The sequence below is a fragment of the Brachyhypopomus gauderio genome, chromosome 5 (assembly GCF_052324685.1).
Source record: "Brachyhypopomus gauderio isolate BG-103 chromosome 5, BGAUD_0.2, whole genome shotgun sequence".
Taxonomy (NCBI): domain Eukaryota; kingdom Metazoa; phylum Chordata; class Actinopteri; order Gymnotiformes; family Hypopomidae; genus Brachyhypopomus; species Brachyhypopomus gauderio.
This window is the reverse complement of record NC_135215.1, coordinates 31,727,174-31,866,090: the sequence shown is the minus strand read 5'-3', so window position 1 is coordinate 31,866,090 and position 138,917 is coordinate 31,727,174. Positions and strand designations below refer to the sequence as shown.

The following is a 138,917-nucleotide window of genomic DNA, read 5'->3' as shown; positions in this document are numbered from 1 at the left end:
CTGTATTTCTGGCACAGTGACGCCTGTATTTGAGGTACAGTTGACGCCTGTATTTCTGGCACAGTGACACCTGTATTTCAGACACAGTGACGCCTGTAATTCAGGCAAAGTGACGCCTATAATTCAGGTACAGTGACGCCTGTATTTGAGGTACAGTGACGCCTGTATTTCAGGTACAGTGACGCCTGTATTTGAGGTACAGTGACGCCTGTATTTGAGGTACAGTGACGCCTGTATTTGAGGTACAGTGACGCCTGTATTTGAGGTACAGTGACGCCTGTATTTGAGGTACAGTGACGCCTGTATTTGAGGTACAGTGACGCCTGTAATTCAGGTACAGTGACGCCAGTATTTGAGGTACAGTGACGCCTGTATTTGAGGTACAGTGACGCCTGTATTTCAGGCACAGTGACGCCTGTAATTCAGGTACAGTGACGCTTGTATTTCAGGCACAGTGACGCCTGTATTTCAGGCACAGTGACGCCTGTATTTCAGGCACAGTGACGCCTGTATTTCAGGCACAGTGACGCCTGTATTTCAGGCACAGTGATGCCTGTATTTGAGGTACAGTGACGCCTGTATTTGAGGTACAGTGACGCCTGTATTTGAGGTACAGTGACGCCTGTATTTGAGGTACAGTTGACGCCTGTATTTCTGGCACAGTGACGCCTGTATTTGAGGTACAGTGACGCCTGTATTTGAGGTACAGTGACGCCTGTATTTGAGGTACAGTTCACGCCTGTATTTCAGACACGTTGACGCCTGTATTTCAGACACGTTGACGCCTGTATTTCAGACACGTTGACGCCTGTATTTCAGACACGTTGACACCTGTATTTCTGGCACAGTGACGCCTGTATTTCTGGCACAGTGACGCCTGTATTTTCTTGTTCGTTCTAGGACGCTGCTGCGGTACTTTTTCCCGCCTGATTTCCGAATCCCAAAAGACTCACTGAACACTATGAATGCCGAGGAGCTTGTGGCTTTCCCTATTGTGAGTACATGCAGTATGGAGTCATTAGAACGTGTGAACAACTACTGGATTTTCTTTGCACACCTGAACATTTCCTTAAATGTCTGAAAATAGCAGAGGCTGATTAGTTAATCATCTGCCCATTTTCAGATGATTAACTAACATCTGCCCATTTTTTTGCTCAGCAGTGCCTAATAGTGGCCATATTAGTATTAATGAATTAGTATTGATATGTGTGCTGCAGAAAGAGTATTTCCAGCAGTATGAGGCGGGGCTGCAGAGTCTGTGTAACTCGTACCAGACGCGCGCCGAGTCTCGCGCTCGAGCCGTGGAGGAGAAGAGCAGCGGAGCGGAGACCAAGCTCCGCGAGTCCGAGGAGAAACTCCGCAAGCTCAGGACAAACATTGTAGCACTGCTGCAGAAGGTCCAAGAGGTAGGAGGCACTCCACACACACACACACACACACACACACGTGCACACACACACGTGCACACACACACACCACACACACACACGTATACGTTTGCTCTCACAGACACAGAAACACAGGCATGCACTACTATATTGTGCTATAAAGGGCTCATAAGATTATTCTAATTATGATGTAATTATAGAAATATTATAGATGTAATTAGAAATATTATTAAAATGAGAGACTTTCATTTGTTCTTTTGTAGTTTTATGTTTTAGGTCCATCTGTGCATGTCAGAGGGCTCATGTGTTAGTGTTGCGTTGGCTGAGGGGTGTGTGTGTGTGTGTGTGTGTGTGTGTGTTTTGTAGGATATTGAGATCAGCAGTGATGATGAGCTGGATGCCTACATAGAGGATCTGGTCACCAAGGGCGAATGAAACATAGCAGCTGTCACTCCAGCTCTCTCTCTCTCTCTCTTCCTCCATCTCTTATCCTCCCTCATTTTTGCTTGATCTCGATCTTGGTTTATCTGTATTGTTTACTTTTATTTTCATCCTCCCATTACAATTTACAGTCCTGTGCGGGCAGTAATTTTAATAAATTCTGACACAAAAAGGCTCCTTCCTCTAGCTGATTAACCTACTATACACCAGTCTTGAGCTTACAGACCAAAGGAGCTTCGAAGCCTCACACATTTTACAGGTTACAACACAAGTCACCTTTGTTGTGCAACTCATTTTGGTTTCCTTATTACAGTGTTGTTGAGTATTTTATTTGGGAGGTATTGGGGTCGGTATTTGGGAGGTATTGGTAGTGCAGCTCTGAATATCTCCAGTGTTCCAGTAAGGTCAACAGCACATGAACCGTAACAACCACAGACACAAGGAAGGCTCTCGGCGGACCAGTGTGGCTGCGCGGGGCGGACGTCTGCTCTGACCCAAACTCGCTGCTACGTTTTCTCTCTAGTCTCTGTGACTTGCCCGGTACCCCGTGTCTTTCATGCATGAGTGTGGGGTCCAGTTCAACCAATGTTCTCCCCTTGAATAAATCTAATACGGTTTACCCATTTGTTCACAACATTTACTCGCCGTCTTTATATCTAAGTATTTTTTTAAACAGTTTTAAGAAAATGATCCAATAAAATTTAGGATGTATATGAAGTTTTGTTGTGTTTGTTGTTGAACAAGATGGTCAGTGTATGTATAAAGTAAGTTCTGAAGCACAATATATATGAACATTTTATTAATACAAGGTATGTCTAACTTCAGGCATTCACACTTCATTTGGCATCTAAATGTCCTGCTTTGCAAAATGCGGTTAATCATTTTACCTTTTTCAATGCATCTAGTAGTTTTCAGATGTAACATGGCACCTAAAGTCCACATTGCAAATGCAAAATAACGACTTGGTAATCAGCAGTTGGACAGGATTAAATTTATAGTAAAAAGTTATAGTATAGTTTTTATAGTATAAACTTGGTAAGCAGCAGTTTGGCAGGATTAAATTTAGAATAATAATAATAATTTGTATTATTTATTTGTATGTCACCTTTCATACATACATGCAACTCAATGTGCTTTACAGAATAAATGAAAAGAAACATTAAAAAGAAGCAAATATAAGACAAGAAAATGTTAAAAGAAATTAAAGATAAATAGGAATAATAAAATATTGACAAAATTATTTTTAAATAATATAAAAAGTTATAGTATAGCTATATATACTATATAGTTATAGTATAGTTTTTACTCATTTATAGTAAAAACTGCATTACATGAGTACACGAAGGCCAAAACACTGTTTAAAAGAAATTGCATTTATAAATGCATATAGGCCTACGTTTGAGTAATTTTTTGTTACATATTAAATAAATAAACCCACAGATGTATTAACACATTTTATGTTACTTTTGTTACTTTAGCCAACTGCCTTAAAGATTAATGTTAGTTTCCCCTGACATCAGATAATAGTACGAGTGGTCCAGTTGACATTTTTTCATTTTTATGTTATAGAAGATAATGTTTGTGAATTGACCAAGTGATAACTAAGTCCGTGGCTAGTACTAGCGTGTACAGTTGGGGAAGACGAATATACAACACGGAGTAGGCCTGTGTGGAATTGATGATTATTAGTATTTATTTATAATAAATTTTATAGTCCGAAATCATTACTAAAGCTTTAATTTAACACATTCAACTGGTACAAACATTAAGCTGCAAATGTATTAATATATAATCTTTTTAAAATAATAATATTAAACTGACCATCCAGAGAACGGAGCACCCTAAATGGGTGGAGTAGGCTGTTCATGTGTGATGGTATTATAGCCTACACAGCCTTATTTCTAATTGCAAATAAACCACAGATAGGAAATATATTCCACAAGCTATCTGTACGATCTCATTCGTTAGCTGACTCAAAACTCACACATAATTGAAACTTCTAGAGACTATAACATATTTTTAGGGGATTTTTGTATTTTTTCATACAGAACTAATTAAAATGTTGACCTTTTGGCATTCAATTTTAAGTCTTCAAGACAAACGAATACCATAAACTACGCAGTAAATGAATTTCCAGTCGCTTCTCACACGCACATAACGCTGTCCACGCTTACATGTCCCTCCATCTCCATCTCCATCTCCATCTCCATGAAGCTCAAACACCTTCCTTCGTGGGTCTCACCTGGCGGAAAAACCTGAGACAAAACCACAACGCCGTGATTCACAAGTGCACCAGACATGCAAACACGAAAAAGACACGTTTTATCATCCAACACAGGGGCGAGGCTAGGGTATTTTTAGTGGTGCTAGAGCACCACCGTGAAGTTGCTTAGCACCCCCTGGCTCAACACATTTTTTAAATATTATATTATGCAAAAAACTTGCTCTGCACCCGCGCAATACTTTGGTATTGTACCTCTGTGAGCACTGGGGGCTGGGCACCCCTAAAGACCAGATCCTAAAATCGCCCCTGATCCAACACAATGCAGATCATCCAACACAATGCAAACTAATAATACAGAGAAACATTGCGTGTTTGGACCTTTTGGTCGGTGTTCCGCACACTCTGCCCCACACCAGGGTCCAAACCGCGGCGCGCAGAGCGGGACTGGCCCAGATGTACAGCGCGGGGGTGCTGAGGGCGTTGAACCGGGCCATGATGGCGAACACGTTGGTGCCTTCGTTCCTGAAGCGCAGTCCGTGGTTAGTGAGATACCTCACTATGATGTTAACGAAGGAGGGACACCAGAGGAGCAGAAAACACACCACCACGAACACGATGATTCGCAGAGACTCCTTCTTATTGTCCCTGTCGCTGCTGGGCGCCTCGCGTCCCAGCTGGTGTCGTGCGATGATGTACAACTTCACGGTCATCACAACTTTGACCACTACGATCACTTGTAACGTCATGACACCGAACGCACTCAGTTTTGTGGCCTGCGACACCGGTAAAACGTTCTGGATGGTTAGAATGAAGTAGGTGTAGACCCAGCAAAACGCGCAGCTCGCAATGACGAAGCCGCGTGTGATGAAACGGTTGTAAAAGAAAGGGTGACAAACCGCAAAGTACCTATCAAACTGGGCAAAGAGAAAGGTCATCACGTTCACGCCCAGGAACGAGGGCAAGATGTAAAATGTTCCGTTTCTGGAGGGGTAGCCCTCCTGCACGTCAAACAGACCCAGGTAGTAGACGGAGAGTCCCGTTAACGTGTCGCTTATGCTCGTATTCAACATGAACATGAAACGATTCTGGGTCCGCAGAGTCCGTGTGCCGAGGATCCCGATCACAACCGAGCCCGCAAGAAGGGCCGAGCTGGTGGCGAACAGAATATGATAGGTGAAAATAAAAAAGTCTTCTGCATTAGTGAAATTAACCGAAAGGGGGATGCTTAAATTGAAAGTGGACATGGTAGGTCTCCTCTGGAGAGACCGCTCTTCGCGAGTGGTCTACTGTTATATATGAGCGCCCTGTATTTCAAGGCAGACCTCTCGAGACGTCAGTCCGACTGTTTTGCAAATTATGCTTGAAAGCGACGTGAGAGTGGAGTAGTGTCCAATTTTATGAATTCACAAACCTAAAATATGTTGTTTTCTGTGTCAGAGGGTCCCTCAAAGCATAACTTGGAAACTGGAGGCTGAGGCTTACCATAGATATAATAGTTGTTTTGATGATATAGTTATGTTGTATTGAACAGTGCTTTGAGGGACCTTCTAAATCATATCGCTGCAGACCAGGCCAAAACCAAAAACCATTTGTCTGATGCGATTATGACCTTGTCTATATACTTTGTTTTGGTTAATACTCTTGTTTGTATTATCTAAATAATGGTTTAAAAAGTAATGCAACCACTAGGTTCTCATGCAGTGCCAGAACTGTAAAACTGTACTGAAAGTTTAATGTAAATGTAATGGAATTGTTTCCCCAAACTGTCGATTAGACAAGAACTGTTTGGTGTCCGTTGTTTTACATTGCAGCTGGGGCTGGGTGGATCCGGCCGTGGCTATTGATCTAAATCACTTTTGAAATTGTGCTGTGCAAGATATTACAATGCATTATTAATGGAATTTTATAATGATATCCATAATGGTACACAGCAATAAGAACTCATAGCACAAACTTCAGACAGTTCCTTTCACCTAGCTATCAGATGGCTTAACATGCACTCAAATGCACTAACATGCACTATCACTTTAAAAATCACGTATTATTATATTACATGAACCTAAGATACTGTACAACTTAAAGTGTATACACCTAAACTTGCAAATGCCATCTCAAACCACAGCTGTCACGGTGGGTCAGCCCAGACGCCACCAGAGGGCGGGCACGAGCACATCCTCACAGCCACGCACTCACACTCCTGCACAGAGCACACTCTCTCATTCCAGGTCACTCCCTTTATCACAATCACCCCAATACTAACACCTGTCCCTCATTAGTATTGGGCCCAATAAAGGCCCACAGGTCGTGCTGTCCAGTGATGCACATTCAACCTTCACCTTCGCCTTCACGTGTTTCATTCGCTACCTCTCCCGTGAACGAGGAGGAAAGAGTGCATATTGCCCCGCCCGAAGCCGATGGAGGAGGCCCCGAAAAGTGCAAGGGTTTTCTGGTACAGTGCGGACGCTATTTTTCATATCACTCAAAGTTAAGTGAACAGGTGAAGGTGGCTTACGTTTTGTCCCGCTTAACCAATGAGGTGCTGGAGTGGGGCGCAGCGCTGTTCAAGAGCGAATTGCCGCTTCTAACGAATTATGATGCATTCATTTCAGAACTTCGCGATGTCTTCCACCATGGGAGACAGGGGCGTGCTTGAGGCCAGAGTCTTGTAAAAATGTGACAGGGCAATCGCCCTGCTGCTGAATACGCATTAGAATTCAGAACTCTAGCTGCAGGTATGGGATAGAATGATGTCACTTTGGTGGATATGTTTTTGGCCAGCCTGCGTCTGGAGTTACGGGCAGTGCTAGCCTGCTGGCAGGAGGGCCAGTCCAGGTGGTGAGGCTGGCAGTCACGTTTGACCGCCTCCTTCAAGAAGGAGGAATTTGTGCGTCGCCCAATCCCGTGTCCACTGTTTCCCCCAGTGAAACCCCAAGGAACCTACGCCTTCGGAACCTATGCAGATCAAAGAAACCACCAGAAGAAGACCACTCGCCTGAGTGGTGGTAGAGCTCGGGTAAGTAACTCCTTGACTGGCAACTTGCTCTCTATTAGTGCGTTGGTGTCTTACAAGGGCTGTTCTGTGGGGGGTTTAGCCCTAGTGGACTCAGGAGCCTTGGGCAACGTGATGGAGCAGAGCCTGGCGGAGCAGTTGGGCGTACCTCTGAAAGCGTTGGAGAAACTGAGGCATGTGCAGGCGCTGGACGGCCAGCCTGTGGGCAGGGGTGTAATACAACAATCACAGCATACCTCCATCTCACCGTTCAAGGGCACACAGAACACATCTCGTTCAACATCCTGCCACATTTACGTCACCTAGTTACGTTACACTAGGGCTCCAATGGCTCCATTTACACAATCCGGTCATTAGATGGTCAACAGGCTGTATCTTAAGATGGTCAACTCCCTATAGATGCACGTATCACAAAAACCCAGTCAGGGTTATGACCACTAGTGTGGAGATCCCCAACATAACCAACTCCCAAGCGATTCCCAGCCAGTATCGGGACCCCGTGGAGGTTTTCAGCGCTGCAGCACAGCTTCCACCTCATCGTCCATGGGACTGCGCTATCATCCTCAAAGACAGAGCCACACCCCCGAGGGGAAGAGTCTATCCCCTCTCTCAGGAGGAGGAGAGGGCTATGAGCCAGTACGTCAGGGAGGCTTTAGTGCAGGGCTACATCACTCCTTCCACCTCACCTGCCTCAGCCAGCATTGTTTTCGTAAAAGAGGAAGGACAGTGGTCTGAGGCCTTGCGTAGATTAAGGAGGGCTCAATTCCCTCTTGGTGTACTACTCCTACCCGCTTCCTCTGGTGCGATTGGCACTAGAGCAGTTGTGGGTGGCAAGAGTGTTCACCAAGCTCGATCTACGCAGCGCCTGCAACCTCATCCGCATCCGGTAAGCGGATGAGTGGAAAACGGCGTTTAGTATGTCCACGGGACACTATGAGTACCGGGTCTTGCTGTACGGCTCGGATTCAGCTCCGTAGTTTTTCCAGGTGTTCATTAATGAGGTCTTACGGGAGTACCTGAATAGATGCGTCGTCGCTTATATCGATGACATCCTGATCTATTCACCTTCCCTAGACCAACATGTGCATGATGTGCGTGCTATCCTGGGCACTCCCCTGTGCAATAAGCTATATTGCAAGTGCTCAAGAAGTGCGAGTTCCACCTCTCTGAGGTGGACTTCCTTGGATACATCATTAGGCCAGGCTCCGTTCATATGCAACCCGGCAAGGTGGAGGTTGTGGTGGTATGGGCTCAGCCTCACACACAGCGCAGGCTTCAGCATTTCCTGGGCTTCGTGAACTTTTACAGGCGGTTCATCTGATCTTATAGTGACTTAGCTAAGCCTCTAACTGACCTATTGCACGGGGGGGCCAGGAGGCTGCAGTGGAACGCCGAGGCTGAGAAGGCTTTTGGGGACTTGAAGCAAGCTTTCGTTTCTGCTCCAGTATTATATCAACCCATACGAGTAAGCTGTTTAAAGTGGAGGTAGACGCATCGGACGTGGGAGTGGGAGTGGTTCTATCTCCGCACTTCAAGAAACACAGCACACCGAAGCGCATAGCCTTTAATTCCAAAAAATAAGCTTGGCTGAACGCAATTACGGTGTAGGTGACCGAGAGATGCTAGCCATGCGACTGGCCTTTGAGGAATGGAGGCATTGGCTAGAGGGAGCTAAACATCTGTTTACTGTTATTACAGACCATAAAAATCTGAAATATCTGAAGACGACCAAAAGGATGAACGCGCGTCAGGCACGGTGGTCTCTGTTCTTCTCCAGGTTTCGCTTCCAGGTCATCTACCGTCCCGCTGAGAAGAACACATGTGCGGATGCGCTCTCTCGCTCATTTCCCGAGAGCAAGGAGTCCACGGAGGAGGAGGCAATTCTTCCAGCAAGCTGTTTCCTCAGTGCCTTAGAGTGGGAGATCGACCGATCGACTGATCAGCTGGGCGCATACTTCCCTAGGCACAGGACATCATGGCTCAACCAGAACATCACAAGTACTGGGAGCACTGGGGGCCCAGAATGCACCGGGACGTGATGCGGCATGTGGCTTCCCGCTCTGAGTGTGCAAGAAGCAAAGTGCAGCGCACTCCTCCTGCGGGTAAGCTACTTCCTCTACCTATTCCCAAGCAACCCTGGACATACATCGCTATAGACTTTGTGACTGATCTGCCTCTTTCCGAGGGAAACACCACCATACTCGCGGTCATAGACAAGATTTTCCAAAATGGTGCGCTTTATAGCACTACCAGGGTTGCCTACAGCCTGGGAGACGGTGGGTTCTGCCAGTTTGGTGTACTGGAGGACATTGTATCTGATCAAGGACCCCAATTCACATCACGGGTATGGAGGGAGTCCCTAGACGAACGGGCAGGTGGGACGCGCTAATCAAGAGCTAGGGAGATTCTTACGCACATACTGAAGTTAGTATTCGGATTCCTGGTGCTTGCTACTTACCTGGGCAGAGTATGCGCAGAACTCCTTGGTCCAGTCGAGCACGGGGAGAACGCTTTTCGTGTGCATGTTAGGACATCAACCACCGTTCTACCCGTGGAGTGCTGCCTCATCGGACCAGCCCATGGTAGAGGACTGGTGTAAAAGGAGCAAGCGTGTATGGGCAGACATCGACAGCTACAAGTAGCAGTTAAACTCGTCAAGGCCAAAGTCGACCACAGAAGAAGTGAAGCACCAGTATACAGGATTGGGGACAAGGTATGGATAGCTACCAGTGATGGCAGACTGGGTCCGCGAGGTAAGCTAGCTGACCGCTATGCTGGCCCCTACATGATATCCAAGCATATTAACCCTGTTACTTATCAGATATGCTTGCCAGGGGACCAACTGATCCACTGCAGTCTGCAACTTCAGTGCAGAGCAGCTACTTCCCACATAGCGAGGTGAAGGTGAATGTTGAATGTGCAATACTGGACAGCATGACCTGTGGGCCTTTATTGGACCCAATATTGATGAGGAACAGGTGTCAGTATTGAGGTGATTGTGATAATGGGAGTGACCTGGAATGATAGGGTGTGCGCTGTGTTGGAGTGGGCGTGCGTGACTGTGAGGACGTGTACGTGCGCGCTACCATGTGCTATGGATCTTCACTATTGTTTTGGACTCAAATATACTTTTGTGTTTATCCTGCCAAGTGGCCTGAGTGCTTGTGTTATTTTTGAGATGGATAATAAAGCCGTTCACTTACAGCCTCTGCCTCCTGCTGCCTCTGCCCCCACGTCACAACTAATATGTAGGCCTACTTTCCTTGTCAGTGTTCTACTGGACAGTGCTGCAATGTTCTAATATACCTTTGCTTATATGTCTGAAGCTGTGGTGTGAATATGTGGTCTGAATACGTTACATTGTAGATATTTGTCACTTTATGAACTTTGCTAGTATTACAAAAATTCTAGGTGCAACTTAGACACATCATCAGTGTTGTATCCTAGGTTCATTGGGTGTTTCAAGTCTCACAACAGACACCCTCTCCCAGGTGACCCAGCCAGGGTTGATCAGGCCACGGCTAGTCAAATGGCAAATTTATTTATATAGCACTTTTCACAACATACGTTGTCACAAAGCAGCTTTACAATCGTATGGGTCCAGATCGTAATGAGCAAGCCAAAGGCGACAGTAGCAAGGAAAAACTTTAGGGCTGAACGATTAATCGCATTTGCGATAATTTCGCGATTTTTTAAAACGCGATTGTCTAATCGCACAGGCTGCGATTTAAACTGGTCACGTGACTTGGGAGCGAGCCGAGCCGAGGACGAACGGAGCAAACCCGAGCAGGAGGCAGGGAGGTGGAGAAGTGAAGTTAACACAGCGCACTTTAACTTGTTGCACAACGGCTTCAGGCTCGACAGAAGCTGACACAACTGAAAGTCTAATTACCAAAGAGGGGCAGCACATAAGTTGTGTGAAATTACTTTGGCTTTTAAAAAGATGCTGCTCAACATCAGGTACCCTGCAAAACATGCCTTGCTACTGTTGCTACGACGCGAGGTAACACTACAAACCTTCAGCATTAAAAAAACACCACAAAGCCTCGTATGATATTTGTAAGGCTAAAATGCCAACGACCAGTGCTGCATCTTCAAATACGCCAAAGTGTTTCTCTGCGCTTATACAGCTTTAGTATGCGGTGAGCAGCGAAATACCGTAAAATCACGCATATAGGCGCAATAAGATTTAAAGCACGGATGAATCGCGAAAGCGCGGATAGCTTGACCGCGGTCCAGCAGACAGGGTTCACTGACCGAACCGTTTGAAAGTGTAACTCCTTATGGATGTAATTTGAAGCGGCACGCTTAAATAACTCGGGCAGTAACGGAGTTCATAGTGAAAGACATGATGCCCATTAATATAGTGAACAAGCCCGGCTTCATGGCTTTGTTAAACACACTGGATATGCGCTACCAAACGCCCTCACGCACATATTTTAGCCAAGTTGCTATACCTGCAGGGCTGCCAACTCTCACGCATTGAGCGTCTTAGACTAAAAAATTAGTAGTTCGCTCTGGCGCCAACCACAGGCGATCGATCGATCACGATATAATAATAATACTTAAATTTAGTCCATTTTACACCCAGTGGCGGACTTGGCAATTTGGAGGCTCAAGGCGAATTTAGCTAGGGGGCCCATCAACATTAATATGCGAGAAATAAGTTCAGGTTCACACTACAAGATTTTAGGCTGGTTTTTCAGTCGCCGACTGTTTTTGTAGATCGCCGACAGAAACTGTGGTCGGACGCAAATCGGGGATCATTCGGCGCTCGCTCAGTCGTGTAGTGTGAACTGCTGAAAGACGCTCGCCGAGCCGTCGCCGAGTGGCCGCCAACTCATCGCAGACGACCGGCAGATATCCAGCATGTTTAATATCTAGCATGTTTCATATCTAGCCCAGTCGGCGACTGTGAGTCAACAGCAGCGTCTAGCTTCATACAACTTTACTACAAGACTGTGTTTAAGTTATTGTGACAGCACTGGAGAAATAGTGCGATTGACTATATATATGTTCACTGCAACGGAGAGATGAAATTATTCTGGCAATTTGGGACTATGGAGTGGTTAAACGGTAAAAAATAATAATAATAATAATAATAACGAAACCGTGGAGCACATTTACGTTGTTTTTATTTTCTTCGTGGGGTTGCTGGTTCTCGCGAGTGTTTCATTTTCGTGTTCTCGTGTTTTTGGACGGCAGCCAGATGAGTCGGCGATTCCCCAGTCGTTTAATTCGTGAGCCCACGTCACCGATCAGTCATGTAGTGTGAAAGCCACAACAACTGAAAGACTTGCGATTACAGCACAACCAGTCGTGTAGTGCGAACGGCACAAAAACCTGATGACTGAAAAGTCGTGTAGTGTGAACCTGGCTTTAGCTAGACAAGGGGGCCCTACAGTGGGAGGGGCCCAAGGCAATTGCCTAGCAACGCCTCTATGCAAAGACCGCCTCTGTTTACACCCCTCCCCCCCCGCAACCCTGTATCTGAGCTGTATAAAAAATGCCGAAACAGAGTTTCCTGAAGTGGAACAATGGGAAAAAATCGCGATTTTAAATCGCAATCGCAATTTATAGATAAAAAAATGCAATTAGATTATTTTCCAAAATCGTTCAGCCCTACTCCCTATGATGGTGGGGATTAGAAAGAAACCTTAGGAGGACCAAGACTCAAAAGGGAACCCATCCTCCATTGGGCGGCCCATTAGCACAAGTCCGTGGAGCTACAGATAAAGTTAAAGTCCTTGTTCCCCGGCCAAGTAGTCACTTTCCCTTTGGTGTAGATGGTGAGCCTCAGGTAGGAGCTAGCATCAGCACGTCCTCTTGTGGAAATGGCACATCCAACCCCAGCATCAGTACATCCACTGGCAAGCCACCGGCTTGGGTCTAAGGTGCTTGTGTAGCCCACAGATCCACCCCGCCTGATCCACAGCCATCTTGGCGCCTTTTTTGCGGCGTCTGTGATGTCTTTGATGGCTTTCCTGATCTGCAGTCCCTTCACTCCCAACATCTTTAGAGCCTTAGCCGGCGAACCCTCAGCACGCAACCTCGATGGGGTTGCATATGGTTCTCCATCCCCTGCTTCTGCATTCGCCTACTAGCTCCTCATACTTGGCCCTCTTCCTCTCAAAAGCCTCCTCCATCCGGTCTTCCCAGGGGACAGTCAGCTCCAGCAGGACCACCTGCCTCGTTGTTTCAGACACTAACACTATGGCTGGCCTGAGTGTGCTCACCGCTATGTTTCCTGGGAATTGGAGCCGTCTTCCTAGGTCGACCATCATCTGCCAGTCCCGAGCGGTTGCCAGTAGCCCCCCTGGTGCTGCTGTGGCTTCTCCCCCGCCCTAAGAAAGGTGATGGCCTGCCTTGTTGGTTGCTGGAGTTTGCAGATGGAGATCCCCGTGCTGGTGACCTCGGCGATGACCCGCAACAATTGGTCGTGAGGCCAGCGGTATCTCCAAGTGCCCGCAGACAGCAACTCAGGATGTGCTCCTGTGATCCGTTTTTCTGGCAGAGAGGGCACAGTGGAGTCTCGGCAAGGGAGTACAGTATATTAAGACAGGCCTGATCTTCACTGCACTGGAAGAGAATGCAAGGGTTGGTAGCACTGGAAAGACGCAGGAACCCACATGCTTTTTATTAAGTATGAATGTAAATTAAGGGTGCCATGCCTCTTTTTGTAGCCAATTGTTAAAATCTTCTTTGTCCCTGATGACCTTTGATAACCTTTAATTTTTCATGTCTGCAGTATCTTCTTTGGAGATGGTTTACGCTAAATAAACACAACTCTCCAGCTGTGAGAGCTTAAACATATAGATTTTGTGAGTTTCTTGATCAAGGATAAGGAACACTAATATCCACCGTAGTAACAATTCAAAAACCTACTGTAAAATATGAGAAATCAGTCACAGAACATTCCCCCTGTAATATTGGTCTTAATTTTTATATTAAGTATAATACTACACTAATACTACACTTAAAAGTTCCAATGGTAATTTACTATTGCCTCACATTTGGCTAGGCAGTCCGAGACCTTATCCATTTGGACCAAACTTTCAACCTTATGTAGGCTACACGTGCTTGTTTGTGTCAGGTGTAACATGTGATTTAGGTTATAGAAAACATGTTGCCAAATCCTGGTATCTACACATCACATAGTGCTGAGCATTTGTGCACGATTTAAATCCTCTGCATGATTCGTTTAATTAAAATACCGATGTAGGCCTACATGAAATGGCCTGGTGTGCTTCATAAGTCTCGAGCTGGAAGATCTCACACTGTGTCTGGTGTCCCCCATGAGCTGAAGACGTTATGAGGCACGTGGCAGTCTTCAGAGACGTGCGGGAAATCATGATTTTAAAAGCGCTACGGTGGTGTTGCTTCAGTGCACTTGGTGCACTGTCCGCCTATGTGTCGTTACAGTACTTTTGGCTTTTTCCATACATGCTCACACTAACACATTTACCGTTACTCGTCGTTAGCATGGGCCTGGGGACCGTATTGCCCCTCTCTAGTGTTGAGAACGTGTTGCTTTTTCTCTTCAGTATCCTCCTTGCTTCCGCAATCATCTTTCTCAACGTCTCTGTGTTCATATCCATTCTGATAAACAGATCTCTTCGCAGTGAGAACCGCTTCATGTACATGTTGAGTACATGCTTCAGTGATGTATGTTCAGGCGTGTCGTATTATTACTGCGGGGCACTAGACGTGCGCGACAGCTACGACTCTCCCACTCGAACATTTTACATCGCACCCACCTTCCTGGGACTCTCCTATATGGCTATTTTGGCCGCCCAAGCGGACCGGTACCATGCAGTCACCGCGCCTTTCAAATACGCGCAGCGCATGACCCGAACCAGAACCATCATGGTGATCGTGGCCTACTGGGTTTACGCGTTTGTCATCGTCGCTGTAAACAATCTGGTGACAATTGGCATTGCGAAGACGGTGACAGGAATTGGCACTTTCGTGGGCAATATTTTCACAGTTATCATAATGATCGGACTGAACATTAGGTTGTTTCTGATCGCCAAATACCAGCTTGAGCGCGAGCCCCCAAGCGTGGAGCGCGAGAACAAACGCGCGTCCATCTACTTGATAGTCGTGGTTGCCGTGTGCTTTCTGGTCGCGTGGTTGCCCATATTTCTTCATATCATTGTGTGTAATTTCTTGGGGTCTACATGCTATGCGTTCAGAAATGAAGGCACAGACCCTCTGCGCATACTGCCACGCATAAACGCGGCTCTCACACCTGTGCTCTACATCAGGGGCTGTGTCGCACTCAGACGCACTCTTCTAGACAAAGTCTGGTCTGCATGCAGCAAGACGACACGGTAAATGTGTCTGTCTGTCTGTCTGTCTGTCTGTCTGTCTGTCTGTCTCTCTCTCTCTCTCTCTCACACACACACACACACACACACACACACACTTAATTTAACAATTTAGGGAAAATGATTGAAAAAAAATGATGAAAATGATGATATGATTTATTCTGTAAAGTAATGTAATGTACATTCATGTAATGTATCAGCAAACTAACACAAGAATAATGTAATGCCCAAGTAAGGTGTAATGTAGACTAACCTGTGTGAGATGCAGGCTATGCAACATGAGTTAATTACTAATACACCTTGTGACGGACTCTGTCGTGACCATAATGAAAGGGGTCTGCAGCTTTTTTTTTGTATAATAAGATAATAATTATGTGTGTCTGTAAATGTACTTAGATATTGTCTTTACATTTGATTTTATCCTGTTGTACTGTTTTCTTTCTTGTGTAGAGTTATTCCGGAGTCTGAGGATAACCCTCCCAACGTGCATCCTGTGTCTGTTATATTCAAGAAATAAAATGCACCGGCAGGAAAAAAAATAAATAAATGATGTAACAGCACATGTAATATGCAAATGATATAAAAATGCACAATCTTTGTGAATTGTAATTTTTTGGCCTAAAATATCCCATTAACATCAGTAATAAAAGTGAAGGGGCAATATATGCAATCTACATGCTGGGCTGCGTGATATTCAACTAAAAGATATTCAGAATTGTGTGTGTAACCTAATGCAGATATTTATTTTTGGCAGGGACACATGCTACAGGTATGTCTAATTAAAGCAAAGACTAAGTTAAGGGTGGGGACTGATTTATTTGCACTGGGTTGGTGTGGCTGTAGGAGTTAACCTCAGTCTTCAAACTACTGATTAATTGTATTGTGTGTATACTGCTAAGTTGAAATGCAGCCAAATGTTGAAATGCAAATGTGTTCAGGATTCAGTATCTCCTTGCATTTAAAGTTTGAACTGATTATGTTTTGTGAGAATACTTTTCCATGAAACATAAGACAGAGTTCTGATGTGGGATGTAGTGGACAATGACAATGACTCAACATTAGATGAGCATTCAGACTGAACTATACTTCAGCTGGTGCTGAGATGAGAGTCTTTTCAACATTTACATCGTTTGGCTGACTCTCTTACCCAGAGCAGTGTACATATTTATCAGTATGAGTTTGCTCTCCTTGGGAGTCGGGCCCATGCTCTGCCCATGTTACTTGCTGAACTATAGCAGCACAGATCTATTAAAAATTGCTAGTTTTTTTTCTTTATGAATATATTTGTTCTATATTTAAACTTGTAATAGTCCTGTCGGAAAATAAAGACCAGTACCAAATCAAGAAAATGTAATTATTGCATTTTTTATATACACACACATATGCCTAATTGGGGGGTGTATAAAGATTAACCCTAGGCAATTAGGAAGACTGCCACAGGATGATGAATATTAGAATGAAGGTTATGAATCTGATGATTAATTTTTAAGGTGAAAGTGATACCAAGTACTTAAAGGTCAAGGTTTAAAATCAGTTTAGATAAGCCTTTCCTTTTACACGTGATGCTATCATCAGAATGATTCTGCCATAGTATTAAAAGTGTTTGTTGCCATTATTGTACACGAGGCACAAATAGTGAAAAAACGTTTTGAAATAGGATGACAAATCAAAGTTGTGCCATAACAGAAACAACTTTTAAAGAATTGTTTGGTATTTAGGGAACTAGTCTTGTGACTGGAGGGCTGTGGGTTCGATTCCCAGGCCTGAGGCCATGACTGAGCAAGGCACCTAACCCCAACTGCTCCCTGGGTGCTAGGCTAGGGCTGCCCACCGCTCTGAGCACGTGGGCATCACAGACCCCTAGTAATCAGTATGCACTAAGTGTGTGTGTGTGTGTGTGTGTGTGTGTGTGTCCTCACTGCATAGATGAATGAACATGCAGAGCACATTTTGATTGGGAAAAAAAATCACAATTGACAAATATGGCAATAAAAAAACCCTCTGAAATCTGTTCCAATGTCAGTGAGAGAGTAATTATCCAGAACAACCAATTATTACATCCACTGTGCAGAAGGTTTTGATGGTGTTTGAAAACCTATAATATCCACAGGTAATACTTCACAAAAGAGAATTTTGGATTAGATTGGGTTAGGTTAGATTAGATTAGATTCCTTTATTGCTATTGCAGTCCTGATAGTCCTCTTACACACACTAAGAAAAAAGGGACAATAGAACGAGTTCAAACTAATTATGTGTAAATATATATATAGATGATGAATGTTGGCTGCCCTGCTGGGGCCGTGACAGCTGCATAAGCCCTTAACAGAAGTGAGCAGCGGGTGATCTTTGGGGCAGTACTGCTACTGAACCTGGGGACGGTCCTGGTACTGATCTTTGGGGCAGTACTGCTACTGAACCTGGGGACGGTCCTGGTACTGATCTTTGGGGCAGTACTGCTACTGAACCTGGGGACGGTCCTGGTACTGATCTTTGGGGCAGCACTGCTACTGAACCTGGGGACGGTCCTGGTGCTGATCTTTGGGGCAGCACTGCTACTGAACCTGGGGACGGTCCTGGTACTGATCTTTGGGGCAGTACTGCTACTGAACCTGGGGACGGTCCTGGTACTGATCTTTGGGGCAGTACTGCTACTGAACCTGGGGACGGTCCTGGTACTGATCTTTGGGGCAGTACTGCTACTGAACCTGGGGACGGTCCTGGTACTGATCTTTGGGGCAGCACTGCTACTGAACCTGGGGACGGTCCTGGTACTGATCTTTGGGGCAGTACTGCTACTGAACCTGGGGACGGTCCTGGTACTGATCTTTGGGGCAGCACTGCTACTGAACCTGGGGACGGTCCTGGTACTGATCTTTGGGGCAGCACTGCTACTGAACCTGGGGACGGTCCTGGTACTGATCTTTGGGGCAGCACTGCTACTGAACCTGGGGACGGTCCTGGTACTGATCTTTGGGGCAGTATTCATGACTCTATGAAGGACTCCTCTTTCACTGCCAAACAGAGACACAGTACATCAACACACCCTGAGCAGGGCATTGGTAGGACACCACCACAGCGATGGTATCAAGGTCATGATCTCTAGCAGCACACAGTCACGCAGTATCACACAGTCACAGCCAATGAACGTGTTTACATGTGTCTGTTAGCTCCATAATAACACTTATCATGTCACTAACATGTCATGTTGCCTTGAGGCTCGGTGACTAATTATCAGCACATTGCTGTAATGAGGACCAGACTGAGCCCTGCGTTTTGTGGGTATGCCCGTGTTCACTTTATTTTAGCTCCGCTTGCCTAAGCACATTAATGAGCCTTACCTGGATAGAGACTTTCCTCCCATGATGCTTTGCTTGAAGGACTCTTCCTCCCCTGTGTGTGGGTGTTTTCCTCAGCACATGTCTGAAGGTGAGTAGTTGTGACAGCCTTTTTGCCTTTGTGTATATTTGGATTAGCAAAATAGCACGATTGGGTATAGAGATGCATTGAAACCAACATATCCCAGGGACACTTAATGTGATACCCAGGGATCAATTAGAAAAGCCATTAGATCATTAGGGTTAAATGACCATGCTAGACATGGGTGCACCTGGGCATCTGACATCTTAAGTGAACTGTGGGTGGGGAACAGATTACATAGCTGATGACAAGGCCCAGAGGTATCAAGCAGTTCCTGTGCTAACAAGTAGCTGGCATTCTAGGTGCTTTAAGACAAAACAAATTATCCTCTTGAGTGCATTTATTAGGAATATTTGCTCCAGGCTCAGAGAGAGTTGTTGGCTTGTTTTGTTTTGTGTCATACACAAAATTGTTGTTCAGTCCATTCTGCTACGTGACGCTTATAGTTACCCCTAAAGCACATTGGACCTAAAGCAGATTGTGAACTCTGAACAAATCTGAAATTCAAGATGGCTTGAAATTTTACTAAGTGATGCACCTGATTTATGTCATGTCATTTTTTACAACGAATCTAAAGGTGCCATCTGTATTTAATCTTTTCTTTGCTCTAAGTCTGCACATTGTGTATCTTTGTAGATTTTATCTAAAATGCAGTAAATCCACTTTAACCTCTATCATACCTAAAATGACGTTTTAATTTTTGCTTCACCACTACAAACAGAATAAAAAATGAGAAACTTAAAATGTTATGCCTTTTATGTGGACTTTATATTGGCCAGTTCAGGGCGACCATGACCACTTGCATAACCTCATCTATTTCCCATTCTAAAAGGGCTGCTAAATTAACTAAATTCTCATTTGGTACAGGTCCCTCCAGTGAATTCTGGGGTTACTATCTTTCATAAATGCCTGATTGCCTCGTCAGACAAGTGTGCAAGATAAGTTATTTTTCTAGTAAGGTTTGTCCTCAAAGACACTGCCACAGATGTAGTACACGTTTAGGCCTCTCTCCGGGTGGATTTGACTCGATTCCTCCTGTACTGAGGAACACACTACCACTCCAGCTGCAGTAAATGATTCATGACTATCGGGTAGTCTTTAACATGTGGTGTAGAAGCACATTTGGTACTTCTCGATTAAAGCAGGAGAGTGAGACGTGAGTAATTTGAGCCCACAGCGATTTATTGACAGCAAACTGAACTGAGTGGAGCGAAAGTGACCGTCAGAGTTGTAACGCAGATGCAAGGCTGGCGTTACTATATCGGGTTAATGAGAAGAGAAGTGAATGTACCAGTCGCGTTAGATTCCCTGTGAGTAAATGACACGTGAACACAATGAAAGACGACCCGACCCGTATTGGGGGGAAGGAGAGAGTCGTGATCTGACACTGGACCGCTGGGTACAGGTGTGGGTTCAAACATCAACGTTCAAATCTCTCCAAACTACTCGTATTTGTTTGTCGTCTGTACTGCTAAAGGAAACGTTTGTGCTTTATTTCGCAAGTTAGAGGCGAGACAAGTTTAGACACATGACGTCATTAGCCCCGCCCCAACGCCCAAATAGCATTAGGAGCGCGTGCTTCATTTGTGCCAATAAAATCTATCACCTCTAGCTAGGAATTATACGAATGTTTTGAAAAACTCGACTTTTACTCGGTATCAATCATTCTGATTCTGTGTTGTGAAAAATATTACACCCCCCCCCCTTAGAGACATGAATTATAATAAATATTCCTATTTTGACACAAATAAAGGGAATTAGACTATTTTCACTGGGGTAGGATATTATTCACAGGTCTATTAGGCAGACAAAAAAAAAATAATTTTTTATTGAAGAAAATTCTCTAATGAAAATATCTAGATCGAATGAATAAACCAAGAAATACCAATAAAGTGCTATCCCTGGGTAAGATCAGAATCTACCACTTCAAGGAAAAGTGACACTTCATTACAAACTCAAGTAAGATTCAAATTGAACTTTAAATGTTATATTTGTTTTGAAATGTGGTACTCATTGGAATTATTAAAATGAAACAGAAATGGGTGTTTATATGGGTGTGTGTGTGTGTGTATAAATGTACCATATTTTGTCAATTGTGATTTTTACACCGCAATCGAAATTTGTGCTCCGCTTTTTACCCATCTGTGCAGTTAGAACACATACACACACACTAGTGATTACTAGGGGGCTGTGGATCACACGTTCCCAGAGCGATGGGCAGCCCTAGCCCTGGCGCCCGGGGAGCAGGGTTAGGTGCCTTGCTCAAGGGCACCTCAGTCATGACCTCAGATCTGGGAATCGAACTCACGACCCTCCGGTCACAAGACCAGTTCCCTACCACAGGACCATGACTGCCCCTGTGTATATTGGGGTGAATGTGTACGTACATTTGTGGGTGTATATATATGCACTGACGTAATTTTGGGGGGGGACGGAGGGGACATGTCCCCCCCACTTTTTCAAAAGCCGGCTTTGGTCCCCCCCAGTTTTTACGGTTAAAACCAAATATTTAAATAGCGACGAATCCATGTCCCCCCCACTTTTGAAATCAAAATTACGTCCATGTATATATGCCCGTATGAGTGTGTATGTTTGTGTGGATGTACATGTGCATGTAGATGTATAGGTGTGAGGGTTTATATATGAGGATGAGTGTGGGTCTGTGTGTGTATGTATGTGTATATGGATGTGTGCAGGTGTATATATAATGAGGGTGTATATAATGGAGTGTGTATATGTATGTAGGGGTGTGTATATGGGGGTGAAAGTATATATGAGGTTGAGTGTGTGTGTGAGGACAGCCGGTTCTGGGTTGGGGGCTGTCGTGCCCGGTCCACTCCCGGCTGCTCCCCTGTGGTTACTGCTCCACTCCAAAGGGAGGGCGCCTTGGGGTTTCGGGGCCCGGCTTGGTGCTCCGACGTGGCGGTTGGCCCGCTCCCCTGGGTGGTTGTGGTCAGGGGCAGCTCGGGGCAGAAGAAACTATAATATGTAAATGGATCCAAAAAAGATGAAAAAAAAACTTATATGTGTGCTACAGAATGAACATTGGAAAATTAAATGATAATTTGTCATATGTCCATCTGGCAGACATGACAATGAGCACAAATGATTAATACTCAGAGCTCAAATTATGTTGAATAGGGTATAAATATTTGCAAATAGCAAATTCTGTTTCTTTTTACTGTGCTCCTGAAGTCACATTGTCCATTTCATGCAACACACCTAAACAAATTCAACTGATGATCAAACCATCCATCAGTTGGATCAGCTACAGTGACATGGCAGGGAAAAGCTGACTGTAAAACTGGGAGTGATCACAAGGAAGAGGCATTCAGAAAAATGAGATTTAATCAGGGCAAATCCAGAATCATAGTCGTTAAGACGGTCCAGGGTAAGAGAGTCAATATGTAACAACCCACACAACATACTGAACAAAAACACAGAACATGAACAATAGTACAAACTTACAAAGGCAAAAGCAGACCAGGACTAGTGACACCTGTGTACAAGAAGACAACGAAAACAGGGCTAAAACACGGGCCAAAACAGGGCTAAGATACGGGTTAAAACATGGGCTAATAAGGAAACAAACTTGACACAGATGATATCAATAACAAATGAAGGTGAGCCAGATAATGGATGTAACTTGGAGAACAAAAATCACATGGAATAAAATCAGAGAGTAAAGTAAAACACACGAAGGATGCAGTCCTTGTTTAACATGTGGCCACAGGAAGTGGCATCTTCTCCACCCAGAGATGGCAATTAAAAATAATTATTTGCTTATTATTATTACAAACAAATGGCACTTCGGGGCACTTTGGGTTAGCATAACTGAATGGCTGATATTGTAACGCCCGGGGCGTAAGTGAGCGATGAGGTGAACGCATGCACGGAGCAGAGCGAGGTTTATTAAGGGCATAATCAGAGTTGGGGTCACGGTCCAGGGTCAACAAGCCAACAGGAATACTGATAGTAAAAAACAACTGACCTGACTAGCAAAAGCAAATAGGAGGGGATAAATATGGAGACTGTAGATACAACTTACAGAACCAGCAGGGAATGAACAGAAGTATCATAGAGTCACAGAAACACCAATACAAACATTCTGTTATACATGGAAACATTTAATAACCAGCCCTGAACAAAGGAATAGACAGGGCTTTACGCTTTAACGGGTCAAACAAACTAAGGAAATCAGAGGGAAACAGGTGGGATAGATTATAGACGGGCAGAGTGACAGATTCGGAGGGGCTGACAGGAACAGAAAAACACACGAGCAAACAAACAAGGAAAGGGTGGGCGGAGCTAAAGGGAACCAAACAACAGGAGTGACAGGAGGGGGGGGGGGGGGGGGGACTAGGTGTGACAGATACAGTGTCACCCAAAAGAAGTCTTAAAATGCCCGTCATCAGAAGCAGGCACCGTTTTTGCAAAGCATATGTCACAGTAGCCATTCAAGCCATGAAATGTAATTTCACCAGAATGAATATTATAAATAATATGTGATATTACACCAGTATTAATGAGTATTATAAGTATGTGAAATTACTCCAGTATACATACCTGAGTGTACATTGGTGATTGGCCTTTGAAAGAACTTCTCTTTGGTGGAGAATTCAAAAATAGTTTGATCAGACTCTACTCCCCCTTTCTCATAATGTTTGAACTGATTGTCTGTAAGCTACATCATCTGACCCAAATACAACAGGGTCTTATTTGTGTGATTGCAGATAAGAGAACGGAAGGGGGAGCATGCTACTCCTCGAGGACTGGTGTGAAACTTCATGTGTTGACCCTGAGGACATTAAAAGCTTTCTTAAGGAATGAAGAATCCTTGTGGTGTTAGTTCAGATATGATGTTAGAGTTTGGAGAGTTCCAATGATGCTTTACTAGAGCTCCTTGAAGCTACCATTCTCTCTGTACAGATCTGGCCTTAAACTCTTTAACACCTCTTTGCAAAGAGATGTGTGTAAATGTCAGTCCACCTGTTTACTGTGGATAATTTCATACCTTGCTTACTATTTAGAGCACAGGACATTATATTTCATATACTAATAATTTATATTATACTATATTGATATCATTATAATAATAATTAAAGTCATAACTAAAACACATGCATGTATTTGTAATTATGGTTAGGTAAGTTGACCCAACACCACCCAAGTTTTTCCCTTGACTTCAAACCCAGTTGACGAGTTGGACACCAGCCACTCACACGAGTAATGAACTGCAACGACCTGAAAACACTCAGACAACCAGACAACAGAATGCACAGGACAGAAAAGTGAGGACATTGCATGCAGAGTCTGTTTAATATGATTATATACTTGACATAACAAATCATGAGAAACAGTCAGTGCAGTTAAGATTACAGTGTTTTTAACAGCCTAATTGGATGCAGTAGTCATACTTTATGAATATAAAAATCCCTTCAGGTTCAAAGCTGAAACTGTATTATACAAAAGAACAATTAAATTATGTGGGGGGGAAATTAACAATTATGAGTTAAATGCACTTCACAAACATTCACTCTATGTTGTTGCTGTTAATCTTCCCAATCAGATACAGGTCAGGGTCTGTTAATCTAGTCGTCCCAATCAGACCAGGGACACAGTATGCTAGCAGATGGATGTTGTAAATGCTTGGGCGTGGATATTGTAAAGCTGCTTCGTGACCATGGCTGTTCTAAAAAGTGCTGTAGAAACAAAACTGACTTTGATTGCTTCTAGGCAGTGCAGTAGTGATGTATAGTGAAAAATCACTGGAAACACCAGAACGTCTAGCAGCTGTTATAGAAAAAGTGACTTAAATGTAATTAAATTAATTTAGATTTCTTAACTAAGATGCTGTTCCTAAAATTAAAGCACTCCATATGTCAAACTGCTACCATAATGCCAATATACAATAGACAACTTAAAATCAAATCTGACTTTGAATCAAAATACATAACGTAACTAGTATTTGCCAGAAACACACAAAAAGTCAATCAAAATAAATTACAGAAATCAAACAAAAGTAAATAAACAAATTGCCTACTGTCAACTTCAAAAATTTCTATCAGTAGTACTTCATATAGAAATGTCAAAAAGTGCTGTGAACGCTATTCACACTCACACAGCTACATATTTTCTCTACAGAATTTTATCATATTTGCAAACATGTTAAGCCGATTACTCAGGGCACATTCATATTCAACATGGAGATACTTTAGCGTCACATATGCTATCAGTGAAATATTTAAACAGACATGGACACACAAATCACACAACACACATTATATGTCAAAAACAAAACGTGCCTTTTTTGTCTCCTGTGTTTTGGGTGCTTTTATACTCACTTTGGAATTGCATGTTGAGGGTAATTAAAGATTTATTGATTTTAAATACTAGTAATTAAATTATCTGTTCCTGAAATGATCAAAGTGAGTCTAAATAAATGAATGAATAAACGAAGCAAACATATGAAATGCTCTATTTGCAATTTTAGCTAATTCAGCTGAAGATATTAATCTATACTTGTAACAAATTACAATGTTAGATATAAACAGTTAATTAAGAATTCATGCAATGTTTCGGTTAAGGCAGCTGGGCAGCATATGTACAGCCTTATGTAGGGGGGTCATGACCTGGCAGTGAAAATAAGTCTCCCTATATTCAGAATAACATGTTTTACATGAGTCTATGTGTGCCGAACAGACACCTGCAAACGTAATGGTCTCAGCTTTACTAACAGACAGATATTAAAATGATTCCAGCAATCGTTTTAGAAGCAGATACTGTGTGTCATTAGTTTGACAGGCCATAATCTTTAACAGCAAGTGGGTGAGGGGATAACGGAACTAATTTTGGAATAAAGTTCAATAACCCAGCTCCAGCAGTTTAAATAGTCAAGAGTGTGAATCCTTGCTAAGTGTTGATGTCACATAACTATTTTTCCACTGATTGCCTAGCCGTGCTCAGTGTAACAGCAGGGAGCCGAGGAGAAGAGGCAGGGTGCTGCTCAGCACTAGAATCACCCCGTGGCCTAGGGGCCTGGGCAGTGCTCCGCCTCCTGAAGAGGCCCCGCCCGCACCACCGCTGCCACCACCACCACTGCTGCCACCAGCGCCACCAGCGCTGCGCTCTTGGGCCTGACGCTGAGCATGGTACTCCACGCTAACCATATACAGCTCAACGCAGCGTCTGGCTTTCAGCTGCTCGATCAGGGCGGGGTAGCCGATCTCCATTATGCTCACGGTGTCCTCCTCTTCCTCGCTCTTCTCATCCGTTCTCTTCTCCTGGGACTGCGTGGGGGGGTCCGTGGCACCCGTGAGTTTTGCGGCCGAGGGGAAATCCGTGCTGGCGCTGCTCGGGGATCCTTCCGCTATGCTTTCACTTGTACCATTACTGCTGCCTGGGACTTCAGCATCTGTTGTTCCGTCTGACTTCTCTTTTTCTGGAAGATCATCTCCTTGAACCTGCTTTCCACCATCTGCAACACCAGGGGACTGAGAGTCTTCAGTAGCTCTTTTATTCCTTTTCACCTGCTCCTCTTTTAACAAGTCCTGCCTCTTCATACAGTTATCCATGAAGTTGTCATAGGACTGTGGTGGAGGATTCTGGAAGAGTTCATAAGCATTACCGGCTCCTGGATCAGTGTTGCGTGACTGAGGATCACCTGGTTTACCACCTGGAGAGCTGGGGTCTGTGTTACTGTCAGAGGGTCTGGTGCCATAGCGTCTGTACATGTAGTTGTTGTAATAATATTCTTCATGTGGATTGTTAAAGGAAAAGTGCGGGCGGGGGAAACTGCCCAGGCCGTAACCTATGGCCATGCCAGCCACAGCTCCAACTCCAGCAGCCATTACTGCTTGCTTAGCAAATCCCTTTGACTTTATAGAGGGACCCCTGCCCATACTTTGCACAGACTGTGCAAAAGGGGAACCACCGGCTCCATAACTACCATATCCATAGCTGCCCCCATAGCGAGGGCTGATTATTTTGTTGTTGGGGTTCCAGTAGGGGTATTGTGGTGCTCCAGCATAACCTCCTGCACCACCAAATTGGCTGGGGTTGGAACCAGGATACGATGCTCCCCGGACTGGGTAGCCAGGGTAAGAGCCTCCTTGAGGATAAGGGTTGCCATACCCCCCCGCTCTTCCTGGGTAGCCACCTTGTCCCGGGTAGCCACCTTGTCCCGGGTAGCCACCTTGACCCGGGTAGCCACCTTGACCCGGGTAGCCACCTTGTCTCGGGTAGCCACCTTGTCCCGGGTAGCCTCCTTGTCCCGGGTAGCCTCCTTGTCCTGGGTAGCCTCCTTGTCCTGGGTAGCCTCCTTGTCCCGGGTAGCCACCCTGTCCAGGGTAGCCTCCTTGTCTCGGGTAACCACCTTGTCCCGGGTAGCCACCTTGTCCCGGGTAGCCACCTTGTCCCGGGTAACCACCTTGACCTGGGTGCCCTCCTTGATTGGGGTATCCTCCAACACCCCCTCTTCCAGGAGAGGAGCCGCCCGCGCCAGGGTATGGTGGGGGGTTTTGATTAGGAACCTGAGGCTGACGAGGATAATTTGCCGGCTGAGAATGTGTCCCTCCTGATGATGACCCCCTTGTGTTACTGCCTCCTTTGCTTCCAGTGTTTGTTCCTTTATTACCTGTGCTGCTTCCTTTACCCCAGCCGAATCCACCTTTAAAACCTCCACCTCCTCCTCGCTTGGCCACGACTAAAACCATCAAAGACAGACAGACGCACAGCACCGCCAGTCGATTCATCTTTAAAAACAGAAGGAAAGATTACATTTTGTATAAAAAAAGGCAGAATATTTAGAATGAACTTGAAAACGAATAATGAATGAATATATATAATAATATGTTATATTATATAATAATATGTTATATTATATAACTTATATAATATATAATCTTAGGCAGTAATAATAAGTAGCCACCTACAGTCAATAACATCCCTATGACAAGTACTGTCAAAACAGTGGAATAACCTGGTAACCAGCCAGCTAGCTACCTCCCCGTTAGATTCATCACGAAAGACAACGATTACAATGTGATTGATTTACTTGATTATTTCTTAGTTATTATTATTGCCAAATATCTTCGATGTGGACAAAAATAAACATTTGAAGGCAACTGGTGAACTATCTAGATAACGCCAGGACAGACTAGACCTTTATTGATAAGGCCGCGGGTCAGCTACAGCTAGCTAGCTGACCTAATCACGCTATGTTTATCATTCTACGTTAGATAGATACATAGACAGCTGATTAACAGGCCTTTTTAATAACCAGATTATTAACTGCACGTGGTTAACATTACTCAGTAATAACAACGACACAAAAACAATTAGTGCTAACAGAGATATGTTTAACTCGTCGCGCGAGCCAGATCTGCGCGTTAATTTGGCTAGCTGTAACCCCAGCAACGCCGCGCGCGCCCAGCTAGCTTAGCCAAGTCACCTCACTAACACCACTTAACCAAAAACGCGTTTAAACGAGTTTAAATTAATATCGTAAAGAAACGCCGAGTATAAAACATCGAGACGTTTAAAATCAGGACGTTCTGCGAGCTTGATAACGAATGTACCTTTGTAAAAACGCTGGTCTCGAGCCCGTTATCCTGTGACGTAGAAGGGTTTGAGTTAAACACTGGCGTGTAAATGTAACTCGAGTTGTGCAGGATGACGCGCAGCCGAGCAGTGCAGGGTTGGGCACAATGACCTATTACCATAAAAGTCCACTATAATGTCAAATATCAACATAATATATATAAAACATTCAGTCTCAAAGACACGCACGTAAACCTTGCATGCAATGTGTTTCTGAATTAGTAGAAAGAGGTGTTTATATCATAACGTTCATTCCATGGCGTATTAAAGTTTTTCTTTTATTTTCCCAATTTCGTTGCTGCCATAGCAAAACAGATATGTGATTAATACAACGTCAATTAGTATTAAAATGCCTTGCCAAATCCTGAATCCAGCATGGTCCGATCGGTAAGACTTCTCTTGGTTTCTACAATATAAATATATATAATTACATCTCCTTCAAGTAATCCTGCTGTAATGCAGGAGGATGAATGGGTGGTGACAATACATTTACGGCATTTAGCAGACGCTCTTATCCAGAGCGACTTACAAAAGTGCTACGTAGTTGCTTGGAATCTCCAAGGTAGTATAGATAGAGTACCTTGTGTTCAGGACTAAGCTGGAAAAACCACTAGATGAAAGTCATATGATACCTAACAATTATGCCAAGTCATTATTATACCTGAATATGCACATCCCCTGAGGAAAAAGATAGTAAGCAATTCTTATAAACCAATTATGCACAATACCTGAGAAAAAGACAGTAAACAATACCTGTAACAAACACCTTTTACTTTTGTACCAGTTATTTACCTGCGTGAAGCTGGCACCACGTGCGATCAGAAATAGAATAACCATATTTCTGCTCGTTTATGCTGCATTTGTACCGGTTTGTGCAGGCAGTTTAGGAAATTAAAACGTTTTATTCGCTGTGACGTCATCCAGACCCCTCATAAACCAAATCGCAGCTAAATATTTTCGTTACTTTGTGCTCCGTTGTGCCGTTGAAAGAAGCACTTGCTATATAACTTGAGAAATGTGATAGCGTGTTATGAAATGTATGCACAATGAACTGCGAATATAGAACATTTGTGATGATAAAAGTAATTTCATGAGTAATTATAATTATAAAAGTGACTTCACATTCAACCTTTGGAAGTTCCTTTGAATGTACTTACATCATGAAGGCCTACATATTTTTCAGATTTAAAAAAATATATATATTTTTTCAGTTTCTGTCCTCAGAGGTTACCTACTTCTACCGAGAATATTTCAGACATAAAATGTGGCAACCCGTCTTTATAATGCAAATAAACACATTCCCATGAGGGTTTCTACCTTACCATATTTTTTCGTAAGAAATTGCTTGTCTATATTGCAACCCTTCTGGCATGTTGAACTTCTAAGACATTTTGGCATGACATTTTGACATGAATGGAATTAGGGTCTCTATAGTTGCACACCACTTACAAATAATTTCATTCAGTTAAGTATGCACTATTATATGTTTGTACTTACTCATTTACCACAATAATACATCACTTCAGGAGGCAACACTCATAATGATGGGGCATGATTTTGTGACTGTTCCCACAAAGTTGGGAGCATGAACTGGTCTAAAATATCTTGGAGTTCCTTTCACTGGCACTAAGGGGCCAAGCCCAGCACCTGAAAAACAAACCCACATCATAATCTCCCCTCCTACCACACATTACAAACGGAGATGTACCGTTCTCCTGGCAACCACCAAACTCAGACTCATCCATCAGATCGCCAGATGGAGAAGCAAGACTCGTCACTCCAGAGAACGCGCCTCCATTGCTCTAGAGTCGTGTGCTTTACACCACTGCACCCGACGCTTTGCACTGCACTTGGTGATGTATGGCCTGGATGCAGCTGCTCGACCATGGAAACCCATTCCATGAAGCTCTCTGCACAGTTCTTGAGCTAATCTGAAGGCTGTAGTAATTGGATGTCTGTAGTAATTGACTCTGCAGAACGTTGGCGACCTCTTCACACTATGCACTTCAGCAGCCGCTGACCCGCTCCATCAGTGGCCCACCACTTTGTTTGATGTTCCCAAACACTTCCAATTTATTATAATACAGTTGACAGTGGAATATTTAGGAGTGAAATTTCACAACTGGATTTGTTGCACAGGTGGCATCCTATCACAGTGGCACACTGAAATTCACTGAGCTCCTGAGTGACCCATCCTTTCACAAATGTTTGTAAAAACATCTGCATGCCAAGGTACTTAATCCTATACAACTGTGGCCACGAAGTGATTAAAACACCTGATTCCGATCATTTTGACGGGTGAGTGAATACTTTTGACAATATAGTGTAACATAGCTCAAATGTTTTCTTTAGCAGCACAATACAGAATAAACAAAACAAACTAGCAAGACTTGGATGTTGATGAAGGCTTTATGACGTCACTCTATAACCATTACCGCTTTATATCCTGAGGATTATTATTGCAAACAATGCACAAATTACCAAGAGCATTTTCGTGTGATTTGGTTGTGAAAATTTCGTGAATTTTTTCAAAAACGGTGCCTGCACAAATGAGCAGAAAATACTTCAAATCACATGGGTTGCCAACATCACACCTGTTCTTTTAGTGACTTTAAATATAGAGGCCTTTGTTTGCAGGCCCTGCAATGTGAAGAATTATATTGTAGATAGGAAGTAGTCTGTAGTTATTTAAAGAAAACATTTAAAAAATTCACTAAATCATCATTCAATGAAAGTTTATCCTCATTCCTGGATGTGCTATAGTCCATGTACATTAAAGAGCTGATAATGTAGAACAGCACCTACAGTTTTCAGTGTATCTCTGAAATTCTAAAGGGTAAAAGTAGTGTATTACTCAAAAATGTTTCACAACAAAGGAGTTGGCATAAGATGCCACTTTAGTACCCATACGGACTCCTTACTTGGGAGTGGTACTGGATGTCAAAGATTATGCAGTTTAGACTTAAGAGAAAATCCAGATGAGGGTTCTCGCAACCTGCATCAAGATAATGCTTCAAAGCTCGCGCACGCACACACACACACACACACACACACACACACGACCAACAATGGAACATTGTCTTATCGTGAAAGACGTGCCTGTATTAAAATATTTCCCCTTAACACTTGACTACAGTCTATTTATTTATTTTTTAGAATCAACAATTCTAAAAAACCAAAAACAAACAAAACGACTGAATCGTTTACTGTCCTTGGCTTGCTTTATGCCTAACAATTCAATGCCATTGTTCATGGACATTCAAGACTGAAGTGGGGCAATTACATACACTAATCCCGCATCGCACAACGTTGCAACTGAATCCCAGAAAGAAAAACAAATTAAAAAGAAACAAAATTACAGCAATTTGGTAAAAAACCCTGAATTTGAACAAATTATAATCCTGTTTGCACTACTCTAACGTCATGTACATTTTTATAGTGCTTTATTAAAGTGAAATCCAAAGGTTTATATAAAAGACATGTTTACATATAGACAAACGGATATATAAAACAGATTAACAGATTGGCCCAAGCTAGTTGAACATGGCACCCATTCGTGGAGGGGAGTGCCAGACCGCGGAGCTGGTGCGCTTAAAGAAGCGTGGCTTGCTCCTTTGGAAAATTGCCTCCAGTTTAGGCTGCTCAACCTCCCCATAGTAAGAGTGCAGATCCATGGGGACAAAATAGGCCTCCTTGATGGCCTGCTGAAGCTGCATGCCTGTAAGCAGAGACACGCATGGATTACTCCACCTCCTGGAGTGAATGTGAGAAACTACGTCTGTAGTTGTCACACAATATGGTATTAGCATTTCATTTATAGAAAGAAAGAAAAAAAAAAACCCCACATGACAGGTGACCAAAAGGTATTTACAAAAAATATATGAGCAAAAGCACACAAACATACTACATGCAAGCTAACGCAGGAACGTTTTCTTTGTCACAACTGTTAGTTTAAACCAGGGGTCACCAACGTGTCGCCCGCAAGGACGTCATGAGTCGCCCGCGGGGCTGTTCTAAAATTAGCTCACTATAGTGCCACGCACCAATGAGCTGCATCGTTATTTATTTATTTTTCGCCATCCCCACCCCACCGCTCAACAACTTTCGTTCCATTGATGTGTATCAATCTGGTAGCCCTCCGCAATCATTGGTTTCCAAGAAGTAGCTCCCAGTTTCAAAAAGGTTGGTGACCCCTGGTTTAAACTAACAGTTGTGACAAAGAAAACGTTCCTGCGTTAGCTTGCATGTAGTATGTTTGTTAGTGATGGGCCGATCCAGTGTTTCAGTTCCGATCCGATCTATAACTGCCAATACCGAAACAAATATAGATATAAGGGCTCTTTAGTTCATTATCATTGGTACTAGGGGTGGGAATCTCCAAGCACTCTACGATTCGATTACGATTCAGAGGTCTGCGATTTGATTATAAAACGATTATCGATGCATCTTGGTAGTAGCAATCCATGATGAATTAACTTCAGTTTTATTTTCATTTGAAAACTCCCATTTTATTTTATATTTAATCAAATGAAAGCAATATGGCCAGTACAAGGCCACACTCCAGAGAACTGAACAAAGAAATACAAACTGAAAAAGTGCACCTGTAGCAGCATTTTTGCAGTAAATTAACAGATTTCAGCAAATGCCAACTCTTAACCAACATTATGTGCAAACAAACATGTGGTACCAAAACCACAGCGTCCACACAAGAGTAGAATTATGTGCTAGCAGCTGACTTAAATCAATATCCTGAGAATAGAACTCCTCAGACAAAATCAGAAATTTACCAAAATCACAAACAACTTTTCATACACACATTCAGCTCCAATTAAAAAATAATGCTTGTACACTTCAGCATATTTTGAATAGCTAATAACTTAAACGCCTTCCTTATATAAAAATAAAGATTCCAAGACTTCAGACTAAAATATTGAAAAATAATATCTCCTAGACAGGACGCTGTATCTCTGCTCCAATGTGTGCAGCAGGGCGCAAAAGCCCTGGTTCTCAACGACTGAATTCAGACGCAAGTACTTCGCTATGAAAGTTGAGAGAGTTCTAAAGCACAATGCAAATTTTAGGGCTGCCACTAACGACTATTTTTCTATCAATTCAAACTATCGACTATCGATTGGTCGACTAGTCTAAACGATTAATTTTCTGCAGAACAAAAAACAAAGAAACTGGCTCTCTTGTAAATTACATATATTCTGACAACATAATACAGAACAAAAAATGTAAAACAGCTTTATAGTGCAAAATGTTAAAGCAAAATTTTACTCCAGCATAGTAAACATAAAAAAGAGGGCATATTCAGTGATGTAACTTGAAATTCCACATTTCCTTTATCAAATTCAAGTTTTTTATATTAAACAAAGTGCATACTATTAAACGGCTTTGTTGCCTGTGACAGTCACGATGTCTACATTCTGATTAAGAACAGGGCTGCCCTCACTTTAGCCTAAATTCCAGCACTTTTCAAACCTGAAACACAAAGCAACATTAATTTGTCAGGTAAATGTTCATTACCCTGTTTTTAAAGGGTGTTTCTTTATACTACCACATATCGTTTCGGACAACACTGCACAGATTGTGACACTGCAAGTTTAAATGCTTCCGCCGTTCGCGCAGGTTCGCGCGAGGTGTGCGGACTGCGGAGTCGCGCGCTACGGTCACTCGCAAAAGTATAATCCATAATAAATAATCTGAGATTTTTTATTATTATTTTTTTGCTGATGCTGGTCCAGCGTGGCGCGTGCCATATGTTGCCGACCCCTGCTGTAGACTTTTGCGAAGCTCCTTTGGCTCCGCTGCAGCCGGCATTTTTTTTTTTTGTGTCGCTGACCAATGACTGGAGACTCTCTGATGTCACGGGTTGAGGAAAAGCATTTCTTTGAACGGACACATTGTAGAAATTAAAACGGAACATTAATAAACATTTAAAAAAATAAATAAATGTAAAAAAAAAAAAAAAAAAGAAAAGAAAAAAAAAAAAAAAAAAAAAACCAAAACCGATGCGTCGATTTAAAATATTGAAGTCGACGTATTTTCTGCGTCGACGTCATCGACTTTATCGACCAATTGCGGCAGCCCTAGCAAATTTTAATGTTGCTTTGTGTTTCAGATTTGAAAACTACTTGAATTTAGGCTAAAGTACTTGAAAATGCTTGAAATTGTAACTACTTAGTTTCACAACAAATAGCTGTCTGACTGAACAGTTCTCTTGTATTACGTTAACAAATACGAGCCTCTTGTCAATCCAGGACGAAACATGAGAGAACGTGAAGACGTCAAGATTGGGCGTTTTGAAAATAAACCACCATTAAATAATGTGATTAAAAGAGAATTATTTCGAATCATTTCGAGTATATGTATAAATATTTAATTTAATTAAGTTTAACGTGCTGGGAAATATAGAAATGGACCTTGAAAGTGATGTACAAGTGCTTTAATTCCACCTTGTGAAAGTGTATGAACCCTGCAAATATGACTGTTCATTGCGCCGAAGCGCGGCGCGCGCAAAGTTACAAAACTCTAGAGGTGCACGACCTCGCGATTCGACAGCGCGCGAGACCCTCACACACGGGCGAAGTCACCGCAATTACGTCATTTTCACCGTGCGGACCCTCGCCCTGCTCGACAAGTATAAACCAGGCTTTAATAAGTTAGCGTCGGCTGGATTTGCCGCTCTTCTTGTGTCTTTGTTATGTGCGCAGCTAACGTCTAGACAAACGATTGTTGTTATTTGTGAATCGATTCTGAATCGTCCACGTTGCGCATCGAGATGCATCTAAGAATCGAAAATTTCCCGCACCCCTAATTGGTACCATGTTTAAGGTTACATAATAAGGCTGAAATACACAGCACTTAGAAGAGTACACACATGCATTTAATATAAATGCATCCCAAAGGTAATGTATACAAGAGAAAATGAGCTTTGAAACATTTTTCATACACCACAGGAAGTGATGGAGAATTTTTTTGAAAACCCCATTCTTTGCTTTCCACAGACAAAAGCCCAGAGTTCTTGTTTGTGCACGGTCCCAACTACAGCACCACAGATAATGTGGGAGACCCGTTTAGAGCACCTTACCTTCAGCCCAGGATGGGATGGGTTTCCTGGGTGCAGACTCATCATCAGTTGAGTCATCACTATTCTGGTCCATCCCGTAGTCCTCAGGATTAACCAAAACCTCCACCTTCTTGCCTTTAGGTGTAATCTGGTAGGACTGGGGAGACTGCTGTAGAACGCAAGAGGAGATGCCTTTCTTACCCAGCACCGGAAGGATAATCCAGGCACCTCACACAATAGCTAATACTAGTGCATCACTGTATCCATGAGGAAAGAGGGTGTATTAATCCTTTATACCCAATAACTGCAGTGTTGAGAATAACACTCTGGAGTCTCAGCAATTGAGCACAAGTGTAGCAACACTTTGTGGTCAAGATTTTCAGGAGACGCTTGGCAGATAACAGGAACATTAGACACTGAATGGAGAATGTGTTCAGTGCAGCAGGTTCATCTTACCTCCATGTCCACATTCATCCCTGCGCCTTTATCCATGGCCATGTTATGTGCCGTTCCTTTGTTCACGGGAGTCTTTGAGAGAGACTGATAAAGAGGATAGACCATTAAAACACCAGCAAAACTGTAGGAGGCTCAATACTGCAGGACAAAGAAAAACGTCTTACCTCTATATCCACAGTAACATTTAGCATAGGACTGTACGTAATGGTGGTATTGAGTGCTTTGCTTGTGGGCATTTTCACAAGAGTACTCTAAGAATGAGAAAGAAAGACAAAAGGTGTTATCACAGGCAAGAGAAACAAGGAGCCTTTGAGGAGAAGAGGCTATCAGCTGCAGAGGGCCGTGCTCGTACCGTGGCTGTAGGCAGTGTTGGCGGAGCTGCAGCAGGTTTTTGACGGGCAGCCCTCTCCTCTTCAGCTCTCCTCTGCTCTTCTTCCTAAGAGCACACAAAGACCTGAGACACTGCTGGGCATCAAAGGAGAGCAAGCAAACACCATATGCTCCCAAAGGAACGTTTGTGAACTAGAATATCTAAGAGTCCTTGTGCTACCCTGCAAACCAGCCATTAAAATGCTCGATTTAAGGCTTTATTTGCAGGATCAAATTAACCCTTTGCTGTTGGCCAATTTCAGAAACGAAACCACCGTCTCAGCCATGATTATTAGTAATGGCAACACAAGCTACATTTTAATATTGCATATACATAGTGTATATGCTGTCTCTGCAGCTTAAAAAATAATAATAATGGTCCACCCAGACATCAAAGGGTTGAGCGTGGAGGATTAGACCCTGAGCACCCCAGAAACACCTACCCTCCTCCTCTTCTCCTCTAGCTCCTTCCTCTCTCTCTCTTTAGCAGCTCTCTCCATCTCCACCTGAAGAGCGATGGCCTTCTCCCGTTCCACTCTCTCCCTGCAACACAGAGGTTCCTCGTTTCAGAAACAACGTCGTCCCCCAACAAACATCAACCTGAAAAGGTCTAGTGCCCCAACCTTTCGGCGGCAGCCTGTCTCTCCCGTTCTCTCTCCTGTCTCTCCCTCTCCCGTTCTCTCTCCTGTCTCTCCCGTTCTCTCTCCTGTCTCTCCCGTTCCCTCTCCTGCTCCCTCTTCAGCTCCAGGGCGCGGGCCGCCTCCGCCTGTTTGCGTGCCCTCTCCCGCTCCTCCTCCGCTTTGCGCTTGGCCAACAGCTCCTGGTGCCTCTTCTCCTCCTCCTCCTGAGACAGAGGGAGCAGTGAGGGGCAGGGCCGTACGAACACACGTACAACTTACAGTACGAAAACAAGGTGTGACCCATCGATCATATAGAAGACAAATTCAGAGAGAGGACGACGCCTTTGCAGACAATCAAAACAGGCACAACAAAAAGGTCATTACTTGCACATCTTATAGCAAGTTGAAGCCACTCTGCATCGTCCAGATATTTAAATGATCTCTAAAGTGTCAGTTTGAGAAATGCATATGTAAAAGTTTTTTTTATTTTTTATAAACACATTGGGCCTGGGCGTGTACACATGAAGTGACTTACAGCTTGCTGAAGCTTTTTCTTCCGGGCTGCTTCTTCCTGTTTCCTGCGAAGTTCCAGTTCCTCCTGGCGTTTCGTGGCCACCTTTTTCTTCGCCTTCTCCTCCGCAAGACGCTCTACACGCAGCTGAGGGTGCAGGACAATCACATCACAAACCCCAGCGGGACCGCCGCGACCCCAAACCCCAGCGGGACCGCCGCGACCCCAAGAAGCCAAATACATGCAGGTTGTTTACATGCTTACTCAAAACTAAAGCATTCAGTCGTGAAATTCAGGGGTTTTTTTTCTTCTTTTGCAATGCTGAATACAGATTGTTAGCACTTTTGTTGAAGAATTTGCCATATTTATGTTTTCTCCGGCGTTTATGCAGGCTAACTCCGGAGAGCATGGCTCCTCTTCAACTAGCTCCAATCCATCTTCGCCGCTTTCCGTCGTTGTCTTCTCTTTAGTCCCCTTTTTCGGCATTTTTCAAGCATTTAGTTCTTTGTTACGTTTTCAATTCTGTCTCAGCATAGTTTCGTTGTGGATTTTATATGAAGGATTTTTGAAAAGCAACTGAGCATGAGACGCGTCTGCTCAATGCGCCGCCATAACCGGAAGTCCCGATTGTTAGCACTTTATGTTAATCCTCAATTAAGATGCAGAACTCGCATATCACATTTCAATTTGGTTTCTTTGACCAATAGGTGATGCTCATGAACTAACCATTAAGATTAAAATGCACAGTGTAAAATGGACCAGTGTCTGTGACTTAAACTAAACAAAAAGCCCCCAAAACAAATAAGCAACAAAGCACCCAAAGAATACAGCATATTGTAATTCCATTGACAATAGATGAGATTTGGCAAATAAATAATTAATCGCAAATTTTTTTTTTTATAATTTAAAAAAGCTGACATGAGAAATTGCTCGGTCTGGACCCAGTGTGTTCATGTGGTCCCATTTACATGTGCAACCGTATGTACCAAAGTGGTTTTTGAAGCGTTTCATCAGACTGGATCTCGCATTACACTACATTTCAACAGTATTGTTCTTTCTACTGTATTAGATTGTAGTTCTACAGATTTTAAAAGTCTTGCAGTTTGTTAGCCTAAATTTCACAATGCACTTCAAATGCACTGTGAAAAACAAACCAGAGTCCTTAAGAGATAAAACACCAACCATGTCACTTTTCTTCTCTAGTTGTGCCATTTTCTCCTCTATTTTCTTCTTCGTCTCCTGCTCCTTCTCCTTCTCCACCTTCACGCGGGCTTCCACTACCCGTCTCAAGCGCTCATCACGTTTCCTAAGATCAAACATCACTTTTCACCCCTCTGCTGTTTGTTAACATAAAAGTTCAGAATCTCACATTCAAACCTACATCAACATGCGCACATACACACAAATCGCACACGTCCGGTCTCGCACCTTTTCATCTCCTCCTGCTTCTTTCTTTTTTCCTCCTCAATCTTTTTCTTTCTTTCGATTTCTTGCTCGTTCTTCTTGTTTAGAGCGTCCCACTTCTGCCGTTCCCGCTCCTGACAAAAGAACAAGACTTGTAAGTGGAAGAGACAACTCAAACCAACACAGCAATTTCCCTTCAGACACAGTGAAGACCCAGACAGGTGTGAGGGAAATTTTGTGAGATGTTGGTGAGGGTTGAGTTAAAGACGTAAACAAAAGACAGTCAGTCACATACCCCCCCCAACCTAATTGATACATTACATGGATATTTAGAAGGTACAGTAGTATGGGATCTAATCAACACCTCCATGAAAAGTTAGACGGCCAAAGCAAACGTGCCCCAGTGTGTGCATAGATGCACATAAACTAGTGATGAGGTTACGAGGACACCGACATCAGGATTCACACTTACCACCGAGACAATGCTCAACTGGGGAAGGGAATAAACAGGAGGGGACAGATTACCAACAAAGCAAGCAGGCTACATCCATTCTTACCGGATGAAGCTGAAATTCTAAACCTAACCCAACCTAAACCTAGCATGTCAAATCACACCGACAGTTGGTTATTGTGACCTCTAATAATGAGGTGTAGGGTTGCATAGACTTACTTTGACATCCAGTTTTCCAGACTGTTTAATGAAAGACTTCATGATAGAGGAGCGGCCCAGAGTGGAAGGGGTCATCATGAGCAGCTGGTTCTTCTGCACGGTGTGCAGGAAAGAGCGCATACCAGGTGTGGAGGCCTACGAGGGTGGGGGTGTGGGGCATTAGAACTGCAACCACAGCACAGAACTTGTTCAAGGGGTATTGGTGTCGGTGGTAATCATGCAATCAGTCTGAAGTCAATGGAATAAACAGAGCGCTCCTCCACAGGTGACATGCGTATTCTTACAGTCATGCATTTCTTGGGAGGGGAGTGCGTCTTCTTGGGGGTGCTGAGGGCTTCGGCCGCTGCCACTGCTGCCCGACGTTTAGAGCCTGCCCGCGGTGCGCTGAAAAACACAGCTTCAGGTTCTAGACCACACCAGCCCATACAAACAAGCAAAGACGAAGACACCACTGGTACAAAAGTGCAACTCTGAAGCACTTACCAGAGATCGTCCTGAGACTTTTTCCCACTGTCATCTACAGACACAACAAGACAACCCATTGATATACTACACCATCCTACCTTCACAGACCTTGGGCAAATATTCTGGAATGATATTCTGGGGCGAAATTTGACTCGAGACATCAAGGGCAAATTGAGATTTCTTGAACCACACCAGTACCTGATAGCGAGGGCCGAGCCATGGACCGTGTGAATCGACAGTTCTCGCTGGGGCTGGGAGTCTTGGGAGTTTCCTCCACTGCCTCATCTGCTGGCATCTTGGGCTCAAGCTCCTGATTTAGCACACACATGCATATATAGATGAAAATGGGGGAAATGAGGGAGCTCAGGAGGCAGTTTGTCCCTGGGTGCAACTGGGCAGTAGTGCGTGGACCACCAGCAGAGTGCAGTTAGTTGTCTCACCTCAGACTGGGGTGTCTGGATTTCTGGGCTGGTTTCAACTGATGGATCTGCAGGTACTGCCTCAGTGACCACTCTAGAGCAGAGGAGATGGAAAAAAAAAGAGCTCTAAAACTTCAATATCCTTCCGTAATTTTTCTGCCGTTGATTCCCCATCCTTCTCTTTGCATCTTAATGCTTCTCCCTTCCCTACAATCTGTAACCTATCCTCTGCTGATGATGCTGTCTCTCTATAATGACTCTCGCCTCCATCCTAAATTCACTAGCCCCACTTAAAACTAGGGTTGTACCTGCCACTCACACATCTCCCTGGTTTACTCCCGAGCTTCGCCCCTATAAAAAAAAAAAAACTGTGCTTCACGTGCACGCTCTTACCTTTTCTGAGCATATGCTCGTCTACAAAGCTGCACTTAAGTCTGCTCGTTCCTTGTACTACTCCAATCTTATTCAAGGTTCCAGACATGATCCCAAGCAACTCTTCTCTCTTGTTAATAAACTCTCTCGGCCTCCTACTCATACGGTCTTATCCTCTCCTGACATCTCTACTGCTTTTCTCAATCACTTTCAAGACAAAATTAACTCCATTAACAAAGGCTCTCAACCCACCTCCTCCTGATCTCTCTCCCCTTCCTCTCAGTCCTGGTGGTGCCTCCCTCTCAAATGTTTCTCCTGTTTCCCCTGATGACATTGCTGTAATTATTGCAAAGTCCAAATCTTCTTCATGTCAACTTGATCCTGCTCCAATTCCACTTCTGAAGCGGTCTCTCCCTGCTATCACTATCCCCATTTCTCACCTCATTAATCTCTTACTCACTTCTGGTCATGTTCCCTGCTCTCTAAAAAAGGCAGCCATTACCCCTGTCCTTAAGAAACCTGGCCTTGACTGTTCAGATCTACATAACTACAGACCTATCTCCAATCTGCCTTTTCTATCCAAAGTTCTCGAGAGGGCTGTTTCCATACAGCTACAGGCTTTTCTGTCCACCAATAATCTTTTTGATACATTCCAGTCAGGTTTCTGCTCCCTTCACAGCACTGAGACGACTCTCCTCAGTGTACTAAATAATCTGCTCCTTTCCTCTGACTCTGGCCGTACATCTGTCCTTCTGCTCCTTGATCTGACTGCTGCTTTCGACACTGTTAACTAGGGGTGTGGGAAATTTTCGATTCTTAGATGCATCTCGATGCGCAACATAGACGATTCAGAATCGATTCACAAATGACAACAATCGATTGTCTAGACGTTAGCTCTAACTGAGAACGAGCGGAAGTGTTGCACCCAGACAGTCTGTGCTGCGCACATAACAATGACGCAAGAAGAGCGGCAAATCCAGCCGGCATTAACTTACTACATCCTGGTTTAGGAAACGACGTAATCGCGGTGGCTCCGCCCGTGCGCGAGGGCCTCGCTGTCAATTCGAGAGGTCGTTTTGTCCTCGTGCACCTCTCGAATTTTGTAACTTCGCGTGCGCTCCGCGTTTTAGCGCAATGAACAGTCACGTTTCATACACCTATACAAGGTGTAATTAAAGGACTTGTACGTCACTTTCAAGGTCCATTTCAATATTTCCCAGCACGTTAAACTTAATAAAGTTAAATATTTATACATATACTCGAAATGATTCAAAATAATTTGCTTTTTATCACATTATTTAAATGGTGGTTTATTTTCAAAACGCCCAATCTTAACGTCGTCACATTCTAATGTTTTGTCCTGGAATTACAAGAGGCTCGTATTTGTTAACGTAATACAAGTGAACTGTTCAGTCAGACAGATATTTGTTGTGAAACGAACTAGTTACAATTTCAAGCATTTTCAAGTACTTTAGCCTAAATTCCAGCACTTTTCAAACCTGAAACACAAAGCAACATTAAAATTCGCTTTGTGCTTAACTCTCAACTTTCATAGTGAAGGATTTGCGTCCATATTCAGTCGTTGAGAACCAGGGCTTTCGTGCCCTGCTGCACACATTGGAGCAAAGATGCAGCGTCCCATCTAGGAGATATTATTTTTCAATGTTTAGTCAGAAGTCTTGGAATCTTTATTTTTATATAAGGAATGCGTTTAAGTTATTAGCTATTCAAAATATGCTGAAGTGTACAAGCATTATTTTTTTATTAGAGCTGGTTGCACAGAATTCTGATTGTGTGTATGAAAAGTTGTTTGTGATTTTGGCAAATTTCTGATTTTGTCTGAGGAGTTCTATTCCCAGGATATTGTTTTAAGTCAGCTGCTAGCACATCATTCTACTCGTGTGGACGCTGTGGTTTTGGTACCACATATTTGTTTGTTGTTTGCACATAATGTTGGATAAGAGTTGGCATTTGCCGAAATCTGTTAATTTACTGCAAACATGCTGCTACAGGTGCACTTTTTCAGTTTGTATTTCTTTGTTCAGTTCTCTGGAATGTGTGGCCTTGTACTTGCCATATTGCTTTCATTTGATTAAATATAAAATAAAATGGGAGTTTTAAAATGGAAATAAAACTGAAGTTAATTCAACATGGATTGCTACTACCAAGATGCATCTATAATAGTTTTATAATCGAATCGCAGAGTACTTGGAGATTCCCACCCCTACTGTTAACCATAACATACTCCTCTCACGTCTTTCCAGTATTGGTCTCTCGGGCACTGTGCCATCTTGGTTTACATCTTATCTTACTGACAGGTCTCAGTATGTTAGTATTGGGAAGCACAAATCCATTTCTGCTCCAGTCACCCAGGGTGTGCCACAAGGCTCCGTTCTCGGTCCCCTGTTATTTATCATATACATACTACCTTTTAGCAATATCATCCGTTCTTTCAGTCTTAATCATCATTTTTATGCTGAAGACACTCAGATCTACCTTGATTTCAAACCAACAGATTCCTTCCCTCCTTCCATATTGCTGTCCTACATTCAGGAAATAACACACTGGCTAAACTGCAATTTCCTCAAACTCATCGCATCTAAAACAGAACTCAGTTATCGGCACCAAGTCAGCCATCTCTGCCTTTCCTGAATGCAGCCTAAATATTGATGACGCCTCCGTTAGCCAGTCGCCTACTGTACGTAATGTAGGTGTTCTGTTTGACTCCTGTCTCATGTTTGTACCACACATCAAATCTGTCTGCAAGTTTGCCTTTCTCCATCTCCAAAACATTGCTCTGCTTCGGCCCATAATTTCACCTACAGCTGCTGAAACCCTAGTTCATGCTTTCATCACTACTAGATTGAATTACTGTAACTCACTGCTCTATGGTCTAGCAGCAAAAACACTTCGCCCTCTTCAGTACATTCAAAATTCTGCAGCCAGAATCCTTGTGTCAGCTAAAAAATTTGAACATTAGAACGCATCCGCTACAAAATCCTCTTAATGACTTTTAAAGCCCTCCATGGCCTCGCACCCGTTTACCTCTCCAACCTGTTGCACCCTCACGTCAGCTCAGGTCCTCTAACTCCGGTCTATTAACCATTCCAAGACACAGACTGTCCACTATGGGTGGCAGATCTTTCAGTGTTGCTGCCCCCACTCTCTGGAACCCTCTACCTTCCTCTCTTTGCGCCTCTGCCTCTCTTCCTATTTTCAAAGCTCAGCTAAAGACCTTCCTATTCTCTCACTACTCCCACTCTCACTGATACTCCCAACTCTCCTCTTATGTATGACCATGTTCATGTAAAGACCTTCCTATTCTCTCACTACTTCCACTCTCGCTGATACTCCCAACTCTCCTCTCTTATGTATGACCATGTTCATGTAAAGACCTTCCTATTCTCTCACTACTTCCACTCTCGCTGATACTCCCAACTCTCCTCTCTTATGTATGACCATGTTCATGTAAAGACCTTCCTATTCTCTCACTACTTCCACTCTCGCTGATACTCCCAACTCTCCTCTCTTATGTATGACCATGTTCATGTAAAGACCTTCCTATTCTCTCACTACTTCCACTCTCACTGATACTCCCAACTCTCCTCTCTTATGTATGACCATGTTCATGTAAAGACCTTCCTATTCTCTCACTACTTCCACTCTCGCTGATACTCCCAACTCTCCTCTCTTATGTATGACCATGTTCATGTAAAGACCTTCCTATTCTCTCACTACTTCCACTCTCACTGATACTCCCAACTCTCCTCTCTTATGTATGACCATGTTCATGTAAAGACCTTCCTATTCTCCCACTACTTCCACTCTCGCTGATACTCCCAACTCTCCTCTCTTATGTATGACCATGTTCATGTAAAGACCTTCCTATTCTCCCACTACTTCCACTCTCACTGATACTCCCTAACTCTCCTCTCTTATGTATGACCATGTTCATGTAAAGACCTTCCTATTCTCTCACTACTTCCACTCTCACTGATACTCCCAACTCTCCTCTTATGTATGACCATGTTCATGTAAAGACCTTCCTATTCTCTCACTACTTCCACTCTCACTGATACTCCCAACTCTCCTCTCTTATGTATGACCATGTTCATGTAAAGACCTTCCTATTCTCTCACTACTTCCACTCTCACTGATACTCCCAACTCTCCTCTCTTATGTATGACCATGTTCATGTAAAGACCTTCATATTCTCTCACTACTTCCACTCTCACTGATACTCCCAACTCTCCTCTCTTATGTATGACCATGTTCATGTAAAGACCTTCCTATTCTCCCACTACTTCCACTCTCGCTGATACTCCCAACTCTCCTCTCTTATGTATGACCATGTTCATGTAAAGACCTTCCTATTCTCCCACTACTTCCACTCTCACTGATACTCCCTAACTCTCCTCTCTTATGTATGACCATGTTCATGTAAAGACCTTCCTATTCTCTCACTACTTCCACTCTCGCTGATACTCCCAACTCTCCTCTCTTATGTATGACCATGTTCATGTAAAGACCTTCCTATTCTCTCACTACTTCCACTCTCGCTGATACTCCCAACTCTCCTCTCTTATGTATGACCATGTTCATGTAAAGACCTTCCTATTCTCTCACTACTTCCACTCTCACTGATACTCCCAACTCTCCTCTTATGTATGACCATGTTCATGTAAAGTGACCTTGGGTTTGTGAAAGGCGCTATAAAATATTAAACTTATTATTATTAACTAAATTAAATTCACTCACTGTTCCATCATGTCCTCCACAACTTCATTCTCCTCTGTTTCCAGATCCATAGACACATCACCTGGGAAAAGGAAAAGAAATACAAAGATGAGTAAAAAGATTATGCGGGAAATTGATACAATTTTCATTTTACATTAATCCTTTAAAAATGTTACCCTGCAATTAAATGTACTTTGCTTAATAGGGATACATCCAAATTAAAGTCCTACAAACCGATATCACTGGAACGTGCACACCAGTTCTAGCTCATATTTTGGTTTTGTTTGCGCAGCCTCACCACTGAAGGTGCTGCTGCATGTGGAGTTGCCCTGCTTGGCTTTCTTTTTCAGGAATGAGCGCCGAGAAGCACGCCGAACTGCTTCCTGGGTCATGCTGTGTCTGAGGACCACCAGAGAGCGCCGCACGACCAGGGAGTGTCGGGTGGAGGTCCGTGAAGGGGCCTGAGATGGCGTAGTGGCGATGGCGATTTTATTAGCCGAGCGACCGGGAGAGGAACCCGGCTGCAGCGGCACTTCAGCAGAGAGGAGCTCAGCTCTGGGAATCTCCACCACAGGCCGAGCCAGGGACGAAGAGCTGCCCGACTCCTCTTCCTCGCACGGCTTCTCCGTCTCTGCCTTCTCTTCTAGAACATTCTTGGAGATGAGGGGTGGCTGTGGGGCTGCCACCGGTGCCGGCCGCTCCTCCTCCTCCACCACGCTCTGCTCCTTTGCCTTTGCGGCCCCTCTGGTGCGCGTGCTACGTTTGACCGGTTCGCTTCCCGCCGCAGCGGAGGCGGCTTTGTTGCGGCGTGTGCGGGGGCCGGGTTCCTCCGGGGCGGCCTCGGGACCGTTACTGGAGACGGGCGTCACCAGCTCAGAGATGGAGTTTAGGGTGGCTTGGATGGAGGAGCGGCGCAGGTTACTGCGCTTCCCTTTAGAGAAGCTGGACAGGAGAAAAGGTCAGACCGATAACATCAGGAATGTGTGCACACTTTATAGCACACACAACTATGGACACTCATGTATGACTGGAAATATAATTCACATCATGATAGGTATTCTGATAACTGTTGCACAATAAAAGTCACTTCTACACAGAACCAAAACCCTCCTTTAGAACATAAACACCAGTACAAAATCACATTATCCATGTTTCATAACATGAATGATGTCTATAAAACAGACAAGGTTGAAGTTTATTTCTTATTTGCCCATTTCCTATTCTAAATGTTATAAAACACCTTTAAAAAGCCACTGTTTAGAGATGGAGTTAAAAGCAGAACAAATACATTCTGTATTACTGTTCTACTCCACATTATCACCAAGCCTCAGTAAATTATTTTTTTAATGCAGGGTTATGATTCTACAATATGTGGCACTTTTGTCATATTCCACAAGCTTTTAAGAAAAGAGATCATTCGATCTACCCATTTCAGGTAGGCTAGCCAGCGCTCATTTATATTCGCATAGACAACATTCAAATGAAACAATAAAATTGCTACAGTATTTTCCCCGTTGATTTTTATGTTTTTGGCCATTATATTTATTCTCATAACTACATGTCAGACTGTTGAGATCTACACCAAAAGATACACAACCTAAAGACTCTATCGTTGTCTTGGGCCTTACAAGTCTTACTCCATATGCATAAAGTTACAAAAAGGAAATGCCACATTAAGTTGTACTTTAAGATCATATTTAACAGACTGAGTGTAACAGACTGTAAGAGTAACAATAAATTGCTGTGGTCTAAACCAGAGGCGAAACCCCGTTAATTGTAGTCATGTCACACATGTTTAAAATACAACAGCATTTTGCCAGTCACAACTCGTTTATTTATCGCCATCTGTCGGTTCAGAAGAGTTTAAAATGGACCGGAAAAGTCAAACTGCAGAATAAATCGGAGTATATACATCCAAAACACTGTTCGGTTCGGGGTCACTGAAATGACACAAACGACTGACCGTCTCTTGCTTCGACCTTCAGTGAGCTCCATAGACACCCGTTTGCGGCGGGTCGTCCTCTTCTGGGACGGGGTCTTGGGCATAAGTTCTGGCTCGGTGCTGAAGTCACTGCAACACAAACCCACAACAGCTTCAAACCCGCGTCCGTCGGTCAGATGCAGGGCCGTGTGAACCTGTGGTGCACCAACCTGGAGAACATGCGCTGGGCCTCCTGCTGGATCTCCTCCAGCCACACCATGTGGACATTGTTGATCTCGTCGGTGAACTCCTGCAGCTTCCCGTCGAACACCTGCATGAGGGAGCGGGTCGCCTCCAGCAAGGAACTCATGGTGTCCCTGCAACACGGAGGAGGTGAGCTGCACTTACAGGGCTGCCACAGAGAGAAGTGTAGGACACCGTGAGGGAACGTAAGGGAAACCGAGAAATAAAGTCAAAACGAGTATGTCGGTCAGAACACTAAAACTGACTGAAAATAAGATTTGACCCCAGGCACGTACATAATTTGAACAGTATAAGTAAAAAATGTCAACTCTGCTGAAGGAACAGACTAATAAACATCAACTAATATATATATATATATATACACATATACACACACACACACACACACACACACACAGGACACTAGAAAACGCACATCTAGGTCTGCTGGGTTGCAGAATGTTAAAAACTAACTATCAGATTTGGAATAAAAGCTCAACAACTCGTTATCAACTCGTTCCGCGTATAAAAGGGACAAAACGACTTAATAAAACCGCTCGGTTGAGAACACACGCACACGGCTCAGTGTGTCTGTTCAGGGTCGCTTAGCCATGCTAGCTCATTAGCTACCAGCTAACCGTCAACTAGCTAGCCAGGACAACGCTGCATTTGAAAGATCAACAACACCCATAACAATTGAAGACAAACTCAAATAAGCTAAAAAGAAAATCCAGATGTTGTTAAGTAACGACGTCGGTGTTGACGGACATTAAACCCTGAATTTACAAAACTGTAAAATGTCAAGAAGCTAAAACGGAAGAACTGCGCTCGCGCTGCCGTTTCAATCACTGCCGCCGCCGGGGAAACACAACCGGACAAAATAAATGCCCACAGTACCTTTAGTTTAAAACGTACGCTTAATAGTCCTCTCGGTTTCTTCTCCTAAAGTTAGCCTAATTTCCGATAAACATTTAGATACAAGCGAGCCTACCTATAAAAACAAGTAAATAATTCCTCTCGTACGCGAACTCCTCGTTTCGAGACACCCGCTCAAAACGGTTTAAGTAGTTTAAAATTCTCCGTACACCAATCATGGGCTACGCGCTACGCTATTGGTCAATGCCCTTGTCTTTCAAACACCATCTGACCAATAAAAACCATTCATCGAGCAGGGGCGGGGGGTGGGAAATTGGGCGGTCCGTGTGAGGGGAAGAGGTTTATGTATCGTGACGGGATTGGGCAATTCGTACGTCTGTCACTGATTCAAACCTCCCAAACAAACATTAAAAACTCGGAACGGCCAGTTCCGCCTTTGATTCTGTTTTTTTGTGTGAAAATTTCTTACTTGATGTCTAGGTAACAGGCAAACTGGGCAAGTTACTGAGTCTTATCACGAACATCTGAAATGTAACCTGTCAAAAACAAATCCTCAGATAAACGAGCAAATTCGACGATGTCACACACGTCCCCTTAATAGCTATGCACTTATTTTTTTCTGTAGTGTTGGTTTTTATTTTTTTGCTCTACTTAACCGTAACTACCAAACCCCCCTTTCACGCAGGTACAAACACACTCCTATTTCTGCAGCCTCACATTTACCCGCATCGAGCCTCGCGCAGCCTGCGCGTGAATCTCGAGTCTCGCACGCGCGACGGTGTTGCCTTGGTTACCGAGCTAGCTCAACGGCTTCCTTTTTGCTAATCGGCTAGCTAGCTAGCTGGAGGGACTAGCATAGCCCGTCGACAGAGGTAGTTGATGGGGTTATATTGCGGTTTTAATCACTCTACGAGCCTGCACATCGCTTGCCTGTTGATCAGCAGGGTGAGTGAGGGTCGCTGGTACGTAAATAACGTTAGCCAGCTAGCTAACACTAGCACTACATCACTAGTGAGTGAGCTGGTTAGCTGTGTTGTTTATGTTAGCTAGCTAGGTGAACTAGATGACCAGACAGACACGGTGCGCTGTTTTAGAGGACAAGACTGAAGGGAGAAATTATGTGCTTATGGTTTATTGATTTTGTAGAGGTGCAAAGTTAGTCGTCTAGCTAGACTGTTGTCATCCATTATGATGGTTAGCTGACTAAGCCGAGCAGAGAGGCTGACACTGGCCAGCTCATTTATCTGATCTCTTTATTTTCTAATGTATTTATTTGATCGCTTTCATATTCTAATGTATTCTGTGCAATTCAAGTTCAATTGTGGCCAATGAAACGTACTTGTAGCTCAGCTACCTGTTCCAGGTGCTGTGAATGTCTCATTGACCACAACGTTACGAGCCTCCTAAACTGTTTAATCCGCTTTATTTGCAGGACACAGGTGCGGTGAGTCTGTGTCGCCACCCGAATCTCAGGTACATCGTGTCGGAAGGGCGATGCGATCTCGCCCCCGCCAGCTGCAGTGCCATATACGATGAAAAAGATCTTTAACTTCACCAAGAAGAGGAGAGGCTCGCCCAGTGGTTCCGACACGGGGAGTGTGAGCTCCGTGGGCTACGACCTGAGGGAGAGGGACCTAGGCAAGGTGCACCGGGCCGCCTTCACCGGCCATGTGGCCAAACTCAAACAACTGGCCAAAAAGAACGATTTAAACCAGCTTGATAAAGAGAACAGGTCAGCTTTGTCTCCCACAATGAAAACTTAACTCATAACGTCCTAGCTGGCTAGTTAGATCCTTTCCTTAAATACCACTTTCTTATAACTAAATACCAGTTTCTATACTTTCTTATAACTGTAAATAATACATTATAAACGTGAACATTATTGTTATCATTATAGAAATGAGAAAAGCCACATTTCTTTTTTTATTCACTGGACTTTCAGAACTCCACTGCATATAGCCTGTGTTCATGGACACACAGAGGTGGTTCATTTCCTGGTGGAGAGCAAAGTTAAGCTCAACCTATGTGACAATCAAAAGCGCTCTGCCTTAATGAAGGTATAATCTGCAAGATCTCTTGTCTCCTATTGTTTGTGTCCTTTTTATTTGGCTATGGTGTTTAACTAAGTAATCAAAGTAACTGCTAAATAACCAGAGTATCATGAAGAATTTGGGAAAAAAAAACACATTGGAAACGTATTCTGTTTGCCATTTTGTGTGTTTCTCACTGAACTTGTCTGTCTATCGGCGGACCTTTGCAGGCGGTTCAGTGCCAGCAGGATCGCTGTGTGTCTGTCCTCTTGGAGCACGATGCTGATCCAAACCTGGTGGACATCAATGGCAACGCAGCGCTGCACATGGCTGCACGCATCCCCTCCCTACCCGTGGCTCTGCAGCTCCTGGAGCACGAGGCCAACATCAACGCCCAGAACAAGGTATCGGCTCAGCAGGGCCCTGGCCAGCTCTCCTGGACACTTACAGCTTTTCACCCACCCCAGCAGGTGTCTAGTACATGGCGAAGGATACGTTTCCGTTAGTGGATCCTTGTGAAGGATCATAATGGCAGCATGAAATTGTACCCTCGCAAAGCAACAGCTGACAGACCTTTGCTTCCGTGCAGAAAACTACCCACGTTTCATTTGCTAATGATACTTTTTTTTTTTAAATAGAGATTAGATCAATTGTTGACAGAAGAGTGCATTGTATTGACAACTAAACTTAATGATGAATTTAATTCTTGAGTAAACAGATTGTTCACTGGGTTCACAGGAAGGCAACACTCCTTTGATTGTGTCAGTGGAGGAAAATCATGCCGACATGACAGAATGTTTACTCAAGGAGGGTGCAGATGTTAATGTGAAGAACCAAGAACAACGGTAAACATGACTATCATGTGTGTAGAACATTGTACACATTCGTGGAACTGACACCACAGATATATTTGCACAGATCTATGATGAGTAGGTTAATCCATGACATCAAAATTAATAACTAACAAAAACAATATGTCTGGTATATAATGTGTCTAATATCAGATATTCAGAAGACCTGTTTCATTTTGGATACTGAAAGTTTGAGTCTGTAGTAATGTGATACAATTAAATAGTTGGGAAATTATGCTTTATTTTTAAAGCCTAGCTCTGTGCAGTGTTTCATGCATTTAGGTTGGTGGTCTAATAAACTAATGAACACAACATATCTGTGTTATAAACATTCATGCTTTTGTTGTTTGTTGACGTATAGAAAATAATTCTGGTATTGTTTAAATATGAATATCTGAATATTCATATTCAGTCTTTTATGATGATGAATCATGATGATCAACTCATACATTTTTAATAGAAGTAAACTATCTCCTTTTGTTGTCAGAAATTAATTTATGGTGACATTTAATTGTTGGTATGTTATGCAAATCGTTCACTCCTCTTTTTTTTTAAATGTTGTGCATCAGGTCTGCTTTGATGATAGCTGCTTGCAACGGCCAGATCAGCACGGTGCGGCTGCTCCTGCAGTATGACGCTGACATAACTGTAAAAGATGATAAAGGGTGGACCTCTGATGACTACGCCGTTATGAACGGGCACCATGCGTACGCATCTGTGTATTTGTGAAGAGTTCAGAGTTACAGTACTACTCCTGCACTGCTCCGTAAACACAAGATGAAAGTGTAATGGGCATGTTACTGGTATTCCTGCAGTTGTTCACATCTGATCATTGAGCATGGGGCAAAGAGGAAGCCCTTGCAGTCACCCTCCCACCTCCCCTCAAGTAGAAAGAAGCAGTCTTCAGCTCTGGGCAGTCCCGAGGCCGGCTTCTCTCTCAGAGGTCCAGCTCTGCACAAAGATGGTGAGTCCCTGTCTCTACACCTGAACTTCAGACACTTTATGACGCTTTTTCCTTTAATTTGTCACCCATATATAAAGTATATTACAACGTTTTCAGTCTTTTCATTAGTGACCAAATTAACCTACCAAAATCATCTATACAAAAACATACATTTCCACCTCAGATGTGATGATACCACGTCTAAGAATGATGATCCCGAATTTTTCCTTTTGTGTTCCCATCTTTTAATCACTGCACTGTACAACATTCTGTGGGAGGCCTTATTTTCCTCCTGTTCATATTGCTTACAATATTGATGGATAGCTGCAGGAGTAAGCTCCATAGAGGCAGGGAATGGTATGGGAAGTATTATCAACGGTGCTCTAGAACAGATCCAACATTCTTTGCCATTCTTTGTGTTAGTTTACCTTATAATATAGTTTATGGACAAGTTTGCTTTTCTGAACGAAATGGCCTTTTTTGACAAGCTTCATATTTTGACTAGCTAATTTCTTGCAGTCTTGTAAATGGAACTTGCTTAGTGAGCTATTGAAATTGGCAAATGGTTAATTTAATGTCATCTTAATATGAAACAATTCTTAACTTCTAATACCATAACAAATTATATTTGTGATTTTGCCTTGGAAAGTTTATTTCTTAACCAATAGCTTGCATTGATGTCAATAAAAATATATCTTCATACTACCTTAATTTTTGTTATCCAGATACAGAAGACCATTCCCATGCAGACTCCATTAGTAGGTAAGGAAATAATAAAAGATGCTTCAAAGCTTAAAGCTGACTTTGTGTTTGTGAGTTTGAGTGTTTGAGTGAGGTTTATAGAGAGAAAGGATAATTGTGTTAATCACCTTTATTTTTTAGGGCATCAAAAAGTGGCCCTGTGGATTCCTGGCCTTCTACAGATGATGATGACGAGTTGGATTTAAATCCAAAGGTATATCCTTGACCTCTGCCATGATAATCAGAATCAGGTTTATTGGCCAAGTGTGTTCGCACACACAAGGAATTTGTTTCCGGCTGTTCGTGTCTCCCGCGTGCTAACAGTTTACAGATATTTTACATATAACTTACAATACACAATATACAGACAAACAAGAGTATTCACGGTATACATAGTCTAAGGACATTACAGTGTGCTTTAAAGTGGACGCATAACAATGTGAAAACAATATACATAATAGTGCAACAATAGCAGTGTAAACATGAATGATCATGAATAAGGTGCAGTAATGAAGTGGTTTTAGAATAGGAGTGATAATAGTTGTTTATGGTTTATGTGATCTGGGTGATGGGTGTCTGGTGATCAGCTGTTGATGAAGGTGATGGCCTGTGGGTAGAAGCTTTTCTTGTGTCTGACGGTCTTAGTGGACAGCGTTCTGTATCGTCTGCCAGATCGGAGGAGCTGAAACATGTGGTGACCCAGGTGTGAGGAGTCTGTGATTATTTTCTCTGCCCGTTTCCTGGTTCTTGAGCAGTACAAGTCCTGGATGGAGGACAGAGAAGCACCGATGACCTTCTCAGCAGTCCGCACTGTCCTCTGCAGTCTGTTCCTATCCTGCTTTGTGGCTGCTCCGAACCACACTGTGATGGATGTGCACAGGATGGACTCAATGACTGCAGTGTAGAACTAGATCAGCAGCTCCTGAGGCAGATCTAATTTCCTCAGCTGGCGTAGGAAGTACATCCTCTGCTGGGCCTTTTTGAGGATGGAGGTGATGTTGGGCTCCCACTTCAGGTCATGTGAGATGGTGGTGCCCAGGAACCTGAAGGACTCTACAGTAGACACGGGGATGTTGAAGATTGTGAGGGGCAGCAGTGCTGGGGGGTGTCTCCTGAAGTCCACTCTCATCTCTACAGTCTTGAGCGTGTTCAGCTCCAGGTTGTTCTGACTGCACCAGAACATCACAGACGTCATTTGACTTCCTGTCTGTATGCAGACTCGTCATCCTGGATGAGTCCGATGACTGTAGTGTCATCAGCAAACCTCAGGAGTTTAACAGACGGATGGTTAGATGTGCAGTCATTGGTGTAGAGAGAAAAGAGAAGTGGGGAGAGCACACATCCCTGAGGAACACCAGTGCTGATAGACTGTGTGGACGACATGACTTTTCCCAGCTGCACCTGCTGTTTCCTGTCTGTCAGTGATCCACTGACACATGGCAGGAGAGACATTGAGCTGGGAGAGTTTGGTGGACAGAATGCCTGGGATGATGGTGTTGAACTCCGAGCTGAAATCAAGAAACAGAATTCTTGTGTACGCCCCTGAGCAGTCCAGATGTTACAGGATGAAATGCAGACCCATGTTAATTGCATCATCCACTGACCTGTTTGCCCGGTAGGCAAACTGCAGGGGGTCCAGCAGGTGTCCTGTGACGTCTTTCAGGTGGGCCAGCACCAGTCGTTCAAAGGACTTCATGACTACAGACGTACAGTTGTGATCAAATTTATTCAACCCCCAATGCTGCGAAGGGTTTTATGGAATTCAGTGCACATTTGTAATTGTGTTCATAATGAAATCTTACAAGGACTTGTTAAAGAACTAAATGCAACTAAGATAGCATCAATTTTTTTTGTCAGAAAGTATTAAATGGCCTTTTTGTGATTTCTTCATTGACACAATTATTCAACCCCTTTACGACTACCACTCCTAAGAACAGAGGTTCATTCCAGTGTTTTCCATCAGGTATTGAAAACATCTGTGGATGTCAACGAGCAGCAATCAAGCATGATAAGCACCAATTAGGCAGATTTAAAAGGACTGTGATACTCAGCTCCTTCTAGACATCTACTGGTGTGTTTCCAAGCATGGTGAAGGCAAGAGAATGGTCCCAGAAGACAAGAGAAGAGGTTATTGCTCTTCACAAGAATGGCAATGGATATAAAAAGATTGCGAAGTTGTTAAATATTCCAAGAGACACTATCGGAAGTATCATTCGCAAGTTCAAGTTAAAGGGCACAGTGGAAACGTTACCTGGTCGTGGCAGAAAGAAGATCCTGACCGCGACTGCTGTGCGCTACCTGAAGCGTAATGTGGAGAAAAATCCCCGCGTGACTGCTAAGGAACTGAAAAAAGACCTGTCAGATGTGGGCACTGAAGTTTCAGCTCAGACAATAGGGCGCGCACTGCATAACGAAGACCTCCATGCCAGAACGCCCAGACGCACCCCCTTGCTGACTCCAAAGAACAAGAAAAGTCGACTGCAGTATGCCAAAAGTCATGTGGACAAGCCACAAAGGTTTTGGAACAGTGTACTGTGGTCAGATGAAACTAAATTAGAACTGTTTGGGACAATGGACCAGCGCTATGTTTGGAGAAGGAAGAACCAGGCGTATGAACAAAAGAACACCTTGCCTACTGTGAAGCATGGCGGGGGGTCAAGTATGCTTTGGGGCTGTTTTGCTTCTAATGGTACAGGAAAGCTTCAACGTGTGCAGGGTACCATGAATTCCCTTCAGTACCAGGAGATCTTGGAGGAAAATGTGATGGAGTCAGTCACAAACCTGCGGCTTGGGAGACGTTGGACCTTCCAACAGGACAATGATCCGAAGCACACATCCAAGTCCACTAGAGCATGGTTGAACATGAAAGGCTGGAACATTCTAGAGTGGCCATCGCAATCACCAGACTTAAATCCAATTGAGAACCTCTGGTGGGACCTAAAGAAGGCAGTTGCAGTGCGCAAGCCTAAGAATGTGACTGAACTGGAGGCTTTTGCCCATGAAGAATGGGCTAAGATACCCATAGGTCGCTGCAAGACACTTGTGTCAAGCTATGCTTCACGCTTGAAAGCTGTCATAACTGGAAAAGGATGTTGTACTAAGTACTAAAAAATAATGTCACTAGGGGGTTGAATAAAACTGATAATGATGTGAGCACAGTAAAGACATTTGTGGTTATTCCATCATAAATATTATGTTATGTTTGTCTAATTTATAAGTGCCTCTTTGATATAATTGTAAATAAGATGACTGAAATGATCAAAATCAATGTCAAACTGGCCAAAACACTTTATTTCAGTGGGGGTTGAATAAATTTGATCACAACTGTAAGAGCAACAGGCCTGTAGGGAGATGGAGTGGGTGTTGTAGGTGGTGGGGTGAATGTAGATGGTGCTGCAGGGGTGTGAAGGGGTGTGAATGTGTCCTGCTCAAACCTACATTAGAAGCTGTTAAGGTCGTCAGCCAGGCCTTTGTTTGCGTCTGCAGGGGAGGTGGTCTTCTGTAGTTGGTGATGTGTTGAAGGCCTCTCCACACTGATCCACACTGGGTCGTTGGCTGAAAACTGTTTTCTCAGCTTTCCAGAATAGCATTTTTTGGCCACTATGATCTCTCTGGTCAATGTGATTCCGGCCTTCTTGTACAGAGCTCTGTCCCCACTTTTGTAAGCCTCTGCATTAATAAGATTAATGCACACATTTTTACAGTGTTTTAAGTCACACATTAGAAATATTTTTCATCTGGCTGTAACTTGTGAATATGTGGTCACAGAAAATGTGTATTATAACACATATCAGTGGCTGTTTCTTTACCTGTAAAGAAGTGTAAAAGCTAATTGAATACTATAAGACAGTCCTGTTCTATTTTTCAGAAACCTCAAAAAGTTAATTTAAAGAAACTCATGAGTGCTTCCAAAAAGGAAAGAAAAGACGGTAAGTGTTACTTCTGCTGAGCAGCGCTGCTTCCTGTAGTTGTGACTGTGCTTTAACGTGAACTCCCTGCCCTGTAGTTGTGACTGTGCTTTAACGTGAACTCCCTGCCCTGTAGATGTGACTGTGCTTTAACGTGAACCACCTGCCCTGTAGTTGTGACTGTGCTTTAACGTGAACCCCCTACCCTGTAGTTGTGACTGTGCTTTAATGTGAACCCCCTACCCTGTAGTTGTGACTATACTTTAACGTGAACCCCCTGCCCTGTAGTAGTGACTATACTTTAACGTGAACCCCCTGCCCTGTAGTTGTGACTATACTTTAACGTGAACCCCCTGCCCTGTAGTTGTGACTATACTTTAACGTGAACCCCTTGCCCTGTAGTTGTGACTATACATTAACGTGAACCCCCTGCCCTGCAGCTTGCAACTGTGCTTTAACGTGAACCCCCTGCACTGCAGCTTGTGGCTGTGCTTTAATGTGAACCCCTTGCCCTGTAGTTGCAACTGTGCTTTAACGTGAACCCCCTGCCCTGTAGTTGTGACTGTGCTTTAATGTGAACCCCCTGCCCTGTAGTAGCGACTGTGCTTTAATGTGAACCCCCTGCCCTGTAGTTGTGACTGTGCTTTAATGTGAACCCTCTACCCCAGGGGTGCTCATTACGTCGATCGCGATCGACCGGTCGATCGCGAAGGAACTGTCGGTCGATCGCGAAGGAATGTGCGTAGATCGCGTCACATAAAATAGTAGTAGATGAATCGCACATCTGCACTGACGGTTGTATTTTGATTGACATTCACGGCAGCCAATCTGCAATCCACTCAACAAATTACGTTCGCCACCCCCCCCCCCCCCCCCCCCCCGCTCAACATATTATGTTCGCCCCCCCCCCCCGCTCAACAAATTACGTTCGCCGCCACCCCCGGTAGATCTTTCTGACTGGGTCATCTTATAAGTAGCTCGCAAGCTGAAAACAGTGGGCACCCCTGCTCTACCCTGTAGTTGTGACTGTGCTTTAATGTGAACCCCCTACCCTGTAGTTGTGACTATACTTTAACGTGAACCCCCTGCACTGTAGTAATGACTGTGCTTTAACGTGAACCCCCTGCCCTGTAGTTGTGACTATACTTTAACGTGAACCCCCTGCCCTGTAGTTGTGACTATACTTTAACGTGAACCCCCTGCCCTGCAGCTTGCAACTGTGCTTTAACGTGAACCCCCTGCACTGCAGCTTGTGACTGTGCTTTAATGTGAACCCCTTGCCCTGTAGTTGCAACTGTGCTTTAACGTGAACCCCCTGCCCTGTAGTTGTGACTGTGCTTTAATGTGAACCCCCTGCCCTGTAGTTGTGACTGGGCTTTAATGTGAACCCCCCTGCCCTGTAGTAGCGACTGTGCTTTAACGTGAACCCCCTGCCCTGTAGTTGTGACTGTGCTTTAACGTGAACCCCCTGCGCTGCAGCTTGTGACTGTGCTTTAATGTGAACCCCCTGCCCTGTAGTAGCGACTGTGCTTTAACGTGAACCCCCTGCCCTGTAGTTGCGACTGTGCTTTAACGTGAACCCCCTGCCCTGTAGTTGTGACTGTGCTTTAACGTGAACCCCCTGCCCTATAGTTGTGACTGTGCTTTAATGTGAACCCCCTGCCCTGCAGCTTGTGACTGTGCTTTTACGTGAACCCCCTACCCTGTAGTTGTGACTGTGCTTTAACGTGAACCCCCTGCCCTGTAGTTGTGACTGAACCCCCTGCCCTGTAGTTGTGACTGTGCTTTTAACATGAACCCCCTGCCCTGTAGTAGAGACTGTGCTTTAACGTGAACCCCCTGCCCTGTAGTTGTGACTGTGCTTTAACGTGAACCCCCTGCCCTGTAGTTGTGACTGTGCTTTAATGTGAACCCCCTGCCCTGCAGCTTGTGACTGTGCTTTTAAGTGAACCCCCTACCCTGTAGTTGTGACTGTGCTTTAACGTGAACCCCCTGCCCTGTAGTTGTGACTGAACCCCCTGCCCTGTAGTTGTGACTGTGCTTTAACGTGAACCCACTGCCCTGTAGTAGAGACTGTGTTTTAACGTGAACCCCCTGCCCTGTAGTTGTGACTGTGCTTTAACGTGAACCCCCTGCCCTGTAGTAGCGACTGTGTTTTAACGTGAACCCCCTGCCCTGTAGTTGTGACTGTGCTTTAACGTGAACCCCCTGCCCTGTAGTAGCGACGGTGTTTTAACGTGAACCCCCTGCCCTGTAGTTGTGACTGTGCTTTACCGTGAACCCCCTGCCCTGTAGTAGCGACAGTGTTTTAACGTGAACCCCCTGCCCTGTAGTTGGAGTGGATCGGGATCCAGACAAATCCTGGAGTGGGACAGAGTCTGAGCCCAATAGCGAGGGCATCGCGGTAGACCACCCAGCATGCACCACAGCTCCCGCCGCCAGCAGCACTCCTGCTCCGCATCCTGTAGCCCCCACACCCAGCTCCTTCTCCACCCTTCCCCAGATGACCTCCACCCTCGTCATCAGTTCCCAGAAGGTAATTTGCCAGTAGTTGTCAGAGTGGTCTTCTCCTAACTGGTTGGTTTCTCTGTCCCCGTGTTTGTGTATGTATGTCCTATACATTCCACCCCATTAATTCTGGAGCAGGTGATGAGACAGAACCCTCAGAGCTGCCCTGCAGTAGCAAGGTGGACGCAGAGGACAGTGAAAGCCCAGCAAAACAATCAGAGGACTGTGATGATGATGATGGAGATGGAGATGATGATGGAGATGGAGATGATGATGATGATGATGATGATGATGGAGATGATGATGATGAATATTATGATAGTGAAGAACACAGTGATGAAGAAGAAGACGAGGAGGACGATGATAACGGTGACAATGAAGATGAAGACAATGATAATACAGAAAAACAGAAAACAGTAAATGTTGCAGTAGCCCAAGAATCTGATAAAGGGATTACAGTTCCTCAGACGGCAAACATCTCAGCAGTGAATGGGGATAAAGGGAGCGCTGTAGTTCAGCTGGACTTTGATTTGAATACCAAGTGTGAAGCACATCCTGAGCAATCAGCTGCGTTGAATAATGAAAGTGTTCTCACTAACAAGGAACCCATTTCATCAGAGGAAGAGGTCTCTAAGGACAACACTCTTGAAGAAAAAATGATGGTTTCAATGATCCCAAGTGGTGTTACGGAGATGACGGTGTTTGAATGTAAAGTAGGTGGCAATCTTCTGTCAGCAGTCAGGACTGACTCAAGTATCTCTGATGATGAGGAAAGGAATTTTTTTTCCAGAGAATAACACAAGCTCCACAGCATGTGGAACTGCTCTACAAAAAATGTGTAGAAAAGTAAAATCTAACTCATTCCTTTTTTATGTTCTGTATAGTAATTTTAAAAAATGCTTGACCTCATCTAATTTGTTTTGTGTTTTTGCAAATTCATCATATTTAGGTTTTAAAATTCAATCTAATGGCAGTTATTTTTAACCAAACGTCATTCTCAATACAGGAGAACATATCTTCAGGAGATCAGGAGCGTGATGTTCATGGTGAGGTTGGTAAAGTGGAAGATGAAAGCTCGGAGGAGTTTGAACTCAACAAGGATGTTGAGCATCATCAGAACCTGGAGACCTTGCAGGATAAGCCAAGGGGTGAGATGTTAAAGACTTTGGGAGCATTAAACAAAGCTTGTGTGATGTTTTCTTTTCATCAATTTTTTAAATAATTTCTTAGATTTTATGTCAGAGCTGGGTTTTGAAAAGGACGATGAAGAGGAGGAAGAGGATTCTCCTTGGGACTCGGAGGTTGGTATTAATGGCACATATTAACATAACTGCTCATACGGTCTAGTGCGTAAAATTCAGTCTTTCAGTAATGCATAACCCTCATTGCAGCGATCATAGAAAATTTTGTTTTAGACAGATAGGCCGTGGTGTTCTGAAAGGATGTGGTGTTCTGATCCAGTTTTAAGTTCACTCACACCCAGACTCTCATCTCTCAGTCTGGCTCAGACAGCCCCAGGAAAAAGCACCAGAGTGGGTCCAATTCCCCTACCAAGCCACATGAAGCCATGTCCAGTATTTGTGAGGAGAGCAACGAAGGTAAGAATGCTACTGCCACTTGTTTATTATTCCATTCATATTATATTTTAATGCCAATTTAGAATTGAGAAACATTAAAGCTTTGCCTTCTTGCCACCTTGCAACCATTTCATGCTTTAAGAAACTTTAAAGCATTCGAGACATTTTTGATGCAGTTTATTGCTTCTGGGTTTTATTAGCAGATGTTATCCAAACAATTCGCTGTGCACATTGACATGTTAATATTTATAATTACACTTACAGTTATAACTTTGTACAACAGCATGGTAAATTTCACATTTTAAATTTTAGCCCATGAGCAGCGTCACAAATAGTTGACAGGTTACCGTTGTCTTTATCTGTAGCCATTTTTAATTGGATAATTGGATTCCTTTTTAGCGCTGCTTTATATACCGTCTTTCTTAAGAGGATCGAAGCACAATAGTGTGTTCAGGAGTGTTGGCTGGCCTGGAGCCTGTAAGGCAGTGGGTATGCCAATTAAATCACTGCACGATCTCCTGTTTTGCCCCAGGGCTAAATATAACTCCATAACCCCATACGTTTGCCTCATATTACATTACATTACTTTTGCATGTCGGTTACAGGTGCCAGTTTGTAACTGTTTTACATTGTCTCTGTATATCTGTTGTGGTTGGTGTATATGTTGAACACACTGGTTTGTCTGGTTTGCATCATTTAGGCTTAATAAGTATGTAGATACCAATGGCTTCAATTAAAGTAGCAGATTAATAAAATAAAAATGATGGTCCATTATATCTACGTCTTCAGGAATTGACGTTGAAGTTGATTGTTTGCAACCAAGAATCTACAAATGTCACTAATACTTTCTCTGGTGCTACCAAATCGGTGTTAATTTGACTAATTTTCCCTCATGGTCCCCCTTGCACAACAGAGTTTTTGCCAAAGCTCATATACATTGAGGATGTCTCCGTTGTGCATGTGCATGTGCCTGCCAGCTGGCTGCATTACAGGCTTGTGCGCTGGTTGTCCTGGTTGTGGATGTGGGTTTATGGGACGTCTGTGTTCTTCCTGTACGTTTAATAAGCTTGGCGTTTCCTCTGCCCATGCAGTTATACGAAGCGGTCATGATGTGGAGGGGGATGACAGCCGTGCAGACAACTCAGAAAAGCTGGTAAACTTCAAATAAGCCTCTAGATCGTGTCCATGATGGTTATTGCAAAGTCTTTTCTTGTTGTTGTTGTTGATTTTAATGTGAGATGATTTTTTTTTAGCACAAACCTGTTCTTAGGGAGCCAGCGTCTGTGCTAAATAAAATTATGCATTCTGAAGTTGCTGAAAAGAAGACAGGTAATGAAAACAGTAAACACTGCTTACTTTTGGGGTGGTCTGAGAGTGATTTTAATGCATGCCTAACTTTTTATATTGCTTAATTCTTTCTAGACTTAATGGAGGAGCTTGGTTTAGGGGATGTTGATGATCTTGAAGGTAATTTTGGACCATTACATTACTGCATATTTCTGAAATGTACAGCCTAAATGGGTAATGAAAAGTGTAATTAAACATTTCTTAAATCGGTTTTGTACATGTGTAAAGGCTAAAGTGTTTTTATTTATATTTGTTATATCCTATTCACAATAATGTATGTAAAGTCCAGCAGGTCAGATGCACCCTAATTCATTCAGCCATGTTCTAGGATGATTGTAGTGTTAGGAACACATGCTAAGCCTAATCATAGCTGGTATGAAATCTGTAGAATAAGTGTACTGCTCTCTCTCTCTCTCTCTCTCTCTCTCTCTCTCTCTCTCTCTCTCTCTCTCTCTCTCTCTCTCTCTCTCTCTCTCTCAGATGCCTCAGACTGGGACACAGCTAGTACCATTAGTAGGGCCAGTAAAACCATGCCTGTCTACAAGACTGTGGAGGAGTTAGCAGATGAAGGCCCTGTGGCACTGCCTGCTGTCCAAGAGCAGGATCTAGACGCATCCAGTCCAGAGACTCAGAGCACTGCCAGCCCAGAACGAAGGCACACTTCCCCTAGAGTAACTCCTCCACTGCCGAGTCCACGGACCCTCACACCTCGCACACAGACCCAGTGCCAGCTTCAACCACACACTGGCAGGAACTCGGGCCATCTCGGCAGTGGTGAAGGTATTTTTGGCTGATTAGAACGCGTGATGCACATGTAGGTTGTGTAAGAATAGACGTTGGAAAGATAAATCAACCTTATGTAAAGTGCTGATTTGCTCACTAAGTCAGACTGGGACATAGACAACACCTCCAGTCCATCAAAGCTACTCAACTACCACACACTGTTAAATCTCAACATTGATCGGTAGACAGTCATTACATAACTGATGCTAGGCTCACCTTTTTCTAGACACTTAATAGAACTTGTTCTCGTTTTTACATTCCTCTCCTGATTACCCAGTGACACCATCAAATGATGGAGCAAGTGACTGCAGCTCTGAAGCCAATGAGCACCCAGACCAGGTGGGTGGAGTTCAGGGTCTTCCACAAGCTCAACCCCCCACTTGTAACCCACAAATTTATTTCTTTATTTATTTCCAGGTTTATTTCCATTTGTTTTTTATTTTTTATTGGATTTTACATCATTTGCAAAACACAAAAGAACACAAATTTACAAAGTCTGGGGTTCAGAGTATCTTTTTAACAAATCCATTAAATTTAGGTTATCACCATTTTATGTGTGGGTACTTTATTGGTGGTGCCCCTGTTGTATTTGTTGTTGTTTATCACCCACTATCTGCACAGCTTCTGTGACTTTTGCCAGGATTATTGTTAATGCGATCCTCTATACGCATATTTTGGTCCACGTAGATATGTAGTACATTGGTCCCATTGTTGGTTTTTCGGTGTTAATTATATTTTTTTGTCTACTCATGCTGTCAAAGGAGAGAGAGACATTACAAGCATCTCAATTATATGTAAGTAGTGCATATCACCCACGCCCCTATGAGTCCCAGCCCTCTGATGCTGAGGAGAAGGATGTGACCGATTTCAAGGACACTACCTGGGAGCAACGCTATGAGAAAATCTGGGTGGAGATTGAGAAAAAAGAGACCAAAACCCAATACAAGAATGTGGCTGCTGAACTTAAAGAAAGGTTTGGAGAGATAGAGCAGAAGAAATGGAGCGAGTCTGAGGACAAAGAGGCAAAAGAAGAGAATGAGGTGAAGAAAGATAAGGAGGGAGACGTTGAATGTCCCGAGATCACGTCAGAAGAAGACTCCAGTGAGGATGAAGGAGAGCCAGTAATGCGACCTGTCCACCCAATAAGTGCTAGGAGGCTTTATATTCCAGGACAGAGGGAGTCTGGACTGAAGAACACTCAGGAACCTGGAGGAGCTCCTGGCCACACGTCTAGTCTTGAAGACAGTGAGGTAGATCTTTCCCATGATGGCCTCACCAAAGACTGTAATGTCCAACATCATTCTCAAGAGGCACTCGGAGTGACCACACAAAAAGCAGAAACCTGTATCCAAAGGCCTGGCCATCGTGTAGAGCCTATTACTGGAGGTGAAGACAAGGAGAAATCTAGTTGTAGTCTAGGAGCTCAGTTTATGATAAACCAGGAATCTTCTCAGACAGCAGAGAGAAGCTCATTGCTTTTTGTTGGTGGAATTGGGGTGTCTACCCCAAAGTCACAAGCATTCCTTCACAACTCGGATGAAGATACTGAAGAATGTCCACAGAGGTTCATAGCTGAGGTAGGGCAGGGAGGAGCTGTATGCTTGGATAAGTAGAAGGGGAAAACTATTTTAAATAATGTTTGTCATCTTCTGTCTCTTACCTCATTTTTCATTCGTTGACTAAAAGCTGTATCAGTGTGTTTTTGTTCCTTTTTCTCCTTTTTATGTTTTTATTGCTTATATTCCAAATTTTGATTTTAGGGATCTGCTAACTTTTCATGTGCCTGTCCATTTGCAAAAGCTGTCAATCTATTAGTCTTTTTGTTTTGTTGTGTTTATTATCTACGATGAGGTACATCTACAAATGTGTTGATTTTAATTAATTAGAAGTTCTAATTTGGAACTAATCGTGTTTACTGCATTTTACTTCATTGTCCCAACGTGCTCTGTCACAAACTCTTATTTTGTGTGAATACCTGTCAGAATTATGACAAAATACCAAATAGACAGTACAGTTAATTGGATTTTGGCCTTTTGCAAAATGTCCCAGTGAAGAATTTTTACCAACTGGTTCAGCAGCCCTATTAGCAGGCTACGTTTTAATCGTTTAGTGGGCTCTAAAAACAGTTATCTCATTCATCATCTGAGTTCAGCCTGTTAAGCCATTAAAAATTAATAGGTGATTTTTGCCCTGGTATCAGGTTATCAAATGGCACACCTTACACTGTCTTTTGGGCCTCTCCTCACACTTCAGCTGTTGTGTATCACTCATCATTTCCTCTAGCCTGAAGATCACCTGTCGTCTTTCCTAAGTAGTCTGTGTGTATTTCTTGTCTGCTTGAGTGTGTTTGGACTGCCTGTTTTGCTGTGGGGTTGAAATATTTCTCACTACCAAGCATTCTTTTTAATTTTTTAAAAGAAGACGTCTGTTGGTTATTTTCATTGTGTTTGTTGTGCTTGTATGTACTTTGTGCATTTTGTCTTGCATGAGTTCCTCTTGGAAATATTTCTAATATCACACATGCTCATGTGCAAATGTGTAGTTGTGTGCTCCCAACAAACAGAATTTTCTCCTGCTTTTAGGGTGGTGTGGCAAACACTGATATCATGAGAGGGGAAATTAAAACCACTGCTTTGTGGGGCACTGGTGGATCCAGTAAACAAACAGAAGTTCACCAAGGAAAAGGGAAGAAAGTGGACACCAGCCCTAGCAAGACGACCCCTCAACAAGACAGTGGATCTCCTCAGAAAGATGGAGGGTTTGTGAGAAGCGATAGTGTTTCACCAAGATGGCAGACAAAAAGCTTAAAGAGGTATGATTCATTGGAGTTAACAGTTGTAGCCTTTTGTTTGTTTTTATTGATAATGTCCTTAGATATCCTCATTTCACCCATTAATTATTTTTGCCTGTGTTCTGTACATGGTGCATAAGCTAATCAGCCAGTACCTGAATGTGGAAAATTCTTGTCAGTGTTCAAGTTAAAAAGCTAAACTGCATATAACACAATGAATGCTAACCTACATATATGTCAGTATAACAGATCTACCATAAATGTATTGCGAAAAGAAAGAAAAACATGTCACCTGCTGCATGGAGATTAACCCTAATGCCCAGTCCTGCTTGAGCCAGACGGCCTGAGGGTTGTTTTTGGATTGGACCCTAAAACCGAATTAGGCTAAGCTACTGTTGCAAACCTGAGACCTTGATACCTGGACTTGTTCGAGCCTTTAGAAGAAGATGAAATACATTTAAGTATGCATAGTACATACTGATCAAGAGACAAAATTGGCAAAAGCAAGTTTGAAGACAATTCAGCAAATATCACAAATGGCAAAAAGCAGAATAGCTGAATACTGACAAAATAGGAAATGTTGTCACTGATAGTGATAGCAAGTTTTGAAGAACAAAATTGTGGTGACAATATCAAACAATAATCTATGGTCAGAAATTAAAGTTTAGTTAAATAGGTTCAGTTGTATTTTACTGACTGAAATGCGTGTCAATTTTCAGTTCTTAATTATAAGCAGAAAGACCCATGTATTCTGTTTTACTCCAAGTAAAATAAGGTGCTGTCGTATGTCCTTCATATGAACAGTCCTGTATTAGTTCCTCTTCACATTATGTTTGATGTTCAAAATAGTGCCACATTTCTGTGTTTGAATTTCTTATATAATATTTAAGAGACAGTATATCTGCTTTATTGGTGAGGTTTTAAAAAATTCATAAAAATCTGCTGAACCCTAACTTCAGTGGTCGGGTCCTGACAGGAGTTGATGAAGTTAGCTATTAAGTTAGCAGTTGGGTCATTCATTACTGATCATCCTAAATGTCTCGGGTGAAGTACGTTCTAAAAAAATGCTTGAAAACTGAACATAAAAGTACACAAACTAAGACCTAAGAAGCCACATAACGATCAGGCTTAAACAAGACTGAAGTAAACACAGCCCCCAGGAGGTGTTGTAAATGAAGCACAACACACACCACCTGATGAGGACTGAATCCTCACCAGAACATGTGGAGATTTGTCCACCAGAAACTGAAAGCGTAACACGGCCGTGTGGGGGAGGAAGTTGGGGAGGGGGCGTTACACTACCCACAGTGCAGGATCTTTCTCTCGGGAGATCCTTCTAGTCTCCTCTATTATCTCTTCCTTTGATTTGAAAACAATTGCTAGAATATTGGAATTAAATGTCAAGTTTTTTACTGTTACAAATTAGGCTGCATTTTTTTGTGTTCTACAAAAACCAAAGTCCCTTTAGTGGCTGATGAGCAAGCTGGTTGGCTCAGATTCAAAGTATTTTCTAGGCTTTAATATTTCCATTTGTCATTTACTATATAAATTTACTATTTACTACTGCATCTTTTCATGATTTTATTACCTTTTCATTGTGGTTGTGTCTCTGAAAATAGTGCTGACACATTTTTATTCCCTCCCTGATTCCAATCTCAAAACAAACAAGATGAAGTTCTAAGTTAAATTCATAAGAAAGTTTTGTGCTCACTTCATCAGAAGTATTTATGTGACTGAACTGCTGAGGTTCGAATCACCTTGTGGTCCGAGATGTCCACACAGTTCTGACCTGTTACATTGTTTTTTTTTTTATGGTTCTAAAAAGTAAATCGCATCTTTGGTTAAACATTATTTTCGTTTAGCATCACAATGTTTTTTACTTCATAGTAGAGTTGCCCACCCCTGTCATTTAACCCGAGACACCCACACTGTTAGGAGCACATCTCTGAGTGAAGGCTGGCACTGAACTGGCTGCTGAACCATCATGATAAGCGATGAGGTCTGTGATCCCCCCCAGCACTAACAGGACACCAGACATTGATGATGATGATGATGATGATGATGGGAACCAGGGGAGCCTTCTCCATGCTCCTGCCCTGCAACAGGCTAGACCTCCCCGCCCCGTCAAGCACCATAATGGAGACTCGCTGTCTGTGTTTGACGATAGTACTTTAAGTGAGGTGTCGGAGGATGATGGAAGGTACATATGCAGTATTGCAATGTTTTTCATATTGTTATTGCATTTCTCAGTATATGATTTTAGATTTCCTGGTTACTTTAGTATGTACTAAAGTGTCACATACGACTATATTTAAGCTATTTTGGATGCCGCATGTATGTGGTATAAAGGTTAAAGGTCAAAGGAATGGAAAAGATACTGCATTGTACCATCAAGCCTCTCCAGTGCCATCCAGGTTCTCCTCATAGAGTAGAGTTATCTGTGAACGGCACATATATATATGAGCTACAATAATTTAAAATATATATTCTGTTTTCCATGATGCTGGATAGGTCTCCGTCCTCCAGACACAGAACAGAGAAGGTAAACCCATGCTGAACTACACCATAAACACTGTTCATCCCCCTCCTGTCCAAGAAAGGCAATATACACAAACCTGTCATGGCCTTCTTTGATCTTGTGAGCAGAGTGGTGGAGATCTGCAAATGGCGGACGACTTTGAGGACCTCACGCAGTCTTCAGACACAGCTACCGAGGAGCTGGACTCCGCTACGTCTGGCTTTCGCAATGCAACTCTGCTCATTAAACAGCTGGACGCCAGCTCTATAGGTGAGCCACCACTACCACACGCTCCTCTGGCAAAGTTTAATCATCTCAGCTCTATTTATAAACTTAATCTACAAGTAACTTTAAATTCTTTTATCAGAAATAACACAGGTAATACTTTTTACATTTAGGCAGGTGGTATATTGCTATGAAGACCATTCAGTGGTTTGAACAGTGAATAAACCCTGATTGGTGTTAAAGGACCGTGTGGGTAGACTATGAGCGTGCACGTGGGCAGGTGTGCACGTGGGCAGGCGTGGCATTAGTCCCTGGTGTCCTCCACCAGACTCGGTGAGCATGGTGAGACTCCAGAACGTGTTTCACGAGTACGAGCGCACCGTCCAGAGGGAGCGTGGCAGACACGCTAGGCTGAGCGACAAGGTCTCTCAGCTGGAGCAGGAGCGCGGTGAGCTGAAGGCGCTGCTGGCCGAGACCAGGGAGAGCAGGTCCGGTCTGGAGCGCCTCAGCCTGGAGCTGGAGACGGACCTCAGCAACGTCAGGTGCGTTGCCTGAAATGTACCTGACTTTTTTTTCTGACATCCTCTTTCATCTTTAAATACTTTTAATCCAACTTTAGTTTTGTAGGATACCAATCAGAATCTAATTGAAGAGAAATCGCAGACGGACTCTGTCCTCCTCCTCTTGCAGATTTCTGCTAAAGCAGGAACAGGAGAAGCACCAGAGTGCGTCCATGCTGTGCGAGAAGATCCGCGAGCAGCTGAGGAGGATGGAGGAGCAGTGGCGGGCTGAGGCGGAGGAGAGGCAGAAGGTGGAGCTCAGTCTGAGGAACCTGGAGCTGGAGATGAGGGCCTTGGTCAACAAACTGAAGCAGGTAAGGAAGCAGATCGTGAAGCAGCGAATTAAGCAGGTAACATAGTTGTGATCATATCTGAGGTGCTGGGACTTTGTAACACCAATGGGCTACAGCCAGTGTGGTAGAGCCAGTGGGGTTTGGCTTCGTGTGTGATGAGAGAGATGACATTTTTGTGTTACTATTGCCTGTAGAACCAGTTTTTGCTAATATTTTTCAACTTCTGCGGTTCTTTGATTGCAAACAATATATCTGTTCTTTGACAAATCTAAAATATGGGATGAGTACTAAAGACATAGTATGGGAAGATGAAGAGTTTTATTTTAGACGAATCTAAAATAAACAGCGTTTTTCATGGTAAATGCCCCAAATTAATGCTATAGATCTTCAGGGAGAATGTGTGCAGTGTCTTGGTTCCTGTGGTGAACGTGTGTGGTATTCTGCTCAGATGGAGGAGGACAGGCAGGACGTCCAGCGCCTCCTGGCCCAGGAGCGCAGCAGCCGGGCCCTGCAGGAGGAGCTGCTGAACGGCCACCTGAGGAGGCAGCAGGACATCGAGGAGCAGAACCTTCGCAACCTCAACAGGAGCAACGAGGTGAAGATCAGAGCCAGTAATTCTAGCTTGTGGACAGCCGTCGATGGTGTTAAAACAGCTTGTCTGGTCCGGACCAGGTGATGTCCCAGCTGACCGAGGCCTCTGATCGTGAGCGGGAGCTGCAGAACCAGCTGAGCGCCCTGCAGGAGGAGTTGAGCTCCACGCGGGCCGAGCTGGACCGCTCCCTCTCCCACCGGCAGGAGGAGGAGGCCAGGCTGGCGGAGGACAGGGAGGCCCTGCGGGAGAGGCTGGAGGACGCCCGTCGGGACCTGAAGCTCAGCGAGGAGGCCTTGGCCCAGACCGTCTTCCAGTACAACGGGCAGCTGAGCGCCCTGAAGGCCGAGAGCTCGGTGGGCGGGGCCAAGCTGGAGCACGAGAGGCAGACGCGTCAGCAGCTGGAGGCCGAGGCGGAGGCGGGCAGAGCGCGGCTGCAGGCGGCCCTGCAGGAGACCGAGAGGTGTCAGGTCAGCGCGTGCGCCGGGTCCGGCCTTCGAATCGGCACTCTCTTCCCGTTCTGCCCGAGCCTGGTGATTTTTTACCTGTGCTGTCCCTCCTCGTGTCCCCCCCCCCCCCCAGGCAGCGCGAGCCGAAGCGGAGCGAACCCTGCAGCGCGAACGCGACCAGCACCGGCGAGAGCAGGAGAGATGTGCGGCGGAGGCCGGCGCCCAGCGAGACGCGGTCCACTCTCTGGAGCAGAAGCTGAGCCGGGCCGAGGCGCACGCCAACATCCTGGAGAACGACGGGCACCGGGCGGCGCTGGCCGCGGCCGAGAAGGGCGCGCTGCTGGAGGCGGCCGCGCGGGAACGAGACCAGGGCCGGGCCCGGGTCAAGGAGCTGGAGGCGGAGCTGCAGGCGGAGCGGGAGCGGGCGGGCCGGGCCGACGCCCGCCACGAGGCCCTGCAGGAGAGGCTGGCTCAAGCGCAGAGCGAGGGCGCCCTGCTCCGACAGCAGCTGGAGGAGGCGCTCAGCAGGAGCTCGGCCAAGGAGCAGGCGGTCACGGACGCTCGCGAGCGCTTCGCCGACGTGCTGAAGCAGCTGCGGGCCGACGGAGAGGAGAGGGTGCAGCTGGTGGAGGAGAGGAGCAAGGAGCTGGCGGCCAAGAACGCCGAGCTCCGGGAGCAGAACTACCAGCTGGAGCAGGAGAAAGCCGAGAGAGAGGTGTGTGTGTGTGTGTGTGTGTGTGTGTGTGTGTGTGTGTGTGTGTACGCTCTGATAGCACCTTTTTAATTTAGAAGTGTTTTTGGGCATGACTGGTCTGTTGTGTCCCAGCTGATGGTTGTAATGTTGTGGTCGATGGCAGGCCTCTCTGAGGCAGCTCCAGCAGGAACTGGCCGACTCTCTGAAGAAGCTGGCGATGTGTGAGGCGTCTCTGGAGGTGAACACTCGGTACCCGCAGTGACCTGGAGGAGGAGAAATCACGCACTCAGAAGGACATGGAGCGCTTGAAGGGAAAGGTAATCCCCCCCCCCCCCCCCCCCCCCCCCCCCACACACACACACACACACACACACACACACACACACACAGGCTTCCAAACACCAGCCTCTTGATTCGCTGAAGTAATAAGTGAAGGGATTAAAAAGCAGACGGTGAGAGTCGCGTCTGGTTGGCGCTGATGGACACGTGACGTGATGTTCCCACTGCAGCTTCAGGAGAGTGAGGAGTTGTACGTTGAGGCGGAGAGGCGCGTGAACGCTCTGAAGGGCAGTCTGGGCGATAAGGAGCGAGAGGTCATCACCGTTGGTCAGAAACTGCAGGAAGCATTAGCAGCTACAGCCAGCACAGACCAGACCATCAAACAGCTGGAGGAGGCCATGCAGAGGTAAGTCCATGCCACCGTAGAGTGTGTGTGTTTGCACGTTAGGGATTTTATTCGTTTGTTTGTCTTAGGTGTCGCCTTGTGTGCTGCGTGACACACGTTTCCGAGCTATTAATGTTTTCATGTTTCATCATCAGTCTTCGCTGGTCAAAGTCGGCGTCTTTTAAAGGGTTACGGTTGGTGTGATGTCATTCATTCATGACTGCAGATTGGAGATCGAAAACGCACGACTAGAGGCAGCGGCCAAGCAGCACACCAACCGCATCGAGGTGCTCCAGAAAGAAGCCCAGGATGCCGCTGTGGTGAGAGCCCGCCAGCGCGTACCTCTCCTCACAGCTCTGACGTCTCTCACATTGTGTACTGAATCTTTCAGGACGTTTTCATCAGGGGGAAAGTTGTATTTTATAAAAAGCGAGTTAAGATTTTGATGTGGAAATTGGAAAGAGATGTGGGGTTTTTTTGTTTGGGCCTGTCGGTTCTGATTGTATAAGTGTTCTTTTCACAGCCGTCAGACTCATCACCAGGAGGGCTGGTTGGTATCTATACGTAACTGTGATGCTAGCTGTCCCTTTCCTTATTGATTAGCACATTTACTGGACACGATATCTTAATTGCACTCATTTATTCAGGACGGTCCAGATTCAACCCAAGCCAATATATATAATTAGAAACCAATGCAAAAATGTGAGTATGGCTGGCCAGTAAGTAAGGTATTTGTACAGTGACCGTTTTGGTTGGTTTGGCTCTGCATTGGTAGTTTGACTTTGTGCTATTTAAATGAAACAGTGACAGTCACTGCATAATGCAAAAAGGCTTACTGTCAGCTTTAATGGCAACAGTGAACCATGAATCATAGCCTTGTTTGCACACATACAAAATTATCATTAGTTTTAAATGACAACAATTAACTGTAAATTACCATAGTGTGTGTGTTTTTTTTCCTCAAAGATTTTGATGTGATAAATGTTACCACAGTCTTTTTGGGATTTATCACCCAGTCCTCCTATGAGATATGTTCAGAATTTACACCTAATCTCAAGCCCTTCAGGACAATGTTTTTGAATAACCTCATTTAAATAATCTGCTGGGTTGTTTATGGAGTGTTCTCTGCTAGTGATGGTGGTGGTGGTACTTTTGTTCAAATCTTTTTCATTTGATTCAGCTTGCTGTCAAATGAACGTTCTTCCCTGCTCTAGTTATGGTTTCTGGGATCTCAAGCACATTTTAATGTTGATCTGTCCTGAGAATATCTCCAGATCTGCATGAAGCATGTTGCAAAATTGTCTACATTTCTAAGTTTGCGTCCCGTTCTCTAATGAACTCTACTGGAAGGCTTCGTGTTTTTGTTTACGTGACTCCTCATGTCTTTGCAGGTGCGACATCGATTAGAAGACTTAGTCACAAACCTGCAAAGCAGCAAGATGAGTCTGGAGGATCAGCTCAGTCGTGAGGTGGGACATTTCTCCACCCTCTTTGGTCAGCTTCTTCATTTTCTTGTGTACGTGACCCATGGACGGGCACCTACACTAGGTGATCTTGGGATGGGTTCACTGCAGGCTTCCCTATGACCTACAGGGTTGCTGGAGGCCCAGGACAGAAAATACATTTATTGCTACAGGACAAGATAATACAGACATTTTTAAGAATCAGCAGTTGTAAAATGAAGGAAATCTCAGGACTGAGGACAGCAGGTGCAGGCTTAGGTGCTTAATGAAAAAATAATTTTTATTAGATATGATCTAGACCAGGGATGTCAAAGTCAAATACACAGAGGGCCAAAAAACCAAATTTGCTACAAGCCGAGGGCCGGACTGGTTCAATGTTTATTAAAACATATTGAAATGATTGCACATAGCCTATTGAACCAAGACCTAACACAGTGTATATTATTTAATGCTTAAATTAATAAAGCAATATTTTCTTATGGATCTGTCAGTAATTTCAAGTGAAAAAATTTTTCAACAAGCAAACAGATAAAAACAAACTTCCTTCAAAGAAAATATGTCCTGTACATTAAATGAATAAAGTAATAAAGGTTTGAAAAGTGCTGGAATTTAGGCTAAAGTACTTTAAATGCTTGAAATTGTAACTACTTCGTTTCACAACAAATATCTGTCTGACTGAACAGTTCTCTTGTATTACGTTAACAAATACGAGCCTCTTGTAATTCCAGGACGAAACATGAGAGAACGTGAAGACGTTAAGATTGGGCGTTTTGAAAATAAACAACCATTAAATAATGTGAATAAAAAAGCGAATTATTTCGACTATATGTATAAATATTTAACTTAATTAAGTTTAACTGGTGCGCGAAGTTACAAAATTCGAGAGGTGCACGACCTTGCGAATCGACAGCGTGCGACGCCCTCGCGCACGGGCGGAGCCACTGCGATTACGTCATTTTCGCCGCGCAGACCCTCGCCGCTTGTGTGCGCTGCAGTGACTTTGTGAGCTACCGTTGCATTGTGGGGAATGTAGTGTTTGTGCGTGCAAAACACCATCGGGCGGCTGTGGCCTGCGGGCCGGTTCTAATAGTAATTAAATATCATCCAGGGGGCCATGGATAATCAATTCAGATCCGGCCCGCGGGCCTTGACTTTGACATATGTGATCTAGACTAAACAGAATAGTGCATTGGAGGGGGCAGTTTGTGGTTCAGTGTGGGGTCACATATGTTGAGTGACACCCCTAGCAAATAGTAATGTATAACGGGCTGAGTTACGTCAGTGCTGTGTGGGGTAAGTATGAAGGTCTGAAGAACATCTTAGACGTGTCTGCTGTTGGTCCTTCTTTCAGATGCAGAAGCAGAACATGCTATCCCACAATGCACAGGACTCCCAGGCCCTGTGGGAGGAGGAGCTTAAGAGTCGCTCACGAATCGGACTCCGCCTTGCTGAACTGGAGAAGGAGAAAGGAGAACTCAGCAACCAGGTAACTATGGGAACCAGCCACACTCGGGGTGTTCTAGCTTGTTCTTATTTGAATGTAGGTTTGGTTGGTTTGGTTGGTTCTCCAAAAGCATCTGTGTCCACGTATAACCACGCTGGCCTCGGTGTCCTGCAGGTGGAACTGGAGAAGAAGAAGACCAAGAAGATGTCAGAGCAGAAGAAGGCTCTGGACACTCGGCTGGAACAAGAGATGAACAGAAACACAGAACTCCAGAAGGAAATGTACAGGTGAAGCGTCACGCCGATCAGCCCTGCAGAGACCTGACTCTTCTCTCTCCTGGCACTCTGAGCGTTGTGTGGAGAGATGTTCAAGATCCTGATTCCATCCAACTGTTGGGATGTTTTTCATTGGCACAGTCAACATAGCAGATATGTTGATGTCTAACCATTCGACTACATACATACACGTGGGACAGTGCTGGAGGAACAGGCACTCCTAGACTCATCCATGTTAAACCACAGCTTCTCAGACATACTCGTATGCTGTGTGTGTGTGTGTGTGTGTGTGTGTGTTTCAGGTTGCGGACTCTGGTGAAGACTGCTAAGAAGAAGTTGCGAGAGCAGGATGGTGGAGAGCTGGACTCTCCCTTGGGCAGTTTGAGGGGGGAGCAGAGTCACAGGCAGGGGGAGGCAGAGGGGGCCGTCCTCCGCATGAAGACCAAGGTAGGTGCTCGCCTGCTCAACACCGCTCATGGGCCGAGGTGCTGGAGAGAATGTGTAGAATCCTCAGTATTTTAACTGAAAAATTAAATGTCCATCAGTATTGTGTGTGTGTGTGTGTGTGTGTGTGTGTGTGTGTGTGTGTGTGTGTGTGTGTGTTTATATACATCTTAGACGTTAAGTTGTAAAGGAAATCTAAGACCACACATGATGTTTTATGGGGACGTAAGCAGAACATTGTGTAGGTCACCACCTCTTCCAGCTTCTCTTTGCACCGTTTTCATCTCTTTGATCCTCCCCTCCTCCTTCGTCTCCCCTCCCCTCTCCCCTCCCCTCTCCCCTCCTCCTCCCCTAAAGGTGGATGAGCTGCAGGGTCAGTTGGAGAGGGAATCTCTGCGCTGTTCCAGGCAGGAGGAGGTGAACAGGGAGCTGAAGGAGCAGCTGGGGGCGTTGAGGAGCCTGGGCCGCAGTCACGAGCGGCTGGAGCGCAGCAAGCGGCAGCTGGAGGAGGAGGTGGTGGCCCTGCGCAGGAGGGTGGAGGCCGGGGTCATGGACCAGAGCCAGGTGGAGCAGTACCGCAGGGAGACGGAGGAGAGGGCCAGACAGGAGATACGCCAGAAGCTGGAGGAGGTCAACCTCTTCCTGCAGGTACTGGCCTAGGGAAGCTTGTGACTCACATGTGCTCTCCAGATTTTTCTTGAAGTGTGCTTTTTTTTTCTTGGTGGGGGCTTTTGAGGCACTATATTTATTTAATTATGTTCTCCAATAGACAGGACATCTGCTCAAAAGTCCCGAGTGTGATTCTCCCGATGGCCCAGAGACTCGGTTGTGACCTGCCAGTGTGGTTTTGTTCCCAGACGCAGGCGGCGTCCCAGGAGGCCCTGGAGCAGATGAAGGCTGCTAACGAGGCCGGCCAGCGGGCGCAGCTGGACCAGCGCGTCAGGGAGCTGGAGGGAGAGCTGGCCCGCACGCGGGACACCCTGCTGCAGAGGGACGCCAGTCGCACGGAGCTGGAACGATACCAGCAGCTCTACGCAGAGGAGCTGAGACTCCGCAAGAGCCTGTCCGCCAAACTGGAGAGGTGAGGGGCATGCAGCAGCCTTGGGGAGACCCGCCTTGTGCGGCTGGGACTCTGTAGTGGGGGCTGGGACTCTGTAGTGGAAGCTGGGACTCTGTAGTGGAAGCTGGGACTCTGTAGTGGGGGCTGGGACTCTGTACTGGGGGCTGGGACTCTGTACTGGGGGCTGGGACTCTGTAGTGGGGGCTGGGACTCCGTACTGGGGGCTGGGACTCCGTAGTGGGGGCTGGGACTCTAGTGGGGGCTGGGACTCCGTAGTGTGGGCTGTGACTCTAGTGGGGGCTGGGACTCTGTAGTGGAAGCTGGGACTCTGTACTGGGGGCTGGGACTCTGTACTGGGGGCTGGGACTCCGTACTGGGGGCTGGGACTCCGTAGTGGGGGCTGGGACTCCGTACTGGGGGCTGGGACTCCGTAGTGGGGGCTGGGACTCCGTAGTGGGGGCTGGGACTCTAGTGAGGGCTGGGACTCCGTAGTGTGGGCTGTGACTCTAGTGGGGGCTGGGACTCTGTAGTGGAAGCTGGGACTCTGTAGTGGAAGCTGGGACTCTGTAGTGGAAGCTGGGACTCTGTAGTGGGGGCTGGGACTCTGTAGTGGGGGCTGGGACTCTGTACTGGGGGCTGGGACTCTGTAGTGGAGGCTGGGACTCTGTAGTGGGGGCTGGGACTCTGTAGTGGGGGCTGGGACTCTGTAGTGGAGGCTGGGACTCTGTAGTGGGGGCTGGGACTCTGTAGTGGAGGCTGGGACTCTGTAGTGGAAGCTGGGACTCTGTAGTGGGGGCTGGGACTCTGTAGTGGGGGCTGGGACTCTGTAGTGGGGGCTGGGACTCTGTAGTGGGGGCTGGGACTCTAGTGGGGGCTGGGACTCTGTAGTGGAGGCTGGGACTCTGTAGTGGGGGCTGGGACTCTGTAGTGGGGGCTGGGACTCTGTACTGGGGGCTGGGACTCTGTAGTGGAGGCTGGGACTCTGTAGTGGGGGCTGGGACTCTAGTGGGGGCTGGGACTCTGTAGTGGAGGCTGGGACTCTGTAGTGGGGGCTGGGACTCTGTAGTGGAGGCTGGGACTCTGTAGTGGAAGCTGGGACTCTGTAGTGGGGGCTGGGACTCTGTAGTGGGGGCTGGGACTCTGTAGTGGGGGCTGGGACTCTGTAGTGGAGGCTGGGACTCTGTAGTGGGGGCTGGGACTCTAGTGGGGGCTGGGACTCTGTAGTGGAGGCTGGGACTCTGTAGTGGAAGCTGGGACTCTGTACTGGGGGCTGGGACTCCGTACTGGGGGCTGGGACTCCGTAGTGGGGGCTGGGACTCCGTAGTGGGGGCTGGGACTCTAGTGGGGGCTGGGACTCTGTAGTGGAAGCTGGGACTCTGTAGTGGAAGCTGGGACTCTGTAGTGGGGGCTGGGACTCTGTACTGGGGGCTGGGACTCTGTAGTGGAGGCTGGGACTCTGTAGTGGGGGCTGGGACTCTGTAGTGGAGGCTGGGACTCTGTAGTGGGGGCTGGGACTCTAGTGGGGGCTGGGACTCTGTAGTGGGGGCTGGGACTCTGTAGTGGGGGCTGGGACTCTGTAGTGGAGGCTGGGACTCTGTAGTGGAGGCTGGGACTCTGTAGTGGGGGCTGGGACTCCGTATTGAGCACCTCTGGAGAAGTATACGGGTATGCTCTACTGTTACCATATATCAGGGTGCGTTGTGGTGCTGTGTCTGTCATGGGTCCTGATGGTGCGTTCTCTCTCAGGTCTAACGAGCGGCTGGCGGAGACCAACGCCAGGCTGCTGGGCGAGAGGCAGCGCAGCAAGTCGCTCCTCACCAGCGGCGTGATGAACGCCAGCCTGGGAGGGTCTCTGCTGGACGGCCCCTCAGTGGGCTCCATGGGGACGTACGGGGCCTCGCTGGGACCCCTCAACAGGAGCCTCGGCACCTCACTGCTGGGCTCCATGGGGGAACCACCGGGCAACCATGTGGAAGCCTACTTGGCAAAGGTGAGCTCTGGAGTCCTTTAGTCCTTTAGAAAGGTCCCAGTTCACGATTTTGAAGGATTTATTAGAAAAGAGGGTGTAAAAAAAAAAATAAGTCAGTTAGCTAGTCATCTTGACTCGGTAAAGACGGGTCTACCCACTTCTTAGCAGCTAAATCTGCTTCTTCCTCGTTTCCTCTGTTGCTATCACTCCTTGTTTCTTCCCTTCCCAGTAGAGGAACTATGCACACATAACCTCTCCTGTTTCTTGCTCCTTCAGCTTCTAGCTCAAAAGTCTGTCTCTCACCTCTGCTCTCTTCAGCCTGATTCATAAGCAGGTGTGTAGTTGTATGTAGCACAATACTACAATACTTTGTCACTGCATTACGTTTCAGTTACCAGTCACCTGCTCCCAGAACACTGGTTTAACAGTAGATCTAGCCTGAATCCATTTTTACAGGATTCAAATAGTTATTAGTGTTCGCAACTAAGTATGTAAATACTCATTGTGAAAACCATACTAAAACGAGTAACATTTCGTAGGTAATCACAATGTGAGTACTGCTTGAATTGCAGTTGAAAATAAACACACTAAATGCAAATGAATTGAAATGTTATCCTTACATAAATTAAAAAATGTTTACATAAATGTTCCCCAAATCTTGATTTCTTTGTCATCTTTGCCTTGTCTAATGTCGATAGCCACTGTGCTGTGTGCTGTGGTGTCCGGTGAAGCTGCAGTGTTCCATGAGTTTCTGATGCATTATCCTAAACCAGCTGTGCTCTTTTATGGTCTACGTTTCACCGCTGCCATATATTACAATAGAAGCTCTACATGCCTTTGCTGATAAAATGCTGTAAATTAAGCTACTTCTACAAAAAGGGAACCTTCATAATTCTGAACTGAGGATTGAATGGTTTTTCATTAAACTAAGCTTCCTCTCGTTTACCCAGCAATTCAAAACCTAGGGTTGCGTGACGGGTTTATTGTTGGGTTTAGATTAAGCTTAAGTTATCTTTACAAGGACAGAGGGGAATTAAAACCTATAGAATTTATCATTCAGTTTTATTTAGTGACCTTGTCTTAAAATATTTTGATTCTTGTAATTAACATTAATAGATTTTCTAGGTAAATGCATTAATCCCATTAAAACACTATTTTTATAAGAATGAGCCTAAGTAATTCAGTAATTATCGTGTGTTAAAATACATGCTGTATTAATTAAAAAACTTATACAGAACTCTCAAGACATTAAAGCATGTCTCAAGACATTAAAAAGGTTTGAATGTGGTATAGAAATCACACCGAATACTGCAGTGATAAGTTGTGCTTGTTTTTTTTTTTTATTAAAATGTATTAATTAAAATATTAATTACTTATTAAAATAACAGAAATGTCAGTTTTTCCCATCTGTTTTGAGAAAGGAGGTATACACCGCACTCATCTGTTCTGTCTGTTCTGCCCCTTACGCAGATGCAGTCTGAACTGGAGAGAAGCATATCAAAGGAGTTGGACTATGGTGAGTACTTAAAATTTTATATTTTGAGTATGTGAAATATTAACGTGCATCTCGCTTTCCAACATCTGATTTCATAATTAAAAAAGAGAAAAAAAATCTAAAATCGTTGTCCATCTGTGATCTCGTGTCCTGTTCTCAGACACAGCAGAGCGGGAGGGAGCGTCAGCCCGCATGTCACCGGTGGGCTCTGCCTGCGCCTCTCAGAAGAATTTAAACCTGAATCTAGAGCAGCAGGACCCGCTGAAGAAAGCTACCCAACAGTACCTGGAGGTTCTTAAGAAGAACTACATGATCTGAGCCTAGAGCCAGTGAACACTACACACCAGAGGGAGCCAGTGGCCTGTGTGCCTAGCACTACAGCTATAACCTTAAATCCCTCAAGAAGCAGACGTTCTGGGAAGATGAAAAAAAGCACAATTTTTTTCTCCTTGTTATTGTGTAAATAACAGATTTTTATATTTGTATGTAAAGAGAACAAGCGATACCGATTTAATATTAGAGTCTGCTTGTCTTGTAGGGATTTCTGAAGTTATTGTTATAGTGTTAAGAAACGCCCCCCAACATCGTCATGCACAATACTTCTTGCATGTTCTCTCCTTTTGGACCGTGAGACTGGTCTCATAATCCTGTAATGGATAAACTACACTTCAGTGTCAAACTACACTGTGTTACCATGTCTTACGAGAGAGACAGAAAGAGGTCTTGTGTGTCATAAATCTGAGACATGGAGAAAGATAAGGGGCATATCTGACAGGAGCAGGAGAAACGAAGGCACTGAGGCAGACGACTATGACTGCTACAAGCCTTCAGGAACGATGCGTTACGCTACCACACTACCACCACGCAGGGCCAAAGTCTATACACTACCACTCCATTGTTTGTTATTTTTAGATAAGGTGGTCTGACAATGCACTTTGTACCTCAGATACTCAGGAGTAAAGATGATACGTTTTTAATGAAATGGTAGAGGAAGCCTTCATGGTTCTATGATAAATGGGTACACGCAGAGTGCAGCTTTTAAAAATTGCATTGGCTGCTAGTTACAGTTCTACGTCTGTTACAGCTTTATGATATTTTGAATACAAGCCGATATTTGATATGAGTTTATATTTGTTAATGCTTTTTGTAGTGCTTGTTTTTTGTTTAAAGAAAAAATAAGTATTGGATTTGGTACAATGACTATTATTGCCAGGGGATAATGGTACATTCTGTACTTTGGTGCAATATATTTGTCAACTTGTGGATAAACCTCTTAATTTGGGAATTGTGTTTTGTTAAACACTTATACTTGAACTGGGACAAACTAGTATCTGACCTAGTGAATTATCACCTTTTCAGCACATGATAGAGCTGCACTGTTCAGGACGTTTTTTGATTTCATGCCTTTTGTGTCCATTCCAAGAATGTCAGTGTTAGAGCTGAGTTGAAAAATCTTAAAGAGAATAATCTCATTTAAGTCTATTTGATGGTTTTATTTTTTAATTGTTAACATGCTTTGTGAATAGATTTATATTGTGTGTTTATTTATTGGATGTGCATTCTTAGCTAGTTTAAGTCCATTTCAACCAAAAATAATAGTGAATGACAGTGTTTATGTTCCCTTAAAATGTGTTTATTCACTGAATTCAAATCAACTGATCTACTAATGGCAATTCTGTATCAAATCACTGGCATAGCCTAAACTTGAGACCCGTCAAGTTTTAGAACAAATCATACATCATAGGAAATCAATATATAATTACATTATAAAAAAAAGAAAAAATGCCACATAGGTTTCTACCAGGGCAAATTCTGCTAGCATTTAAAAAATGTGTAATAAAAACATTAGTAATAAATAAATATGCAAATGCCCTCATACTATTGCATGGCTCTGTGCCTCGGTGTGAAATGCAGACATTATGATTTGACCAAGTACCATCTTTACTCCATTATTACAACACAACTTATTCCTTGCAGGACCACCATCCTTGGAGAAATCTAACATTCAATTTTAAATCTAACGATTTGCTTGTTAAATGGCTGAAAAAAACATTTAGAATGTTTTCAGAATTCAACTGATTCTCAATTCATTCTCAAGTCCATATATCTTTGCTTTTAGGGTTTTTAATTCCCCCTGGATTTTCTTGGTACGGGCATTTGACTGTCGCACCTCGTGCAGAATGGCCAAGTCCTGATCTGGTCCCACATTAAGAGTCACCTAAAAGAAAACACACACGTGAATTAATGCCCCTATGAAATGTAATGTTGATTGTAATGCATAGCTGGAGTCACAGCAATTTCTCATACTATTTTAAATTTACAATGAAGTTTAAAGCTGACTTCCATTTACACATTCCAAATGTTTTACATCTTTGTAAATATTTTCAAACTGCCCAACATTTTGTAACAAGGCTGCAACAACCTTAAAAAGTTGTTTCTCCACATCTTTAAGTTTCTGTCGAAGGTGTTTAATGTCGGTCTTGAATCCCTCGACCTCCATGGATCGTCTCTTCTCCAGAGCTTCATAACGCTGCGTCATTAACTGGAGACGCCTGGCCATTTTGTCAGACCGCTCCTGGACCCAAACACACAGAGATGGCTCACGTTCTATCTGTGCCAATTATAGCATGTGTCAACCATGATAACATTGAGCTGGGACAGGTTTTAGGAGCAGCATACTTTGAAGATCTCTTTGCCTACATCTCCTTCCTCTCGGATCTGGGCCAGATCGGTCTCCAGAGACACACATTGCTCCCTGTACATGTCTGCCAGCTTATGGGCTTGCTTGAGCTCCTCTTGTAGTGCCTATGTAAGAGATATTGCAATAGCTTGGATCAAAAGAGGTAATTGTCAGGAAGCCCATCATTAGGAATACTGCAGTATTAATAACAGTATTGTAGTATTAATAACAGTATTGAGCCTATTGGCAGGAATAGGCTGCAGTATTCATTGGTTCTAGAGTTCATCCCAGTTATATGATTCCTGTATTTACTTTTAAGGGGTTTTGTTGCTAATAAATCATTGTAAAAGGGTTAGGAGAGTACATTAACTCATGGACTGAACAGAAGGTTCCACGATTGGCAGCAGTGGTGCCCAAGTCCAATTCTAGAGATCTACTGAAATGAAATGAGCCATATTTGTCAATTGTGAATTTTCACTCCAATTGAAATTTGTCCGCATTTACACCCTCCGCATTTATCCATCTGTGCAATTAGAACACACACACACACACACACACTAGTGATTACTAGGGGGCTGTGGATCACACGTGCCCAGAGTGGTGAGCAGCCCTAGCCTGGCGCCCGGGGAGCAGTTGGGGTTAGGTGCCTTGCTCAAGGACACCTCAGTCATGGCCTCAGGCCTGGGAATCGAACCCACGACCTTCCGGTCACAAGACCATTTCCCTACCACAGGACCATGACTGCCCCAGTTGCATTGCATTGCAGTTTAATTTCAACCCTTATGTAGCATACCTGGCTAAGATACTAATGTAACACAAAGATGAAAGGCTAATGAAAGACATGTTTAACTGGACTAGGTCTATTAGATGAGGTTTGGAACTAAACTCTGCAGGGTGGTAGATGACCAGGACTGGAGGTGGACACCTGTGATTTACAGGGTGACCAGGGATGGAGTGTAGAAGGTAGGGAGAAAGAAACCAACGCTCCGGTCTTACTCTCATTTCCTCTTTGTGCGTTTGGCTGCTGTCCTGGGTGCGCTGGCTGAGGAGGAACGGAGCTACAGAAGGTCCTGGCTGCTCTGGGAAGCTGTGTGACTCCCTCAGCCTCTCCTGACAGGAGTCCAGCTCTCTCAGCAGCCTGTCCTTCTCCACCATCCAGCTCTTCTCCTGGGCTCGACTTTCAAACTTGAGCTGCAGAAAGTCTCTTGTGCTCTCGTACAGCAGGTTCTGTGTGCGCTGAAGCCTGCACACAACAACGAAAGCAACGAAGAGAGGAAGATGACGAGAGGAAGATGAAGACTCGCAATTGCTCAATCTCCAAATAATCTGAATTAATGCAAGGACCCTAAACGCCTAATTTTTCAGATTCTGTGAAAATGAACAAATCTTCAAAGATATCACAAAGTAAATATGAGATTAAATTACTTAAAGAAGGGGATAAAAATAAGAGACAGAAGGCAGATGTTTCAGCTAGCAGTACTTGTCAGTGAGGGCGGAGATTCTCTCCTGGTCTCTCTGATTGCGGACGTGTCCTTCCTCCGTGTGAATACGCCGGTCCTCCAGAAGGGACTCCACCTGCTCGCGAGCCAGCCGCGTCTGCTCCTCCAACTGTGCCTGCAGCGCCTCCACCTAGCAGACGCACCAGGGGATATTTGGACACGTGGTTGTAGGACACCTTTCCGTTGAAACCTTTGTTACTGTAGTACAGAACATTGAAGAGATTTTGGAACAGTTGGTTTTCAGACGAGATGATACACACCTGTAGCAGTAATGTGTGGTTGTCTTTCTTGTACTGCTCTGCGTTTGGGTCATCTACTCTGTCTTTTGACATTCTCTTGCTTCCCTCTACATGCAACAAAGTGAAACTGAATTGTGGACATTATTGGACAATCAGACTGAATTAACCCCAACTGAGAAGATGACCGGAAAAGACAAAAAATATATGCCATACCATATATACTTTTTATATAGCCTTTAAAAAGTTGACTTCATTATTTAATCAATAAATTACATTTCAGACATAGCTATGATTTTTAGCTCCTTAATTCTTATAATCCTTAAAAACAGAAAGAAGGCAGATGAAGACAAACCTCTGGCAGATCCGGGCTTTGGTTTGGCTGCTTTTTCATATTTCTGTGTTCTAGGCTGTAGTTTCATCTGTGGTATGGTGACCTAGAAAATGTTGCACATGAATTAAATGCTTAGCATTTTAGCTCAATTTGTAGCTTGTGCATCAAAGACAAAAACACATTTTCATCTATCAAAGATAAAAACTTATTTCCTGACCTTGTGTGGAGGTTCCCTGTAAAAATAGGTGATCTCACCAGCATCTGGACCCACCAGGGCTAAAAGGTGCTGAATCTTTTTCCGGTCTTCAAGCTCCCTGGATAGTAATACTGACACACATCAGTGCTAAATATTTCACTTAATTTCAGTCTTATATACAGGCCTTATTTTGCTTAACTTATTAAAAACTTTGTCTTGGTAACGAAGTCGATAACTTAGTAACTATCTCCGAAAATGTATCTGACCTCTTACCTAATCTTGCATGAAGTAGTGCTAAAATACATGTCTACACTGCTCACCATAGCATCCCCCTCAACAGGCTGTAAAATTTTGGTTAAAACACCAGGACCATATTTGACTGACCATTATTAATTTGTGTGTAAACAATGAACGTAAACAATGAACTTTCTGATTTTATACAATTTAAATATGGTGTTTCTCAAGGTTCAGTACTTGGGTCATTAATCTTCATAATCGTTATTTAATATGAGTTTTCACCTTTGTACTGGTGACTATGTTTCAGCTAAATGATGCCATTAGTCTATATTAATCAGTCAAATGTCTGGTTTCCATCACTTAGACTTTCTGTTATCTAGAGGCATGTAAGCTCACAAGCTTCCTGATACTTGCCCATGGTCATCAAGGCCTTACACTCTAAGGGCCAACGTAATATCGGGTAGGTTATCAATAAATGCACGTAGGAGCCATAATAGTATGTTCATGATGACAGCAGGGTAGCATGCAGATGGTATAGTTTAATGCACTCTTAAGCAGAGTGCACTGCTGCTGTGTTTTACACCATTCTATCCCAGGGGTCTTAGGCTTGGACATGGAAACAAATTTACTGAAGCTTCCGACACACAGTCCTTGAGCTGACCTTGCTGTCAAAGGCAGTTTAGAAGTCTGTAGTAAACAATGCAACAGAGGGCAGGGTTTTGTTCACAGCACATGCTTTAGCACTCGACTGATGCACTCTGCACATTATTTCACAATAAAATCATTTGAGTTGACTGAGGAAAATGTGGTAGGGTAGATATTTCATGAACTGACTTGTGGCCAAGGCATTAGTGCCATGTTCAATGTCACTGAGCTTTACAGTAAACCTCAGTGTACTGCAAGGGTTTGTCTACTGAAAAGGTATGGCTTTGTAAATGATTTTATACACCTGTTATGGGTGCATCTGAAATAACTGAACTGTACTTGGTCTTCGTTTGATTAAGGCTAATCCAAGACAAACAAATCTTTAATTGGGTGTTCTCCAAGGAAAAGCAAGGGTAGTAAAACGGCTGTTTTACCTTAATCCGATCTGCCAAATAAATCTTTTAAATATTCATCAACTATATTTCTGACGGAATGGAGAGCAGAGAAATCTCACTTGATCTTAAGACGATCGTTTTCAGCATACAGGCGGAGAGCCTGCTCCCGCTCCTGAAAGAGGAAGACCTGCATGTCACTGAGGGCCTTCTGGAGTTCTGCTATCTCCTCTTCACGCTGACGCACTTCCCACCGCAGCTTGTGCTACAAAAACAGTGTTACAGACGTACATAAATTCTCTAATTCACAACACAAGCGGTTCACGTTCATGCATCAGTGCACATGTTGAAGACACAAACAAGAATATGTGTGCACACATACAATTTTAAACAAAAAAAAATGTAAATGTGCCATATTTGTCAATTGTGATTTTTCACCGCAATCGAAATTTGTCCTCCGCTTTTTACCCATCTGTGCAGTTAGAACACACACTCATACACACTAGTGATTACTAGGGGGCTGTGGTGCATACATGCCCAGAGCGGTGGGCAGCCCGCGCCCAGGGAGCAGTTGGGGTTAGGTGCCTTGCTCAAGGGCATCTCAGTGATGGCCTTAGGTCTGGGAATCAAACCCACGACCCTCCGGTCAAAAGACCAGTTTCCTACCACCAGACCATGACTGCCCCCCTAAACTAAATCCAAGGGCCAGTCTGGTTGCTCTTCTGGTTGCACTGGCCTACCTGGTCCTCTGTAGTGCTCTTGTATTTCTCCAGCAGCTGCAGCAGGTCATCATGTTCTGCATCAAACTGGGCCAGTTTCTGCCTGTAGAACTCCAGCAGCTCGCGAGACGGTCGCAGATGGGCCAGCCGTTCAGAGATGGGGGGCAGTGGGGAATCTGCCTCCTCCCTGCACTCACAAATAAACCACATGCAAGATGTTGTTTATTTACTTCTTTATTTATTTCAAAACTACAACATTTAACTCCCTATTAACTGTGTAAAAACACAAACATTGACAGCAATTCCACAAAAATATTGATTATTGACTGCAGATTTTGAAACATAATGGGGTTTACACTGCTAGGACCGCAGAGTCTATTGCTATCTTCAAGCGTAGACTGAAGACCCACCTGTTTGTTGAGTTCTCACCAGAGCACTAACTCAGCTGATACCACTTGCCGTTGTTCTTAAATTGTATGTCTGTCTACGGTTATTTGTGCTTCTTGGCAAACGTCTAACTTGCAAAACACTAGGTAATGATATTGACTCCTGTAGTTTAGTAGTAGTCTGACTCAATGGTATCTTGAATTCTGGCCTATCCGTACTATTACCTAGGATGAATTCAAATCAAATATATTCATATAGCGCTTTTCACAACACATGTCACAAAGCGCTTTACAGGATTTACAAGGTTAACAATACTATGGGTCCAAATCCCTAATGAGCAAGCCAAAGGCGACAGTGGCGAGGAAAAACTCCCTAGATGGTGGGGAATAGGAAGAAACCTTGGGAGGACCAAGACTCAAAATGGAACCCATCCTCCACTGATCAGATGATCAATGATCATCATCATCAGTGATCAGATGCAAAGCACTTTGTAAGTCGCTCTGGATAAGCGCGTCTGCTAAATGCCGTAAATGTAACGTAAACTCTTTTTCTAAACTCAGCTGTGGTTTGCTATGTCATGGTTTGCTATGAGGGCCACATGGCCAGAGCTCCTTTTGGTGTTTTTTGAGAATTCACAGAAGCACTTTCGTATTTACATTTGTCTTAATGCAACCATTCCTCCGCTGTGTAACCTTGTTCCCAGCTGTGAGAGATGCATCAGTGACACAGAACACAGAATGGTCTTTAGGTAGCGTGAAGCAAGCCACCGCACACCTACCCCTTTTTCACACGCTCACGTTTTGGGGGAGAGTCCATCACGCTGTTTTTATTGCCTGTAAAAAAGCAAACCAAAACTGCAGTTAACCTTAATATTCTAATTCACTCTAGACATATTAAAGTCTATATATACATAGACATATATATATATATATATATATATATATATATATATATACATACATATTTTTTATCATAATTTTATGCAATAACATAATATTGATATTCCTGGGGATAACTGTTAAATAACTATAAATAAATCACAAATTTAAAATTAACTTGTTCATTTAGAATTTATAATGCAATTATAATTCATTTCTAATACAACTTCTAACTACTTCCACTTAATTACACATTTATATATCTTGCACAAACATCTTTAAATGATGCCACTGGGTGTGAATATGTAATTAGCTGCGTGAACACGGCCACGTTAAGTGACGCTGGATGATGGAGGGAGATTTGAACGGAGGAAGTGTCTCTTCATTGTAACCCAGCTGCAACAATAACTGCAGCTAGACACAAAAGTGCAGATCTGCTGACTGTCTTACAGTCTTGAGTACGTAAACGGTATTTACAGTGAGCAGACCGCAGGCTGCGTCTTCTGAACGCTGTCAAACGTGTTCGCTACAAACGGTCACTAATAACCGTTAAACTAGCTAGCTATGCTAACCTAATGTTAGTAACAAATTGAGTCGCTTTACAAACTGACCTAAAAATGTAGCTTGATGCTTATTTGAAAAAATAAAAAACAATTCTGCGAAAACTATTTTGTAGATTTGGATACAATTAATTAATGTTATCCAGTACCTTTCAAAAGAATAGTACGAACAGGGTTAGCCAGTGTTACTATTGTTGATTCGTCTGGTAATCCGGAAGTCAAATGAATTCTGGGAGTCCAGCGTCAACGATGCGCAGGTTATGCGCAGACAGCGCGGGTTATACGTAGACAGCGCAGGTTTCTGACTTCGCTGTGGTAGGCTAAGCGCTAGCTAGTTAGTCCACTCTACTGGTAAGCAGGTAAACATATGCGATGTCATTCTCAGTATAGCGTAGCTGCTTAGCATACGTTTTGTGTCGCCGTACACCACTTAACGTCGAAGTTATGGCGGAGTTTTTCCTTCGACTCAGCATGTTTAAACTCGGATGGCGAGCTCTGAGATACAGTAAAACACCGCTAAACGGCCCGGTGCAGTCACGGCCCTACAGCACTGTAAGTTCACTTAATTAATGTATTTGTGCTTATGTTGATCACTTACATGTTGACTTAGATGTTTTTTTTTCTATGTTGATCAAACACTACCTTGATTGTTTGATGTTTTGTGGTTTAGTCGTGAAGCACTGTAACGGATTCTAAGTAAAGTCTAAATAATTGTATAAAGGGTGTTCAGCACAAGCCCGTCGGTCAGTGTAGACAGAGCCGGCCTGTACAGCCTTACTGCGCATGCGCACCTAGTCATTACGTCAGGTATCCGGTGTTTGTTATTTTGTTTTTTGAGATGTTTTTTTTAAAGATGTATATAAATCATAATTCCTGGTTAATATTTTTAAAAAATTTAATGTGTGCAGTCACTTTTCTTTCTTGAAGTGTATTATACACAACCAACATATTGTTATTAGGCTAATGTTTGCTGTAGCTAGAGGTCAAATTCACCTAGTGGCTATGCAATTGGTGTACATTTCATATTGATATCAGCTCTTTACGATTATGGTACATTTCTACAAGTTCTCACAACAGATGTTGTTTGTTCCTCTTTACCCTTGATTATTTTAATTTTGGTACATGAAATGACGTCCATGGTCTCTCATGCCACAAATGCTAATTATTTTAAGACCTTTAAACAATAAGTAACAATTAGTTATTGATTTCTATAGGCACAATGGTTGCAAATATTCTAATGAGGAATATCTCCAACCAGGAGTACAATTTAGACCGTTGCTAAAGTCTGGTTTCTTTAAACTTTTACAGCGCAGTCCCAACCCTTTTGGTCTTCTTTTTGACATTGACGGGGTTCTGGTCCGTGGAAGAACACCCATTCCTGAAGCTAAACAGTGCTTTAGAAACTTGGTTGATGGAAATGGAAAATACAAAGTCCCTGTGGTCTTTGTCACTAATGCTGGGAACTGTATACGGGAGACCAAGGCTGAACAATTATCTCATCTTCTAGAAGTGGAAGTAAGACTTACAACTACTCTGTTTTTGCTCAGTATTTATTGTCTAAAATGAATGTATTAATGTCTATATATGTTTATACACGTCTACACACATGTACACTTTTTTCCCTTCAGGTGTCACCTGACCAAGTCATGTTGTCCCACAGTCCTTTGCGAGTCTTCAGTCAGTTCCATAAGATGTGTGTGTTGGTGTCTGGACAGGGGCATGTTCTGGAACTTGCATCAAAGTATCCTCTAAATGCCTGCATATTTGTTTCTCTGTTACTTCACTGCATCTGCTGTATGAAACAAATACACCTCGGTAAAACTGAACTGATGAGCCATCCGTAATAATGGAATTCTTTATTTTACAGACAATTTAAAATGTCATAGTAAATTTTAAAATTATATCATTCCAATTCTATGATTGACATGCATAGGACTTAGTGGATTTTTTCCTTTTTCCCTTATAAGTTGGACTTTAACTAAATCAATTCCAGTTTGGGTTTTGAGAATGTTGTAACCATAGATATGTTGCGAGAGGCCCACCCACTTCTGGATATGGTGGATCACCATCGACGACCCAAAGATGTGGTGAGTTTACAAATTATCCAAAGTTTGACTTTAGATTTAATTTTTTTTTTTAATTCCAAAAGAGAATATACTTGCTATAAAATGATGGTGTATTTTTACATGCCAGGTGGACAGTTCATGAACCTGAGACTGAAAAACTACACTGTATAGTGATTCTGCTTTCCTAATGAAACAATACAATTTATTCGTGTATGTAGGTAAAATGTATTCCAATAAAATATCAGAAAATATTGAAAACAGTTTTGTTTTCAATGTAGTTCTTCATTAAATGGTACAAACATGCAAATTATAATTTTGGTATTAATACTGTTTACGGTGAAGTATTCAGTATAAATCAGCAGCAGTCTTGACAGTGTTGCCCAGTGGAGAATGGAGTCCTTTTGTTACCTGTATGTTATGTGCTGTAGTGTAATGTGTGTTAGTGGGTAGGAATGGCATGACCGTTTCTTTCACTGCAATATTTTATGACTGATTTATTAACTTTATTTATCCAGTAACTCCAGAGTAAATTGTACGCAATATATTTCAGGTTCCTCCATCCAAGGAATTGCCACCAATTGAAGGTAATTGTTAAAATTTCACTTTTCTCATTTAATATTAACTCATTGCTTTTATCTTCGGTTTCATTTAGCTTTCACCACTTTCGTTTTCAGCTGTCGTTCTGTTTGGTGAGCCAATCAGGTGGGAGACAAACTTACAGCTCATTGTGGATGTTCTCCTGACCAATGGGAGGCCAGGAAATGCTGTGACATCACCACATTACCCACACATCCCTGTATTGGCCTGCAACATGGACCTGCTGTGGATGGCAGAGGCAAAGAACCCACGGTTAGTTGTTTTTTTTATTATTATTATTATTACTTCACAGTAATTACTTTTGTGCTTTAGTTTAAAGTCCAGTATTTTCTGTATGACAAATAAAGCAATCAGGCTTTCACCTTTACTCATGCTATGGTTGTACTATTACTAATGAGCACAGATAATTTTATGTATCCCTGACACGTTAAAGGCGGTTTAATGTGTCTCATTAAAGTTAGTTTATTGAAGGAGGTTTAGGCTGAACAAATACTTCACAGGAATTTTTCTCGTCTTTCATCGTCTTTTCTCCTTTGTATAATTTGACACTAAGAAAAATCACATTGAATATATCAAAATACAGAACACAGAGAGAAAAACACCCCCCCCCCCCCCACACACACACACACACACACTTGTCCCACCGATAGACCTCTGTCTCTGTTGAACATTGAATCAGTACAAGACAAAAGTTTCTGTTGGTTTATTGATTAGTTTTGTCTAGATATCATACAAAAGAATGCCAAATTTCATTCAATTGGTCATCAACTATTATGAATCTTATTTTCTTCAAACGTAAGAGCTGAATCATTTCACTAAGCCACAATTTAATATTTGATACAGTTGCCCCCTTCCAAAGGTTTGATAAAAGTGTTTTCACAGTAATCTAAACTGCTGTTGAGATTCCCTGAATTTGGACTACTGCTGAAACACCCTGAGTACTACTAAGAGAGGTTTAGGTGATTGTACTTCATCCAAGATTTCCAAGAGTCTGGAAAACCTCCCCTTAAATAGGTCCCAGTTTGGTACAATTTGTTGCATTCAGGACAGACATCTATGAAGCCTTTATGCAGAAAAAACAATACCCTAATTCCACATCTCTAAGCCATATAATTGATAATCAAGCATATCAAAGCATGATATAAGGTTCTGTTTTTTTATATAAGGTTCGGTCATGGAATGTTCCTAGTGTGTCTGGAGAACATCTACAAGAAGATCACAGGCTGTGACCTCCAGTATGAAGCTCTGATTGGAAAGCCCAGTTTGGTGACATATAACTATGCAGAGCTGTTGGTGAGACAGCAGGCAGAGAATTTGGGTTGGAAAGAACCAGTCCAAAGACTTTACGCCATTGGGTGAGTAATGTTTTATACTGTCCTTTTTAATACTGTGCTAATTTAGACAACCTTCTTCAATCTCATAATGAAATGTCATTACTTGGACTCTGTGATTAGTTTGAGCTGCGTAAGTTTTGTCTAAGCAGGAGACGTGGGCCTTTTTGATGCCTTGTTTGAACACTGGTATGTCTTCCACAGGGACAACCCCATGGCAGACATTTATGGCGCAAACCTCTACAACCGCTACCTGCAGTCAATGCACCGTAATAGGGGCAAGGTACAGGTTAAAGGTAGTTCTGCTAAACACTCAGGGAAGGTGGTGGGCGGCTCGTTTGAGCACTGTCTGCCGGAGGGCTGCTGCTCCATCCTGGTCTGCACAGGTGTCTACAACCGAGACCAGCAGGACCTCTCTCCTGACCACACGGTGACAGAGCAGCGCATCTTCCATGGACATCGGGACTTTGGCTTCGATCCCAGCCTGACGCAGCCCTCCTTCGTGACCCAGGATGTACAGGAGGCCGTGGAACGGGTTTTTCAGCTAGAGGGCTGGGCTTGGAAATAGACCAGAGTTAGCCTACTAACTGAGACTATTGAGCTAGGTGGATCATCTCACAGTCTGGATACCTAGGCAAGTCAAACTTGCACATGAAGAAATGCAGAACACCAGAAGGTCTACAAATACAGAAATATGGAAATAACTTGAATACAGACAACTTTGAATAGAATTTGAGACAAAAACTTTTTTGCTGTTGTTGTTGAAAACTTTGGTTCAAGTAAAACAGGTTGTTTTAATTGGTCACCATGTTTACCATACAGACACAAAGGGTGTTGTATCTGCCTTTTTTTTTACTAAGAATTATAATACCTTATGCAATAATGTTAAGATTGCAATGTATTTTTTATAGCTCAGTGCATTTAGAGGTTTTAAAATGAATACATTTCTTATGGTGAATGCCTTTTATTTTTGTCAGTTGCTCTTTTTAAAGGGGATTGTTTTGCTTGCACTTATACAAATAAATGGCATTTAAAACTGTGGACTGTCTTACCATTTTACCACTCACATTGGATTTGTGAATGTAGAGCAAGTATTGACATTAGTCTGTATTTTCCCCTTCTGGCAGATATGAGATTTAGTTTTTCTTGTACAAATCTGGTACAGTGCTTGAGTTTAGGTTTGCCCTAGGAATGTGAGGTCAGCAGTTACACGATGGCTTCTTGGTGGATTCTGCTTCATCTATTTCATGGGATTCGGAGTATAAGAGAAGATTTGGGGGGTCTAGCTGGGCTTCCTGGTTGATAATGCCTCCATTTCGCACCATTAGCTCCCGTGCCATAAGCTCAAAGGCCTCTTGCACGTTACGGTTTTCCTTGGCGGACGTCTCCAGCGCTGCCAGGGCACCTGTCTTCTCCGCCAGCGTACAGGCGTCCTCAAACAGCACCTGACGCTGGGACTCCAAGTCACATTTATTACCTGGAGAGGGAAAGACACAGCGGAAAATCTGGGGCCCACTTTAGTTAGACCCAACCCAAGCGATGGGATCATTATATGTGTGCACAAAGTGAAGAAAGAGGACAGGGCGCTATACTAATGGCCCAAGAGAAAAGACTGCCGTTTGGCATCTTTGTGTTGCAGTTAACACGTTATCGTACCTATAAGAACGAATACTACGTTGGCAGCTCCGTACAGCTCGACTGCCTGTATCCAGTGAGGTAGCGAGTCGAACGTAGAGCGGCGTGTCAGGTCATAAGCAATCACGGCTCCGTGAGCACTACGGTAGTAGCTCTGGGTAATGGTGCGGAAACGTTCCTGGCCAGCTGTGTCCCATACCTGCATCTGCAGAACATTGTGGGCCGTTTACAAAGATATTGTGGAAATCAGATGTACTAAAATATGATTACAGCTACATTCTAGAGCAGAGTAAGATTTGACAGACATGGAATACTACAAATGTATAATTGTGTGGCTTATTAAACAGGGACCCACAGGGGCGTAACAGCAAATTCTGGGCCCTGTACATTCTCAATGTCAGTGGGCCCCTATAAATGCCAGTAAATGAGATACATGAGCAAAATGGGCCCCTCTCCCTACTCGGGCCCTGGGTAGTCAGGTCCACTTTCCCCCCCTCTACCACACCCATGGGGAGCCATAATCATGGGAAACCCCTTTTAAATATCTGGGGGCTTGATCTAGCAGGACATAGCCTAAATTTGGAAGACATACTATTCGAAGCAAATTCAGTATTCTACAATGAAACCCATATATTCCTGATAAAATCCTGTCCAAAGCTATAGTATGGTCCAACTTGATCATTAATGCTGACAGAGCACTGTTCATGTTTTTGTGTCTTTTTGTGCCCGATTTACCTTCAGTTCTAGTAAATCTAGCAGAAAAGAAGATGAGCTTGTGATTGTTTGTCACCCCATTATCAATCATGTCTACAAGAAAACTGCAAACTCATATTTGAGACTATAATTTAGCTGATTCTCACATTAAAAGTACTCACCTTCACTTTCTTCCCATCTATGTCCATAGTATGCACAGTGAAATCTACACCAATCGTGTTTTGGTGCTTCTCTCCAAACTCTCCAGATCTGAAGCTGTGGATCACACACGTCTTCCCCACATTGCTGTCTCCAATGAAGATGATTTTAAAGAGGAAATCGCAGGCATCCTCTTTCTCTGCTCCTGTAGACTGTGTAGTCATGATGAACACTTAATCACAGATCAGCTGCTACACACAACAGATCCCTGTCCTTTGCTCGCACCCATTTAAATATATATATATTTCCCTCAGTCTTTTCATACAGAACCAAGGTCTCATTCTAACAGAAAACAGGAACAAGTATCATGTTAATTGTTTCTTTGTACGTATTTGAATAGTTAAAAAACAAACTAAGTCTCTGTTGAAAACTGAAGACCTCCTCACTCCTTTTTTTCTTTTTCCTTCCTTTCCCCAACATGAAGTAAAGGTAAACAGGACACACCCCTACCTGTCCAGGTAGGTGAGATTTCCAGTTGCCTGCCCACTTGCACCACTGCATCTCCTGGAAATGTTTTTATGCAAACTAAGGAGACCACCAGACCAGAAACATTTTAACACTAAGGTGTATTTTGTCCTCATACAAGAATAAACCAGCATTCAGCTACCTAAAATACGTGGAAAATACAGTAATCTGTCTGTTATTTCTAGAACAACAGTTAATCAGCATATTCTACAATGCAAACACACAAGTGCACACACATTTTTAACTTCAGTGTCTTGGTAAGTGACCTTTGATCAATAGAATGACATGTAAACACATAACTCAGTAAAACATGCCCTGTCCTGCTCTAATAGCTTTCTTTGTATATAAGTGACTACAGGATCAGCTTTCACAAACACTCAATACTCTGAATCACTGAAGGAAACAGTATAGCTAGAGATCTTGGTCATCCTAGGCTGTCCATTCTATTTGTCAGCACCCTTAAAACTAATGCCAAACATACTCCACTAAACAGAAACTGAGGAACATCTGACAAGTGCGTTTAATGCATAGACTCTTTAAAAATACATAAAATGAAAGAATATATTTGACATTACCTCTAGTCCAATAAAGATTTTCTCTATGTAAAAGCCTGGCATTATGGTCATTTAAGACCCCCTCTTCTTCTGATCCAATTCATCTGCCCACACACACACACATACAACTCTGGCGTCAACGCTGCTCAGAGGGCCACTAGGCACTGCCAGACACTAGACAATACAGGAGTGTGCGAAGGGGACATCTGGCTTTAAGCCCTATCTTTGAGTCAGAAACCTTTTTGTGCGGTCACAAGATGACTCCATAAATAATTATGTTTTTTTCAGGAAAGAAATCACTTTAAATTCACCGTTATTTAAACCTGAGGGTGAATATTTATCATCACGTACTAAATCATTTCCACAAAAACACACAAGCAACATTTTGTTGACTCTGAAAACTAAGACCAGCTTTAGCCTCCAACAGCATGCTGTACAATCTTGTATATGGGCTGCTTAGAGCATGCCAGCAGTCTGACGAGACAGAGGAGTCTTTGTGAGACATAAGTGTAGGAGTGAGCTATGTATGGTCACTGAAAGGCATAAAGTAGCATGAGGACCCACGAATCACGCTGCTTCTCATCACATTCCTCATAGGTCTCATTTTCTTGGAACAATGTTCTGTTACAAAGAGCTAAATGTACGACTGCTGAGATGTGAAGGCACACGCTTAATTATGAATAAAGTCTGTACTGTGAAGCTTTATTTGGAAAAGTAAATACTTTACAATTACAAAAACCAAAACTCTTAAAATCACGCCTTGTTCAATTATTCTGTTAAAAATAACAGTGATAAAACCATTCCTTAGGAAGAACATTAATGTGTACTGTCAGTGATGTGGAAAACTACTGGGTGTACTATAAAACTATGGTTACTGAAAACTGGTTACATTTATTGGAAGTCTAAGTAAGACATGGTTTCCTAACACCACTCCAGGGAACCTGCTGTAATTATCAGCACACTTTAAGCAACTCATGGCAGACTTTTGACAATGAAAACTTTTTAAAGTGTGTGGTGCCAGGGGAAACATGAAAATGTGTAAGGATGTTAGTCACTGTACAAAACCAAATCATGCTTGGTTAAGCATTTCACAAATTAAAAGATTCGGTTCCTAAAATGATAGAAATGCCCCCGAACTGCTTCCAATTTAGCAAGTTATCAAAAGTTGTTTGCCTTTCACCAGAGGCCATCACCACTTTTTGAAAGCAAAGGGAAAAGTGTCTTTGGGTTTATAACTAATGCACGGAGTTGACTTATACTTTGGTTGCCCAGACTGTTTCCTAGGTGTTGACTTTTTCCCCGGTGCTCTGATTTGCTGAGGAATGTGAATTGGCTTCCATGGGACAGGATTCACAAAACTGGGAGTGGGATAGTTCAGATGATCGTAGCCACCTGTAAACAAAACAAAAACACCTGTAAACTACATTTACATTTTTTCTGAAATACATGCTCAGTGCAAGATGAAGACAGGTAAACCATCTTCCAAATTTCACCTTTTCATGTGCTATAATGTCTCGATACATCTTCAGATAACAGATTATCTTTTGAAATATTTTATAGATATGAAATCTACAATTTTCCCATGTATAACATATCTAGCTAGACACACTTTATACAACTAGGCTAATCCGGAAAAGAATAAAGTCTTACAGAATGTCCCACAGCCTTCTGATCCTTTCACAATACAGTTTTCTCACTCACCAGTCGAACATTTAGATGACTGTTTCTGTTGGTCTCTGTCCTTTATGTTTGTAAGCCACTCTTTGAACCTCTCCTCTGCTTTCCTTTTACGTTCTCTCTCTTCATTTTCTCTTCTGGCCATTTCCTCCTTTCAGGCAGATCATCAAAATTAATCAAATATTAAGATCTTATGATTTGAATCATGCCGAGAGCCTCTAATAAACTCACCTGCTCCGTTACCTTCCTCTGCATCTCCTCTTGTTTTTTCTTTTGAAGCCATTCTTCATATTTCACTTGAGCTTTTTTTTCAATCTCCATCCGTTTCTGTTCTTCATGGAGCAATTCTTTAGTTTTCTGGGACTCCTTGTAAAACCTCTCTTTTATTTCCTAAATAAGAAGAAAGAAAAACAGAACTACATGTCCTGGAACACTGAAGACTGTTTACTCACATTAAGTTCAATTCTTGGACGTGAACACACATTTATTGATTCACAACGGTGTCCAATTTTATGCTTAAATTATTATCTTAAATGTTCTCTTTTGTTTTAATTATTAATTATTTTCACTTTGAGTCATGCATGTTTATCTTAAAATGTTACATGTCTTGTTGGTCATTTCTACATTTCTATCCTTATAAGGAGAACGTGTGATACCTGTTTTCTCTTCATTTGTAGCCACTCTTGAATTTTACATTCACTGACTGTCTTTCTCCTTTGATGTTCCCTTTCATCTTGCTCCTTCTTCTCTTCCATAAATTGTTGCTGAGAATTAATAATAAAAATAACTCATTGCAATTGTATTACATGGTCTTGAGGCAAAAAGTTATTATTCATTGTTGAGATTTTCAGCTGCATCACAGGTTTCTTCAAAAGTTCTGTACTTGGTGTTTCCATTATAGTACCTCCAAGGCTTTGTGGTGCATTTTAATCCGCTCTTCTCTGGCCTTACTCACAACCCACTGCTCCCACGCACTCAGATTTAACTTTGCTGTGCACACGGCATCTTGTGCATGTAGTGACTCAGTCTCATGCCTGAAATGCAGAGTTACGACTGTAAACACAAGCTTTAAACAGCTCCAGACTGCAGACTGGAAAACTCGTGCAGTTCTACATAGTACCGAAAATAGACTTTATGTGCTTGTGCAATAGTTGAGACAAATGTACCTGCTGGGAGGGACTGACGAAACGTGTCCTTGTAGCCCAGGGCCTGTGGGCTGACCCGCTGCACTGTCCTCATCAAAGCTCTGCTGGTAAATGGGGGACAGCAGAGAGTAGGTCGAGTCTCCCACCGACTCCACACTCTTGCTCCTGGGGATACTCTTTGGAATAGAAGACTTGCTTTTGAGAGGCGTCGAGGTCAAACTTTTCGATGAGGAAAACCGAAAGGCCGACATCACAAACCTAACAAGAAGCATCTGTCAGAATGATTGGCAAGAAATATGAATATGATCACAACATGAGCAACAGTCCTTTGTGCCAGCATTAGCTAACTAGCTACCTGGGGTCTCTAGCTAGGCTAATGAACCTTAACCAGAATGTAGGCAAGCTGATAGCTAGCGTTGCATGTTTAACCTTTAGTTAAAACGCTATCTGTATGATAAAACCACGATTAACGCGAATGTAAATTCTGAAGCAAAAAAAAACATTTTTAAACGTACCAATATCTGGAGTATTCTTCTATGGGAACTGCTTAGATAGTGTATGTTTATATGCAGTATCTAGCGAGCTAACTACGTTTTATCGTCCCGCCCCTCTGCACTGACCATTGCACTACACGCACGTCAATCATTTAAGACAGGGCACGTATTGGCTGATGTGCTGTAACTATGCACGCCAGTATGGAAGCGTTCTCCATAGAAACGAAGCGTCTAACTGAACCACAGACGCGCTGCAGAATATTAGACTAAACATTAGTTGTATGAGATAAGCTGTTTTGCTTGTTTTACAAAAGCATCCCAATAAAAATTAATGTAATAAAAAAAACAGACACATGGATATATAGACAGACATTCCCAAGAAAGATCTGAGTGCAACACCAGCAACACAGAAAACACATAAAAGTGCTGTACAAAAATACAAATTTGATTGAACCATCGAATGCAGAGGCGGTGCATTACACTATGCACGATGCAGTATGAGAACAATATTATAAATATATAAAGAATAAACATTATAAATAAATAAAAGCAAGTTAAATAAGTTTAACTTATTATTTTTGAACAAATACTGTCTTGTTGCACCTACTATGTGGTGGGTATAGAGGAGCAGCCCCAATAGCACATAGCACCCAGTGGAGAAGATCTGTGAAGACGCTTTAGGACTCGACCAACAGCACAGAATACATTGACCACTAAATTACATGAACACTAGGCTGTGACACCTTCAGCAGGTCTAGGTTATTTGGCCAGGTCTGCTGGTTAGGTGGACCATGAGATGCTTGGTGGACCATGAGATGCTTGCTCCAGAGAATTGTCCCCCCTCTGCTTTCTGCCCAATGATTTTGGGTTTCAGGGTCTTGCTGTCACACCAGTGAGGTCCAAAACCTCCTTTGTCTTGCTAATGTTTACCTGCAAGTGGTCTCTTTGCACGAGATGAAAACTCAAGTCTCTCTTATAATGTGCCAGTATTCTGCCAAGCAATAGAAAATTGCATTGTGAATGTATTATTTCTATGTGCCCACTGTGTAAGTCTGAAATCATAGCTGATGACATGTCAGAGAGTCCTCATTTTAATAATCACATACACTCATCTGCTCGTTAACGCAAATGTCGAATCAGCCAATCACATGGCAGCAACTCATTTAGGCATGTAGACATGGCCAAGATGATCTGCTGCAGTTCAAACAGAGCATCAGAATGGGGAAGAAAGGTGATTTAAGTGACTTTCAACATAGCATGGTTGTTGGTGCCAGATGGCCTGGTCTGAGTATTTCAGAAACTGCTGATCTACTGGGATTTTCATGCACAACCATCTCTAGGGTTTACAGAGAATGGTCTGAAAATGAGAAAATATCCAGTGAGCAGCAGTTCTGTGGGTGCAAATGCCTTGTTGATGCCAGAGGTCAGAGGAAAATGGCCAGACTGGTTAGAGCTGATAGAACGGCAACAGTAACTCAAATAACCAGACGTTGCAACCGAGACATGTAGAAGAGCATCTCTGAACGCACAAGATGTTGAACCTTGAGGCGGATGGGCTACAGCAGCAGAAGACCACACTGGGTGCCACTCCTGTCAGATAAGAACAGGAAACTGAGGCTACAATTTGCACAGGCTCACAAATTGCACAACAGAAGATTGGAAAAACGTTGCCTGGTCTGATGAGTCTTGATTTCTGCTGCGACATTCGGATGGTAGGGTCAGAATTTGGCGTCAACAACATGAAAGCATGGATCCGTCCTGCCTTGTATCAATGGCTCAGGCTGGTGGTGGTGCAACGGTATGGGGGATATTTTCCTGGCACACTTTGGGCCCATTAGTACCAATTGAGCATTGTGTCCTACGCCACAGACTACCTGAGTATTGTTGCTAACCATGTCCATCCCTTTATGACCACAGTGTACCCATCTTCTGATGGCTACTTCCAGTAGGATAAGGTGCCATGTCATAAAGCACAAATCATCTCAGACTGGTTTCTTGAACATGAGTTCACTGTGCTCAAATGGCCTCCACAGTCACCAGATCTCAGTCCAATAGAGCACCTTTGGGATGTGGTGGAACGGGAGATTCACATCATGGATGTGCAGCTGACAAATCTGCAGCAACTGTGTGACACTATCATGTCAATATGGACCAGAATCTCTGAGGAATGTTTCCAGTACCTTGTTGAATCTATGCCACGAAGGATTAAAGCAGTTCTGAAGGCAAAAGGGTTCTGAAGGCTAGTCCAACCTGGTACTAGCAAGGTGTACTTAATAAAGTTGCCGGTGAGTGTACATACATTACATAGTAACTTACAACACACAGTAACTAGACAGCCTACAGAATAATCAGGCTATAAATAAAATAACTATGAAAAACTAATAACAAATTTGGAAAAGAGTTCAAACCAAATCTATTTTTGCATTGCTTTCTTTGTTTGCTCTGTTATCTTAATACGTTCTTTGAAGCAACAGGTCAACTTCACACATTATCTTGTATGTTTAGCCTTCCTGTTACATAATAACTAGCTTATCAAACCTACGCAAGGTTGATATTTTAATATTCAATTTCTTAAAATTTTCAATCAACATTGTTAGACACAATCTTTTTTACTTACATTGCACATTTTATGTCATATTACATCGATTACATTTGTCTACATATTACATATTACATGGATCTGGGCAAGACCAGGCCCAATTAAATAACCAGTTTAAAGTTCCTCCACTTCATTCAACTTTATTTAAAGTAATAAAAAACATGATAGCAATCAGTTATGGTTTAAACCAGATATTTTAGCAGCAAATATATCAAACAGGATACAAGACCTAACTTTTTAAACCCTAAAACAACAAAAAATAAAAAAATAAAAAAATTTATTTTAATTAAAAATTAAAAACAGTTCAGTACCGGTCCATCGAGTAAAAACATCACACACACACACACACACACACACACACATATATATATATATAGAAATATATAATTTCTTCACCAAACCCACAATGCAAAGTACAAAAGAAAAATGTATAATATATATATATTATTATTATTATAATATTATACATTATACATTATATATATGTATATTATACATTTTTCTTTTGTACTTTGCATTGTGGGTTTGGTGAAGAAATTATATATTTCTAGTCTTCTTTTTTGTCATGTGTGGCCTGGGAAAAAGTCTTGCTATATCAGCAATGAAACAGGTGAGGTGGTCCTTATTTTTGGCATGGTCTAGTGATACACACTGAGTCCAAGGCCTTAGCACCACTATAAAAAGAGAGTCATTCCATCCATCTGCAGCAGACTGAAAATATGGCTGTCTTGTGGATTCTCTCGTGCCTTGCCTTTATTGGGGCAACCTATGGTATGTAACTTGACACATTTTTTAATGTAACATTAATAATATTCACTTAAAACTTCTAGGCAGAACTGATGGTTAAGCAATCTGAGCTTAAATGGCACACCCAGATAAAGTAGTGATTATGAAATTTACTTGGCCTAAGCTATTTAGTTCCCTTCATAATTTAAGATATGATCTCAACGAACAACTCAGGTTGTCATTTTGGCTGTAAGCAAAGCAAAATTGATTGTAAAGTCCCAGGGATGGCTAACTGAAAGAGATATTTGGTGTGTGATACTTTCAGGTTGTGGCATCCCTGCAATTACCCCTGTGGTCACTGGATATGCCCGGATTGTGAATGGGGAGGAGGCCGTGCCCCACTCCTGGCCCTGGCAGGTCTCTCTACAGGTCAGTCTCCCACTTCTCTCTCTCCTGCTCTCTGGACCATTGATCGCCGGTCTCGGTGCATTTAGTGTACATAACAATATCAAATATACAGGATCTCTTGATAATGTAGGGGTACTACTAACTTTTTCCAGGACAGCACTGGTTTCCATTTCTGTGGTGGTTCCCTGATCAACGAGAACTGGGTGGTGACCGCTGCTCACTGTGGTACCAAGTAAGGACAGAAACGTGACCTTTATGTCTTACCGCTGTGTTTTCCTTTAGCTTCTCAAAGAAGCACCTTAAACTAGAAACAGTCCCAATAATGTAACTGTGAGGACTTGCACATTACTTATTTAAACTGACATACAGTACAATTATTCAAAGTATGTGATAATTTAACAATGCCATAAAGTTATTTAGAAGCTAAACTATACAAATGCCTCTATATTTGTTGTTTTGTGCAAACAAAATTTATTATTAGTGAAATTATAAATAAACAATTTGTAGTTTGTTTAAGTGTAATTCCTGTTTCATGCTTTGTAGAACTTCCAACTTTGTTATCCTGGGTGAACATGATCGTTCCTCTAATGCTGAGGTCATCCAGAAAATGAAGATTGGGAAGGTTTGTGTTGTGCCTACACAGAAGCAGTAAAATTCGTTCAGATTCAGTGTTTGAAAAAGAAAAGCATAGCGTAGAAAATTTATTTAGGCAAATATGAAATGGAATCTTTCAGATAAATGTTAGATTTGTATGCACAATGTATTATGGTGATTTTTTTATTTCTATCTCTCTCTCTCTTACACACACCACACACACACACACACACACACACACACACACACAGGTCTTTCAGCACCCTAACTACAATGGCTACACCATTAATAACGACATCACCCTGATCAAGCTGGCCTCCCCTGCCCAACTCAACCCTCGTGTGTCCCCTGTGTGTCTGCCTGAGGCCAGTGACGACTTCCCAGGAGGCATGAAGTGTGTCACAACAGGCTGGGGCCTGACCAGATACAACGGTAACTGCCATTACAAAGACTGAGAGTTTTTCACCTAGTGCTTCCATTTCTAATATTCTGTTTAGAAGTAATAAAAAATTATTCTGTTTTCTAATTAAAGTCCAACCTCTTTTTATTTCAGCTATAATGACTCCTCCTCGCCTGCAACAGGCCGCATTGCCTCTCCTGACTAACACCAACTGCCAGAACTTCTGGGGCAACAAAATCACTGATCTGATGATCTGTGCTGGAGCGTCTGGTGTCTCCTCATGCATGGTAACATAGCTGAGCACCAGAATGATGCCTGCTGGGTAGATGGAGGGTGTTGGAGCACTGCAATTTAAATATTCAGTTAAAGAACCAAAGACCAACCACGTGCATGTATCTGATTCCTCTCCCAGGGTGATTCTGGAGGCCCTCTGGTATGCCAGAAGTCTGGAGCCTGGACCTTGGTTGGTATTGTGTCCTGGGGAAGCGGAACCTGCAGTACATCAACGCCTGGCGTGTATGGACGTGTCACCAAGTTTAGTTCATTTATTGATCAGACCATAGCCTCAAACTAAACTTGTCAGTTCGATGGCAACTGCCCTCCTGTCTGGTGCTTGATTTCTTCTCTCAGAGAATAAAATAATGACTTCAACACAGTCTCTGTGTTTTTGTTATGGCGAAGTGTGCAGTCACATAACATGCATCACAGCATGTGTATTACAGTGTGCAGTCACATAACATGCACCACAGCATGTGTATTACAGTGTGCAGTCATATAACATGCACCACAGCATGTGTATTACAGTGTGCAGTCATATAACATGCATCACAGCGTGTTGCATGTTGCATGTTTATTCTGACCCTTTGTGAATGGCATTTCGCAATGTTGAAACTGGTAATAAAGTGGGAGCAAACGGTGAGTTGATGTGCCTTGGCCTACCAGAGGAGACCCGAAGCTATCTAGCTAATGAAAATACAGCAGTCAACACGGTAACCGCGTAAATGTACAACATTTTTTGTTGGAAAAACAGTAGACGTACGGTGACAAAAATACAAGTTGTAAGGGTTGCTTGATTTACTGTAGGGCAGACTAATGTTTGCATCAGCTAATTATTTAGCTAGCAAGGTAACTAAGAAGTCAGCTAACATTAGCTAGTCCGTAGAAGAGCTAGTTAATCGGTGAAGAGGATGTGCGAATGATAAGGCAATAACTTAAAGTAGATATGATTTGTCTGAAATTTTTCGTGACTGACCAACATCACAAAACAGAACGAACAACATAGAAAATGAAGTTTTATAATGAAGAGATCATGAAGAAGGGTACTTTCGTAGCATGACGTACCGGCGCCGTGGCTTAGTTGGTTAAAGCGCCTGTCTAGTAAACAGGAGATCCTGGGTTCGAATCCCAGCGGTGCCTTTTGTCACCAACACTGCATCTGTTTGCACATGGTGTCTAAGAACGGCGCAAATATGTGCGGAATAATCAAATAAATTATGCAGCAGGTGGTACTATGGATTCGCGTTATTCAAACTTTATTCAATGTGCTGTTAAAACGTTTCATCATTTACAAAAAGATGTATGATCAGTAAACATCTAGATATAGTTAAAACATATCTTGAACAGAAAATAAACGCATAGATACATATAATTTACAGTATCGCATGTAATGTTTAGCCATTGCAAAATCATTCTTTTAAAACTCTGCATAGGCAAAAAAGGATCAAGTTGAAAAAAAAAACGTACAACTTAGCAGTAACTGACAAAGTGCAATAATGTCCCTTGACTCCTATGTAGAGTGTTGTACCTCTACATTACTTTTGTATTACATACTTGATCAAGACAGGTCTACAGCAATAGGCTTTAGATAATACTATGTAGTCCAATGGTCCTGCCAACTATTTACAGCAAACAGACTACAGGTGGTCTTAGCCCATGCTGAAGAAATGGCCATGAGCGAATATCTCAGTATAGCTGATAAAGCTTTGTGTTGCTGCTGAAACCATACTGTGAAGGGTACCGACAACAGGATGTATACAACACCTTAGACATACTATTCTATTAGTTTAGAAAGACATTGATCTTTTCTGAAATGAAGAATGTGCAATAGTTAGTGCATCTTGTCTCCACAGCTGCCCAGGAATGAGACACAGAGAAGTCTTGTGGGATGAGAACTATGATCTCACTAATATAGATATTACTATATTATAGCTATATATAGATAGCACTACTAAAATGAAAAGAATATTAGAAAATAAACATATAATAAAATTTGATACAAAATTAGATTGAGTTCTTATCCCTATTAAAAAAAAACCCCAAAAACAATGGTTTTATGAAAAGGAGTAAGATATGCGGTTTGTCATGCATCCTCTTATGTTACTGAAATACACACTTGATCAGATAGTAATAGTGATTCTGACTGAATTACGATGCTGAGTTTGTTTACAAGACTGAAAATGCATCCCTGAACTCCAGATTATAAGAGGTGCGTTAAAGAGGTAACTGACGCTGACCATGACGGAACCTTCTGTAGCACCTCACTCACATCTCGCATACGTCACTAAATGTCATATAATAAATACTTTGATCACTAATTATTATTGGTCCCAAGTTTGTGTAGGTTTTCAAGATCTTGTTGAGCATGCAGTTACCACTGTAAAGCATGTTATAAAAAGGCAATCTGGACATAATTCTTAAGATAAAGAATTACAGTGAGCATAAATTGGAGTATTTTAAACCCAGACATACGGAACCACTGAATAACTGACTTCAGTACACACAGTTTAAAGGTAATGGGAAATGTTTAAATATATCAAAAACCTCTAACTGATTAGAAACATTTTAATATGTATTTACCTGTACATCTATAAACCATTGGAAGTCTGTTTTAAATGTTAACATACATTTGCATGTAATGGAACAAACACAAAAGGGGAGTAAAACATTGTGCAAGGCTCATTAATTAACACACGGGCATTTGTATTTCAAAACTAACCCGGGAGTCAAATTATAGGTTTTTAAAATAAGGGGGACCAACCTAACCAACCAATCACCTAGCCAAGAAAATATACAGGTAAAAATGTCCAGGTTAGAGAGGGCCAGCAGCCTTGCTTGTGATGGAAGACTTCTCGTTCCATTCTGTTGGTGTTATGGGTTCGATGGGGTCAATTTGGGGGAAAACCACAAAAAACACTCTCTGGCCCAGGTATGTGGCCCACTCTGTAACAAAAATAAGAGACCTGACCATGTGCAATACTATGAACACGTCTAAAGTTTGTACATTATAGCAATACTTTTAATGCTTTAATGCACACACCTTGGCCTGTAACCTGCAAAGATAAACATGTAACAGCGGGCTCCACGAGTACCAATTTGTACTTTAGTTACAGTTCTGTAGCACTTTACATTTAAAATTACTTGGAATTAAAATGTAAGATACCAGCTTTACTTTTTTCACCCATATGAGGCAGATGATTCAAAGATAGCTTTGCATTTGTACATGCTTAAGAAAGTATTAACAAGTTCACTTAGACCAGGAAATACACCACAGTGTGCAGTGAACTGCTCAAACTGTCTAATGCAGGCTTAGACCTAGACCAACTCAACCCAGTTCTTGAGGCCCACAAGATGGTTCCACATTTTTACTCTAACCTTATGTGTTGGGAACTTGGACAGAGCAAAGCGTTGAACCATCAAGTGGGCCCTGACGACAGGGTTGAGAAACACGGACCTAGACTAAATAATTAACTTTCCAACTTAATTTTTTTACTTTCTCCATTTATAGTTCTATAGCTCTTAAATCCTCCTTTTTTTGCTAAGTCAATAAACTTCAGCTCATTGCTTCGCTGGTCAAATGCAATAATCTTTTCACTTACCAAGGAAGTCATAGACACACTTTGGCTTGTTTTTCCAATACACTCCCAGAAAGTACACAGGCACCCCAGTGAGCATGATGACCAGCCCAACTCCACACACCACAGGCTCCGAGTGCAGACTGAAACCCAGCAGCAGTGCCCAGAACATCAGGTAGCACAAAGGAACCAGCAGACTCACCTGTGGAAAAGAGAGGAGAAGAGCTGAGGTGATGAGAAGCAATCAGAGTATGGACTGGACGTATTTCTCCATGAAGCACAGTTAAGACCAAAGTGCTGTACTAGGCTGAACCGTAAACGTACACCGTAGGACACACGTCAATAACAACACAGCACATATATATTGATGGACAAATAATCAAGCAGGACTGCAGAGGTCAGAAAGCCGACTGGTAAAAATAGGTTTTAAATTTCATATTAAAGGTGGAGACAAAGGGGGATCAGATCAGATATCTAATGGCAGGCTGCTCCACAGCCGTCGTAACGCCACTGCAGAAGTTCTTCTTCAAGCTTCAGCTTGGACTGTGGATCAACCAAGAGCAGTTATCTAAAAGGCTTGGAAGAAAATTAGGGATGGAGTTATTCTTTAATAAAAGAGGAACCACTCTATTTAGAGCCTTAAAACAAACAAAAAAATCCTTGAACTGAACCTCTAACGGGAGGCTAAAATCTGATATGACTCTTTTTGTTTGTGCTGCTGTGAGCACGTGTTGCTGTGTTTTGTACCAACTGTAGAGAGGCCAGTGCAGATGTATGTTTGTACACCCATGTACCAGTGCAGGCGTAACCTTCCCCAAATCCTGGAGGGTTAGAAATGATTTCATTTTCGAACTATTTTGCTTGTCAAACTTGAGGTCACAGTCAAGACCACATTGAAGCTCTTGACCAGGGGTTTCATCATCTTCAACTAGTGGTGGTAACCAGTGAGAAATTCACAAGATTAAGTGCAAATATTTTGTGGCAATCATAAGACGTGAGCATGGTGAATTCAAATTTTTCATTTCGGTGTTTATCTGAAGGGGTCTTGAGTAAAGCTGTAACGTATATGCAACATAGTAGATGCAGCAGCAGCACTAGGGGTTTACTTTGGCCATTTTGATGTATTTCCCAAACAAATACACACATAGAAATAAATTATTAACTATAAGGCCTTACACTAACAAAAAAAAAAACCCAAAAAACAACAAGAAATATTGACCAAAAGGTGTCGTCTGAAGCTTCATCTTATTTGTATTTTTTACCCATCATATAATGGGCAACCATTTCACTAGATGTGTAAATGGTTTCACTATGCATTCAATAATATGTATTTTTTGATGACAGAAATGTTATTTATAAGCAGCTTTTGTAATATTTTATACTTTAAATAAAATCAATATTTTGTTTGTGAATATGTTGTCTATCAGTGTTATTGTTTTTGTCTGTTAGTGTTCTAGAGTCTCAGTATAGATAATTGCTGTATACTGTATTGATAAAGTCATGGAATATTGCTGTATACTGTATTAATAAAGTCTGCTGTCTTTTATGTCAATTTGGGTTTACCAAATCAATATTAAAATAACCACATACAGTTTATACCCTTTTTGTCATTTTATTTGTTAAACATACTATCTAATCTATCATTGAATTAATCAAGGCAGGTTCTTGGTGTTCTATTTACATTGCTGATGATTATATTTTTAGCTTTTTGTACATCAATTTCAATTGTTCCAAAATATTTTAAATTTTCTCTTGTTTTATTGTTCCTGTTGATTATTAACAGCTCATATCCACCCAGCCCCACTTCACCAACATTCTCATGATCACGTCTCAGATGCAGCAGTTTAGTGATGGAGCATTCATCTCAACTCAGGGTGGGCCACTGCTCACACCACCCAACCCAACATATGAGTAGAGTGAGCAGGAATTATCTGGGCGTGACACATCCCCATAAACGTATTGATTTTACCAAACAATTCTTGATCGTAGTGAGTTAAAGTGTATTATTGATAAAGCATTTTCACATGAATGTTTGTTCATTTGTGTAATATTCACAATTGTTGAGTTATTGTAGAAATGGATTTCCAGGTCAGTATAATTTTCAATCTCATACATTTTATGCTCTGTGTTGTCAAAGGTTTTACAGTTTAAATGTTCTTACTTACTATGTGTTCTGTATAAATGTTCACCCACTCAATCCTTGTAAATGTCTACAAACTCCTCCACGTCAATGTCTCTGAATGGGAACGAACAGTCCTCATCAAGATCTGCCATTTATTTAAATAGTAGACCATTATAGGTTGAATACTAATATCTATTTTTTATACACTCACTGGCCACTTTATTAGGTACACCTTGCTAGTACCAGGTTGGACCCCCTTTTGTATTCAGAACTGCCTTAATCCTTCGTGTCATAGATTCAACAAGGTACTGGAAACATTCCTCAGAGAGTCTGGTCCATATTGACATGATAACATCACACAGTTGCTGCAGATTTGTCAGCTGCACATCCATGATGTGAATCTCCCGTTCCACCACATCCCAAAGGTGCTCTATTGGACTGAGATCTGGTGACTGTGGAGGCCATTCCAGTACAGTGAACTCGTTGTTGTGTTCAAGAAACCAGTCTGAGATGATTCACATTTAATGACATTATCCTTATCAGAAGATGGGTACACTGTGGTCATAAAGGGATGGACATGGTCAGCAACAATACTCAGGTAGGCTGTGGCGTAGGACACGATGCTCAATTGGTCCAAAGTGTGCCAGGAAAATATCCCCCCAAACCATTGCACCACCACCAGCCTGAACCATTGTTACAAGGCAGGATGGATCCATGCTTTCATGTTGCTAATGCCAAATTCTAACCCTACCATCCGAATGTCGCAGCAGAAATCGAGACTCATCAGACCAGGCAACGTACTTTCAATCCTCTATTGTACAATTTTGGTGAGCCTGTGTGAGTTGTAGCCTCAGTTTCCTGTTCTTAGCTGACAGGAGTGACACTCGCTGTGGTCTTCTGCTGCTGTAGCCCATACGCCTCAAGGTTCGACGTGACATTCAGATCTGCTCTTCTGCATTCCGCTTGTAACATCTGGTTATTTGAGTTACTGTTGCTGTTCTATCAGCTCAAACCAGTCTGGCCATTCTCTTCTGACCTCTGGCATCAACAAGGCATTTGCGCCCACAGAACTTCCGCTCACAACCCTAGAGATGGTTGTGCGTGAAAATCCCAAAAGATCAGCAGTTTCTGAAATACTCAGACCGGCCTGTCTGGCACCAACAATCACGTCACATTTAAAAATCACATTTATACCCCATTCCAAGGCTCGGTTTGAACTGCAGCAGATCGTCTTGGCCATGTCTACATGTCTAAATGCATTGAGTTGTTGCCATGTAATTGGCTGATTCAACATTTGTGTTAATGAGCAGTTGGACAGGTGTACAAAATAAAGTGGCCGGTGAATGCATGTTCTCTGTTGTATACTAATATGTCTAGTCCTCCCACAGATTCATAGCTACAAGACACAAAAGAATGCTTTGTCAACATTTTATGTGTGGTCATGACAGTGTTTCTGTTTGATGATACCTTGATAGGTCTGTAAAGATTTGGCTTCTTCCATCTGTAATACAGCAAGCCAGCAATGGTGACTCCGTAAGAGAGGTAGTTGATGAAGGATACATAATTTATGAGATTGTGTGTTTCACCAATGCACAATATTACAACTGTTGCAGTGCACTGCAAGAGATAAAAATAAAACGTGAGGAACAGAGAAGTTTAGAAGTCTAGACGTCTACGGTCAATGGGTGTTAGAAGGAAACTTTGAAAACATGCAGGCAGTAAACTGAAGGTAAACTTAATCCTGGCTGAAACTATGAAAATCAAATACTTTTGGGAAAAGATAATGACATATGAACTTACACAGACAAGCAGGGCTGGGATGGGGGTGCAGTTCTTAAAGTGAATCATAGCCAGTAGGCTGGGCAAGTGTCCTTCTCGTGCACCAGAGAAACAAAGTCTGAGGGTGCACAAGTACAAAACACACACAGACACGTTAGAAAAACACACACGCGCGCACACACCGACGCACCGATCATACTGAATGCGAGTCATTAAACGTCCAAAAGAGGGCAGCAGAAGCTTTCACTACATGCGTGCCAAACCAGTGCAGGAGATCTCCTGCAGAGTTGATCTCCAAAACACCTGATTGGAATATGAGATGACATGATTAACTGGATCGGGGATCTTGGATTCGAGTTGGAGCAACCACATTTTATCATTCAAATACAGGCTTTCCAGGGCAATATTTCTCAGCCTGGTCTCTGGTGAAATCCTTTGTGATTTCTGTACTATACTAACTCCTCAATTACCTCAACGAGCAATCAAAAATTGAGTCCTTGTTAAGTTATTCGGGGAACTGGAAGAGACCAAGATGTGAAAAAGGTTTGGAGACCAGCGACCAGTTCACTACAGTAGAAGGACTGAATGGGAGGGTTGAGTTGACCTGGATGAGGTGAAGAGGTAGCCATTAATGCCTCCGAACGTGGACAGAGCCACAGAGATGGGCATGAGAGTGGAGAACATTCCAAGCAGTTTCTCCCCAAATGTCTGTCGGATATAACAGATCAGAATGTAGAGAACCACCAAATACTTCACTTTCCATGAAAAATAAAACTGCAATATAAACAGATAAATTACACTACACAGTGGTTAGACTACTGGTATAATATGAATGTCGACCATTTCTTTGTATCCTATGCAGAGGGTGAAAATGGCGTAAACAGCACGTAGAAGAAGGAGAACTCCAAGACTCAGTTCTGAGAGGAACGTAAGTGCATTTTTCCTCTGTGCTGTTAGAGATCCAAACGTCTGCGCTGAAGGAGAGAGACGTATTAATGTACTCACGACAGCCACGGCATTGGAGGCCAGCAGCTCTTCAGGAGACATGGAGGAGAAGTAGGCGATGTTGGTGAGTGTGTACACAAACGTCACCAGTGGAATGGAGATGTAAATGGCACGTGGAAGGTTCCTGATGAAACAACAGATACGTATGAAATGTTACTGTGCTGAATGGAAGATTCCTTCATGGTATACCTGTAAACGAACTAAACCTGTGAAAAAGACAAACGTGACAGCATTTACAGATGCTTATGTGCTGTATCATTTATGCTTCAACTGGAAGCATAGAAGCGGGTTGCAAACCAGACGTCTGTCATTATCCCAGGTCAGGGAGAGAAGTCTGAGGCTGTTGGACAAGCCTCCATCCAGCACTCCTGCCCAACACCACCAAACTGACCACAGGAATCCACAGCCACAGATGTCCACAGTCAAACGATACCCATGATTATGTATCCCATTCAGGTGCGACTGAGAATATGTAGTTTTTTTAAGTGCATTTCTGCCAGCACTGAACCAATGACAGTAAGATGCCATGCAATAGCACCTTTGAAGCCTCATATTTCAAACAGAATTTGCTATCGCTTTACAAGACACATAAGGACTCTCACCTCCTGGGGTCCACCACCTCTTCTGTGACATAGTTGAGAAAGTTCCAGCCACTAAAGGCAAAGGAGGCCTGAAGGAAGGCAAGTGCAATCTGCCCCACCGATGGAGTCTTATAGAACTCAAAGGCCACCTGTGGAGTGAGACCCTCGTAGTTTCCTATGGAGAAAGGAAAATGTACTCGTCTTTGCAATTCACTATCTAGAGGACACTAACAAAGAAAGGAGCTGGATTAACCTGCATTAGACCTGCTGTGAACAGAATTTGGAACTGCTTTAATACTTCACCACTGTGTCAAATGCACATTTATACCTGATCTTAAGATGATATGGGCTTCATTATCTAACTGATGACTTGAAAATGACAAAACCTGTGACATGCTAAGTTGTCATGGTCCAGTCCGCACCTTTATAGATCTGGAGCAGTCCGACGGCTATGATGAGGCCCAGAGCCAGAAGTTTACCCACAGTGAAGATATCCTGGATACGTGTGGCCAGGCGTACACTGAAGCAGTTCACCCATGTCAGAAATACTATGAATACAGTACCCAACACAAACACACACACACACACACACACACACACACACACACACACACACACACACACACACACACACACACACACGGGCATTAAACAATCAGCAGTGAGGCGAACTTTCACTGTTGCGACAAATAATTCAGTATTGAATGAGTGTCCATGTCTTTAATGGGAAACATGGGAATAGAAAGTGGTTTTGCATGCAGTGTTTTTGGCTACGACGCCAAAGCTCAGCAGCAGACGTTTGGCTGTGGGGCTGTTGATGTTGCTTCACTAGACGACGTCAATGTGGGAATGCTGAGGAAAAGAGGAGAGGAATTGTAATTGTGTAGACACATCCATCACTGTCCCCGTCTGCTCCTTTTCCTTGCACAGTTTCCCTTTCCTTCAGTGAAAATAAGGTTGCCCTTGTTAACCCCAACTAACAAATTGCTTCCCGTTGTAACAGGACAAAAACGAGGGTGATGAGCAGGTCCCTGAAAAGCTGGAGCACGTCACCCTTCTTCGCACTTCTGTGCTTAGCTTCCCAAAACAAGAGTGAATGATGGGAGCTAATGCAATAACCGCAGGCAGCGATCTGGGCCGGTCCCGATCACCGCCCCTCCGCCCCTCCGAGCGGGGAGTCCACACCAGTAGCCCCCTGTCACATTTACATCTGTCCTGCTTCTTCTCTCGCTGCTGTTTTGCATTTCCGTATTTACTGCCTCACGGGGGGGGGGCCGAGGAGATCTCACGTTTCCAAGCTCCAAGCACCCTGGCACCCGCTTCATGGTGGGGAGCCACTCTAATTGTGGGAAGGCGTTTCCAAAGAACTGACATTTCCAAAGAGTGCACAGTGAAGAAGAGCGAGATTTACTCTTAAGTGCTTCACAGCTCCTTGAACACAGCGGTGCTAATGAGCTGAACCCATTACCACCTGTGATGCCCCTTTCTGTGTGCGTCAGTATAGAACAGAGTGCAGTATTGTGGTATTTATTTAATACACCTTTATGTGGTATGATGCCTCTAAGTGCATAATATTATTGTATATTATTTGAGTGTCTACATTAAGTGCCTAGAATATATTGCAATTGATTTGAATGGGTCACATGTCTCAGCAGACCCTGAAACTATATGGCTGCTATGTTCATTCAGAAGAATACTCTCATGCCTCTTTAACAACAGGCCAAGCCCAGCATGCATATTTTACTATGGCATTACTACCCTATTAAATTAGTATGCTGTCTGCTAAAAACTCTTACACACACACACACACACACACACACACACACACACACACACACACACACACACACACACACACACATAGCCACTAAGGTCTAAAACAAGTCTAACACAGTCTAAACACGATGTCTAGAAAGAAGAAACGGAAAGCTAAGGTCACACAACAGATGTAGAGTGGTAGAGCGTCAAATAAAAAAAGCACAGAGAGTTGTGCTACTCACATATGCAGGTTGTGGAGAGTATTCGCGTGGCCATGTAAGGGGGGACACAGTTAGGGAAGGCGGGCTGCAGGACGTAGTTGGAGAAGGTGAGGGCGATGACGGCCAGCGTGGTGGGATACATGATCAGAACTGCACTCCACAACAGCAGGAACCTGGATGGGTGAATGGTGGAGAGATGGGGCAGATGAAGATGTGGTTATGGATTTACAGGTTAATTGTAAATTGTCATGCATTTTAAATAGATTATTGTTTTTGTAGCGGCTCAGTTATTGCAAATCATTGACTGGTATAGTTAGAACATGGAATTCAAATGATTTGTTTGAGGAGCGGAAGAAAGACCATTGCTGAAACACCTCCCAGCTACACACACATCCCAGCTACACACACCTCCCAGCTACACTCTACATGTCGCTGTTTTCTGGCACAAGTTTTCACACCCCACCACCTTCCTGTTCTGTTCTCCTCCACAACTCCTACACTATAATCTTGGGCCTTCAGCAAAAGTGTCCCTCTGGAGACAAACTAAAGCATGTGAAGACCATGCGGTTTTCACTGTCCAATATGACACCATAAGATGTTCTTAGGTCAAGAGTGTTCATTTGTTCTGAAATCCCAAAGCAGCCTAGATCAGAACCTAATCTGGGAGGACATCTCACGGTGACGTTGAACTCACCCCACGAGATCTCCAAAAATCTCAGTGACATACGAGTAGTCTCCTCCTGACTTGGGGATAGTGACTCCAAGTTCAGCATAACAGAGGGAGCCGAGGGCAGCTATACACCCTCCTAACACCCACACCACCAGCGCCAACCCCACAGAACCAGAGTGCTCTAGGACCCCTTTAGGAGAGATGAAGATCCCAGAACCAATTATGTTACCTGCAGAGAAAGAGACCAGTGGTCAAGAAAACAGCAAAAACAGCACTAGACATTATTTGTACAGTGCAGCACAGCCATTTGCAACCTGAAAATACATAAACATAAAGAATTTCTAGTTATTTTGAAGTGTTTCTTTGTGATTTTCCTTTGACAGAAACATGGATATTTAATGGTATATCTAAAGACAGATGTATGAGCTATGCCCATGTGCAGTAAATCGTTTAAGTGTCTTAATATCTTAACCTTGTCTCAAAGTTTATGATGAGTATATGATGGATCATAGAATACAAAGATAAAATACAGTGGACAAGTGATATTATAGACCTCAGTGAGGTAACTTTTCATAAGTACAGTGACATGTTTCCCATATATTTTTACTTTTTCTATGGTTTTCTTGGCTGAGTTCTTCTGATTGTCCTGACTGAATCTTATTTCTATCCCAGATCTAACCCAGGCCCAGACTTTGCAAACTAAAGAAAACCACATATATAAGATTTGGCCAGCACAAGCATCATCCGTCCCTCCAACACTGCTAATGTGATGTGTCCTTACGCCCCCGTCTGCACCGCGCTGTGCCAAATCACCCGAGTGGCACGCATAGACATTACATAAGAGGAATAACCCATTTACTCCAGTACCACGAGGAGATGGACCAACTGTCCAGAACACACGGGCCTGCGAGTAAACCAGCTCCTGTCAACTGTACACGATATTACCGCAGTTCAGATTCACGCGCTGTTATGAAAGAAAGGCCCAGAAGCTCTGTTGAACTTCAGGATGTCAGAAAATACAATAAAACCAGCTTTTAGTCCTCATTAGTAAAAGAAGTCTCAGACTTTGGGCTCCAGTCGTCCTTTAACTAATACGCTACTCCATAAATCAAAAGATGTGCTAATGAAGCAGTGTTCATCTCATCTGTATGGCTGGTAAACTCCAAGGTTGGTAAACTGGGGTGATAAACGCTCAACATACCGCTTCTTTAAACCCACTAAAGTTATAAAGAGAATAAAAACACACTAACATATCCTGGGAAAAAAAACTAAAATTAGTATAGGTTTACATTTTAGAACTACAATGTAAGAAAAAAAGTCAATCGATATCACGAAATTCACCGCAAGTTTCTCCTAAATAAACTTTCCGCAGTTTTTTTCTGTATATATATTTTTATACTTGTGTGTAAAACTTTGAGCTCATAAGCCAGCTGTGTCGCAACTCACCAATAATAATGGTGCAGGCGCTCAGAAGTCCTATTTCTTTTTTAAGTGTCACTCGCTCTGGAATCGTGTTGCGCTTCGCCTCCCTATTTGTCATTATGCTGTGCGGAGCCTGCGGCTCTCTCTTGGCGCAAACACGTCTTTTCCGCTCTGCTCCATCCATTTCAGTTCCCCCACCAGAAGCAGGACCCGGCTCCCTCTCTTGAACTCCCCTCAGCGCATTGATGCGCTGTGAAAAGAACGCGCATGCGCAGCATCCGTCGCCGTCCAGGACAGAATGCTAACTACTCCACAGTGGCCGCACTACTTGACTGTTCTATCAAAGAAAGAGCACGTGATTCATTCAGCGTTCAATGGTTTGGGTTTAAGTATGTATTTCCTAATCGACTCACTAATTTAATGGTTTATTAACCCTTTATTAAAAGCGGTGTCCTCGTGGGATAGCGCCAATCTGTAGAGACATACTGGGTAAGGGCTCATATGTCATGCCAGGTCTGTAGCAATCTAATGTAGGTATAGATATGGCATCCACCACTCTGTGACTTAAAACATTAAATGTATGTTACATTGCACTTTGACAAGGTACTCAAAATGAAATAATGTAAACAATACATTTGGCTTCTCTAATATTAGATTGCTCTGACCATGCAAAATGTCAGTTATCAGAGGATGGAGCCTCTCTGTTGGAAAATGTACAGAAAAAGCCCAAAGGAAAAAGATCATGGAGACATCCCAGTACCTCTAGGACATGTGGGCATGGCAACCCAGTATAACTACAACAGATGGCCATGGAGACATCCCAGCATAACTGGGATGGATGGCCATGGAGACATCCCTGCGTAACTGGGATGGATGGATGTCCATAGAGACGTCACAGCATCACTAGGACAGACTGGCATAGAGACATCCCAAGGTCACTAGGACACGTGGACATGGAGAGATCCCAAGGTCACTTGGACACGTGGGCGTGAAGACATCCCAAGGTCACTTGTACACATGGGCGTGAAGACATCCCAGGATCACTTGGACAGGCGGGCTTCCTCATGCCCTTTTTCATTCTGAAAGGATCCCTGGCGTGGAATTTAGGAAGTCAAGTTGCGAATTTGTGCTCTGGCTTTTCCCTTGCTAACAACACTGATAGCACAATAAAGGGCCCTGGATTCAGCCCATTCCAGCCAGTGAGCCCGTAGAAAGGGGAGCTTCTTTGTAAGCCGGCAGGAAGGCCAAAACACTGCCAGCAGTGTGCGGCACTTAAAGGAAGAAGTCGAGCAGAAAACCAATACATCACAAGAGCCACCAAGGGGTGGAGGGGGGGGGGGGTGCAGAAATTGAGGGAGAGACAGATTGAGGGAGTAATTGAGAGAGTGAGGGCAGACTCACCAAGTGCTTCCTGATCAGCTATGAGGCTACGAAACTACCCTTCAGGTTAGAAATTGATAATTTCATATTGCAATAATTTACACCTCAAAACCTTAATTCTACAGCAACTACTGGCAACATTCACTTTACCTATACACAAGACATATTTTGCAATCCCAACATTGGAACCTAAACTTTACATAATGGGGGAAATACTTCAACTTTGAATGTCTATTTTGGCCATTTTTTTAAACCAATGAGTGCCACATTACAAATGTGTAAATTAAGTAATAATGATATCATTGGTGCCATCTTGTGGTGAGAGAACTCAATTAAATAGCTTTAGGAATTAGAATCAAAATTTGATTTACTAGTCTATATATGCAGATATAGACAAGGATATAGTTTTGGGTTTTTTTTGCAAAGAATTGAATATGTAAATGTGAAGAGTATTATTACTGAGTGATCCTGATTGTGAGAAGTTTGTTTTATTTCTGTGAGGTGGAGGGGCGTGGGGGGGTGGAGTCTGTGATTGCAGTGCAGAGCTCCATTAACAGAGACCTGTAGCAAGTTACATTTTCCAGATGCCTTAGACAGAACATCGTCCACTGTGCTCACTTTCTGATGGGGTCTCTGTTCTCAGGTCCCTGGTGGTGCTCTGGAACACGCATGACTTTAGGGTTGAAGCCACAGAGCCGTCGTGTGTGAGTGTGTGTGGAGGGAGCCTTGATTCAAGTGTACAACCACCTCAGCAGTCCTTAGGATCCTGAGCTTCACCTGGTTGGAACTGGTCAAGTTCACCAGCTGTTCGCTTCCCATTTGTTTGGGTAGATTTGTCACTGTTGGTTTAAAGGCGCCCCTGGTGGTGTCATCTTTACACATTAGGATCTTCACAGAAGACAGAGCTGCAGACGTTGGTATAAAAGGCTAAGAGCACAGTTCTAAGGAGCACCGTCAGTGCTGACAGGGTCAGCTCCAATACCTACAGAAGCCATACCCACTGTGTCACTATGTCCTGTCTGTTAGGAAATACGTCACTTGCTGACTTGAAGTGACTCATTTGTTAGTCATATGTCATCTGTGGGTAGAAAGACGGTTTGGGCGAACCAGCTGGTAACTGGTTGCACCTGTGTGGTTAATAGCAGACAACTTGTATGCGAATGTCTCTTCCAGTAGGTTGACGAAGATGAAGCCAGAGGAAGAGTATATAATAAAAGAGAAGAGCTGCTGAGATGTGATGTCTTGCATAATGGCACCTCAGCTGCACTGACTAAGGTTTGGTTTCCGGCCTGGTTGCTGCCTGAGTGGAGTTTAAATGTTCTTCTGTGCCTGCGCAGGTTTCTTCTAGGCACCCTGGTTTCCTCCTACATTCCCGAGGTGTTCGTGTAAGGTCGACCGGTGGCTCCAAGTTGGCGCACAGGAGCAATGCGGTGGACCGGTGCCGTCCGGAGCTGTTTCCTTCTTTACGCCATGCTGCTGAGATGGGCTCTGGCAAAGCTGAATCGGATTAAGAGGTTTAGAAGCTGAATGAATGAAAAGCAATGCTAATAGGCATTGCTTTCTGTTTAAAACTAACTCACTCACTCACTAGCTAACTCAATAAAATGAGCTCTGTGTTTTACCCATGCCTCCTGTGTCCTGCTTCTTTGTGCAGATCAGTAAGTTGTCATAGTTGTGCCAATACCTGGGAACTGGACACACCGATGTTGGAAAGGAGTCCTCTGTGTTCCAAGTTTACACTAGGCAACAAAACTTTTTTTTGTTTCACAAACTAAAATAGGTGCCCTTAGTATTTTTAGTGAATTGAACCAGTTTTTTTTTCTATCATATAGTATTTTGAAACAACATGGCAATGACATTTTAAGTGTAAGTATATTTTACTTAATCCCAATGGCTTACATACATATAAAGTGTACAATGTATTTTGCCTACATCTGGTGTCAGCATTATCTCTCATCAGTGTCTAGCAATAATCTGTCAACACAGAGAGGATAATTTTCCCTTTATATAGCCTTTTCATACTAGAAATGATAGACAAGTTAATTGGAACAAAAATAAACAACAAAATCATAAGTGAAATGTAAATAAAAGCATTTAAATACATTTAAACGGATGTTTAATACAACAACTTCACATTTTTCCATAAAGAAAAATTATCCAGTAACAGCTGAACATGTAATAAATAATACATTTAATAATTTATTCAAATTCTACTTTATACAACTACTAAATTAAGCTTATGCAGCTTTACTAACTTGATTCTCCAAGTCTCTAAGAAACAAAAAAATCATCTAAAAACATTAAACTCGTGTTTAGATGGCCATATTCGGATATCGGAGTACTTGCGTCAGATTAAAGCTCATTTGAGCTAATAAATCCCTTGTGAATGTCTGCACGGTGCAACGTGATGTAATGTCAGCTGAGCTGATTGTGGAAAAACCCCCAGATGTGCTGAGCAGCGGCCTGGCCCACAACAGGCTCCAGGTCCTGGGCTGTGAGGTTGCTGATCTGATGGATGCTGGAGAAGTTCTGGAGCAGAGCCAGGGCCTTAACTTTGCCAACCCCAGGGATCTGCTGCACAAGGTTCAGCACCACTGGGTCCAAGAGTCTGCTTGCACTTCTTCTGCGAAATGGATTCTCCTTGCTCTCTCCATGCACCTATACGGGATCACAAATGGTCGTGGTGTTATAGAACAGCTACATATGTGGAGTACAAGATTCATTCCTGAAGCACCTGCCCAGTCTTGTATTTTGTAAAGGGCGCTTTAAATACTGCTAATGGTTCATAACGGAATCAATCTTTTATTTTTAGTAGTTAAAATGTCATACATTGTGACCAGTGTTGGGTAAGTTACTTTAAAAAAGTAATTTGTTACAGTTACAAGTTACCTTGTTTAAAATGTAATTGTAGTGTAACTTTTCTGATTACTTTTGAAAAGTAATGTAACTAATTACTTTTTGATTACTTTAAGGTTTAAATGCGTATTGACCCATGATCAACATTTAATTTTTGAGAACTAACAGTGTGAACCTTAAAAGAGTACTAAGCTGAGAGGGAATTGCTGACAGGCAATCACAGGAGGTCCACAAGAAGAGATGCCTGCACCAGGCATGTAAGATTCTCAGACTCCTGTCATCGGGCCATACTCTTTTCTGCTCCTCCCCCAGGCGCTACCGTTTTCACAGTTTGCAGACTAACACAAGCTGGTTCAGAAACCACTTCTTTCCCACAGCGGTCACCTTATTGAACTCTTCCCCACAGACCATTCTTTCCTTCCCCTCTATCTATACCTTACCATCCACACAAAATCTGTACAGTGTTCCTCTTTAATCCACATCTGTATAGCCCTATCTACAGTGGTATAGGATAATCTGTATATTATCTGTATTCATCACATTTATTTATACCATATATTTTTCTTTGCCCTGTGCATTGTACTGCCATAACTACATTACACATACATGCATTTTACTAGTTAATTTATCTACTCTGCACATATCTATTAACCATCTTTACTTACACTAGCTGTAAATAACTGCATTTTATCTCTAAATACTGCATTCTATACAATCTGCACGTGTTGCACTTGATTAGATACCAAACTGCATTTCACTAGTTCATACAAATTTAATTTAAATGTATTGCTTGTTGAACGGTAGGTCCAAGATAGGTCCAATGATACCGGTAGGCTAGGTCGTGTCATAGACATCGACAAACGGTTTTCCAACACCAAACAGTCATAAATATTCATTTGATACCGTCTGTCATTGTATAATGTCATGTATGATTCCAACGAATACCTGTTTAGGACTTTAAACAGCTAATTTGGTTACCCTGTAAATCAAGCTAGCATACATACTAAAGGACAAACACATTCAAGTGAATGGTAGTTAGCCCAGCAGGTAGCGAACTATGGAAACCAGTTTGACGGTCAGCATACCTTGCTGTTATCTCGCTTACAACATCAATAGTGGTTGCCTTCTGTTCGGAAATAAACCTCCAAACTCCGAAATTTACACAAAGTCTTGGCATAATGTCATTATTGCTGCTTGAGCTGAAACCAACCGCGCGCTTGCTGCTCCAGCACAGAAACAAGCGAGAAACGGCGATATAGGGCGCAAAGCAATAAAAATATCATTAAATATTTCGCAAAGGTTTTTGTTTATATTTTTAAAATGTAACTAAAATTGTAATTCTTAATTTTTCCAGAAGTAACTGTAACTGAATTACATATTTTCTCATTGTAACTGTAACGAATTAGTTACACTTTTTTTGTAATTAAATTACGTAACGTCGTTACATGTAACTCGTTACTCCCCAACACTGATTGTGACATCCTTAAGCTCAAAGCACGATGATTAATATGTGAACTCGTATGGCAGTTGAATATACACAGTAGGGTTGTCAAAAATATTTTAAGCATACCAATTCTGAAACATTGAAGACACAAATAAAAACTAATTTCACAGTACTGATTCTATCCATACAAGGATGCACTTTCTCACTCTTCAACACAATAGGCAACTGTACACGTACGGACAGAGGCTCAGACTTCCAGTCACACACCCTGTTGCTATAGTATAGTGACACCCCAGTGCACCCTGGAAAGAGGGTCCATATAAAGCTGTTGCTCAAAGCTTGTACTGAGCTGCATTCTGATCCGGTCAGCAAGGCTGTAGTTCATAAGTTCCAACTAAAATGACACAGGAGACTGGCAGTTTGAGTGGTACCGCAGAGCTGGAGGTTCACGTGCCATCAGCTGTCTGGGTTGTTACTTTATTATAGACCCATGTTAGTAATAGGGGAAACATGTGAAACGGTGTCAAATGCTTCAAATCAGTTAGAATCATTGAAACAATTATTTCGAAACAGCTCGAAGTATGAAAAAGGCGAGAACTACAACCAGGCTTTTTGCTGCTATCTTTTGGGAAAACATTTCTAAAATAGTGAAAGAGCAAACGTTTGATTTACTGCTAAGTACAAATATTTTAGCCTGAGAACAACGACTTCTGTATTGGTCTCAGACTGTACAAGAACCGTCAAACAGATAAAGCCAACTGATCAATGGCTTTGTATTTTGGTAAAGATAGTAGATCACACACAGTACTGTGCAGGGGTGGGTTTCCCGAAACGTTCGTAGCGCTAAGTACTTCTTAACCTTGTACGTTTCATACGAGGTTACGAAGTACTTAGCGCTACGAACGTTTCAGGAAACCCACCCCTGCACAGTACTGTGTGTGATCTACTATCTTTACCAAAATACAAAGCCATTGATCAGTTGGCTTTATCTGTTTGACGGTTCTTGTACAGATGTTTAAGGCAGATGAGGGGAAAATGCTGCAAATTATGAAATGCCTTCAATAAAGTTTTAATAGTTTCTTTATGATCAAAAGAGAAATCTATAACCACAATTGACCAACAGCATCAATTATTCTAGGTACACCTGAGCTAAGACTTTTATTGCATTATACACAGGTGTATGATTAACTAATTTAACTAAAGTGGTGGTGATCATTTTCAAATGTACTTTGAAACAGTGAGGCTTAAAACTGGTGGAACCTGTGGAACCTACAAAAGGTGAGGTTTATGTCATGAAAGACCATTTCATGTCACAGGTCATATACAACTGCAAGACTGAGCAAAGCCACAGGACACAAGCCATCATCAATGTCTTTCCCAGGCAAATATTTCAAAGCAGACTGAGGTTTCAAGATGTGCCATACAAGCTCATCTGAAGAGGCATAAAGAAACCGGCAGTGTTGAGGACTGTAGAGGAAGTGGTCAGTCAAGGAAAAGTGCTTACTTCTTATTCAAATCGATAGATGTCCAATACTACCACTAGCTCAGAACTGGCAGAAGCCAAAGGCACCCAACTATAAACCTTTCAGAATTACCCACTCTGGCCACCAGAGGTCCTCATCACCTGAACTACAGTCACCATGGTTACACACATCCACATGTCACCTCTAATACTTAATCCCTGCCCCTACACATGTTCAGTGCGAAGTATTGTCAACTGTTGGCTACGCACACCGAGCAGTTACCTTCTTCAGTACAGTGTTTTGACCTCAATCAGCTTTTGTCTTCTTGAGTCTAGCCCTTTAGTACCTCTGCCTGGTTCTATTTTTGCCTTGCTGGTTTTTGACTTTTGTCCAGAAGAGGTCTGTATGGAGGAACTGTGGCAAAAAAGCTGAACATTTGATGTGGAACAAATAAGTGGCTCAATTACACATGAAAATAGGAACTGCGAAATCGGGAAAGGGCTGGTGACATTAATAAAGTGGCCACTCAGTGCGTGTGTGTATATTATCCATCCATCCATCCATCCATCCATTATCTACCGCTTATCCGGAGGTTCCTACTCTCACCTATGGTCATGGTGTGTGTATATATATATATATATATATATATATATATATAAATAAAAAAAATATGTAACATTTATAAATGGTATATCCACTGACACAAATACACAACAAAATGTGGCTCTGTAGTGCTATATTTCATTCAATAATAGGCAACATTTGGTCAATTGATTATTGAAGTATTTATTTGTTGCACCACATCTCCATTAATTAAGGCATATTTAACTTATTAATTGGCCCAAGGCACATTATGGTTTCAATTCTGCAGTACGCCCCACATATTTTAAGTTTCCCACTTTTGTGTGTGAGGTAAAGAACAAAACACAAGTTCTGAAGCAGTAAATCAGATGGTTTCCATGATTCTGAGGCACCATCACTAGGTTAGGTAGCTATACTTAAATGTGACATATCACTGAAGATTCACACCTGAGATCAGATAATCCTAGGTGCAACATTAATTATTTGGAATGCTTTTGATGGAAATAAACCAAACTATCTATCTATAGTATATATATATTTTTTTTAATGGTAAATGAAATAGTGGTACATCTGATGGTTCAGGGTAAAGATATTTCAGTACCGTTACTACTCATCTAGAAGCCAAAATTGAACTTTTCATGTTGTATAATTTCTTTTGCTATGCAGATACACTGTAATATATAACGCCAATTCATACACTCATTAACACTAAAATATGCTGGACACAGTTCAAGACCAAATGTGTGCAGTACCTGTAACTCACCATCTGAGATATGAGCTGGGCTGCTTCAGCAGGACTGGCCACAGGCAGCAAGGTGAGGCCCAGCTCCAACACTACAAACTTCTGCAGGCCACTGAAATACTGCTCGCTGAGGCGAGTTTTCTCCACTATAACAACCCCATGAAAGTTACTATTGGCCTGTGACAAAGTATAAAAATGAAATAAATGCATGTATCTTGATGAGTGTTATAAATAGCTCAGTTAACATAAGTGATTGTACAAATGTGGGATTCTTCTGAGGTGTAATAAGTAAACATTAATAAAGGAAAAGCAAGCTTTAAAGATGGTTGAGAACACGATTTACACAAGCATTATTTATGATATATACATTTAAAAACTAAACATAACTGTTATTCTTTTTTAACCTATTGTAAAAAAGCTCACATTTCTGAATCGGACAATCTTTCTTCTGTAGTCGTTCCCTGCCACCAAGTCGCTCTCTGACACATACAGGATGCAGCTTCTGTCACTGAGGTGGACATCAACAACACCGAGCTCTTCCTCAAACACAACCTTCACAGCACCTGGAACAGGACAAACACTCTAGCCAAGCAAGCACCAGAATCGGTGTCCAGTGAACATCCCAGGAGAACCCAGAGCAGCTAAACTGATGGTGTGAACTTCTCAGAGACACTCCACGAGTTCGGTCACCATCTCACTCCATCACCTTTGAAGTGCTGCACCAGGGTGGAGGTTCTCCACCTCGCACTGATGATGACGTGCCCATATGGTGGAACTGCACCTACAACCACTGCAGGTGGAGCCTTTGAGTCCATAGTAGACCCCCAACCACCTCGAGTTTTAACGTTTACATTACGATTAGTACAGACGTATTAACGTTTACATTACGATTAGTACAGACATATTAACGTTTACATTACGATTAGTACAGACGTATTAACGCAGCTGCCTGGGACGTGCTGTATACGAGCATGCGCAAACATCTATAACCGCTGGCTAAACCGCTGGCTAATTAGCCAGCTAACTTAACTACGTGTCATTAAAGACAGACAGTTCATTTTCCGCGGTAAAAACGCTTTAAATTCCCTTTCAAATGACCATTTTCATAATTAATAGCGATACACGGCTACCCGCGCGAGTTCAGCACACTAGTTTTCTAGAAAGCAAATAGCCAACTATTCAACTTAGGCGCTATGTGGCGGAAATCTCGCGGCCGCTAATCTCGTGATTTCTCGCGAGGGTTCCCGCAATGCTGGTCTTCATTGGCTGGTGGTTTTTCTGTTAAATAGTCCAATAGTAACAGGGACGTGTGGCTCAACTAGAGTCACCCTAAAGGTGCAACTCTGTTCATCATCATAATCATTTAAAATATCACACTGAGTAGAGAAAGATTAGGATTACACGGCAAGGAGGGCTTCTTGCAGAGTGTTTGTAAGACAACTCTGGTGAGTATTTTAAGAAAAAACGTTCTATTAAAAAATTATTTAATTTAATGGAAATATAAAAGTTGTATATGGTTTGATCTGTGTAAAGGAGCATGTTCTGTGTAGTGTGTTGGTGAAGAGTGTGTGAACACACACACTGACGCTCAGTGATTCTAGTCAGCTGTGGAGGTCCGTGCCCGGACTTGTTCTGGCCGAGGACACGACTCCCATTGTTCCGTTTAAACGGCAAGTGTATCAAGATAAATCAGCTGACTGATTAATTCAGTTCAAAGATGTGAGAAACTGTTTGCGTGCTTTACTCAAGAACACCCAAATGTTTCGTTGTAGCGTTTCCGTCTGTGTAAAGCGTGTATAAACATAAGAGTCCTCTCATACTTAAAGTGGCATGCTGACAGAAAACACACCCCCACCCGCGTTGCTGAAGTGTTTTCCCTAAAGTTGTGATGTTTTTTCCCTTTTCTTCTTTTGTGTTCATTCTTCCCAGACTCTCATTTCCTCCTTTGTCAACTTCTTTTAAGGTGTAAGTGTTTCAGATGGACGTGGTGCTCTGGATGATGCTGCTGTGCCTGTTGGGTAAGGAGTGGGGCACGACTGAGGCTTTCTTTGAGTGGATGAAGGTGGCCCCCCCAGCACCCTCCCCTGTGCCCCCCCCAGCACCGTCCCCTGTGCCCCCTGTGGCCCCCACTGCCCCGTCTGTCCTGCAGGGCGAGGTGCCGCCTTTTGAAATGAGCACTGCTGATGAGAGGTTTTTGTCTGTGGCTAAACAGATGGATCTCGGGCCTCTTGACACCTGCCACTTCAAGGTAAGTGTGTGTCACAAGAGGCCATTGGGGGGGATTAACCACTTATTCAGAAATGCATGAAATTACTCCATCGCTGCCTTTACCATTTTATGGTTCCACCATCACTAGTATGTATGCTTGTTCTAAATGGCAGCACTGTTATAAATTATATTCTACAAAACTCATCTCTTGCGTTGTAGTAGTTGTTGTTCAAAAGTTGCTGTTTCTGTAGGATGTAGTTTTTGGTATTTACCGACTGTTCTACTAACTGTTCATGAAAATCTGTATGTAACAGACACTTAGTATAATTGAGGATGTTCCCCATAACACATTTTGCAGTTTTCATCACCAGTATAACTTAACAGTCAGTATAAAATATATTGCAGCCCATGAACTCTTTACGTCTCATTGCTTTAAATAATGTAGAATTTTATTGACACACATTCTAATATGATTATTTCTTTGTGACTGCCTTTCAGTAGTTGTGATTTATCTGTTTTACTGTTTGCCTTTTTCTTGAGGCGTGTGTTTTGCCCTCTGAATATTCTCTACTAAAATCTAAAGCAGTGGCCCCTGTGTGCTCTCTGTTCACAGGTTGTTGCTCAGCTCAAGGCTACCTGCAACGGCCTATCAGAAGAACAGCTGGCTAAACTGGGTGTGGCCTTGTTTAACTGCCAATCAGAAGTGGAGGGTCGCAAGACCTACGCTTGCACTGAGGAAATGGTATAGGCCACAGAACAATGCTGCATTTAGTAGACACTTAACCAGAGTATATTCATCCTTTTATACGCTTAAAGAAGTTTAAAATTATGACCTACTGTTAATAGGACATTTTAATCGTAGAACAATCTTACTAAAGTAATGTTTTAACAATTTCCTTAGCCTGCTGTAAATATGAAGGCATATGATGTTGGCAATGAGCTATTTTAACCTTCATAATGACTGGATGTATTTTAATAATTTTGCATTTATTCATCAACCATGAATCTCTGAAAACGGACCCACTCGAGTGTAGTAGTTATGAGCTGTTGTGATGGGTATTTTCCCAACAACACAGAATGCCACCATGATTGATTGTAAGAAGGACTGAACCAGGTCCAGTGTGATGGACACATGTATTTAATTGCACTACATATAGTGACACCAGATAGCACAAGTGCTATAAATACAAGAAGTAGCAACATGTATTTAAAACAAAGATTCAAAGTGATTTTATACAAATAGCAAAACCGCATTTCTTGCATGTCTCCTGATGTGATTTCTAATTCTGCCTGTTTTTTTGGCAGTCCATTAAAGAGTGCACGGCGGATATGGATTCGGACACGTGGAATGCGTATCACATCGTCAGCAACCGAGCGCGCTCAGTGTGTTACGCCACACGCCAGACACACTTCCGACGACAGGCAGAGCTTACCGTCAACGCTCTTATCTCCACGGCAACAAGCCAGCTTGATGCTATGACTGATCTGAAGGTTCGCTAGCATATAAGAGTTGTGCCACTGTGTTTTACTCGTGTATGTATTGTTCTCCGATGCAGGAAGTCGAGGTTTACAGACATTTGCTGGAAAGTTGACCAGTGATGGTCAAGTGGGTGGAGAGTGTTTTGGAAAAGCCTGCAGAATTTGCTCTGTTACTCTACCAAAAACATGTCAGAAATGTCATCCACACGGTATAATGTCAGCTGTATACCAGGGTGATGTGGATCCTTGAATTATTAATAAGAAAATAAATGGTGTGTGTGTGTGTAGGAGGGCCAGCGTGAGCTGAGAGACCTGACTGCAGCATCACTGGACAGGCTGTTGGAGGGCCACAGTTCTCTGCAGCTCCAGCAGGGGGCGTTAAAGGAGGGCCAGGAGCAGCTGGATGCTTCAATCACCACCAACCTGCAGAGTCTGGCGCAGGAGAAGGCCCTGATCAGCACGGGGCAGCAGCTGGTGGCCCAGCTCATAGAGGGCATTACTCACAGAATGGGTCAGTTACAGGGCCATGAACGCACAAGGAGCTCTCTCTCTCTCTCTCTCTCTCTCTCTCTCTCTCTTTCTCTCTCTCTCTCTCTCTCTCTCTCTCTCTCTCTCTCTCTCTCTCTCTCTCTCTCTCGGGGAGGTGCAGGACCATTTAGGATTCTTTGAGTCATCATTATTTAAGATGTGAGGAAGACCGCTTGTTTTTAGATTAAAAGCAAGATTGAGATTAATATCTGACTACTTCTGTCCTCGTGTCCCGCTGTTGTGTGCTCAGAGAACGTCAGTGAGCAGTTAAAAGGTCAAGGTACAGATGTACAGGAAGGACATCGGGCCATTCTGCATGACTTGGCTGAGGTCAGAGGTCGTGCCCAGGAGATCTACAGTAAAATGGGTAAATCCCAAGTACTGTGTGTTCGACTACGTTCTTCACCTCCTCGGCTAAGACGGCATTGTTCTGAAATTGAGATTTTGTCATTCTCACAGTGCTTGGGTGTATAGTGTTTGCATGCTCATGTCTATAGGTGTGGGATAGAGTGACTAGTTCTGTTGCAGCATTTAACTGCCTGTAATGTTGACTCTCCTTAAACATTTTTTGCAGAGCTCAGTTTGAATGGCGTCCTGAAGCAGCAGAGCACAACAGCCCAGTTCTACAGTGAGCTGATGGGGAAGCTGGAGCGAGTCAACAGCACTCTGGGATACATGCTAACACACCTGGACAGCATGCAGCACCGGCTAGAGGATCGACTGGGTATGATCCAAGGCTATCTGGGATGGGCAGGTACTGAACACACACACACACACACACACACACAGGCATGCACCACAAACCATTTAGGGTTTTTTTTTCTTTTCAACTAGCATAGTAATGTTGCATCAAACAATTGCAATTGATAAATCCTTTGACAACTGCATACGTGTCCTTTTTCTTTGAACAAGAACCCTTATAAAGTAGTGCACCTCTTAAATGTGTCATGTGCATTTAAGTGCCAAAGGAATCCCGTTTGTATTGAAAATGGAAGGCTTACTGCTAATTTAGTTAAATTTGAGGCTACTTGGCTAAGAGTTGAAACGTCAGAGGCGTTTATGCCTTTTTTGCTTCCTTAGGTCTGAGCCTGCGGGCTGTGTGGACGTGTGTGATGCATGCTGGGTATTTCCTGTTGGCCGCAGTGCTGCTGTCATTCCTGCAGTGTCCCACGTTCTCCCGCGTGTGTCTGCTCATCACCGTGCCCATCAACGCCGTCGCTGAGGTCAACCAGCAGACGGCCCTGGACCTGGTCACCCTCTCCCTGCTCCTCTTCACCGTCTCCATGGGTCTGTCCGCACGGGATTTACTCAGACCAACCAGGCCTTAGGCTAAAGTAAAGACACTTGACCTCTCTCTGTTGTGCAGGTCACTGGTTCCTGCTGCAGTTGTTGTGGCTGTTGTCCAAGCTGAATGTCCAGAAGTCTTGTCCTGCTCCTCTGCCTCTGGCTTCCGCTGCTGGGGTCCACCAAAGTCCCCCTGACGCTGCCCAGTGTGGCCCGGTCACGTCCTCCACCCCTCGACAGTGAGTCCCGCTGCTGGGGGGGGGCCAACACCACGTTCATCACCTATGGTCAATACTTTTGTCTGTCTTTTAGAGCCGAACTGGAATGCGATTTGGAGTCTGAGGTGCCGTGTCTCGGTCAGGACAGCTTTATGATGGGTGAGTTCTCAAAAGTGCTGACACGCATGTGCACAGGAAGTCTGAGACAGTTGTACATTTGAAATGTGTGTTAAAGTACACAAGATGTAAACATGCAGACACTTCGCTGCCCACACGTGTATAGGTGTCTCTTAATGTGTGTGACACACACGCACACACACTTTGTGACTAATCACATTCTGCTCACTTACTCTGCATTATGTAGGTGACCCCTGCATGGTGGCTTTCTCTCCCGCCCACGCTGCTCTGCCCAGACACGGACGTCTCTCTCTAGACACGCCGAGCCACTCTACCCCCAGACTCAAGACTCCTCACAGTCTTGGAGGAGTGAGTAGGACAATAGTCTTTTTTTAATTTTAATCCATTTATCAGCAAAATCAGTTTCAGAACAAAATGATATCCACAAGAAAAAGTATCTAGTGACGTCCCTTGAACAGTTTTGTGAGCCTGTCTCTTCTGGCATATACAGGCTTCTTTGAGCACTTCCCAGAACTCTTGCTTACCTGCTATTGCTCAAGTGTGAAGTGGGAGATCATATTTAATGCTTGCCACTTCAGCCATATTTCTGAATACATATTTCCAGTGTTTTCTGTTTGTATTCTAATGGAGACCTAAACAATATATGTTCATTTTACCATTGGTAAAGCAGCAAATTTAATGGTGGCCTAAGGCCTTTGCACAGTACTGCATGTTGGTACGCGGAAACAAATTAATGGCAGAACAAATGATATTGTTGAATAAATTTTTCATTGCACCTATATTTCAGTAATGTTGATTTTAGGAAAATCCCCACCTATTTTCAAACCTTTTCTTTAATACCCTTGATGCATTTGAGCGAGGTCAGTGATGTGTAAATAAAGGGACGGGAGCCCATTCAGCTGCACTCTAGACCTCATGCATGTTGACTGGCAGGCTGTTCTGGAGCTCGTTCCTCAGAGGAACCTGGGAGGGGTCTTGGATGCAGTGGCCCAATCACGTAGTGCCAGCCCCAACCAATCAATTGCCAGCACCAGGTATGACCTTTTTAAAATGCTCATTCTGTGTGTGGTTCGCTGTGTCTGGTGCTGTTTTGTGTGTAGTAGTGTTTTAAAGCTCCTGGTTACTGTAGCATGTTGCTACATGCATGCTGGACTGTGCTGATTCTCCTGACAGTTCCCTCTCAGGTCGTCCTCTGTGTAATGGCACTACAAGGCTGGGACAGCCATGTAAGAAGAGGGCGCTAGCAGGTCAGGACTTCTGTAGGCTCCATGAAGGAGGGCATAGCTCGTACAGTCGCATCACAAGCTGATCCGCTCGCTACTGCCACCTGTAGCACCAGGGAGCACATTAAAATGACTTGGTGTTTTTGTTGTGTTTTTATTATCTAGCATTATCACTTGTAAAGTGTTTTTTTTACCAATTTGCAATAACTGTTTAAAATCAAATGTATTTATAATAAATTATTATAAAACAACAATTTGAAGATTGGTGTTGAGATGGATATCTTCATAAATGAAGATTGGCTTTAAATACATATTCCAATAGTTTTCTCAAAAACAAACCTTGAAGCCTTTCCCCCCCTCCTATTTCCTAAGTTGTTGGTTAATTTAAAGCCTCTAAAATCAAATGAACTACCTTAAAAAGTCAAAGATGGAAGGGGGGGGGGGGGGGTTAACCCCAAACTTCTACCACTAGCCTCTTTTCTGGCTAATCAATTGCAATATATATACTAAGATCAGCCACACTGATTTTTTTTTTAATTATTACGATTAATAAAGTGTAAATAATCCTCTGAAAATGTAAAAAAAGATGAAATAGTCAAGTAGTTTTATTGTCAATTCTGCATATGTACAGGATTTGCAGAGAATGTCTTATCTCTTCTCTTCTCTTATTCTCTTCTCTTGTGGAGCCGGTGACCGTGTGGAAACAGACTGAACTGTGGTAATCCTCATTTCAGATCCATCTGATCTATAAGGAGACGGTGATCGTATGATTTAGTGAAGAAGAATATGGAGAAAATTTGTCAATAGTAGTAATAGAATCCCTAAAATCTCACCTTCATATTGTTCCATTCGTTCAGGTGGTACTGTATCTGGAAAAATATCATGTAATGCACATATCAATCCACTGAGGGGGTCAAATTCAGCTTTATTTTTAGTTGATTTAAATGTACTCACTAAACTCTGCTTCAAAGGTCATGTTGCCAGCACAGGCATTGTTCAAAACAATAGGTTGATTTACAATGCTTCCTTGACTTCTTATGTTTATAGAATCTCCAACTTAAAAAAAAAAAAAAAAAAAAAAAAAAAGTTTGTCATTTATTTCTGTGAATCTGCAACTATGAATATATCAGAATAAATAATAATAATGCACAATGAAAGAAATACCATGTTGTGCCATTGGCTGAACATTGTTTGCTCCTGTGGGTGCCACTGGAGGTGCCATTGGTGGACCTCAAATGGAAGAAAATGAATTTCAATAGATTCCAGTAAAGAAAGTTACATATTTGCTATACAGTAATGAGAACTGATCACTGAGTGTAATCATGTTGGCAGGAGAAACTGCACACACAATGTCCAAATTATATTTGCTTTTCAAACATTCTATATAATTTATAACCGTAAGATGGTCAGTTTCCTCACCATTGTGGACAACTTTGTGTGTAAGGTTTCCTTGTATCGTGTTGTTAAACATAATCGGAGCATTTACCAGACCTCCTGAAGCTTCTATGTTTGTATTCAAGGATGCTATCGAACAAACAATTTCCACAGGTCAAACACAACAAACGGTGTTCAGTTTAAACTGCAATAACTGCTGTATGAATGGTGTGGGACAGGTTTGCTCAAGACGTTTACCCATTTCCTGTTGGTTTTGAGGAGTCAGTGGTCCTCCAGCCATATGTTTATCAGCAGGAAGTAAGAAATATTTGAATAGCTGCCAGAGGTATGAAACACAGTTTTAGCATGTTCAAACAGACTACTGAAACTTATGCATATAACACACAGGAATGGTATATACTAAAGACGTCTGTGGGCTGATGTTTCAGATCAGAAACCACGAGTAGAAACCAAGGGATGAATAATGCCTTACCTGCTTCGTAACTTCGTAACTCTTCTCTACTGTTCTCCAGCCTTGACGTTTCCTTGTTCCCGTTTCATGTAGTTATAGTTTGTAGGAAAGACACTGACCGTAAGAATGTTGAAATCGCACCGCAGTTTATTTTAAAAAGTGATTCTTCTTATTGTTTTCAGTATTGAGAGCTTTTAGAAATGGACTGTATAAATGAAACACAGCTTATCCCAGAGCTGGTTTTCTAATGGACCCCTCCCCGAAGCCTGGTGACGTCATCTGCTCATCATGTACGTGGCCTTTCACACGTGTTTTTTTTTTTTTTTTTTGTTACTTTCCATATTTTGGAATTACCTACAGTATTTTTTGAATATATTTTAGAATACAAATATGTAAATTGAATAAACAGAATAAAATAAAATTAAACAAATCGTCAAAATGTGGAATTACTTAGTGGACAAAATCTTAAATGTAAAACATCTGTATGACTGAGTACATAAATTGTTTCTAACATTCAGGCCCGTTGACAGTCTTGCTGGGGCCCGGGACAAGAAAGATTCATGTGACACCCCCCCCCCCCCCCCCCCCCCCCCCCCCAGCGCCAGCGGCACGAGGGTTCGCGCGAAAATGACGTAATCGCAGTGGCTCCGCCCATGCGCGAGGGCCTCGCGCGCTGTCGGTTCGCAAGGTCGTGCACCTCTCGAATTTTGTAACTTCGCGCGCGCCGCGCTTCAGCGCAATGAACAAAGTCATGTTTGTAGGGTTCATACACCTTTATAAGGTGGAATTAAAGCACGTGTACGTCACTTTAAAGGTCCATTTCAATATTTTCCAGCACGTTAAACTTAATTAAGTTAAATATTTATACATATACTCGAAATGATTCGAAATAATTCGCTTTTTATCACATTATTTAATGGTTGTTTATTTTCAAAACGCCCAATCTTAACGTCTTCACGAGAACTGTTCAGTCAGACAGCTATTTGTTGTGAAACGAAGTAGTTACAATTTCAAGCATTTTCAAGTACTTTACCCTAAATTCCAGCACTTTTCAAACCTGGAACACAATGCAACTTTAAAATTCGTCAGGTAAATGTTTTTCCTTTCTTTTCTGCGCTTCAGATTTCTGTATTTACTTTAACTATCCACCACTGTATTTCCCGCTGTTGGGCGGATACCGGCCGGCTGCAGTCGGTGCTGGATCAAACCATTTTCCAGTGGGAGGCGGGGGTGTATGCACTTAATGGAAAATATGCAGATAGGTAAAAAACATATATATTTGAGCCATTGAGCTTATTATGAGTACATAATTTTATATTAATGAAAGATTTCAAGATTATTTAAAAATTATAGACTTTAAATAAAAAATAAATTGCTGGGCTCTTTGATGGGCCCCCCTGGCCCTAGGGCCCGGGACAACAGACCCGGTTGTCCCCCCCTGTCGACGGGCCTGCTAACATTACAATATACACACATGGACAAGAATGTTGGTACTCCTCAATTAATGAAAGAAAAACCAAGAATGGTTACAGAAAAGACTTGAATCTGACAAAGGTATTAATAAATAATTTTTTATTGAAATTTTTTTCTATGAAAATGAACAAATGAAAATCCAACACTGATTTTGATTCATGCTTCAACAGAATTATTTCAAAACGTAAACTCAATAAAAATAGGTCTGGACAAAAATGAATGTAAAAATAATGTGACCAAAGGTACATGTTAAATCAAGGTGTGTCCACTAATTAGCATCACATGTGTCTACAGTCTTGTAATCAGTCAGTGGGCCTATATAGGGCTACAGGTAGGCGCTGTGCTGATGGGTGACATGGTGTGTACCACACAACATAGGCACAGGGTGTCTTGAATCTGTGCAGGGTACGATGTACTCTCAAGACTATCAAGGGTTTCTAGAGAGATATGTGTGGCCCAGTGTCTGAAAGCTTGGTCACAGTCATAGGTCATCAGTGTTGCAACAGGATAATGACCGAAAACACACAGCTAAAAACACCCAAGAAAATATTGGACTATCCTGAAGTGGCGTTCTATGAGTCCTGATCTAAATCCTATCGAGCATCGTTGGGAGGAGGTGAAACATGCCGTCTGGAAAAGTCATCCTTCAATCCTGAGACAACTGGAGCAGGTTGTTCATGAGGGGTGGGCCAAATTACCTGCTGAGAGTTTCAGAAGTTTCCCTGATGTTTACAGGAATCGTTTGATTGCAGTCATGGCCTCAAAAAGTTGTGCAACAAAATATAAAGTTAAGGGTACCATCATTCCTGTCCAGGCCTGTTTCACGAGTTTATTTTTTAAATAATTCTGTTGAAGCATGGTTAAAAAGCAATGTCTGACTTTCATTGGTTAATTTTCATAGCATTTTTATTTAGTGTCTGATTCAAGCTATTTCTGTGACCATTGCGGCTTTTTCTTTCATTAACCGAGGGGCACCAACAATTTTTTTTGTCCATGCGTGTATTTGCTTGGCCATCTGCTAGCTGTTTTAGCATGTGTGCATTACATTCTGCCTGCACATTCAATATCAAACCGATGTTTGTGGCAAAACTCGTACTATAACAATTTGTGATATTTTATGTTCTGGAACTACATAAATACTAACTTCAGTACATAGGCTATTATGAACTGCAAGATGTCTTCACATCTTATGGAGGCATATAGTGGCGCACACAAACCAATAGACATGACTGTTGGCTATTGCTACATCTAAGAGCCCAAGTACCTGGAATCCTAACCAACTGGTAGACTTGATATTGATATTGAAGAAGGCACAGAGCAAGTCTGTTCTGCTTGTTAAATGGACCAGAACCATTTAAGGTAGGATGAAAGGGGGATCATCCTACCTTAGAGGAAGACATGAGGACGAGTGTGTGGGGATGTTGCAGTGCAACACACAATATGAAATTCACAACCCACCAGTGGAGAGAAACTACCAGTTCACTCTAGAAGGGAGATAAATGGGTATCAGTCTATATCATCCAGGACACATGGGAGACAAGCATCCAGACTTTTCTCTGTCCTGGCTCCAAGGTGGTGGAATGAACTTCCCTTGTGTGTCCGAACATCGGAGTCACTTGCTGTCTTCAGACGCCGACTGAAGACCCCCCTCTTTCAAGTGCACTTTACATAATTGTGCTTTGTCTATTGTACTTTATCGTCTCTTTCCTCAGGTGTTCGTTATAGGTATTGCTTACTGTCTTTTTCTCAGGTATTGTGCATAATTGGGTTATAGGAATTGCTTACTGTCCTTTTCCTCAGGTGATGTGTATATTCATGGATAATAATGACTTTGCATAAATGTTGGGTATCATATGACTTTCGTCTAGTGGTTTTTCCAGCTTAGAGTACCTTGTGTTCAGGACTATCTATACTATCTTGGAGATTCCAAGCAACTACGTAGCACTTTTGTAAGTCGCTCTGGATAAGAGCGACTGCTAAATGCCATAAATGTAAATGTATAGCATCAGTCTAGGTGTGGTGGTGGACAGGGACAACTGGGTTGTCTGGCCTAAAACAGGACCTCTGACCTAGGTTCATCACTTAGTTTACTGTGACGTTACCATCGTGTGG

At 43.0% G+C, this 138,917-nt stretch overlaps 13 protein-coding genes, 1 long non-coding RNA gene and 1 other non-coding gene across 29 annotated transcripts in view; 6 read left to right on the top strand and 9 right to left on the bottom strand.

The window, feature by feature from the left end:
* morc2 (MORC family CW-type zinc finger 2) overlaps positions 1–2,538 on the top strand; it is a 12,663-nt gene extending 10,125 nt beyond the window's left edge. Inside the window, exons 25-27 of the mRNA XM_077007129.1 lie at positions 901–994; positions 1,218–1,406; positions 1,755–2,538. Of these exons, the coding sequence (XP_076863244.1) occupies positions 901–994; positions 1,218–1,406; positions 1,755–1,823 (352 nt within the window). The 3' untranslated portion in view covers positions 1,824–2,538. The remainder of the gene's footprint in view (positions 1–900; positions 995–1,217; positions 1,407–1,754) is intronic.
* Positions 2,539–3,182: 644 nt separating this feature from the next.
* Positions 3,183–5,297, bottom strand: LOC143513958 (uncharacterized). Its single transcript, XM_077004639.1, has 2 exons — positions 4,432–5,297; positions 3,183–4,084 (listed from the first exon to the last, which is right to left on the bottom strand). The coding sequence occupies exons 1-2, from the start codon at positions 5,295–5,297 to the stop codon at positions 4,045–4,047; spliced, it is 906 nt and encodes a 301-aa protein (XP_076860754.1). The 3' UTR covers positions 3,183–4,044.
* Positions 5,298–24,102: 18,805 nt separating this feature from the next.
* prnprs3 (prion protein, related sequence 3) lies at positions 24,103–28,547 on the bottom strand. 2 transcript variants are annotated; one of them, XM_077007126.1, is made up of 2 exons: positions 28,389–28,547; positions 24,103–27,563 (listed from the first exon to the last, which is right to left on the bottom strand). In XM_077007126.1, exons 1-2 carry the CDS (start codon positions 28,530–28,532, stop codon positions 25,773–25,775), a joined length of 1,935 nt encoding a protein of 644 aa, XP_076863241.1. In that variant the 5' UTR covers positions 28,533–28,547; the 3' UTR covers positions 24,103–25,772. The 2 variants fall into 2 exon arrangements, with proteins under 2 accessions (XP_076863241.1, XP_076863243.1); XM_077007128.1 differs by lacking the exon at positions 28,389–28,547 and adding an exon at positions 27,744–28,346.
* Positions 28,548–30,908: 2,361 nt separating this feature from the next.
* incenp (inner centromere protein) lies at positions 30,909–48,761 on the bottom strand. Of its 5 annotated transcripts, none has more exons than XM_077007123.1 (21): positions 48,567–48,732; positions 47,657–47,838; positions 47,469–47,576; positions 45,804–46,447; positions 45,527–45,587; positions 40,418–40,490; positions 40,176–40,287; positions 39,996–40,029; positions 39,797–39,896; positions 39,513–39,647; positions 39,315–39,332; positions 38,867–38,976; positions 38,621–38,744; positions 37,463–37,585; positions 36,931–37,151; positions 36,751–36,850; positions 36,291–36,374; positions 36,103–36,189; positions 35,939–36,022; positions 35,504–35,651; positions 30,909–32,128 (listed from the first exon to the last, which is right to left on the bottom strand). In XM_077007123.1, the coding sequence occupies exons 2-21, from the start codon at positions 47,794–47,796 to the stop codon at positions 31,944–31,946; spliced, it is 2,691 nt and encodes an 896-aa protein (XP_076863238.1). In that variant the 5' UTR covers positions 47,797–47,838; positions 48,567–48,732; the 3' UTR covers positions 30,909–31,943. The 5 variants fall into 5 exon arrangements, with proteins under 5 accessions (XP_076863238.1, XP_076863239.1, XP_076863237.1 ...); XM_077007124.1 differs by having other exon boundaries at positions 48,661–48,727; XM_077007122.1 differs by having other exon boundaries at positions 30,910–32,128; positions 47,657–47,803; positions 48,661–48,761.
* A 529-nt stretch (positions 48,762–49,290) lies between these two features.
* On the top strand, positions 49,291–80,514 carry ankrd26 (ankyrin repeat domain containing 26). Its single transcript, XM_077007109.1, is given in 44 exon segments — positions 49,291–49,490; positions 49,978–50,277; positions 50,488–50,602; positions 50,806–50,979; positions 51,314–51,420; positions 51,996–52,133; positions 52,242–52,390; positions 53,095–53,131; positions 53,252–53,324; positions 56,979–57,039; positions 59,352–59,554; positions 60,533–60,674; positions 60,757–60,827; positions 61,025–61,124; positions 61,503–61,592; positions 62,195–62,256; positions 62,357–62,432; positions 62,526–62,570; positions 62,931–63,230; positions 63,511–63,572; positions 63,995–64,810; positions 65,816–66,045; positions 68,042–68,224; positions 68,536–68,566; positions 68,671–68,812; positions 69,096–69,309; positions 69,458–69,641; positions 70,069–70,215; positions 70,293–70,679; positions 70,792–71,373; positions 71,516–71,605; positions 71,607–71,669; positions 71,862–72,037; positions 72,243–72,336; positions 72,540–72,566; positions 73,408–73,485; positions 74,831–74,965; positions 75,098–75,210; positions 75,501–75,645; positions 76,000–76,290; positions 76,500–76,723; positions 78,449–78,692; positions 80,142–80,187; positions 80,327–80,514. Coding segments are annotated over 43 exon segments (7,005 nt in total). The 5' UTR covers positions 49,291–49,490; positions 49,978–50,077; the 3' UTR covers positions 80,485–80,514.
* Positions 80,515–82,212: 1,698 nt separating this feature from the next.
* ccdc77 (coiled-coil domain containing 77) lies at positions 82,213–89,688 on the bottom strand. 4 transcript variants are annotated; one of them, XM_077007111.1, is made up of 12 exons: positions 89,528–89,688; positions 88,270–88,324; positions 87,126–87,291; positions 86,508–86,650; positions 85,133–85,229; positions 84,937–85,018; positions 84,606–84,691; positions 84,327–84,475; positions 83,843–84,089; positions 82,846–82,971; positions 82,589–82,741; positions 82,213–82,384 (listed from the first exon to the last, which is right to left on the bottom strand). In XM_077007111.1, exons 2-12 carry the CDS (start codon positions 88,305–88,307, stop codon positions 82,238–82,240), a joined length of 1,434 nt encoding a protein of 477 aa, XP_076863226.1. In that variant the 5' UTR covers positions 88,308–88,324; positions 89,528–89,688; the 3' UTR covers positions 82,213–82,237. The 4 variants fall into 4 exon arrangements, with proteins under 4 accessions (XP_076863226.1, XP_076863225.1, XP_076863227.1 ...); XM_077007110.1 differs by lacking the exon at positions 89,528–89,688 and adding an exon at positions 89,079–89,209; XM_077007112.1 differs by lacking the exon at positions 89,528–89,688 and adding an exon at positions 88,981–89,124.
* Positions 89,215–93,962, top strand: hdhd5 (haloacid dehalogenase like hydrolase domain containing 5). The gene is made up of 8 exons (XM_077007114.1): positions 89,215–89,481; positions 90,238–90,444; positions 90,558–90,670; positions 90,923–91,016; positions 91,546–91,579; positions 91,670–91,844; positions 92,759–92,947; positions 93,128–93,962. Exons 1-8 carry the CDS (start codon positions 89,374–89,376, stop codon positions 93,489–93,491), a joined length of 1,284 nt encoding a protein of 427 aa, XP_076863229.1. The 5' UTR covers positions 89,215–89,373; the 3' UTR covers positions 93,492–93,962.
* rab19 (RAB19, member RAS oncogene family) lies at positions 93,475–97,021 on the bottom strand. 2 transcript variants are annotated; one of them, XM_077007120.1, is made up of 5 exons: positions 96,511–97,021; positions 95,921–95,995; positions 95,434–95,622; positions 94,580–94,763; positions 93,475–94,400 (listed from the first exon to the last, which is right to left on the bottom strand). In XM_077007120.1, the coding sequence occupies exons 2-5, from the start codon at positions 95,969–95,971 to the stop codon at positions 94,123–94,125; spliced, it is 702 nt and encodes a 233-aa protein (XP_076863235.1). In that variant the 5' UTR covers positions 95,972–95,995; positions 96,511–97,021; the 3' UTR covers positions 93,475–94,122. The 2 variants fall into 2 exon arrangements, with proteins under 2 accessions (XP_076863235.1, XP_076863234.1); XM_077007119.1 differs by having other exon boundaries at positions 95,921–95,974.
* Positions 97,022–97,170: 149 nt separating this feature from the next.
* On the bottom strand, positions 97,171–99,938 carry ccdc34 (coiled-coil domain containing 34). Of its 2 annotated transcripts, none has more exons than XM_077007116.1 (7): positions 99,827–99,938; positions 99,333–99,569; positions 99,071–99,200; positions 98,823–98,930; positions 98,398–98,556; positions 98,191–98,317; positions 97,171–97,881 (listed from the first exon to the last, which is right to left on the bottom strand). In XM_077007116.1, the coding sequence occupies exons 2-7, from the start codon at positions 99,560–99,562 to the stop codon at positions 97,679–97,681; spliced, it is 957 nt and encodes a 318-aa protein (XP_076863231.1). In that variant the 5' UTR covers positions 99,563–99,569; positions 99,827–99,938; the 3' UTR covers positions 97,171–97,678. The 2 variants fall into 2 exon arrangements, with proteins under 2 accessions (XP_076863231.1, XP_076863230.1); XM_077007115.1 differs by having other exon boundaries at positions 99,333–99,583; positions 99,827–99,914.
* A 3,068-nt stretch (positions 99,939–103,006) lies between these two features.
* On the top strand, positions 103,007–105,183 carry LOC143515135 (chymotrypsinogen A-like). The gene is made up of 7 exons (XM_077007118.1): positions 103,007–103,175; positions 103,456–103,559; positions 103,691–103,770; positions 104,082–104,160; positions 104,384–104,564; positions 104,686–104,819; positions 104,945–105,183. The coding sequence occupies exons 1-7, from the start codon at positions 103,124–103,126 to the stop codon at positions 105,104–105,106; spliced, it is 792 nt and encodes a 263-aa protein (XP_076863233.1). The 5' UTR covers positions 103,007–103,123; the 3' UTR covers positions 105,107–105,183.
* Positions 105,184–105,874: 691 nt separating this feature from the next.
* Positions 105,875–105,948, top strand: trnat-agu (transfer RNA threonine (anticodon AGU)). Its single transcript has one exon. It is a non-coding gene; the product is annotated as a tRNA-Thr (tRNA).
* A 99-nt stretch (positions 105,949–106,047) lies between these two features.
* On the bottom strand, positions 106,048–118,182 carry slc7a10b (solute carrier family 7 member 10b). Of its 2 annotated transcripts, none has more exons than XM_077007106.1 (11): positions 117,966–118,179; positions 116,544–116,748; positions 115,871–116,022; positions 114,293–114,418; positions 113,892–114,045; positions 113,290–113,413; positions 112,889–112,992; positions 112,306–112,402; positions 111,973–112,122; positions 108,408–108,585; positions 106,048–107,751 (listed from the first exon to the last, which is right to left on the bottom strand). In XM_077007106.1, exons 1-11 carry the CDS (start codon positions 118,123–118,125, stop codon positions 107,621–107,623), a joined length of 1,581 nt encoding a protein of 526 aa, XP_076863221.1. In that variant the 5' UTR covers positions 118,126–118,179; the 3' UTR covers positions 106,048–107,620. The 2 variants fall into 2 exon arrangements, with proteins under 2 accessions (XP_076863221.1, XP_076863222.1); XM_077007107.1 differs by having other exon boundaries at positions 107,612–107,751; positions 111,973–112,006; positions 117,966–118,182.
* A 3,043-nt stretch (positions 118,183–121,225) lies between these two features.
* Positions 121,226–127,636, bottom strand: faap24 (FA core complex associated protein 24). Its single transcript, XM_077007105.1, has 4 exons — positions 127,115–127,636; positions 126,832–126,971; positions 126,430–126,585; positions 121,226–121,979 (listed from the first exon to the last, which is right to left on the bottom strand). Exons 1-4 carry the CDS (start codon positions 127,221–127,223, stop codon positions 121,737–121,739), a joined length of 648 nt encoding a protein of 215 aa, XP_076863220.1. The 5' UTR covers positions 127,224–127,636; the 3' UTR covers positions 121,226–121,736.
* A 62-nt stretch (positions 127,637–127,698) lies between these two features.
* On the top strand, positions 127,699–133,740 carry bmb (brambleberry). Of its 4 annotated transcripts, XM_077007103.1 has the most exons (14): positions 127,699–127,853; positions 128,372–128,426; positions 128,508–128,656; positions 129,230–129,358; positions 129,922–130,107; positions 130,384–130,606; positions 130,874–130,990; positions 131,198–131,377; positions 131,704–131,910; positions 131,990–132,146; positions 132,220–132,284; positions 132,490–132,611; positions 133,197–133,297; positions 133,437–133,740. In XM_077007103.1, the coding sequence occupies exons 2-14, from the start codon at positions 128,387–128,389 to the stop codon at positions 133,570–133,572; spliced, it is 1,812 nt and encodes a 603-aa protein (XP_076863218.1). In that variant the 5' UTR covers positions 127,699–127,853; positions 128,372–128,386; the 3' UTR covers positions 133,573–133,740. The 4 variants fall into 4 exon arrangements, with proteins under 4 accessions (XP_076863218.1, XP_076863216.1, XP_076863217.1 ...); XM_077007101.1 differs by having other exon boundaries at positions 128,372–128,656; XM_077007102.1 differs by having other exon boundaries at positions 127,705–127,853; positions 128,338–128,656.
* Positions 133,741–134,073: 333 nt separating this feature from the next.
* On the bottom strand, positions 134,074–135,611 carry LOC143515129 (uncharacterized). Its single transcript, XR_013131044.1, has 7 exons — positions 135,354–135,611; positions 135,119–135,197; positions 134,906–135,010; positions 134,651–134,716; positions 134,441–134,542; positions 134,320–134,355; positions 134,074–134,231 (listed from the first exon to the last, which is right to left on the bottom strand). It is a non-coding gene; the product is annotated as an uncharacterized LOC143515129 (long non-coding RNA).
* Between the last annotated feature and the right edge of the window lie 3,306 nt (positions 135,612–138,917).

Bases quoted from the DNA above. Each gene is read 5' to 3' on its own strand.
- LOC143513958 (XM_077004639.1), bottom strand. From the start codon at position 5,297: ATGTCCACTTTCAATTTAAGCATCCCCCTTTCGGTTAATTTCACTAAT. The intron at 4,085-4,431 runs GTCCAAACACGC...GTTTTGTCTCAG, and splicing joins TGCGGAACACCGACCAAAAG to GTTTTTCCGCCAGGTGAGAC.
- prnprs3 (XM_077007126.1), bottom strand. From the start codon at position 28,532: ATGGTAATAGGTCATTGTGCCCAACCCTGCACTGCTCGGCTGCGCGTC. The intron at 27,564-28,388 runs GTACATTCGTTA...CTGTTTTTAAAG, and splicing joins AGACCAGCGTTTTTACAAAG to ATGAATCGACTGGCGGTGCT.
- incenp (XM_077007122.1), bottom strand. From the start codon at position 47,796: ATGAGTTCCTTGCTGGAGGCGACCCGCTCCCTCATGCAGGTGTTCGAC. The intron at 38,745-38,866 runs GTGCGAGACCGG...GTTTGATCTTAG, and splicing joins AAGCAGGAGGAGATGAAAAG to GAAACGTGATGAGCGCTTGA. The intron at 36,190-36,290 runs GTACGAGCACGG...TCTCATTCTTAG, and splicing joins CAACACTGCCTACAGCCACG to AGTACTCTTGTGAAAATGCC.
- ccdc77 (XM_077007111.1), bottom strand. From the start codon at position 88,307: ATGGACTCTCCCCCAAAACGTGAGCGTGTGAAAAAGGG. The intron at 85,230-86,507 runs GTGAGATTTCTC...ATTACTATCCAG, and splicing joins AACGATCGTCTTAAGATCAA to GGAGCTTGAAGACCGGAAAA. The intron at 84,692-84,936 runs GTTTGTCTTCAT...TGTTGCATGTAG, and splicing joins AAAGCCCGGATCTGCCAGAG to AGGGAAGCAAGAGAATGTCA.
- hdhd5 (XM_077007114.1), top strand. From the start codon at position 89,374: ATGGCGGAGTTTTTCCTTCGACTCAGCATGTTTAAACTCGGATGGCGA. The intron at 90,671-90,922 runs GTATCCTCTAAA...AATCAATTCCAG, and splicing joins GTTCTGGAACTTGCATCAAA to TTTGGGTTTTGAGAATGTTG. The intron at 92,948-93,127 runs GTGAGTAATGTT...TGTCTTCCACAG, and splicing joins CAAAGACTTTACGCCATTGG to GGACAACCCCATGGCAGACA.
- rab19 (XM_077007119.1), bottom strand. From the start codon at position 96,561: ATGACCATAATGCCAGGCTTTTACATAGAGAAAATCTTTATTGGACTA. The intron at 95,975-96,510 runs GTAATGTCAAAT...AAACATTTCCAG, and splicing joins AAATCTTTATTGGACTAGAG to GAGATGCAGTGGTGCAAGTG. The intron at 95,623-95,920 runs GTAGGGGTGTGT...ATGACTACACAG, and splicing joins AATCTCACCTACCTGGACAG to TCTACAGGAGCAGAGAAAGA.
- ccdc34 (XM_077007115.1), bottom strand. From the start codon at position 99,583: ATGCTTCTTGTTAGGTTTGTGATGTCGGCCTTTCGGTTTTCCTCATCG. The intron at 98,931-99,070 runs GTACTATAATGG...ATTAATTCTCAG, and splicing joins TGCACCACAAAGCCTTGGAG to CAACAATTTATGGAAGAGAA. The intron at 98,557-98,822 runs GTATCACACGTT...CTTCTTATTTAG, and splicing joins TACAAATGAAGAGAAAACAG to GAAATAAAAGAGAGGTTTTA.
- LOC143515135 (XM_077007118.1), top strand. From the start codon at position 103,124: ATGGCTGTCTTGTGGATTCTCTCGTGCCTTGCCTTTATTGGGGCAACC. The intron at 103,771-104,081 runs GTAAGGACAGAA...CATGCTTTGTAG, and splicing joins GCTGCTCACTGTGGTACCAA to AACTTCCAACTTTGTTATCC. The intron at 104,820-104,944 runs GTAACATAGCTG...TTCCTCTCCCAG, and splicing joins CTGGTGTCTCCTCATGCATG to GGTGATTCTGGAGGCCCTCT.
- slc7a10b (XM_077007106.1), bottom strand. From the start codon at position 118,125: ATGGATGGAGCAGAGCGGAAAAGACGTGTTTGCGCCAAGAGAGAGCCG. The intron at 114,419-115,870 runs GTGAGTAGCACA...CTGTATTCATAG, and splicing joins ACTCTCCACAACCTGCATAT to TATTTCTGACATGGGTGAAC. The intron at 114,046-114,292 runs GTGCGGACTGGA...CTTTCTCCATAG, and splicing joins ACTGCTCCAGATCTATAAAG to GAAACTACGAGGGTCTCACT.
- faap24 (XM_077007105.1), bottom strand. From the start codon at position 127,223: ATGGACTCAAAGGCTCCACCTGCAGTGGTTGTAGGTGCAGTTCCACCA. The intron at 126,972-127,114 runs GTGATGGAGTGA...GTCCTGTTCCAG, and splicing joins CCTGGTGCAGCACTTCAAAG to GTGCTGTGAAGGTTGTGTTT. The intron at 121,980-126,429 runs GTGAGTTACAGG...GATCCCGTATAG, and splicing joins CCCAGCTCATATCTCAGATG to GTGCATGGAGAGAGCAAGGA.
- bmb (XM_077007101.1), top strand. From the start codon at position 128,387: ATGGACGTGGTGCTCTGGATGATGCTGCTGTGCCTGTTGGGTAAGGAG. The intron at 131,911-131,989 runs GTCTGTCCGCAC...TCTGTTGTGCAG, and splicing joins CCTCTTCACCGTCTCCATGG to GTCACTGGTTCCTGCTGCAG. The intron at 132,147-132,219 runs GTGAGTCCCGCT...TCTGTCTTTTAG, and splicing joins ACGTCCTCCACCCCTCGACA to AGCCGAACTGGAATGCGATT.